Source organism: Pelophylax lessonae (genome assembly GCF_965119305.1).
Source record: "Pelophylax lessonae genome assembly, chromosome: 3".
Taxonomy (NCBI): Eukaryota; Metazoa; Chordata; class Amphibia; order Anura; family Ranidae; genus Pelophylax; species Pelophylax lessonae.
Window position 1 is genome coordinate 656772283 of NC_138770.1, and position 144179 is coordinate 656916461.

General features: G+C 45.6%; 2 protein-coding genes across 2 annotated transcripts; one reads left to right on the plus strand and one right to left on the minus strand.

The window, feature by feature from the left end:
• Nucleotides 1–35443: 35443 nt before the first annotated feature.
• CLHC1 (clathrin heavy chain linker domain containing 1) lies at nt 35444–96748 on the minus strand. The gene is made up of 12 exons (XM_082252622.1): nt 96712–96748; nt 88211–88418; nt 82836–83023; nt 75989–76128; nt 72958–73159; nt 69379–69494; nt 63572–63662; nt 59279–59385; nt 53832–54006; nt 48330–48532; nt 43871–44050; nt 35444–35675 (listed from the first exon to the last, which is right to left on the minus strand). Exons 2-12 carry the CDS (start codon nt 88388–88390, stop codon nt 35479–35481), a joined length of 1779 nt encoding a protein of 592 aa, XP_082108748.1. The 5' UTR covers nt 88391–88418; nt 96712–96748; the 3' UTR covers nt 35444–35478.
• Nucleotides 96749–111898: 15150 nt separating this feature from the next.
• On the plus strand, nt 111899–122665 carry RPS27A (ribosomal protein S27a). Its single transcript, XM_082252362.1, has 6 exons — nt 111899–111943; nt 112062–112126; nt 116530–116584; nt 119437–119522; nt 121493–121624; nt 122482–122665. Exons 2-6 carry the CDS (start codon nt 112079–112081, stop codon nt 122629–122631), a joined length of 471 nt encoding a protein of 156 aa, XP_082108488.1. The 5' UTR covers nt 111899–111943; nt 112062–112078; the 3' UTR covers nt 122632–122665.
• Nucleotides 122666–144179: the final 21514 nt, after the last annotated feature.

The following is a 144179-nucleotide window of genomic DNA, read 5'->3' on the forward strand; positions in this document are numbered from 1 at the left end:
ATTCCCCACAGCTGCACATACTCAAAGGGATGGGGATGCTCGTGGCATCAATGACATTGACCTATCATGGTCTTGTGGCCATATTGGACTCAACAGAAAGTAGGAGAATATGTTTCCATTGGTTTAGAAATTCCCTTCTTAGACAGTTGTCACAGTAACAAATGTCCCAAATTGATCCTATAATATTTGAAGTGTATCTGTACTCAAAAAATGCACTGTAAGCTGACACCAAAGTGTTAGTGCAGGTGCATGGAGATGCCTTCTCCATATCCTTCATTATCTTATAATGTATGAATGGGCTTAGGTTTGGCCAAACCTGAAAGTGAACTGTCAGTGCTGGGCCATTGAGCTGCAGGCAGGGGATTCCCTGCAGTACATACACAATAGTTCCGGGATGCTCATGACATCAATTACCTAATATGGTCTTTTGCCCATATTAGGTCAATATCATTGACCTAATATGGTCACAATGTCAGAACTTGAATCGGTAGGGTGAGGCACAAAAGTGGCCTGTTGTAATTCGCTCTTAAGCCACTAGTTGTCCTCAAAGCCCTAAGTCAGGTGTTGTTAGGGTAAATGCCAGCCTGGCTCCTTCTAAAAGAGGAGCACCATGGGAAGCCAGACATATAGTGGTGGCAGCAATCCAATAGAGTCTCTGTGGGTGGACAGGACCAGATAAACATCTAGGTAATTGGACCTTATTTGTTTAGTTTCCCCTTGGGGTGGAAGCCTGGAGTGGTGGAAGGGCTTTATGATTTTTTGGGACTACTGGCATCCTCCTGTTATGGGATGGTGGACTCTGGGAGAACCGTTCTGAAAGTAATGGCGTCTCCTCTCGTTGCACATCTCTCTGACCCAGGGTGAATCATCTATAACCACAAGATATGTGCTGCCACTATAAGGGGTAGCTAAAGTATGTGAATATTTTTCTTTTTATTGACTCAGTAAAAAGTTAAAAAGGCTTCCTTGGTGCAAACTCCTCCTCCCTCTAAGCTCTATATGGTGACATCACCTGGGTGTGAAAATGGTGCCTAAGGGGCAGAGCAGGATGCAGTGGGGTAAGGCCTGGAGCTAGTGTGCAGAGGACTGTTAACAGCTACTGGCTAGGCCAGGATGGTTTGCCCTGCAGGGGTTCCCACATTCAACGTAGAGTAGGGGGGCTGTGCCCAGATATAATGCTAAGACAATGTCACTATTTCAGGGTCCAGACGGGAGTGGGTTGGAGAGCAAATGTGTTCACCCAGATACACAAGAAACCTAACTGGATTACAGTATGGAAACTGAACTGTATGAACATGACTTTTTGTAAATATGATCAGATGACTGCAAACTAACAAAGATACTATAGATCAGAGTTTCTCAACCAGGGTTCCTCCAGATGTTGCTAGGGGTTCCTTGAGCAATGAGCAATTCCTGCCTCTCAGATATGATCCAACTGACACAAATTGTTTTATTAGCTATCTATAAGGGGGTAATTCTTTGAAATAGCCACCACAATTAAGTGTAAGGAGCATTCTTCCCATTGACCATCACACTAATGTATCATCATGAGTTGTAGATGTCATTTTTAGCAGGGGTTCCCTGACACTGGAAGGTTAATTCAAAGGTTCCTCTGTGTTGAAAAGGTTGGGAAAGGCTGCTGTAGATACTCAAAAATGAACATTTCTGTCTTCATCGCAGCCTTCGGTTATGATCTGGTGGCATGTGTATATTAAAAAAAAAAAAAAACAGTCCTTCTATCCTTTAATAACACCAAGCCTCACCTAAAAATAGCAAATTCTGGGCCGCTGATCAGACGGAAAGTTTATACATCTTCACTACAGATGTTAAACATTTTTCATATTCGATAAGTGACTTGTTGGTTTCTGTGATCCAGCACAGCACTTATACCGCTTGTTGAATGCTTTTCTACCTGTTTTTTTGTATTGCATTACAGGCAGTCCCCGAGTTACAAACACCCGAGTTACGAACGACTCGTACTTATGAACGGATGTCAATTTCGGTCACTTGTGCTCCACGCTGGTCACAGTTACCACTGAGCAGCCATCTTGCACCGCCAGACACATTACACACTGCAGTAGTGTATGTATTGCATGGCCACAAGAGCCCCAGGTAACATGACTGCACACCTAGAAGCACCCGAAACATCCAACATCCCTGCACAGGCTGAAGTTGCCCTTAAAAATGCACTGTTTCAACTTACAAACAAATTCGACTTAAGAACAAACCTACAGTCCCCGTAACCCGGGGGCCGCCTGTATATGATATAGTAGTATGGGAATATATGGTTTATTAATGAACTCCAGGCTAGCAGCCAAAATATCAGGATGAAATATATACACAGATTTGTAATTTTGTGCAGCCTGTCTTGTTCTTAAAGCACCTCTGCCAGATAGCATACTCAGATCCTGGATGTCCAGCATACTTTGCTGAAGAACACTAACCCAGCCTGATGATTGGACAGTGAAGGAAAAGCATTCGAATGAGGCAACCCATCTGTACAATGGGTATGAGGTATAGTGTTACATTTTAGGTCCCACAAATGGAATGGTGAGGGAATACAGCAAAGATGACTGTGTGCTGGTAAGAAGCATAGGGAAATCACAGCTTGCTTTGAGATATCCACAAAAGACACAAGTCCACTCTGTACAATTGGAGGAAAGAGGTTTAATCTCTGCATACAAAAAGGGTTCTTTGCTGTTAGAGCTGTGAAAATGTGGAGTAGTCTTCCACTTGGACTGGTTTTATCCAGATTACTTTTTAAAAAAATGCTGGATGTGTTTCTTAATGGCCACAATTTACATGGTTACTAGTTGTCTACATGCTCACGATGTGTTCAGGCATAAAATTTGTCTAGCGTAAAAAAACACAGCATTTTCCCAGGTCCAGTGAGCCAAAGGTGAAGCATACAGCTGGCTATAAAAGTGAATGACTGCTCACAGCCGCACTCAAGTAAACACCTATTCAAAAAAAAAAAGGTCTGTGGACATGGAATATGTGCATGTGTGCATGCATGTGTAATCACCAAAGCAACAGCATGTACCTGAGTTCGCTTTTTGGCTGGTTGTGTTCATTTTGGCATCAAATTTTGATTTAGTTTTAGTTATAGTCTTTTGACTAAAATGCCATTTTAGTTTTAGTCCCATTTTAGTCATCTGCAATCGTTTTAGTATTAGTCAGTCTTTGACTAAAATGCCATTTTAGTTTTAGTCACATTCTAGTCATCGTATTTTAGTCAACTAAAATCTCTAGTACATTTTAGTCAAATAAAATCACTTTAGTCAACTAATCTAATGTGTTTAGTTAAATTATAATGCATTATTGTAGTATTTCTATAGAATTTATAAACTCATTATATACTCCGGGAGTAAAAAAAAATCGAATATCATGTTATTATTTATGGTATTACGGTTTGAACAAACTCACAGATACAGATTTAGCCACTCTGGACGGTCTAAGGAGGCCTGTAATGCTGAGTGCTCTGGACAGTGGTCTGAGGAGGCCTGTAATGCTGCACAGTGCTCTGGGCCGTGGCCTGAGGAGGCCTGTAATGCTGCACAGTGCTCTGGGCCGTGGCCTGAGGAGGCCTGTAATGCTGCACAGTGCTCTGGGTCGTGGCCTGAGGAGGCCTGTAATGCTGCACAGTGCTCTGGACGGTGGTCTGGGCAGACCTGTAATGCTGAGTGCTCTGGACGGTGGTCTGAGGAGGCCTGTAATGCTGCACAGTGCTCTTTCGTTCCAATTTTTGTCAGTGGACGTAAATGTGGTGTACTTTTCATTTTGTTTTCGTCACTGTAAAAATGCTGCTGATGAAAATTTTGCCGAAAACCTTTTCATTGACGAAATTAACACTGGTATGCACCATCTGAGTAGAAAAACCCTGGGATATTCATGGCAGAGCCTAAAACCATCCATATGCTTCTCTGCGTCTACGTTTACCAGCGCATGCACAAATGATGTATTTTCCTGAAGTCTCAGATTTAGTACAATACACGGTCATTGCATGCATGGGAGGCATAGGCATTTACATGAGTACAGGGGCATACAAACATTCAGTTCTATGGCCCACCTGTGGCTCCCCGGGCGCAGGAAAATACTTTATGTATGTAAATAAGTACCTATATGTTTTTGTATGCTTTTATTTTATGCCTGAAAATATCCATGTGCAAGAGGTTATATTTAAAAAGAATACAATTGTAGAATGTTAATCCAGAGAGTTCCCGATTGTCTTTGGGGCTCAGGACGGATTTTTTTTCGATGGAATAATAAATTGGGTTCCCCACTATGCAGATATCCTCCACTTTAACAGCAAAAATATGATATTGTTGGGGCTTGCCATTCAAACGTATCGTACCTTATTGCTACAGCCATACAGGAAGGCAGGGAGCTTTCAATGAAATTAGACCTCCAGATATTTTCAACAACTTTGGTATCGGAACAGAGATTTGACCCTCTACAGCGGATTTATTTTTATAGGCCTAACCAGAGTGCACAGAGGCGGTAAAATCTTGGTAAGATGGGATAAAATTGCTGAACTCTCTGAAAAAGCATCTTTCTTTCTTTCTACTTTGTTACAATGGTTTACTGGCTATAGACCAGTAGTCTGCAAACTATGGCCCAGGGGCCAGATGCAGTCCTTTGCCTGCCTATGTCCAGCCCTTGGGGCACTATTCCTTCCACTGACACCAATAATGAGGCACTATTACTCCCACTGACATGAAAAAAGGGGCACAATTCCTCCCACTAACAACAATGATGGGGCATTATTCCTTCCCTTGATACCAACGATGGAGCACTATTCCTCCTACTAATACCCTCAATAGAGCGCTATTCCTCCCACTAATAGCAACAATGGAGTACTATTACTCCCCTAATGCCAAAAATGGAGTACTATTCCTCCCACTAATATCAATGATGGAGCACTATTCCTCCCACTAATACCAACTATGGAGCACTATTCCTCCCACTAATACCAACGATGGAGCACTATTCCTCCTACTAATACCCACAATAGAGCGCTATTCCTCCCACTAATAGCAACAATGGAGTACTATTACTCCCCTAATGCCAAAAATGGAGTACTATTCCTCCCACTAATATCAATGATGGAGCACTATTTCTCCCACTAATACCAACTATGGAGCACTATTCCTCCCACTAATATCAATGATGGGGCATTATTCCTCTCACTAATACCAACGATGGAGCACTATTCCTCCCACTAATACCAATAATGGAGCACTATTCCTCTCACTAATACCAACGACGGAGCACTATTCCTCCCACTAATACCAACGATGGAGCACTATTCCTCCCACTAATAGCAATGAAAGAGCACTATTCCTCCCACTATACCAACAAAAGGAACACTATTCCTCCCACTAATACCAATGATGGAGCACTATTCCTCCCATTAATACCAACGACGGAGCACTGTTCCTCCCACTAATACCAATAATGGAGCACTATTCATCCCACTAATACCTATGATGGAGCACTACTCTCCCACTAATACCAATGATGGAGCACTATTCCTCCCACTAATACCAACAATGGAGCACTATTCCTCCCACTAATACCAACAATGGAGCACTATTCCTCCCACTAATACCAACAATTAGGCTCTATTCCTCCCACTAATACCAACAATGGAGCACTATTCCTTCCACTAATACCAATGATAGGCAACTATTCCTCCCACTAATACCAATGATGGGCCACTATTCCTCCCACTAATACCAATGTTGGGGCATTGTTTACTACCATTGACACTAGGGCATTTTCTACTCACACTAACAGACCCGTACCCCATCCCCCAAAGTCTGAAGAACTGTAAACTAGCACTTTGTTTAGAAAGTCTGGAGACCCCTGCTATAGAGTCATCCTTTCTACTTATTGTGGATTTCATTGACACAAAACACCCCAAATGCGTTAATGTGACAGTAAAAAAATAATTCTATTTAGGTATGCATTCTTAACTCAAAAAGTCTCTTCTATTGCTCTCAGCTTTCTTCAAACATACCAATTCCTGTGATCTGACTTGTTAGAGAGTAGCTTCCATTGTTCTCCATGGTCCCACTGTATGTAGGAACATAGCCACCCCCTCTTGCCTGTTCCGGAGATGGACCATGTACTATGGGATTTGTAGCGTGCAAAGAGCAGTGTATATGACCCTAATTAACATGCACTGCTCAATCAAAAGTAATGGAGGTGAGGAGGGAAAATGGAGGGCACAGAGGACATTACAAGGAGGCAGAGAAACACAGTAAAAAAATGTCTTATTGGAAAATAGATTACAGGGTCATTAGGCAGTGGATGTGTATGGATTCTTTTTGGAGAATATGGATATTGTTTATTGTTACTTTAAGGACAAAACCCTTTTCCAAGAAAACTATATTTATTTTTTTTTATTTTTTTTACAAAGACACTTTGCGCAGCTGTATGAATCCTTCACCTTTATACTGGAACTCTGATTTAGGATATTCATCTGCCGAACCATTATCTACCCCTAGATGAAACCCTATTCTTTCTTTATTAATGTTTTTTTCTTTCTTTAGCTTTAAAGACTAAGGCTGGCCATACATGATACAATTTTCTTCTTCAATTTGCAGGTCAGGGGCCTGTATTTCTGTTTCAATTACTATACTCCAATCTATATTAGGTTAACATTTCATTTTTTCTCCCTTCCTTCTTATCCCCTTCTCTCCCTGGTGGCAGCTGTGGATGCTGGGGTTCCTTGGGCTCTTCTTCCCCGGGGGCTGTGTTATGCCGTTGGTCTGCCCCCCATATTCCTCTCTCCCTAGTTGGTTTGGACCGTGGGTGGGGGGTCCCCGGCGGCGCATCGACGCCATGTCTGACGTCATATGCATCATGGCGTTGAGGCGGTTTCTGGTTTCCATCAGACGCCACCACGTGGGGCCGGGTGGACGGCATGCCCCCTGGTTTCCGGTACTAGTTCTGACCAGGCACAGGCGTCACTCCTTCCCATATCCCACACCATTGGCGCGCATATGGCGTTGGCCCCATCTCCTGCTTCTGGGCTGGGATGCAGGTGGCACACCACAAGCACTCCATGCCTCTTTGTCATTCTTATCGGTGGACATGACAAATCTCTACTCACACCAAGAATCCTGACATGTAGGATTCTGTGGGATCTTTTCTTTCTCTGCTTTTGTTTTGAGTACATCCTCTGACTATTTCGGTCAGTTCACGCTGCTACCTTTCTTATATCATTTTCTTTGCTCCTATTCTGTCTATTAGTCACACAATTTCTTCCTTGGTTTTGGTTTTACTCAGTTTCTAATTTTTACCGTGTCACTCTATAGGGATTGTAAACCCATAACACATAGTTAGTTAATCAATGTTTTACAGATCACCGCTGGCTAATAGGCCATTACTCTTGCAAATTATCTATGGATTCATATGGACATGGATGCCTGGTCCGCCCCTCCTCCCTTCTTTTTGAGGTTTGTCCGGGTCCCGCCACCTCAGCACCCGAGGTAGACGTTCCCCGGTGCCCACCACCTGCAGGGCTGCCTTATTCTCCCTCCCCTCTTAAATTGAGCTGACATGTATTAGGGCTTTAGCCCTTTTACTACCTCCCCTTTGGGGATATATCCACTACATATATGATATTACTTTGGTCCCTTTTATTCATCTTTCTATATTCTATTTTCTGCATCTACTCCTGAGGAAGGGGAGATCAATCCATCAAACACGTAGAGTTACAGGATGCACAGAAATGTTTGGATCACTATATCATCTGCCATTACTCAATTTTAATTGCTTGGTTTTGCCAATTAATTACATCATATGAACTAATATTTAGTTCTATGATAATTACGAAGATCATCTAGTATGGTGCAGCTCAATTAAATGTTTTTTACCTTTACTTCGTCATGTTTGTATATTGTTATTGTTATTTTTATTGTTATCATGTAATACATTTAGTATCATGTATACTATTGATTCTTCAAGTGATTAGCCTCATCTAATGTCTCCTTGAGCATTTTTCTCTTCATCTATCTTAGGCTTTACCAATATTTCATAACGTATACAAGGCATCAAGTTCGGCAAATGGTAACACAATAAGGCTGTACATAATGACCGAAAAAAAATCTTGATAAGGAGATGGGGAGGGTTTGATAGAGATAAAGAAAATGAGGTAAAATGTCCATTTTATAAATTACTATTCTACCCATCTAAGAATGTTTCCGAGTCATCCTGGCCTGTAGTCTACAAACGGTAGAGTTCAAGACAATTAGATAATTCAATTCGTACAATTTTTTAGGTAAAGCAGAAATGTGAACCCCTAAATATTTCAGGGAGTGAGATTCCCATCGAAAAGAAGAGTCCAGGAAAGCCTTCTCGCTTTGAAGCAGAGTAATGTTTAAGCAACTGGATTTAGTAGCATTAACTTAAAATTTACTGAATAGGCCAAACTGTTTTAGTTCCTGTAAAATACACGGGAACACAAACCTAGGGTTTGAATCATAAATCTGTGAAGAGACTTAGCTTATAAAAGAGGTGCCCCATCATAATGCCCTGAATAGAGGAATTCGCTCTAAGAGCAACCACAAGGTGCTCCATAGCTAGTATATACAAAAAGGACAATAAAGCGCACGCCTGTCCAGTACCATTTGAAATGTTCACTGGATCAGACTTATGAAGTTACAATGGGGTTTCAGGAAACTTCTGGTTAACCACTACATCAGAAGTAGTCCTTTAGCTGTTATTTCTTAGGAGTTATATTCTATAAATTGCCTTAACATATTTCCAGGTGCTGCCTTTCCTAGTGGGGTATTACGGTCTTCTCTATCTTCTTGTTACCCAGCCTCAGCTTAAAACCTGCCCTGTGTCCCCATCCCTGAGAGAAGCTCCAAGCTTTACTGACTCCTTTATGGAGTCCTAATATTTTATGGTATTCCAAATCTTCTCCACAAAAAGAATGTTTAGGCATTCAGCGGTTAGGCAATCTACAGATGCTCACCCAATCCTAATTTCTTTGACTTATGGATGGGTATTTATTTCAACCACCGGAGTGTTGAAGTTGGGCAAAAAAATGACATTCATGATCATTATGTTAGATTGTTTGACTGGTCCTACTAGTTTTATTCTTAGTTTATATATGCATATTGTGCAATACACTTTTACCTTAGGCACATTCTATCAAACATGTTCTTCTTTACTATGGACATAAGAATAATCTTACACAATAGTAAAGACCTAAAGTGGAACTTTAGGCCAAATCAAAAGTTACATATATGATGTAATCACTAGCATTAAAGTGTAAATAAACTCCACTAGAGATTTTAATGGGCCCCCAAGAGGTTTATACCATAATGTGCTAGTATGCACTACAAATTAGTACATTAAGGCAGACTTACTTGTCAAACAAAGCCCCCCCAGTATTGCGCTGTCAGCACTCGGGTGCTTCCACCTTCTTCTGGTCTTCCTTCTTCTGCTCGTTCAGTCTATCCACTTGAATGACTGGGCCACAATGATGTCACTCCTATGCATGCATCACTTCATCACAGCACTGTCAGGGTGCCAGGAAACCAGACAACACAAGGATGTAGGTAAAATAAAGCAGTTTATTGGAGCAAACAACAATAAACGCACAGCAAGAGTGAGGAAGTGGGAGCAGGAACAAGCCTGGGTCAAGTCCAGAAGCAGGTAGTCATCCAAGCCGGGGTCGAGTCCAGAATCGGGTAGTCAGCCAATGCCGGGTTTAGAGCCAGGAAAGTCGTCAGCCAAGCCAGGTCATACACAGAGGAACACTGAGAACAGAAGACTGCTAGCAGAGATGTACCTTGGAGCACAAACACAAGGGCTATAGGACTGCAACCCATCAGGTGATAGATATAGTCAGGTGTGCAGCATCATCACTGTGTGACGCCCAGGCAGCAGGCAAGTGATAATGCAATCGGAGTCTATAAGAGGCAGCAGTCTGCACATGTCCAAGATGGCTGCCAACAGGAGGGCAATGTAAGACCTTGACAAGCACAGAACAGTGCCATAAGGTACTGCAAGGCTTCAGCCCTTACGGTAATTGACTTCCAATAGCAGCCTCATCCAGCACCATCTGTTTCCATAAGATGTTCCCATCTTGAGGTTATAAAAGGAAGGGGCCCAATCGACAGAAGTCTTTTTCCTCTTTACTGAATGCAGTTGATAATTACATATATATGCTCTTCAGTCATCCCCAGAGGTGGGGGCACATTCCTTGAGATTGCAAACAATAACAAGAGCAATAGCAAGAAGAGAGACACATTGAGGAGCCAGTACCCTTTTTATGCTTTTTTCCAGAGTCCTGCATCCCATGCAAAAAAGTCATGCACCTTTCCTCCCCTGCTTTCCCCCAAAGGGGAAGCTCCAAGAGAGAGAGCCTCACAGCCCACATACAATACTTTCTATGATGACACTGGGTGGACTTTCACTTGGCTTTTTATAAAAGGGCCCTACTTTCACACCCAAAACCACTCTGAGGGCCTCTGGTGGCTTCTTAAGATACTCCAATGCCTCCTCAATACTAGGGATGAGCTTATGCATGTTCAGATCCTAGCTCAAACCCACCTGAGCTATCCCACCAGAAAGCTGTCCCACTACAGGGCCATGGGTAAGTGGTTGAGGCGTTCCCTGCCTCACAGCTGCACGTTTATAAGGGGAGTGTATATGGCTGGAGGTTGGGGAATGCCCTGGTTGCTTACCATTGGTTCCATGCAGACAGCTTCCTAATGGGATAGCTTAGTTGGGTTCGGACTAGTCTCCAAAAGACAAAGACATTGAGCTCATCATTACTCACCACAAGGTGTCCCTAGGCCTACTCTCAAGGCTAACTGTGGCGACAGCTGTTGGACAAGTTGGTGAATTAGACCAGGCACTCTTATGCCCCTATCCTACAAGGTTAACAGAGCTAGATCAATCAGATTATAATGTACTTTAGTGTAGGCTCCTTTGAGAAAGAAAAACTTTGGTAAGAAATTCTGTTCAGTTTCCATGCTGTGTACCTTTAATTGTTACACTTGAATTATTGAGATGCACCTCTGACCCCCAAACAATTCAGAGCTATTAATTCATCGCAGCCAACAGCTTCCAACATGATCAAGATCAAGATCTTATTTTCACTTTGAGCAGGACCGTGTTTTCACCCATCCTAAGCATATTATTTTACATTAAGCCTTGTAAATAATTAATCATAAAGAAACATTTTCACCAATTGACATTTTCAATTATTCATTGCATTGCTGGATGTTCTAAAAATACACTAGGATCATCTGAGTGGGCTGTTGACTAAATATACAGACAGATTAAGTTATATATTGTTATTATCAGGTTAGAGCCACATTGTGGATGGTGTGACTGGACGTCTGGGAGATGTTTGAGGTATGCATAGCATACGAGGTCTTTATTGGAGACGTCATTCGATTGATAGATTGGGTGCAGAGCTTTTAAAAACGTGCATCCCATTTTCATGCCAGATATTTTATCTGCGTGCCTGATCGTAGCTCAGCCTATTGCACTTTGTTGCATCTATAGTGGTGAGTCATGGTGATCTCATTGTCCTTAATTATATTCTCCATATGTCTGGTCTGGCTGCAACCGTTTTAAAATGAAAGTGCATATGATACCCATATACAGTCTAAACAGCTATATTTCAATTTTAAACAGATTACCGTGAGCAAATGGCCAACATCCCAATTATGAACAGCAACCAAAATACTAAAGAGCAGCGGGATTTTCAGGGCCAATGTAGGAGGGATGATCACAAATAGAGCAAAAATACTTTTTTTAATGTAAAAACATATTTATTGAAGACTTGTTTGTTCAGTCCTGAGATTCCCCTGGTTGGCGGGACTTTATGGGCAATAGAACATCTAACAAAGTAATACAAACGTATAAAAATATATAAATGTATTCAATTAACATCATAAAAATCATTATGAAAAATGCCAACAATGAATACATAAGGAATTAGATCCTCTATAAAAAGCAAACACGAATATGGCTAACAAGTACATCACGTGCCAAATGGGACCAAATGAGTGCCTGAATTCCAGGGAAGATCTGACGCCTTTTCGGGCGTGGTCAACTGGAATTAATTTCTAGGTACAAGTAGAAAAGGTATATACATATAATATACAATAGTACACATGTTCATAATATGTTCTATTACATTGCATCTATTGCATCAAAGGTATGAGCTGTAAGTAATACGCACCATTATGGTCACTTTGCATGGGTGTACAGAGCCGTATGTAAATGTTTCACAATTGGCTGCAGTGCAGCACAAAAAGTCGCCAACGATGGCAGGAGCAAGAGACGCTCCTCATGGATAGTGTGTGTAAAAGTAAATCCCCAAATGGTGGGAGGAAACTGTCGTCAAATGGATCCCACAAGGATCCCGGAAGGCCCACGTAATACAGTTGTGTTCAAAATTATTCAACCCCCAATGCTGTAAAGGATTTTAGGGAATTTAGTGTACATTTGTAATTGTATTCAGAATGAAATCCTACAAGGACTTCTTAAAGAACCATATGCAACTAAAATGACATCAATTGGTTTTGTAATACAGTAGTTAATGTTTCTTTTGTGAATTCTTCAATGACACAGTTATTCAACCCCTTAAAGCCTACCACTCTGAAGAACAGAGGTTCATTGAAGTGTTTTCAATCAGGTATTGAAAACACCTGTGGATGTCAGGGAGCAGCAATAAAGCCTAATAAGCACCAATTAGGCAGCTTTAAAATGACTGTGATACTCAGCTCCTTCTAGACATTTACTGGTGTGGTTACAAACATGGTGAAGTCAAGAGAATGGTCCAGGAAGACAAGAGAAGAGTTGATTACTCTTCACAGGAAGGGCAATGGCTATAAGAAGATTGCAAAGATGTTAAACATATCAAGAGACACCATAGGAAGCATCATTCACAAATTCAAGGCAAAGGGCACTGTTGAAACGCTACCTGGTCGTGGCAGAAAGAAGATGCTGACTTTGACTGCTGTGCGCTACCTGAAGCGTAGAGTGGAGAAAAGTCCCCGTGTGACTGCTGAGGAACTGAGAAAAGATTTGTCAGATGTGGGTACTGAAGTTTCTGCTCAGACAATACGGCACACACTGCGTAATGAAGGCCTCCATGCCAGAACTCCCAGGCGCACCCCCTTGCTGTCTCCAAAGAATAAGAAGAGTCGACTGCAGTATGCCAAAAGTCATGTGGACAAACCACAGAAGTTTTGGGATAGTGTTCTGTGGACTGATGAAACAAAATTAGAACTGTTTGGGCCCATGGATCAACGCTATGTATGGAGGAGGAAGAACAAGGCCTATGAAGAAAAGAATACCTTGCCTACTGTGAAGCATGGAGGGGGGTCAATCATGCTTTGGGGCTGTTTTGCTTCTGCAGGTACAGGGAAGCTTCAGCGTGTGCAAGGTACCATGAATTCTCTTCAGTACCAGGAGATATTGGTTGACAATGTGATGCAGTCCGTCACAAACCTGAGGCTTGGGAGACGTTGGACCTTTCAACAGGACAATGATCCCAGGCATACCTCCAAGTCCACTAGAGCATGGTTGCAGATTAAAGGCTGGAACATTTTGGAGTGGCCATCACAGTCACCAGACTTAAATCCGATTGAGAACCTCTGGTGGGACTTAAAGAAAGCAGTTGCAGTGCACAAGCCTAAGAATGTGACTGAACTGGAGGCTTTTGCCCATGACGAATGGGCGAAGATACCCGTAGATCGATGCAAGACACTTGTGTCAAGCTATGCTTCACGTTTAAAAGCTGTTATAACTGTAAAAGGATGTTGTACTAAGTACTAAGATTGAATGTCACTTGGGGGTTGAATAAAACTGATAATGATGTGAGCACAGAAAAGACATTTGTGGTTATTTCATTATAAATGTTATGTAATATTTGTCTGACCTACACGTGCCTCTTTGATTTAATTGAAAGCAGGATGACTGAATGATCAAAATCAATGTCAAACTGGCCAAAACAATACATTTCAGTGGGGGTTGAATAATTTTGAACACAACTGTACGTCTATAAGTGAAATTAATGAAGAAAAAAGAATTGGGGAGGTTTTTACAAATTGAATATGACACCCTGTGAGTGGTATATGTGTGTTAGAAGGTAAATGCGTACTCTATATATATGGGGTCGGGGTCACAACTGGCCCATATCGCCTTGGGGGGGGGCAGGTATATCCAGGTGCGACAAGGTGCAACATATTTATTGAGTCATAAGGGTAAAAAAGAGAAAATTGCATATGCATACATATACATATAAAAGAACATGTTCCCTATGGGAACACCGATACAAAATACCAAATTGGCAACAGTATTGTCTCTATTAGGCAAAGTCTGTAAGCCCGCAAAGAGCCGACGCGTTTCGCCCAAGGCTTCTTCAGGGCCAGAGAGACCTTCAAGACAGTTATTCTACAAGGAATGATACATATTAATCACATATCCGATAACACTAGATGTGTGTAACAACATCATAATACACAGACATTTAGGTGTACATGTGTATATCTACTAACCCCATAAAATCATAAACGGGGCATAGCATCTCCTGGGGCAGGCATCGGGACCATATGAAGCAGGAATGGCCACAATAAAAGACCACATATAAATATGGATCATTAATCATTATATAACAGCCCAAGAAGAAAAAGGGGTATCCAGATATTACAAATGGTCACACAATGGGATTGCCGGGACCACTCATCAAGCCAGTAGGTGCTGCATCCATAAGGGGAGACTCCCTTCACACAGATGTAAGCTATATTTCAAGTGTACTTAAAGCGTATATCTACCTTTGCAGCCATAGGCCTCTTTCACACGGCCGCTCCGTATGTCCGTATATCACCCTATCTGTTTGTGGGTGATATACGGACATAATGCATGTCAATGGGATTGCGGATGTCAGCGGATGACCATGCGCTGACATCCGATTTGTGTCCTTTCAGTTCTGTTCCTTTTTTTGGAACGGAACAGAACCCTATTTTTCTTCTGTTTAAAAAACGGAACGGATGCAAAATCGGATGTCATCGGTGTCATCCGCTGACATCCGCAATCCCCATAGACATGCATTATGTCCGTATATCATCCGCAAACGGATGGGATGATATGTCAAGTGTCATCCGTGTCCGTGAGAAAAAAAAAAGTGCCGGAGCGGAGATAAAAAAAGGAGCGGCCGTGTGAAAGAGGCCATACTGGATAACACCTACTTTAAATTTGTTCCATGTCCCCATTCACATAGCATATTTAAACATTTTAGCTTATATTTTTAGATTTTTTTTTCTGGAACTTCCTGCAAGGGAAAATCCTGCTTACTTCTCTTTGTTATGAGGAGGTTGGGCAGCTGTGTTTGCCATAATTAACGCTGTCTGTACTCTGCAGGGAGAGCTTCATTATCAAATGTAACTAGATTTAACCATTTCTGGACCAGAAGGATTTGCCCCCTTAATGACCAGGCCATTTTTTGCCATTAGGCACTGCGTTATTTTAATAGAAGATTGCGCAGTCGTGCGACACTGTACTGTCCTTTTTTCTCACAAATAGAGCTTTCTTTCGGTGGTTTTTGATCATCTGTGCAATTTTTATTTTTTTCGCTATAAACAAAAAAAAAAGCAACAATTCTGAAAAAAAAAATATTTTTCACATTCTGCTATATAAAATTCCCAATAAAAAAAAATTTAAAAATCGAAATTTTTCATACTTTTAGGCAAATTTGTATTCTGCTACTTATTTGTGGTAAAAAAAAAAAAATCGCAATAAGCGTATTTTGATTGGTTTGCGCAAAAGTTATCGTGTCTACAAACTAGGGGAAAGATTTATGTCATTTTTATTTTCTCTTTACTAGTAATGGCAGCGATCTGTGATTTTAAGCGGGACTGCGACATTGCGGCGGAAAGATCGGACCCCTAACTGACATTTTTGACACTTTTGGGGGGGGACCAGTGACATTACTACAGTAATCAGTGCTAAAAATATGCACTGTTACTGTAATAATAACACTGGCAGGGAAGGGGTTAACCTAGGGGTGATCAAAGGGTTAATTGTGAGCCTAAGGGAGTGTTTTCTAACTGTGGGGGGGAGGGACTTGTGAAATGATCATAGAGACCTGTGATCCTATATAGAAGGATCACAGGAGCTCTGTGATAATTTCAGAGAGAAGAACGGTCAGCTTTGTTTACAACTGACTGGTGTTCTCTCTCAGCGGGGAACGATTGCGGGCAATCGGAGCTGCTGGTCCTGTGGATTGGCATCCCCGCTGCTTAGTGGGGTCGGGAGCGTGCCGCTGGTGGCGCACGCTCACCCCCCCAGCACCACTCCCCCGAAACGTCGTATCCCTACGTTGATTCGCGCAGCTGAGCCAGTCTGCCACAGTAAAACTGCGGCGGGCGGTCGGCAAGTGGTTAAACACTGTCTGTCCTAACAAAGGGTTAAAGGTGTAGAGGCTGGGATTCTTGCATTGTATGTTAAAAAGGACAGACTTGGGACATACTTACTCTGACACAGTGTTAATTTGGTCAACGAAAATGTTTTCGTCAACATTTTCGTCAGCAGCATTTTGAGACTCCATTCACACCAGCGCGACTTGTCAGGCGACTTGTCAGCCTGACAAGTCGTGCTCCCTCACGGTCCATTGACTGCTACAGGACCCGTTCTAATAGGAGCGACACAAGTCGCTCCGACTTAGAAAAAGGGTCCTGTACTACTTCGGGGCGACCTCGGAGCGGCTTGCATAGACTTCCATTATGTGAAGTCCCTGCAAGTCGCTCCGAAGTCGTGGTGCATGGGAATGCACAAGTCGCCCCAGAAGTAGTACAGAGTGGTGCCGCCCCAGTGTAAACCGAGTCTTGCAGTGACGAAAACAAAACGAAAAGTACAGCACATTTTCGTCCAATGACCAAAACACTATGACGAAAATGGATTCTGTTTTTAACGAACAAAAACAAAATGAAAATGTGAGGCAGGGACGTTTATCCTTTGTGAACAAATGCTTAGTTTACAATGAGCGTTGCGGTTCGGTTCGGTATGCAATTTTTGCCGTTTCCATTGTCAAAAATTTTGAATGGTACGTTAATTCCGAACCGTACCGTACCACTTTTTTGGGACCTTTTGTTGGGGTACCAAGCACAATGGTACCGTACCAACAGGGTGGAGCTACCCTCTGCAGAACGTTGATTGGTCCATCATCGCCTATCACCACGCCTATCAAGTGATGTCGATCACTACTTTCCGGCTACACCACGCCTATCATGTAAGGGTACTGTTGGCGGTGGAAACGCAAGCCTGATCAAGGTGTACCTTTCCGAACCGTACCGAACCACTCAGTGGAAACGATGCATTACTTCCACTTTCCACAGAGCTTCATCTGTTTCTGCTCCCAGCAAGCAAGCGACTGTGTGCAGCCAGCATTACAGGCCTCCGAGTCTCACACTGTGACATGTACGACTGCCAGAGACCGGAGCAGCACTGTGCATTACAGCCAGGCCTCCTGAGTCCCAACGAGAGTCCCACTCCCAAGTTCCGAATCACGATGACAGCCCACGTCCAGAGCAGAGAGCAGATAGAGCACCCACTGGCCTCCCCTCAGACCACCCTTTGTCCAGAGCATTGTGTGTGCATTACAGGCCTCCTCTGATCACTGGCATTGGCAACCAGGGCTGTGTAAATTACAGGCCTCAGACCTAAGACCACAATCCAGCACTGTGCAGCATTGCAGGCCATCCCTCAGACCTGAGACTTTTTATCATAATTTTTTAAGTGCTGCATAATCAGATTCCTGTGAGCATTCAGAGACTAATCTTTCTGTAGGAACGGTGAACACAATCAACCTAGGCTGTTCTAGGATTGGTTCAGGCGTACTGACAAATCTTTCTATGCTAAAGCTTTCCAGGGGTTAGTTAAGTGCTGGGATAAGTGTATAAAGGTAGCAGGGGAGTATTTAAAAAAATACATGCAGTTTCTACTCCTTGAAATTTGTTCTTTTATTATATTAACTCAAAAGTCCTGGTTTGACTTGATCACCCCTCGTATATATATATATATATATATATATATATATATTGTACAGGACGCCAGGGATGGGTCCTGGATGGTTTGTACGTGTCACCCATATTTGGGTTATGGTCCCTTTGAGGGAAATGTATTATCTACTCTGGAGTTTCACCCATGATGGGTGAGGAATTCCGAGATAGTCAAGTAAAGGAGAGGACTGACTTGTAGTTCTCTCGGTATTAGTAACGGCTTATTTGGGACCCAGAATTTTGAAGTTCGGGAGTGGCATTTGGGTGGAAAAAGGACCTCCACTCTTGACTATGGGACCCCGGTGCCTATGGGGTTAAGCAGCCTCCAGGAAGCAGCACATAAGGCAGGAAGCTTCCAGTTCTAGTGGGTAGAGTAGGAGTTGAGGGAAGACCCAGCTGTGTGCTGAACAATCCAGCACAGTGCAGCATTACAGGCCTCCTTTGATCAGTGACCACCATCATGGCGGCATCCAGAGCACTGTGTACTACGAGCCATCCTTTAGACCTGAGACAACCATCCAGCACTCTGCAGTATTACAGGCCTCCTCAGACCACCGTCCAGAGCACTGTACAGCATTACAGGCCTCCTCAGACCACCGTCCAGAGCACTGTACAGCATTACAGGCTTCCTCAGACCACCGTCCAGAGCACTGTACAGCATTACAGACCTCCTCAGACCACTGTCCAGAGCACTGTACAGCATTACAAGCTTCCTCAGACCACCGTCCAGAGCACTGTACAGCATTACAGGCTTCCTCAGACCACCGTCCAGAGCACTGTACAGCATTACAGGCTTCCTCAGACCACCATCCAGAGCACTGTACAGCATTACAGGCCTCCTCAGACCACCGTCCAGAGCACTTTACAGCATTACAGGCCTACTCAGACCACTGTCCAGAGCACTCTACAGCATTACAGGCTTCCTCAGACCACCGTCCAGAGCACTGTACAGCATTACAGGCTTCCTCAGACCACCATCCAGAGCACTGTACAGCATTACAGGCCTCCTCAGACCACCGTCCAGAGCACTTTACAGCATTACAGGTCTACTCAGACCACTGTCCAGAGCACTCTACAGCATTACAGGCTTCCTCAGACCACCGTCCAGAGCACTGTACAGCATTACAGGCTTCCTCAGATCTCCGTCCAGAGCACTGTACAGCATTACAGGCCTCCTCAGACCACTGTCCAGAGCACTCTACAGTATTACAGGCCTCCTCAGACCACCGTCCAGAGCACTCTACAGTATTACAGGCCTCCTCAGACCACCTTCCAGAGCACTGTGCAGCATTACAGGCTTCCTCAGACCACCGTTCAGAGCACTCTACAGCATTACAGGCCTCCTCAGACCACTGTCCAGAGCACTCTACAGCATAACAGGCTTCCACAGACAACCGTTCAGAGCACTGTACAGCATTACAGGCCTCCTCAGACCACTGTCCAGAGCACTGTACAGCATTACAGGCCTCCTCAGACCACCTTCCAGAGCACTGTGCAGCATTACAGGCCTCCTCAGACCATCCAGAGTGGTTAAATCTGTATTTGCGAGTTTGTTCAAACCTTAATACCATAAATAATAACATGATATTCAATTTTTTTTAATCCAGTAGTTTATAATGAGTTTGGAAATTCTATAAAAATGCTTAAATAATGCATTACAATTTAACTAAACACATTTGATTTTAGTTGACTAAAATTATTTTATTTGACTAAAATGTACTGGAGATTTTAGTCGACTATAATACGATGACTAAAATGGGACAACAACTAAAACAATTGCAGATAACTAAAATGGGACTAAAACTACAATGGCATTTTAGTCAAAAGACTATGACTAAAACTAAATCAGAATTCGATGCCATAAATAACACTGTTTTGACATTGTTCAAAAATCCTTGCAATCAGCCATGGCATCTCCTCTTGAGAAATATCTAAAAGGTAAGAAATATATATTTTTTTATTTCGTTTTTAGATATGCCGTGTGCAGCCCTCAAAATTTCCACTCGTCTGCTCGCATTAGGTGTGTGGAAATAAGCTGAGGGGGAGTGTGGAGCCACATCGGATGGGTGAGGGGCAGGTGTTGGCGGCAGGGGGGCTTGAACTGAGTCGATTCTCCTCCCTGCCTCCATCCACTGTCATTCTATTAGCAGGGCTTGGCATAGAGCGGAAGTCGGAAAATAACTTGATGAGGTGGGGGCAGGGCGGGGATTGTTCTGGAGCTGCCAAAGTTTACTTTTCCTACTCACAAGCTGGTGATTGGTTGCTTGGACCGCCCAGCAACCAATCACCAGCTTGTTAATAGGAAAAGTTACTTTGGCCTTTTCCGCTCCCCTGTCTAAATCAGTAAAAGTGTAATTTTTTGGTTTTCATTTTTTTAATGCTATAATGCAATATTTAATATAGCGTTAAAACATTTACTTAACAAGGCAGTTATTATGATGTGTACAGTGCCTATAGTAGCCAATCAGATTTTATCCTTATTTTATCTATCACAGTCAGATCATTTAAATATAATTGCTAGTATTGGTTATATATTGTTTTCCTTATGCAGTGTAATTATTACGTTTTTTTCGCAGGCAATTTGTTGGGGAAATGGTTGGTGTTGGCTCTTCAATCATCACGGCACCATGGTTGATATGGTGTCAGGATGATTGAAGCACATTATTTCTATTATTACATTGTATTATAAAATTAAATATTTCAACTTATCATAATGCAGAATCTGCCACCAGATGCGCCGTGTCACTTGCCATTTTGCCTGTCACCAGATGTGGATTGTCACTTTCCATGTCGCCTGTCACCAGATGTGGATTGTCACTTTCCATGTCGCCTGCCACCAGATGTGCATTGTCACTTTCCATGTTGCCTGTCACCAGATGGGGTTTTTCACTTGCCACGTCGCCTGCCACCAGATGCGGTTTGTCACCTGCCATGGAACCTGCCACCAGATGGGGTTTGTCACTTCCCACGTCGCCTGCCACCAGATGGGGTTTTTCACCTGCCATGTCACCTGCCACCAGATGGGGTTTGTCACTTGCCACCAGATGCGGTTTGTCACCTGCCATGTCACCTGCCACCAGATGGGGTTTGTCACTTCCACGTCGCCTGCCACCAGATGCGGTTTGTCACTTGCCATGTCACCTGCCACCAGATGGGGTTTGTCACCTGCCATGTCACCTGCCACCAGATGGGGTTTGTCACTTCCACGTCGCCTGCCACCAGATGTGGTTTGTCACTTGCCATGTCACCTGCCACCAGATGCGGTTTGTCACTTGCCATGTCACCTGCCACCAGATGCGGTTTGTCACTTGCCATGTCACCTGCCACCAGATGGGGTTTGTCACTTGCCACATCGCCTGCCACCAGATGCGGTTTGTCACCTGCCATGTCACCTGCCACCAGATGGGGTTTGTCACTTGCCACGTCGCCTGCCACCAGATGCGGTTTGTCACCTGCCATGTCACCTGCCACCAGATGGGGTTTGTCACTTGCCACGTCGCCTGCCACCAGATGCGGTTTGTCACCTGCCATCAGATGGGGTTTGTCACTTGCCACGTCGCCTGCCACCAGATGCGGTTTGTCACCTGCCATGTCACCATCCACCAGATGGGGTTTGTCACTTCCCACGTCACCTGCCACCAGATGCGGTTTGTCACTTGCCATGTCACCTACCACCAGATGGGGTTTGTCACTTCCCACGTCGCCTGCCACCAGATGCGGTTTGTCACTTGCCATGTCACCTGCCATCAGATATTGATTGTCACTTGCCACGTCGCCTGCCACCAGATGCGGTTTGTCACTTGCCATGTCACTTGCCACCAGATATTGATTGTCACTTGCCACATCACCTGCCACACCTCAGACACGGCCCAGCATCGGGGTTTGGGGACCCCTGGGATAGAAGACCTAGCTGTGGTAGGGGGAAGGGAAGTTTATAAAAGGCTTAAGCAGTTACACTTAACGTTTTGTTTCCCTATTGATGTAAAGCACTTACCGTATTTTCCTTTTATGTTTACACTACTTCATGTTAATATTGTTAAAGTTGTTGTTGTTAATATTTATTTTTGTTTCATTATTCTGCATAAAACATTTAATAGTGTCATTTCATGAGATCATTTTGTTTAGGGGCGGGATAAGGGGCGGGGCAGGGTAGGGGTTGGGTGGGGCTACTGGTGGCGAGTAGCTCTTAAGGCCTGGCTAGTAGCTCAGGACATGAAATTTTGAACCCTACTGTGTCAGCAGGAACACATAAATCACATGCGATGTCTGTGGGATGCAAATTCAGCCATGCAGATTGTATGGCTGAATTCGTATAGCATTCAGACACCACTCGCACAGGACCCTTTTTTGGGTCCGCACTGGAATCGGATCGCATGGGTGTTCACACCTATGCGATCCGATTCATATCTAAACTGACAGTTCACACTGCAATATGCAAACTGATATAGGGGTGTCATTAACTTTGTATTGATACCCCCAGTGATTCGCATATGGCAGTATGAACTGCCTGCGAGTTGAATGCGATGCAGGAACCTGAAGTGGATTCGCAGAGTTCCCACATCGCATATGTGGGAACCGGGAATACGGTATAATTAAAAGCGATTTTTTTTCCACTTTTTTGTTAGAGTGGAGAGGGATTCAGTCAGGTTTTTATTGCTGTTTATGCCCCTAGTACAGAAATTCAACCTCTCTATTTGTCCTAGTGATCGTTATTGCCAAAAGTGAAGGACAATCCCAGATTTAAGGTTGTAGTCAGAACATGCATTAAGGTTGAAATCTTCCATTGGGGAAGTTCTGGTGACAATCAGGAATTTCCTCTCACATCCTGTTTTGGCTATGGAACAGGAAGTGGAAGGAGATCTCCCCAATGGGGCACAGATGGAAAAAAACTGACAGGGGTTATAACCCTCCTATAATCCATTCAAAAGCAAAAAAAAAAAAAAAAAAAAAAAGGTTTTGGCATTAGTTATACTTTAAAGCACAACATAAAATATAACTAAAGGCAAAACTTTTTCCTTAGTTTTGGATAGAGTGGAGAAGGATTAAAACAACTGTTAGTTTTTATCGCTGTCTGTGCCCCCCGTTAGGGAGATTCATCCTCTCTATTTGTCCTGTTTACCATCAGCATTGAAAGTGAAAGTAAAGGAAAATCCCAAATTTTGAGTTTCCCCCCAGAAGTAATACACCTTTCCAATGGGGACACTATTTCTGGTGGCCTGGGGTTCCCCAAGGATTTCCTCTCACTTCCTGTCTGGCTATGGGACAGGAAGTAAAGATAAGTCCCCAATAGGGTACGGATGGCAAAAAAATGAACCACCGGGGGTTATAACTAGTAATCGACCGATATCAGTTTTTCGTTGCCGATACCGATATTTTGGCCAATGCATATCGGTATCGGCCGATATGGGCCGATATTTTTCTACATTTTTCTTTGACAGGTACTTTAGTGGGGGGATCTGGGTGTCTAAAAGACCCTAAACCCCTCCTCTGCACTTAAAAGCATTCAAAACCCCAAGTTTGGCTGTTTTGAATGCTGTAATTTTTTTTAATCTGGTGCCAGACAGTACCCGGAAGTGATGTCACTGATGACATCACTTCCGGGTTTTTGCATGGAGACCCGTTTAGAGCCGAATACGGCTTTGATCGGGTCTTCGGCGGCCGTGCAGGCTGGTTGCCTGGGTCTCCCGGTTATAAAAATTACATATGTAGCCCGGCCCCCACAGGGGCTGCTACACATGTTCGTTTCCTCCTAACTTCCTTGACCCTGGGGCACCTCCAACCCGCTTGACACCATGGGTTCTGACATGATGGTTCAGAGAACACAACAATGACACCTAGGTATCAGTATATCAGAATTATGACTAGTCTAGGACCAAAGTGAGATTCTGAGTATTAAAGTGCCATAAAGTGCAAAGTAACCCAAGACTCAGAATCCTTTATTTCAATAATATCAGAAACAAATAGATATTATGATATCTAACTGAGAAAGCATATAACTATAGTCGCAAAAATGATGCAATTCTATTTATAAAAGTGTGAGAGCGACAAATCAGATATCTGACTCTATATTAACTATGAATAAGACAGTCAGATCTACAGTAACTACCGTATTTTTCGCCGTATAAGACGCACTTTTTCTTCCCCAAAACTGGGGGGGAAACGTTGGTGCGTCTTATACGGCAAATACACATTTTGCCTGCTGCCTGTGCTGAGTCCTGACGTCCAATGGGGGCGGTGCCGGTGCGTGCGTCAGTCACGCACCGTCACCGCCCGATCTCCTTCCCGCCGGACCGAGAGAGCCGCCGTCAAAGACGACAGAAGAGGACGAGAGAAGCAGCGCCGTGGACGGTTCCAGGAATCCCGCCACCGTCAGAAGAAGAGGACGAGAGGAGCAGCGCCGTGGACGTCTCGCAGGCAGCCCAGGAGAGCAGGTAAGTGAGCTGACCTGTGCCATGCCTAAAGCACCACCTGTGCCATGCCTAAAGCACCAACTGTGCCATGCCTAAAGCACCACCTGTGCCATGCCTAAAGAACCACCTTTGCCATGCCTAAAGCACCACCTGTGCCATGCCTAAAGCACCAACTGTGCCATGCCTAAAGCACCACCTGTGCCATGCCTAAAGCACCACTTGTGCCATGCCTAAAGCACCACCTGTGCCATGCCTAAAGCACCACCTGTGCCATGCCTATACCCTCACCTGTGCCATGCCTGTACCCTCACCTGTGCCATGCCTGTACCCTCACCTGTGCCATGCCTATACCCTCACCTGTGCCATGCCTATACCCTCACCTGTTGATATAAAATATTTTACTGCAGTATTTGGTTCGGAATCTTTTTTTTCTAGATTTTCCTCCTTTAAAATTGGGTGCGTCTTATATGCCGGTGTGTCTTATACGGCGGAAAATACAGTAATTCAGCTGCATGAATATCTCTCAATGGAATATACTTAAAGCGGAGTTCCAGCCTTTTCTGTGTTTATTAAAAGTCAGCAGCTACAAAAAGTGTAGCTGCTGACTTTTAATAAACACACACTCACCTGTCCCACAATCCAGCGATGCGGCCGCCCGAAGCTTCGATACTCTCCCTCTGGTCTCAGTGGCGCCAGCATCACTGGTGTGGGAACCTGGGTGTGACAGCTTGCGGCTTCACAGACGGGTACGCACTGCGCATGCGTGAGTTGCACTGCGCGTCTTGATTAGCCGGCAATCTTCTGGGACCTCTGACATGTCCCAGAAGATTGCAGGGAGGGAGGGGGAGAGGAGAACTTCCGCTCAGGGCGCCGCGGCGCTCCGAGTGGAAGTGGGAGCGTGTACCTGTCAAAACTAGGTACCTGCTCCCCCACAAAAAAATGACATGCCAAATGTGGCATGTCAGGGGGTTAGGACTACCTAACTACTTTTGGGTGGAATTCCGCTTTAAATAACAAATGTAACCTGATAGAGTGCACTTTATCACCTATAGGGGGCCCCCTTTCTTTGAATTAAATTAGGCTCCTTCTGGGCAAGGCCTTGCTGATCTTCGCCGGCAGTAAAAGCTCTAATCATTCCATGAATGATATTTGTAATCCAAAAGGAAGGGGGAATATTTTTAATCCGTAAGGAAAGGGGCAATAATGATATCCAAGTTCTGTCTAAAATGTATTCAGCATGTGTCTCAATGTAGGTATGGATAGGTCTTGGTTCACCACGCACTATTAAAGAACAGAAGTGTCCAATGGCAACCGCTCTATCACATCAGCGTTCCGTCTGAATTTATACTGCGTCACAGGCCTTTCATCTGTATCCACAAGCTACTGTATATGCTGTAATTAGGTATCTCTCACCCAATCTCTTGACACTATCCTCCAGCAGTCCTACATACTTCTACTCCGATGTAACGTCCGCCGCCTCTCCAGGTGTCGCTGCTCTCAGTCTGTCACCCCTCTGTGACATCCACCACCTCTCCCAGGTGTCTTCTGCTAGGCCTTCTCTCTCTCTCTCTGTACACCACAGCAGCTTTTCCCTCCTCCACGCCGCACGCTGTCCCCGAGGCAAGAGAGCGAAACTTTGACTCCGCCCTTTATTTATAGATCTCCCCACAATCCCCTGCGAGACCCGCGGCTCCCTGGGAGTATAGTTCCAATCGGCCATATCACATAGTCTTCATCCTCCGCCGGACTATATATCCCATAATCCATCACATAACTCTTCTAGAGAACTTCCAAACAAACAGCAAACTTAAAGGAACAGTACTTCAGCCTTAACTATACTGATAGCGATTTCCCCACATGACTACATCCTCCCCCCACTTGAATGTCTTTGGTCCCCAAAGATGATAGGACTCTTAATGGGAGAGTCCATTGAGATGCACAATATCACCGACTTAAAACTAAAAACAGTCTTGTGTGGAACTAATAGCAGCTGACAAATGGTCAATAAATATACCTTCTAAAAGCTGACTATACAAATTACTATAAAGATCTGAGTCACTCTCACAATAGGCCAACAAGAAATCAGTGGCCAACCTAATGGTGTCAGCGGGTGGAATAACATCATCTTCCTTAGGAAGCTCAACAGAAGAGGCAGTTACTTGTGTGGGTCGTTGGGTTGTTACAATCTGTTCTTCAGAATTCTCTCCTAGAGTATCAGATGTCAGCCTCTTTGGTGGGTGTATTTCTCTTCTTAGCCTTGATGACACCCCATCACTGAATTCAGGTTCACTTTCCAATCCTTGGAAGCTACAACTTGGTTGGGAGTCTTCAGGCTTTTCAGAAAGGCTCTCTGACCTCTCTGTGTTTTGTACAGTAGGACTCATGTCTTGCATTAGTACCTCAGTATCTTCCACGGGGACATGACCTACAGCTTTATCAGAAGGCTTTCCTAAATCAGGAAAAAGAGAAGCAGCTGAAGTGTCTTCACATGGCAAAATATCCACAGGGACATCTATCAAATCTCCTCTTTCTGCAGGCTCCAACTCTGGTGGGATGGCAGGTAAATCTGGCATCTGAGGCCTTTTTCTTTCAGGGAGCGGCATAGAGATGGCCATCACCAATCAAAAATGATCTCTTCATCATCCCTCTCTTCCTCTTCCTTAGGCAAGCAGGAAATCTGGGAATCTTGTGAAGGCCGAGGTCGCAATCTTGGAATCCTAGGAATGTCTTCCTCTTCATCACTCTCGGCTGGTATTCTAACTGCCTTGGCAATGGGCACCAAATGATTCAGGTACCAAGCTTTCAAAGGTCCAACTTTCCCTTCAGGGTAAATTTGATAGACAGGCAACCCCAGTAACTTCTTATGAACAACAAATGGCTGTGAACGCCAATGATCTGCCAACTTGTACTTGCCAGGTACTCCCAAATTTCACAGCAGTACTCTGTCTCCAGGGTGTAAGTCCTGTATTCTCAATTTCAAGGTGAAACTCTTCTTATTACGCTGTTCCCTACTGGCAGAGGCTTCCATGGACTTTTCGTAGGACAACTTCAAGTTTCGTCGGAGCCTATCAACATAACCTTTGTAGGAACTCTGTGAAGTATGATCAGAGGAAGTCCCAAAGGCCAAGTCCACTGGTAACCGAGCTTCTCTTCCAAACATTAATCGGTAAGGAGCGTATCCGGTAGAATCATTAATAGTACTGTTATAGGCATGTACCAATGTTGGAAAATATTCACTCCAACGCTGTTTCTTCTCAAAGGGCAGGGTTCCCAACATGTTCAATAAAGTACGGTTAAACCGTTCAGTCTGAGGATCTCCCTGGGGATGATATGGAGTAGTTCTTGACTTTTGTATCTTAAAGCGGAGTTCCGGCCACAAAATCGACATAACCGATTTTGTGGCCATCCGCTTGCTTTTCCTCACCTGAAACAGAATTGGATAGTTAGGATATTTTTTGTTTTACTTACCTTGTAATTGTAGAAAGAAATACTCACCTGTCTTCCACTTCCTCCCTTGGCGGCCGCGGCCCGCGCCGTCACTTCCGGTTTGCAATGATTCCTGGGAGCTGAACATCATCGCTCCCAGGAATCAATGCAACGGCACCGGCCCCTCTCGTCACTTCCGGTGCGACGCCGCATTCCTTGCTAAACAGCTTCTGGGCATGCCCAGAAGCTGTGGAGGAATGCGGCGCCACACCGGAAGTGACGAGAGGGGCCGGTGAAGGCGCATTCTGGGAGAAGAAGACGCGGAAGAGGGCGCAGAAGAGGATTGCGCCGGCTTCAGCTGCCCACAACAGAGATGGCAACGCTGGAGAAGAAATTTTAAAAGTGAGTATTTCTTCTTGCAGGTAAGTGCGAACCGGGGCGGATCAGAGGCTAGCCATTGTGGAATGTACTAGCCCTGACTGTCCCGGGGGTATGTTTATTGAAAAAAAATTTTTGTGGCCGGAACTCCGTTTCAAGTGAATCGCACAATTTTCTGATCAGTCTACTTTCAAAATCTGCCCTGATCTGAATGCAACCGCTGAGGTAGGCCATAATGTACAAAGAACTTCTGGTCCCTTGTAGGGAAAGCCTGAGCATACCTAGTGAAATGGTCTGTCACTACCAAAATATTACTACGCCCACCCAGATCAGGTTCTAGACACAGGAAGTCAATTCACACCAACTCTATAGGTCCAATAGGGGTCCAATCTGTCCACCGCAATGTCGCAGTCCCGCTAAAAATCGCTGATCTGCGTCATTACTAATAAAAAATAAATAAATAAAAATGACATAAATCTTTCCCCTAGTTTGTAGACATGATAACTTTTTTGCAAACCAATCAAAATACGATTATTGGTATTTTTTTACCAAAAATATGTAGCAAAATACAAATTGGCCTAAAAGGATGAAAAATTTTGATTTTAACATTTTTTATTTGGGGAATGCTATATAGCAGAAAGTGAAAAATAATGTTTTTTTAATCAGAATTGTCGCTCTTTTTTTATTTATAGCGCAAAAAAAAAAAGAATCGCACAGGTGATCAAATATCACCAAAAGAAAGCTCTATTTGTGGAATAAATAGGACATAAATTTAATTTGGGTACAGTGTCGCACGACCGCGCAATTGTCAGTTAAAGTAACGCAGTGCAGAATCGCAAAAAATGGCCTGGTCATTAAGGGGGAAAATCTTCTGGTCCAGAAGTGGTTAATACTACTTTTATAATGCTGAGAATTGTCAGACAATATCCATCTGCAGATAAGAGACCCCCCACACACGGGTAAGAGGAAGGAAACTGACTCACACAAGAAACTGAGACATCCTCTTGCATTATGTATATGTTGTAATTGCTCCCCATGTGCTTCTGTTGCAGAGAATTACTGAAACACACTCTGTCTACTACAAAAAAACAGACATACTGTATACACTATATTACCAAAAGTATTGGGACGCTTTGCCTGCACATTAACTTTTTGAATTGGCCCACCTCTTGCCGCTATAACAGCTTCAACTCTTCTGGGAAGGCTGTCCACAAGGTTTAGGAGTGTGTCTATGGGAAGGTTTGACCATTCTTCCAGAAAGGCATTTGTGAGGTCAGGCGCTGATGTTGGATTAGAAGGCCTGGCTCGCAGTCTTCGCTCTGATTCATCCCAAAGGTGTTCTATTAGGTTGAGGTCAGGACTCTGTGCAGGCCAGTCAAGTTCCTCCACCCCAAACTCGCTCATCCATGTCTTTATGGACATTTTTTTTTTTTGGTTACGGACCCTCCTTACCAAAAAAAAAAAAAATGGAAGCCAGCAAAGTTTATCACAACATTGCTCAGTGCTGAGAAAAAAAAAAAAAACATTGTATCATTTGGTTCTTTTAGATCAAAGGGATGAACTTCGGTCTGCAAATGAGGTCAGTTTAACTAAGCCTTTTTTCTGACACTTTTTGCTTACAAGTTAAAGTGGAGTTCCGGGCAAAACATTTTTTGGGGATAACAATACCCCTAGGACAGTCAGGGCTAGTGCATTTAAGCAAAAATAGCCTCTGAACTGTCCCCTGCTTAGTGAACCTGTAAGAAGAAAAACTTACCTTGAAAATTTCTTGTCCAGCGCTGCCATCTGCGGTGTGGGCAGCTGAAGCCGGAGCATTCCTCATCGCGTCCCTCTTCCTGGATGTTGGAGTCCCAGAATGCCATGCTCGTCACTTCCGGGGCAGGCGCGTCATCCCGCAGCTGGTTCTGCGCATGCCCAGAAGCTGTTCTCATTCATTCAGCAGAGAATGATGCGCCTGCACTGGAAGTGACGAGGGACACCGGTGCAGGCGCATTGACTCCTGGGATTGATGACGCTCATCTCCCAGGAGTCAATACAAAAGAGGAAGTGACGTCGGGGGCCCGCGGCCGCAGGAGGAGGAAGTGGAAGGAAGGTAAGTTAATTTTCAGAAAAAATCAGGTAAGTGAGACAAAAAAAAATAATAACTATCCATTTCTTTTTCAGGATCTTTTAATCTAACAGAAACTGCAAAGTTGAAAAATAGGGTGAAACTCCGCTTTAAAATCAGTAATTTTTTCTAGAAAATTACTTAGAACCCCCAAACATTATATATATTTTAGTAGAGACCCTAGAGAATAAAATGGTGGTCGTTGCAATATTTTATTTCACACTGTATTTGCGCAGCGGTCTTTCAAAAGCAATTTTTTGGGAAAAAATACACTTCAATGAATTTAAAAAAAATAAACCAAACAGTAAAGTTAGCCCAATTCTTTTGTATAATGTGAAAGGTGATGTTTCGCCGATAATCATGAGCTTTATTCTAAGCAAAAAAAAAATTGTGATTCTCATTTTATCCAAGCTGGATCAATGGGATTATATAGAAATATCCAGACCTGGAATTCTTCTTTACCAGTTTCCGACTGCCCTATAGCACCTTGACTGCTAGAGGGTGGCCGCGCTGAGCAGGATCACATATATATTGATGTCTGCTGACACCCGCTGATCATTCAGGACACAGGCAAAAAGGCGATCTGCCTATGTAAACAAGGCAGATTGTTGTACTGTCAGTAAGTAAGGCATTGATCCTGTGTTCCTGCAAAGCACGGATCTATGCGTTCCCCTTGTACAGGCACCTCCCCCACTACAGTGTCATTAGTACAGTGACAGCGCATATTTTTAGCACTGATCACTGTATTAGTGTCACCGGTCCCCAAAAAAAGTGTCAGTAAGACTCCATTCACACTAATACGACTTGTCAGGCGACTTGGTCAGCCTGACAAGTCGTGCACCGTTGCGGTCCATTGTGTAGTACAGGAACAGTTCTAATAGGAGCGACACAAGTCGCTCCGACTTAGAAAAAGGTTCCTGTACTACTTCGGGGCGACCTCGGGGCGACTTGCATAGATATTCATTTTATGAAGTCCGTGCAAGTCACGCCGAAGTTGCAGTGCACGCGACTTCACAGATCGCCCCTGAAGTAGTGCCGCTGCAGTATGAATGCGGTGTTAGTGTCCAATTTTTTCGGACGCAATATCAAAGTCCCGCTATAAGTCCCTGATCGCCGCCATTACTAGCAAAAAAAAAATAAAAATAAAAATTCCATAACTATATCCCATACTTTGTAAATGCTATAACACAAACCAATCAATATACGCTTATTGGGATTTTTTTCTTTTTACCAAAAATACGTAGCAGAATACATATTGGCCTAAACTGATGAATACATTTTGTTTTTTTCATTTTTTTTATTGGATGTGTGTTATAGCAGAAAGTAAACTTTTTTTTTTTCAAAATTGTCAATGTTTTTTTTGTTCATAACGCGAAAAACAAAAAATGCAGAAGTGACCAATTACCACCAAAAGAAAGCTCTATTTGTGGGGAAAAAAGGACAAAAATGTTATTTTGGATACAGAGCCGCATGACTGCGCAAATTTCAGTTAAATAATGCAGTGCCGTTTAGCATAGAATGGCCTGGTCTGGAAGGGGGGTAAAACTTCCAAAGCTGAAGTGCTTAAGGCACTAACACACTTTTATAAGATTTTCTTACATCAAGGAGCAGTTCCTGGAGTCGGGTTCTATGAGAAGTGATGATCCTAAATGAGCAACAGACAGGAAAAGGACAGGGAAGTGACACAGAGAGGAACCTAAGATAACATCATGCATTGTGTACAGTATATCCTCTATGTGTAAACCGCTCTCTATCTGTTCTTCATTCTATTCAAAGCAATATATTTTTAGCCCAAAATTGACAAGCTCAATCACATTCTGGATTCTCATACCAAGCAACACATTGACACCAGGGTCGATAAAAGTCAATTACTTTTTAAAAAAAAATAAAAAAAAATCAGATTTTTTTTTTTTTTTTTATCAAATTTGTTTTACTAAAATGCTTGTGGAGTAAAAACATATATAAAGATAGTTTTCTATAATAAATAAAATAAATTTAGTTTATTCAGCATGAAATGGAGCTTAGTTATGTAGCATGAGGCTGCATATTCTGCAATATTTACATTTTTGGTAAACTCATTCAATGAATCCAAGCTCTGCAAGCTGAGATAACATGCACTGCATTGATGCATTCACACAATTTCGCACTAACCTCCAGCATTTAAAGAGCACCTGTCATTTCAGATCTTTACCACTTCCCGCCCGCCCTATAGCAGATTGACGGCGGGAATGTGGTTGTATTATCCTGACCGGACGTCATATGATGGCGGCAGGATAATACAGCTCTGCGCGGCCCCCGGGGTGATGCGAGGTGTGCATCTCCGATCTCAGTAACCTAACTGACGTAGGCTCTTTACCATGTGACCAGCCGTGTCCGATCACGACTGGTCACATAGTAAACAGGAACAGCCGTTGATCGGCTTTCCTTAGTTCGTGCCTGGCAGGCACGAGTAAAGGAGCACCGATCGGTGGCTCCCCTGACAGTGGGGGGGGGGGGTCGGCACTGGTAATCAGATCATTGATTACCAGTGCAGACCCTCGGGGGGGGGGGTGCCACTAGAAACACCAGGCATGCCCACCCATGACCACAGGGATGCCCACCATGACCTCAGGGATGCCCACTATGGCCACCAGGGATGGCAATCAGGGCTCAGGGAGCCCCCCATTGCCCTCCCCATCAGTGCTGCCCGCCAGTGCCCTCCCCATCAGTGCTGCCCACCAGTGCCCATCATTGCCATCTATCAGTGTCGCCCACCAGTGCCCATTATTGCCCACCAGTGCCGCCTATCAGTGCCCATTAGTGGCCATCAGTGCCGCCCGTCAGTGCCGATAAGTGCCGCCTATCAGTGCCCATCAGTGCCATGGCTGCTGTCAGAGGGACATCGGTCCCGAAGAGGAGAGGGATTATTTGTGCCCCCAATGCCAGCTACCAGTGCCCACAAGTGCCCACCAGTGTCACCCACCAGCACCACCTACCAGTGCCCACTAGTGCCATCTGCCAGTGCCCACTAGTGCCACCTACCAGTGCCCACCAGCGCCACCTACCAGTGCCACCTATCAGTGCTCACCACAGCCACTGTCAGTGCCCCATCATAAGTGTCACCTACCACTGCCTATCATTTCCCATCAGTGCCACCTATTAGTGCCCATCAGTGCCCATGAGTGTCACCTATTAGTGCCCTTCAGCGCCACCTACCAGTGCCCTTCAGTGCTGCCCGTCAGTGCCACCTATCAGTGCTGCCTTATCAGTGCCCATCAGGGCCACTTTATCAGTGTCACCTATCAGTGCCCATCAGTGCAGCCTATCAATGCCCAACAGTGCAGCCTACCAGTGCCTGTCACGGCCCATCAGTGCCGCCTTATCAGCACACATCAGTGAAGGAGAAAAATTACCTACTTGCAAAATTTTATAACAAACTATAAAAACAGTTTTTTGTTTTTTTCAAAATTTTTGGTCTTTGTTTGTTCAGCAAAAAATAAAAACCCCAGTAGTGATTAAATACCACCAAAAGAAAGCTCTATTGGTTTGAAAAAAATGATAAAAATTGAATTTGGGTACAATGTTGCATGACCGCGCAATTGTCATTCAAAGTGCGACAGTGCTGAAAGCTGAAAATTGGCCTGGGCAGGAAGGGGGTGAAAGTGCCCAGTAGGCAAGTGGTTAAATCAAATCCACACGGACACATCACCAAACTTTCCATTTCTCTTCGAAAGCTGCCACCATCAAAAAGCCATTGATTTAGTCAGTTTTCCCCCATACATCATCAGTGTAGCGCCCTCCTAGTTGGGCTGATAGGAAAATGTAATGTCAGTGTGCTTGGAACTGTGTCTGGGTGACTTTGTGCTGGTTAGGGAGAACCTGTCTAATTCTAGTGGCCCCTTTGGGGGTGAGCACTCCACCTTTATTACATATTAATGGATCCTTTGATCAGACTTGGTCTTTCACCGCTTGCTGACCATATAACTTACATATGCAGCGGCAAGGTGGCTATCCTGCGCCAGATCATGTACTAGGTACGTGATCTGGCATTTTCGGGCAGGGGGCGCGAATGCGCCTCCGTCAACCCGGCCGTGCTGTGATTATACACAGCAGATGCTGATCAGCGGGTTCCCTGCCAGTGGCTGACCGCCGGCACCCACCGGGAAGACGACAATGTCAGTTAGTGTCCAACTGTCCACCACAATATCCTAGTCCCGCTATAAGTCGCTAATCGCCGCTGTGACTAGTAAAAAAAATTAAATAAGAAAAAATTCCAGTATATATATCATAGTTTGTAGGCGCTTTAACGTTTACCCAAACCAATTAATATACATTTATTGGGATTTTTTTACCAAAAATATGTAGCAGATTGGCCTAAACTAATGAATAAATTAGATTTTTTACATTTTTTTTATTGGATGTGTTTTATAGCAGAAAGTAAAAAAATATTGTTTTTTTTAATTGTCAGTTGTTTTTTGTTCATAGCGCAAAAATAAAAAGCGCAGAGGTGATCAAATACCACCAAAAGAAAGCTCTATTTGTGGGGAACAAAATGTCAAAAATGTTATTTTGGATACAGAGCCGCATGATAAGAATACACATTGGCCTCAATTGATGAAGAAAGTTGATTTTTTACATTTTTTTGTTTGGATGTGTTATATAGCAGAAAGTAAAAGGTTTTTTTTTTTTTAAATTGTATTTTTTTTTGTTTATAGCGCAAAAAACAAAAACAAAAAAAAAAAAGCAGAGGTGATCAAATACCACCGAAATAAAAGCTCTGTTTGTGGGTAAAAAAGATATAAACATACATTTTATTTGGGTACAGCATCGCACGACCGCACAATTGTCAGTTAAAGTTAACGCAGTGCCGAATCGCAAAAAATGGCCTGGATAGGACGGTGGGGTACATTTTCCGGAGGTCAAGTGGTTAAAGAGAGCCTGCACGCACAATGGATGTCTAAGCTTTCGTTTTTTAGATGATGTTAGAATTATAAATTTGCGCACACACAGAAAAAAAGAATAAGATCACAACTGAGCAGAAAGAAAACAGAACAAATTTAGAATTAGCCTAGATTGTAGAAAATAATTTATTTAGCATGTCTGTAGCAGTGCTCCCCCTGCTGCCACACCACAGGAATTACATATATACGTGTTCCATAATTTTAGCATCTTCGTCTTTCGGTGGAATTTCCACCACTCCATCTTGTGATATGACAACGGACATGATCCTTTCAGACAGTCGCCTGTAGTTGTTGTTGGAGCATTCTTCGGCGATTTCCACCCACCCTTCTGCTGTGCACACTGCATCATTAAGAATGACCTGCTCCAAAGCATCTATGGAAAAGATTGTATGTTGGCACTAAACTTAAAACAAGGCACATTTTTGGTAGAAAAGCAAATCATTGTGAATGGTTTGGAAACATAATATACTGCACACCACATGGGTGTACATAAGTGCTTTGAATTATCCAGGCCGCAGTGATGGCGAACCTTGGCACCCCAGATGTTTTGGAAATACATTTCCTATGATGCTCATGCACTCTGCAGTGTAGTTGAGCATCATGGGAAATGTAGTTCCAAAACATCTGGGGTGCCAAGGTTCGCCATCACTGATCCAGGAGATCCTTATTTGTTATGGTGACTCCAAGTGTAGGTTTGCCCTTATGGAGTTCCTGCCTTTACATCTTTACCACAGCTATTAGAAAAGCAACTGACGCTGTCTCACTCCTCCTGCTGAATTCCTATGCTTTTTTCCTAAGGCCTTTTTAAAAAATCAAATGTCAATGGATTTTGAGATTTTTCCAGAACAGTACAAGAAAATATAGTGAAAGCACAAAGAACATCAGTGAATAAATAGGTGCAGTCTTTAAAATGGTTCAACCTAGAGACGGAAAGGCCTGGGGGAAAAAAAACTGGGAAATTGGGAAAAAAAAAACATTTTTTTCCTTTGTTTTAAAGACTTTTTTTGGGTTTATGTTTTCTGAAAAAATTGAAGAAAAAAAAGAATTCTGGAATATGTTCTTTTACAACGATGAATAATATATCTAGGACATGGTATTAAAACGACATAACATGAAGACCATAATGAAAGATTTCTGAGACATTATGTAAATCTTAAATTATTGAAAGTTCTCTCAGCTGAAGACAAGCAAATCCTGGAACGCAATTCAAGTAAAACTGTACTTCTCAATGCAGTTCTCAAACAAGAGAAATAGGCATTTCTGCCACTAGGAGGCACTGCAGGGGAAAGGCTCCAGTTGAGTTTGCTTGTGGGCTCCATCGTGTACCTCCTACAGTTGGGTGATTGTTGGGATACAGTACTACGGTGTTCCGTGAGAATTACCTACCCCGTGAGAAATGCCTACCCTCGTCACTTCCTGTCAGGAACAGCTGAGCAGCGCAGCAGTGCGCATGCTCACAGCCCCGGATACGTAATGGAACAGATGAGGAGCTGACTAGTGCGCATGCTCTGAGGGTATGAAATGATCATGGCAGTGTGTGTAAGCGGCGGTTACATTAAAACAGCTGTGCTGCAATACGAGTCATCTCCGCTCCTGTCCCTGGCACTTCCCTGATCTTGGCTACTAAATATAAAAGCGGCTCTCGGTTTCGTGATTTATCTTTTCATACAGCCGCCGCTTTTATATTTATTAGCCAAGATCAGGGAAGTGCCAGGGACAGGAGCGGAGATGACTCATATTGCAGCACAGCTTTTTTAATGTAACCGCGGCGTTACACACTGCCGTGATCATTTCATACCCTCCGTGCATGACGTAGGTGCACCGGAAGTGACGAGGGTAGGCATTTCTCACGGGTAGGTTTTTCTCACGGAACAACGGCTCTCCAGCTGTTGTGGAACTACACATCCCATGAGGCATTGTAAAACTCTGACATTCACAGACATGACTAGGCATGATGGGAATTGCAGTTCCTGAACAGCTGGAGGGCCGTAGTTTGAAGACCCTTGCAGTAGATGATAGTTTCTGTCATCTCAGGCCTTAATTAACAGGTATTTGTCTGTCATATTAGTTTATATTATTTAACCTTTAAATAATTCCTATTAATGTTCTCTACCATCGCAGCATAATGTTTACCTATAGGGTGGGGGTGACCTGTTCTCGTGTATAATTTAAATGTTCTTAACATATACAATCCTTGTTATTCTCTTTGTAATAAAATAAAATTACATTTTTAAAAGCAAGTTTAGTTTCTTTACTGAATAAGCTGTACTTTTATTTGAAGCATAATACTACCAGTGTGCCAAAATTATTTCAATTTTTACAACTACTCCCCACTGAATTGTTTTTTTTTTTTTTCAATTTTTCCTAAAATTAAATTTTCTTTTTCCTGGAAATTTTTTTTTCTATGGTTTCAAAATTTCTGAAAATTTTCCTTTTATCTTTAGTTCTACCATAGTACAGAAATAAAGTACATGCGCTAGTAGCCGCCATCATGAATATAAGAAAACAAAAACTCCATGGCTAGTACAAGAGTATAGGATAGTGATGGTCTCTGGTAAGGAATGCTCCGTGTTATCTTCAAAAGTGGAAAGGGGAAAAGCATTAAAACACTTCATGAAGTAGCACTGAGACAAGAAGGGGGAGCAAGGAAGAGCGGAAAGTGCAAAGGAGAAGATCAGAGAAGGAAAAGAGGGAGAAAGGTGGTATTTGCCTGGAATGGGCAAAGGGGGGGGGAGAGATGGGGTAAGGAAGGAGTCCACATAGGCCAGCGGCTAGGGTGCTAAGGGGTGTGACGAAACTCGTCAGACCGAGAGCAAAGTTTGGTCTATATTAAGGTGGGCATTATATAATATCCAGGGACCCCAAAACTTTAAGAATTTGGCATGGGAGTCTTTAAGCATTGAAGTGAGCTTCTCATGGACCATGGCCCCATTAGTCTTTGCTTGACCTCTGCAAAATAAAGGTACGGTTGTTTCTAAGCTCTGGCCAACAATTACTGAGCTGCCAGAAACACAAATCCCACCAATTTTCTTTGGTTGGCAGTTAGGGTCAGGATCAATTTATGCAGCAGGGCCTCCCAGGGGTTAGGGGCTAATAAATGCTAAAAACTGACCTAATCATAGAATATACCCTTGTCCAGAGCCGGGTTGCTTAGGGGCATAACCACCAGATATTGATAAGAGCGCCACATTTTCTACAACCCTGAAATTACATTGGGGAGGCATCAGGAGTGTCTTCTTTTGAATTGCCACATGAGTATACTAGTTTATTTTAGTGCAAATCAAATTATGATAATTATTACAAACATTTCTAAAACTGATTATTTTCCAAATAATGCAAAATAGTAATGCAGCTCTGTCATTAGGAAGAAAAACTGCTGTCAGGAGCCTCCATAGCCGATGTTATGCCTAAATCCTGGGCCTTTGTTACAGGCAAAGCTTCAAAACATCCCGGTAGTTATCCCCCCCCACCCACACACACATTCTTAGTGGCCCATTACTATGATGAGCTGACCCACTTGCCAACAGGAATATATATGTATCAGCAGGTGATGGTTTTCTTGGCCTTATCATTATGTGGGGTGGAGGTGGTAAGGATTAATAGTGGGGGGAGACAGGAGCTGATGTTGGTGGTGGTGATGATGTTGGTGATGATGATGATGTTGGTGATGGAGGCGGATGATGATGTTGGTGATAATGTTAGTGATGGAGGCGGATGATGATGTTGGTGATGACGTTGATGTTGGTGATAGTGGTGGATGATGATGTTGGTGATGGTGGTGGGGATGGTGACGATGTTGGTGATAGTGGTGGTGAAGGCGTGGGGATGGTTGGGGGAGTCTTATGGTAGGACAAAGAATACATCAAACCGCATATTAAGGAATGTAGGACAGCAGGGATGTATGTGATGATGGTTGGGAGAGAAAGTAAATGGAAGGTGGATGGAGCAGGAGTGTATATATATATATATATAGGCTTGTAAAGGGAGAGCACCAGGGGACTGAAGATCAAAAGCGGACAGCACTCCATTGGTTGATATGAAAAAGAGCTAGGTGAATCGAGTAACAGAATGGAACAAAAACGAAGGAGAGGGGTAGCTGAGTTAAAGAGTGCAGTGTCAATGCAACAAGATCGTAGATGAGTAGCAATGAGAGTGGGAATGAGTGGGTATACAGCAAATTAAGTGGGGATGGATCATTGAAGAATCATTGTGGGGTAAAATAAGCAGATGAGTCCCTGGGTAGAAAGCACAGAGTACCTTTTAGGTGCACAAGGTGTGTATAAGCTGCTGTCTAACACTAATTAAAGTATGGTAGGACATTTTATGTGTACAGCTGTAGCCCAATACTGCTGACTCTTTCAATTGTCATAAATGAGGTTAAAAAAAAAAAACAGTTGGGTTGGAAGGAGCAGGACCATCAAGAGATGGACTTTAGACACTGAAAATATTGGGTAGGAGGAATACGGTGTATACAAGAAGCACTCACCTAGTTAAAGCAACAGTGTGGTCCCAGAAAAAAAAGAACATATAGCATAGAAGGAGCAGAATATGAACAGAAGAAGAAGTACTGAGGAACCTGGGCAGAGAGAAGAGCGGGCACAGGAGAAGAGCTGTGATAGTAAGATGGGGAGAGAGGGAGAGGACAGACTGGGGGGACAGGGACAGAGAAGGACACTAAGAGAGGGGGGAAAAGTCTTTAAAATACTAGCTCCAGAGCAGGCGAGAAAATAAGCAATCAAGAGAAGAAATACAGAGAAGGAGGATGATAAAGGACGGGTAAATCAAGGGACACACAAGAGGAGTGTAACAGAGATACCACCAGTACAATATTGAGGACAACAGCGAGGTTCCACATGGTGGCTAAAACAATACAGCTGAACAAGACAACCTAATGCCTTGTACACACGCAACGATTATCGGCCGACCGATCGGTCGACTTTTGTCCAGTGTTGTTGTGGTGGTTGAAATGTGCTCTAGACTGCACACGAATTTTCTCGGCCAACAAAAATCTACTTCAGAAGTGATGTCATGTGCTGGTTGACTTTCCGTGTGTTTTTTCTTCTCTGAGCATGCCCAGTCTTGCTCATCAGATTTTTGTCTGCCGAAATCTGTACTGACTGACGGAAAATTGGCCGTTGTGTTGACGGTCAACAAAAATGTTACAGCCTGCACACCAGATTTTATTCGGACGAAAAGTCGGAGTCGGTTGTCGAAAGCATCATACTAACAAGCCGAAAATTCACGGCCAACTATCGATGCATGTGTACGAGGAATTAGGATGGAAGCTACAGCCAGCTTACTAACAAGATGAAATTATTTGTAAGTAGTGCTATGAAGGAGCTTCAACTTTGTAACTGTCTACTACATGGATATGAAATGACCGACATGACCGTCGCTTCCTGGCATTCAACAGATGCAATTCCAGGTACTTGTATCACAAGCGCTGGAAAGATCCATCTGTGGTCAGGAGATGAACGAGACTTGTTAATTCAATTTCCTTTCTCATTCTTGGAACTCATTACTATACAGTATATAAGGAAACTAATGAAATCTTTTAATTGCAGTTCTAATCAATTGTTTCCACTCTTTACTTTCTATGGACAAACTGAAATAACCAGTGCGTCCACTCATAATTAGTATGGAATCAGATTTAATAACAAGCTTGTTAACACTCTTCAGGATTCCAGCACTGTATCTTCCTTCTCAGTCCCTGGTTCTGGCTAAATGTCCTCTTCACAATTTCTGACACCATTCTATATGGAGACTCTGATGAAGGGGGAACACCCCGAAACGCTTAAGCGGTTTTTTGGAGGTCTACATCCTTCCACGGCCTGCGGCAGCTGAGGATGCCCATTGGAGGCCCCTGGTGGTCCCTCATTGCTTATTGCCCCTGTTTCATAATCGTTTTGTGAGTATAATGTGTATACATGTCTATTACAATAAATTGTTTTAAAGATAATGCGCTAGGCTGGTGCACCCTCTGTCCATTTCTCTTTTCCAGTATCTTCTTTGGGTTACCATGACCCGTTGAGAGTGACAGCACAGCCTGAATTTACTACAATTTGACCTGAATCGCATTTTCCGGATACCAGCCGCAAGGCCACCCCTTAAGCGCAGGAGTCATTTGCTCTTTGTATATGGAGACTTCAGTTTGAATGGGTGCCAGCAGTACTGGTTACAGAAAAGAGAGATGAGAGAACTGGGACCTTGGGTGGAGATCACATGGTAGGGTCCCGAGGGCCTCGTTTACATCGGCAGGATTAAAAGTAGGTGGTTGAGTCACAGTATTATAGCCTTCTGACTGCCCAACAAGTTAACATGGCCATCGTTTGTACATACTGTTATGGTGCAGCAAAAATGATAGCACAGGTCGCATTTGGCAAGAAGTAATGCACCTTATTGGTACTAGTCGCTTTATATCATTGACGCCATTTCTTGTAACAGTTCATTTATTATTTAGCTGTGTTAATTTGCATTGTTATGTTTGAATACTGTATTGATATATTTTTTTATCATACCACCTAAGCACTTTATTCACCCTCAGTTATTTACCTCCTACCCATCCCCTTTCCTAAGCAGCGCCATTTTCCCTCACCCCCCCCCCCCTTCTTTTACATTTACTGATATAACCTCTGGTTATATTTGAGGGAGGTTGCAGTCCTCTTCCCTTTACTGTAGTGCGGAACTTACTCTGTTCAACTGCCGCTAAATGCAACCCATTCACGCAAACGTGGCTGTGCTGCAACCACCTTGGAAATGCATATAAAGCCAGCCATAGATGATTTGAATCTCGGCCGGTTCAGCAGCTGCAGGCGTAAACAAGTCCTAATAAAATAAACAGGGCAGTGGGCATAATGAAATGCGTCTTTGTAGTATGTGTGTAAATTGTGTGTACACCTTAAGGGCTCTTTCAGACGGCCGCTCCGCTGTTTTTCTCCGCTGCGGGACTTTTTTTTTTTTCTTCACGGAGCGGATGACAGTTGTGTCATCCGCTCCGTATGTCCGCATATCATCCCATCCGTTTGCGGATGATATACGGACATAATGTATGGGCATTGCGGATGTCAGCGGATGACACCGCTGACATCCGATTTTCCTTCCTTTCCGTTTTTTGAACGGAGGAAAAATAGGGTTCTGTTCCGTTCCAAAAAACGTAACAGAACTGAAAGGAAGAAAATCGGATGTCAGCGGATGGTATTCCGCTGACATCCGCAATCCCATTGACTTACATTATGTCCGCAAATCATCCGCAAAAAAATAGGATGATTTGCGGACATACGGAGCGCCCGTGTGAAAGGGCCCTTAAAGTGAACTTCTCTTCTTTGCTCCAATTTGATCTGTTAAATATTTAATTAAGAGTGTTTTGTTACTCATGTCCAATAAGTACAAAAAAAAAATGTTGATCCTGCCAGAAATCCAGTAAGTTCCTTATATCCCACTTCATCAGCCCTGCTCAGCTCCCCTCTGTGATCTACAGAACACCCCCCTCCCTTTGTTATGGAAACAAAGGGATGGGTGTGTGATTCCTAGTTCCAACACACTGCTCATCATAAGGTGACAATGCTTTTCCTCCATTAGTGAGTGAGCGTTGTCACCCTAGGAAAGGGAACTCTGTTAGTGGCATGATCACCAAGTAAAAAAATAAAGGACAAAAGAAAAAAAAACGAATGCAGTCATTACATCTAAGGATTGGTAAGCTGTAATATATTACATGTTTTTTTCCAGTGTTTAGCTAAACAATAAATTATCAGGTTGGACATCTCCTTTAAAGAAGAATTCCAGCTATGGCATATTTTGCATAGCTACCTTGGTCTAGCTTAGACTAATGTAAGTATGTATGGAACATATCTGTGGGATCCCCATTGAAGCTGGAAATCGCTGTAGTAGGCACTGCTAATCAAGCAATCTCCACTAGCTATCAGTTCCTGTGCCGAGCAGCCTGCTCTGCAGCTTTGTGAAAACAAGAGGTCGACCTCTTGCCAGAGGAGCCATTCAGAGGATGCTTTTCATTTTCTCAATGAATGCAGAGCATTCCCTGATTGGACAAGGTGGGGAGCGTGATGTCACCTTCCTGCCTCTCCACCTCATCTAATCAGAAAATGCTTTGCATTCACTAAAAAAAATGAAGAGCATTTTCTGAATGGGGCCTGTACCAAGTGATCGACCTCCTGTGTTCACAATGCAGTAGAGCAGTCACTCAGCACGGCACCTGGAAGCCAGTGGAGATCATTGGAGTGGTGGTGTCTACTTCAGTGATTTTCAGCTTCCAGAGGGATCCTACAGGTATGGTATATACCAGGGGTCTTCAAACTATGGCCCCCCAGTTGTTCGGGAACTACAATTCCCATCATGCCTAGTCTTGTCGGTGAATGTCTGAGTCTTACAATGCCTCATGTGTAATTGTGCAACAGCTGGAGGGCCGTAGTTTGAGGATCCCTGGTATATGCTGTACATAGTCCAAGCCAGACCAATGTAACTATGCAAACATATGCATACCAAGAATTTTTCTCTAAGCATTGAGCAAATAAAAAAATAAGCTTGTCTTAAATCCCAAGATGGTCTACTTACCTTCTCCACACTGGTTGATGTTCTCCAGCAGTTTAAATCCATATTCCTTATGATCTGTGCACAGCAGAGATAACACAGCCTGACCTACAGACAGTGCAGCTGGCCTCCCATCCCACTCTTTGGTCAAAGCATTAATAAGCTCCATGGTGGGACATTTCTTAAGGAGAAATAGGTAATCATCTGTATGAAAAACATACAAGGTCTTTATTAACCAATAATACTAATAAAATGTTTTCAGATTGTTGGTGCTTTTCGTGGACCTCACTACCATAATACTAATAGGAGAATATAATACTGTGTATTTCAGCTTCATTTGTTTAGCAGTATATCCCATAAGTGGTAATTTGGCACTTTTTTACATACCTAAAAAGCAAGGATGTGGTGTAATCTATGCACACCAATCATTTGCTTAAATTAAAGCGAAGTTCCACTCAAAAGTGGGCTTCCACTTTAAGGTCTCCTGACCCCTGACATGCCACATTTGGCATGGCATTTTTTTTTTTGGGGGGGAGCATGTACCTAGTTTTTGACAGGTACCCGCTACCACTTCTGCTCAGGTCGCCTAGGCGGTTTTGGGCGGAAGTTCTCCTCTCCTCCTCCCTCCCTGCAATCTTCTGGGACACATCACTTTTTTGTAGCTGCTGACTTTTAATAAACACAAAAACCAGTTGAACTCCACTTTAAAGCGGTAGTATCCCCGTACAAAAAAACAAAAACCCTGCAAGTCAATGGCATAATGTGCTAGTATGCATACTTACCTTAGAACAAAGCCCCCACACGGTCGCCCGAACACCACTAAGGGAGCTGTCATGTTCCCTGGGCGTCTCTTCCGAATTCAGCGGCTCCGGCGCTGTGAGTGGCCGGAGCCTCAATGACATCACAAGGAGTCGGCAAGGAGCTCTGAAGGTCCCTTGGTGTCAGCAGCTGCATGCAGGGTGAATACCTCCTAAATCGTGCAGGTTTAGGAGATATTTATTTTACCTATAGGTAAGCCTTATTATAGGCCTTATTATAGGCTTACCTGTAGGTAAAAGTTAAAAAGCTGAGTATACTACCGCTTTAATTATATTTAGTGTTTTTAATTGTTTAACATCATATGCATTAAAGCAGATATCAATTAAAGTGATATTAGAGTGGTAGTAAACCCTGGAGTGTAATTTTTACCTCCAGGTAAGCTTATAATAAGGCTTACCTGTAGGTAAAATGAATATCTCCTAAACCTGCACCGTTTAGGAGATATTCTTGCGGGCAGCAGCCGGTGACGTCACCACGCATGCGTTTTGAAGGAACGGCATACCTGTGCAGGTTTGCTGCGCTTAGCCACAGACTTCTATTATATCCTGCTGTTTTGGTGCATTTTCTGAATGCAGGAGTTTTGGTGCACTTTCAGAAACTGCACCACAACTGCAGGATATAATAGAAGACTATGGCAAAGCACAGCTAACCCGAAAAAGTTGCAGATGCCCTACGTTGCACGTACTCTGCAGCACCTCAATGTAAAAGCAGCCTTATACGGGGCTCAGAACAGTAAGGGTCCGTTTACATTTGCAGTTCGGGGGGGTGGTAAAGCTGCAGTGGTCAGGGGTGTACACAATTTGCAACCACAGCAGGAGTTATAAGCCCTTTCATGGTTGGTGGGTGCAGCACCTGCCAAGCATGACCCTTTCAAGTTAATAAGGCCGCTCTGCAAGTGCCGTGCAACCTTGTGCAGTACAGCAAATAAGGGGTTAAAGCAGGCAGTGTTGTGTTGCTTTCTCAGCACCTGCTTTATCCCCTTGGTGCTGGCCATATGCAAAAATGCAGCCTCTTGGCACCTGGTCCTTCGCACCAAGGGGCCATATATTTGCATGAATTGCTGCCTATACACCTGTGCTGAGAGCTCATGCACTGCGCGCTCCCAGCACAGTTATCGTTGACTAACCGATCACGGTGGTCACTTGATCTTAAGCCACGCCCTGCCTCCCGATGTCATAAACCTCTTAAAGGGCCAAGAGGCGCTGGCGCTAAGACGTTAACCCCATGCAGAGGGACCCATATTCTTGAATGAGATGCGATTGGCCAGCGGTAGCACTCACCGTAAGTATTAGGGGGCTTGATTCCTGCTCCGGCATGTGTACATCTTTGGCTGCTGCCTCAGCAGCTAAAGGGGGTGGGGATAGGGGGCGAAAAAAACGCAACTCAACCGCAGTGTTTTACCACTCCTCAAGTTTAAGTGTACGTGAGCCCTAGGTGTGCCGCTGCTCCTAGGCCCAACTAAGGGCTCATTTACAAGTGCAGCAGGCACTGCTGCTGCTTTTACAAAAGTGATCCGAGTGTGTTTGACAGGTGGTGGGGAGGCGATATGTTGCCTCCTCACCACCTTATTTAAACCCATGTTTGCCATGCAATGCCAATAATTGTGACATGGTAGTACGGCAATTAGAGGTTTAAATCAGGTGTGAGGAGGTGACACTGTGGCTGTGATCTTTGACTTGTCCCATGTTGTTCAGGTAGATCTCCATCCCTTTAAGGTTGTCTACTGCTGCTTTAAATGTATCTTTCTTTTCCCATACTGTATGTGAAAGAATACCGCGCTAATTCAAATTATATACGAAGCTGCTCGCACTACAATGGACAAAACATTTCGATAGTATACAGTATCTCACAAAAGTGAGTACACCCCTTACATTTTTGTAAATATTTTATTATATCTTTTCATGTGACAATACTGAAGAAATGAGTAGTGAGTGTACAGCTTGTATAACAGTGTAAATTTGCTTTCGCCCTCAAAATAACTCAACACACAGCCATTAATGTCTAAACTGCTGGCAAAAAAGTGAGTACACCCCTAAGTGAAAATGTCCGAATTGGGCCCATTTTGCTATTTTCCCTCCCCGGTGTCATGTGACTCGTTAGTGTTACAAGGTCTAAGGTGTGAATGGGGAGCAGGTGTGTTAAATTTGGTGAAACTACTCTCACTCTCTCATACTGGTCACTGGAAGTTCAACATGGCACCTCATGGAAAATAATTCTCTGAGGATCTGTAAAAAAGAATTGTTGGTCTACATAAAGATGGCCTAGGCCAGTGATAATGAACCTTGGCACCCCAGATGTTTTGGAACTACATTTCCCATGATGCTCATGCATTGTGCAGTGTAGTTGAGGATCATGGGAAATATAGTTCCAAAACATCTGGGGTGCCAAGGTTCACCATCACTGGCCTAGACTATAAGAAGATTGCCAAGACCCTGAATACAGTGGTTTAACAGGACAGGTTCCACTCAGAGTTATTTTGAGGGGACAGCAAATGTACACTGTTATACAAGCTGTACACTCACTACTTTACATTGTAGCAAAGTGTCATTTCTTCAGTGTTGTCACATGAAAAGATAGAATAAAATATTTACAAACATATGAGGGGTGTACTCACTTTTGTGAGATACTGTATATAAAGTGCAGTGCTAAACGTTAAGAACAATTAAATGTAAAATGTATCCAAACAATATAGGTCATAGAAATTATAAAATGCAAAAATGGCAGTTGTGAAAATAAACAATAATGGTAATAAAGTCCATGTAATAACTGTAAAAGTCCACAGAAAAGAAATAAGTCCCGATGCATAGGAATAAAAGACACCTCCACATAGTGTATAAATGTAACTGGGTTTTATTTAAAAAGTAAAACACTTACATCAAATCCAAGATACAATCACCTTTAACAAGATCCAGCAAGAAATATTCTATGGAATGCAATGGCCCGAATAGCGAGAAAATTCGATGCGTTTCGTCCTCAAAGACATCATTTGGGGATTCCAGATGGTGTCTTAAGGGACGAAACGCTATTCAGGCCATTGCATTCCATAGATTTTTTCTTGCTGGATCTTGTTAAAGGGGCTTGTATCTTGGATGCGATGTAGTGTTTTACTTTCCAAATACAACTCAAAGATACAGCTTTACACAATGTGGAGGCTTCTTTTATTGCTATGGTCCAACGCATTGCATGATACAACATTGTGAATGGCGGTCCTGTCTTGAGGCTAGGATTGGAGACTCTTAGAGCTGCCTTCTGAACACCATACTCTTCCACTCAAGCGTTGTTGACTCAGTGCTATGGTATGTGAGTCCACAGGCTCTGGTAAGCAGATTATCCCAATTTGGTGGTGAACTGTCACACATTGGTGATTGAGGCACGGATGGTGGTACTGCTAACTCCGATCAGCATGATTGCACCAGGACCCTTATTCCTTTTCTGTGGACTTTGACAGGTATTACATGGACTTTATTACCATTGTTGTTTATTTTCACAACTGGCACTTTTGCACTTAATTTTTTCATAATTTTTATGACATAAATTGTTTGGATATATTTTACATTTATTTTTTCTTATTGTTTAGTGCTGCACTTTCACATTATATATATTATCGCAATCTTTTTTCATACTAAACAGATAACATATGACCCTAATTCATAAAACGGATTACCTAATAAAAAGCGTTTGCTCTGGTAGGTGTAGTTGAGGACTCCCTGGATTTGTCCTTGTACACACATACAGAGAGCCGCCTTCCTAAGGCTGGAGCATTTTCTGTAGATCAGCTGGGCCAGTGCCAGGCATGTGACCTTGTGCTGTGGCTCTTTCTCTCCATAATCCCAAATCACATCGCCGAGAGGTTCAGAAAATGTTACCCTACATCACAGAGAGAAAAAAATAAGCTTGGACGGACAAATATGCGGGTAAAACAGGACAATAAGGACCTTCATTTACCAGGAACAATCATTAAATAACAATTATATAATCAGTCAATAAATGATCAATCTCTATACGTCAGATGGCTATGTAAACCTTATTTTTTGGCACAGGTCCTTAAACTATTGTTCTTGGTAAGTCTGCAGAGATTACTGAGTGTATTGCCTATTAAAATGCAGAGAATCCCCATAGCACATAGTCAGCCTACGCAGCCAAAGCAAGAGAGAAAGGCCATTAACTGATCTCTCGCAGAGCTGTCCAACTCTGGCCTTTGAGGGAAGATTACAAGCTGGGATTCTAAGGCAGACCCAGATATTCAGCTTAGGGAAATATTTCTGATTAAAGAGTAGCTTTACCTTAGGGTATGCTTTTAGAGATAAATTCTGTATAAATATATGCTTTAACAATGTAATTGATTTGCTGCTTTGTTTTTCTTCATCCCTCGTAGGTTTTCCCGTATGTCTTTTTTAAATTATTGCTATTTTCATTTTTTCGGAGTCACAGATATATAGGCGCATTTCATAAAAATAGAATATCATCAAAAAGTGAATTTATTTCAGTAATTCATATATATTTTATATAGATGCGTTACACACAGAGTGATAGATTTCAAGCATTTCTTTCTTTTAATTTTGATGATTATGGCTTACAGTTAGTGACACCCCAAAATTCAGCATGTCAGAAAATTAGAATATTATATAAGACCAAAAAAAGGATTTTTAATACAGAAATGGAAACTTTACACTGGACTTCATGCAACTTGGATTCTGTGCCTCTCCACTCTTCCTCCAGACTCTGATTTCCAAATGAAATGTAACATTTTCCACAGTCCGTGATGATTTGGGGGAGTCATCTGCTGGTGTTGGTCCACTGTGTTTCATTAAAGCGGAGTTCCGGCCACAAAAAAAAAAAAAATTCAATGAACATACCCCTGGGACAGTCAGGGCTAGTACATTCCACAATGGATAGCCTCTGATCTGTCCCGGTTCGCACTTACCTGCAAGAAGAAATACTCACTTTTAAAATTTCTTCTCCAGCGCTGCCATCTCAGGTGTGGGCAGCTTTAAAGCCAGCGTGATCCTCTTCTGCGTCCTCTTCGGTCCCACGATGCACTGCGCCAGCCCCGCCGTCACTTCCGGGGCCGCAGCGTCATCCCTGCACAGCTTCTGCGCGGGCCACGCGGCCGAGGGAGGAAGTGGAAGAAAGGTGAGTATTTTTTTTCTGCAATTACAAGGTAAGTAAAAAAAAAAAAAAATCATAACTTCCCATTTCTTTTTCAGGTGACAAATAGGAAGCGGATGGCCCAAAATCGACTATGTCGATTTTGTGGCCGGAACTCCGCTTTAAGTCCAAAGTCAACGCAGCCCTCTAGCAGGAAATTCTAGAGCACTTCATGCTTCCCTCTGCTGACCAGCTTTATGAAGATGCTGATTTCATTTTCCAGCAGGACTTGGCACCTGCCCACACTGCCAAAAGTACCAATGCCTTGTTTAATGATCATGGTATCACTGTTCTTGATTGGCCAGCAAACTCGCCTGACCTAAACTCCTTAGACAATCTGTGGGGTATTGTCAAGTGGAAGATGAGAGACACCAGACCCAACAATGCAGATGAGCTGAAGGCCGCTATCAAAGAAACCAAAGCTTCCATAACACCTCAGCAGTGCCACAGGCTGATCGTCTCCATGCCATGCCACATTGACAGGGACGTCTTTAACGCAGGGCAAATGGGGCAGCTGCCCACAGCCCAGCCATTGTAGGGGGGCCCAAAGCAGCTGCCCCTGGAACCTAAACTGCCCAACGGCTTTTTTCAGCCAGAGTTCCGCCACCTGGCTGCTGAGCTGCTCACTACTGTCACTTATCAATACAGAAGCGCTGCTTCTGTATTGACAAGTGACAGCGCTCATCTCCCAATGGCCATTCAGAACCCTCCCTGCTCTACACATCGCTCCCCATACGAGAGCAGAGAGAGCAGAGGTGGGAGGGGGCGGGGGGCTCTACACAGGCAAAAGCTCCTCCACAGACTCCACAGATATGAGCAGTTACAGCTGCTCTTCTTTAGCCCCACGCTGATGTTATTTAGGTGGTGAGAACTCAGAATGCTCAGTATTTAGAGGGGACTTGGATGTGCACAACCCACCCCTCAACCCTGCACTTCGTGCATAGCACATCCCTCAATTCTGCACTCCTTTCGTAGCGCACCCCTCAACCCTGCACTCCTTACGTAGCGCACCTCTCAACCCTGTACTCCATACAAAGCGCACCCCTCAACCCTGCACTCTGTGCGTAGCACACCCCTCAACCCTGCACTCCGTGCGTAGCGCACCCCTCAACCCTGCACTCTGTGCGAAGTGCACCCCTTAACCCTGCACTCTGTAAGTAGTGCACCCCTCAATCCTGCACACTGTACATAGCGCACCCCTCAATCCTGCACTCCGTACATAGCGCACCCCTCAACCCTGCACACAATACGTAGTGCACCCCTCAACCCTGCACTCCGTACGTAGCGCATTCCTCAACCCTGCACACTGTACGTTGCACACTCCTCGACCCTGCATGCTGTGCGCAGCGCACCCCTCAACTCTGCACTCTGTACATAGTGCACCCCTCAACCCTGCACTCCATACACAGCGCACCCCTCAACACTGCACTCTGCAGGCGACATGACTAGTCATTTATTTCTGGCAGCCTGTCCTTTGGGATACTGCTCACATTGGGCTCTGTTCCTACCTGCACTCAGTTAACCTTCATAGCTCTGTGTGCTCTGCTCATTGCTAATAGCAAGTTCTAGGAGTTTTTTGTCTATTGACGGGTCCCCTCACCTCTCCAGTCCATAGTGTGCAGGCAGTGGGGAGATGATGTGCTGTAACCTCTAGCAACCAATAAGTGGTAATGATGCACAGTAACCTCTAGCAACCAATCAGTGAGTGGTAATAATGTGCAGTAACCTATTTTTTTTTATGTGTGTAGCACCCTCCTAGAGTAGGTTGCTAGCAGAGATGTATAGTAACGAAGTAGAACTACTTAAGTACTGTACTTAAGTACCGAAATGCGGTATCTGTACTTTCCTAGAGTAGAATTTTTTTCTCCTACTTCTACTTTTACTTCACTACATTTTTTCGATGATTTCGATACTTCTACTCCAATATTTTTTTTTTGTGCTGCATAGTTACTCGTTACTTTTAATAAAATTACCACTGCCAGAACAGTAGATGGCAGGTTGCATAAAGCTCAAAAAAATGTGTATAATGTCATTTGTAAATCAGCGCATACGAAAATAAAGGCTGTGTATAATAAAAGCTGCTATACCAAATCTTTCCGATAAAAAGAAAATATGAAACAAACAAATAAATGGTGCTACAGCGCTTAAAGTGCATCAAGAAACTACTAACAAACACAGGTTAATCATTTGAATTAATCATTTGAAATAATAAAAAACAATATGATGTTCAAACTTTTGACTTCTTTCTTTAATAACTACATAACACAGTACTTGTACTTCTACTTTCAGTACTTGAGTAGAATTTTTTTTTCAAAACTACTGGTACTTTTTACTTTTAGTACTTAAGTAGCAAATTTTTTGAAAAAACTACTTGCAATACTTAAGTAAAAAAAATGTTGAATACTTTAGTACTTCTACTTAAGTAACTTTTTCTGCGAGCACTTCCACTTCTACTCAAGTCACTTTTTGATCGAGCACTTGTACTTTTACTCAAGTAGAAATTTCGAGTACTTTATACAAGTCTGGTTGCTAGACAGGCTCAGGTAAATCTAGTTCTTTGGCTCCTTTGTAAACATTGGAGCGATATTTGATTATTTTTGGCTCTTCTGGGTCTCACTGGCTATAGGTTCAACTACTTCTCCCTGTCTTCTAGTAGATTCTAGAATGTAGTGGGTTGGAAGAGGCAGACCTTTGGCCTGAATATACATGTGGTCTCAGCTAATTCCTGGAGGACAATGCCTAGTAGGTGGCGGAGGAGTACATAAATAGTTTGAGGCCTGGAACAGCAGGGTTGTTGTCCAGGAGGAGAAGATCCCAAGAGCTGCTGCCCTCCTGGACTCCTAGCTGAAATCTGCAGAAGTTCATTGAGGTGCCAGCTCAGTGAGAGCTGGAGGGCCTATTTGCTTTACTTGGAGCCAAATTAAGGGGATTCACTGAGGATCTGGCCTGGAGACTCACTGGAGAAATGTTTGGCTGATATTGGACAGACGCATCCAAGTATACTGGGACATTGTGAGCATAGGCCTGGATATAGGATCCTAGTGACTTGACCTTGTCCCAATAATTGTTCCCCAAGAGTAGTTGGTCCACAATTTTCCCCTGGAAATGGTCCACAGTTTTACCTAGGACACATAAATATTAGGTTAGCACTAGATCTGGCTGAAAGTAGCCAGATTGGGCAAAGTTCGTCTCATGTCTGTGGCTACCTTACAATAAACCTTAGCATCGGTGCTGGATTTGAGTGGTATGGGACGCTGGTTAGGCAACTGTTACAATTTGTTGTCCAGTATTCACCCTAAATCTATGGTGCTCTCACTATATCCACACTTCTTCATTGGCGACTGAGGAAGTGTCACTGGACAATGCAATTGCATCTGGCAAAGTTTGGCCATAAAGTGAGAGAAAGTCATGCCAAAATAACAAAGTAATACCAAATCCGGGCACAGAAGACCGTCATGATTAATGGCTGTGATTAAATAATGAGAGTTCTTAGTACTGACGCATTGGTAATGTTTCTGAGCGGACCTTGAATTTGTGGCTTTAGACATTTCCTAAAGCAATGAATTGTGGGACTTAAAGTGGAACTATGGCAAAATAAAAAACAACATATTAAGGCTCATTCACACAGGGACTGAGCCCTGTATAGCATAAAGATCCATTTGTTTATCTTTTTGTACTAGCCTGTAGCTACATGCAGAGAGACTGCCCTGTATCTACTCATCTACACAACCCAGTTCGGCAGGTCTGTGGGGATCGGTGCAAAGCAACAACGCAGAGCCTGTGAATCCGGGGCCATGCAGCTGTCTGTACATACCAGTCAGGGATCCCCAAGACTGCATGAGTTATGTTTGACAATTCCCCCATCTCTTCATTTTCCTAACATTTTAGTGGTGGACTTGTTTTGTACATATGTAGAGACCAAAACCATGGTAATAATATCATTGAGAATACGGACGTTCCCTACAATAAACGTTACAATACAAATTAATCCACTTTACAATTATATAGTATTTCTTACCTTTGGTGAGTTACCCAATGAACGACTAGGTCTACTTTATCATTGGCTAAAGCACATTTAATTCCCTCCAGTGTGAGTGCTGCATTTACAGGATGCCTGGCCAAATTACTGGAGCCTATGACAGCCTCAAAAAACAACAGCAAAGGAGGATCCTGGTCTTTAGGCTGTATAACAGCTGTAACAAGAAAACAAAGAAATTAAATTATGAGAAATTATGAGGGTCCCAATACGAAATTGTGACACTCCTATTGTACAGTCATTAAAAAGTTCAGTCGCAATAGAAATAATATTCCCAAATTAAAATTTCTGGACAATCAACCCATAAATCCACTTGCTACTTTATTACATTAGGAAAATAGGATTTTTGTTTCCACTGTAAAATCCATTTTTTTTTTTATTCCATAGAGGGATACAGGAGGTCCTTCACTTTTTGGTTATTCTGCTGCTTATAGGAGGATTGGATACTGGGAAAAAAAACCTGTAAACCAACCAAGAATAACCCATCTTATTACTAGCATGCCTCAATGTAGTAGTAAGCACTACCGAGAACATGATCGTAAACAAAGACCTGTGTCCCTACACGAAAATAATTTTATGGTGATTTCAACAACTGTAATTTTTTTAGTCCATCAAGAGACACAGATAGAATTACTTTTGGGACATCCACACGCAGTTCAACTGAGAGATGGGCTGGAAAAAGGCATTGTCATGGACTTGTAAGCTTTGCCAAACTATTGCCTGTCCCATCTGGTTCCTTTTTATCACCTCTCCTTCCTGTTCCTGCCCCACCCAGGTAATCACAGGAAGCCTATATTAACCAGTGCACTGCAGGCCTGCTTTGCTGTTCAACAGTGTTGGTTCCTGTTTCCTGTTTGCTTGAACTACTCTTCTGTGTACCGACTTTGGCTTGTCTCTGACTATTCCTGTTTGCCTGTTACCCTGACCCTTGGCCTGTCCATTGACTACCCTTGTCTGCCTGTTACCCCGACCTCGGCTTACCCTTCACCATTCTGTGTGTCCTGAGTGGCTGCTTCCCTTATCTCCCTACGGAGCGTGACCTGGGGGACCCCAGGGGCCGCGACCTGGGCCCAGCTGCAGCGAAGTCCATCCTCACCACTTGAGGCCCTGGTGAATACCTGCTGGGTCTTCGACTCCGCGCCCTGGGGAATCTTGGGTTCACGTTTCTGTCCATCCGCAGCAGTCTGCTATTGGGTTCACTACCTTGCGTTGCGCCCCTGCCTCCAAAAGGGTGCAGTTGTCATCTGGCCACAGGTGACCTGACAGTTTGAACAGCCATGAACCCGGCTGACGTGCCGCTTCCCTCAGATGATCCATTACAGAGCTTAGTTCACAGACTCGAGACGCATGAAACTAATCAGACTCAGGTCATGCGATTCCTACAGGATCTGGCTTCCCGCTTTGAACAGCTTCAGACCTCGTTGGGAACCTCGAATCCGCAACCCCAAGAGCAACCAGTGGTTGGGCCTGTCGCAGATTCGCATTCGCTGCAATTTCCCTCCTTTCCGGTGAAGCTCTAGCCTGGGCTGCCCCACTATGGGAGAAGAATGATCCGGTAGTTTCCAACCTGTCCGACTTCTTAAACCTCTTTCGTAAAACATCTTCGAGGAGCCGGCTCGGGTTTCTTCAGCAGCAAGTGCTCTTTTACGTCTCCGCCAGCAATCCCGTTCAGTGGGACAATATGCTCTCCAGTTCCGTATCCTCTCAGCTGAATTGAGCTGGAACAATGAGGCCCTGGTCGCTACCTTTTTGCAGGGTCTCTCTGACCGAGTGAAGGACGAATTAGCGGGAAGAACCATTCCCGTCGGTCTGGACGATGTCGTCATCTCCTTATGCAACCAGATCGATATTCGTTTTCAGGAGAGGTCCATAGAAAAAAAACGCCAACACTCCCTAGGTCCTAGCCAGTCTGAGCTCCCCTCAAATCGTTCCGCGGAGCATCCTCTGCCTTTTGAGGAACCTATGCAGCTGGGCCGGACCAGACTTACCCCCGAAGAACATGCTAGGCGCAGAACTTTGGGCTTATGCCTCTATTGTGGAGGCAAGGGCCACTTTCGTGACTCCTGCTCGCTTCGCCCGGAAAACGCTCGGGTAATACATTTAGAAGGTGGAATATTGAACCCAGAAGCGTCGCCTTCCCGTCTTCTTCTTCCGGTGTCCCTTCATGTAAGCACTTCTCCCCATTCAATCCTTGCATATCTGGATTCTGGGGCTGCCGGCAACTTTATGGACTGGAGAACTGCTTCTTCTTTGAAACTCGCCCTTTCACCCCTTTCTACGCCATTAGCAGTTTCGGCAATTGATGGCACTGTTCTTCCAGGGGGCCCTATTCGCTTCCAGACACTACCTATTAGGATGTCGGTGGGGATTCTCCACCAGGAGTGGATATCCTTTCTCATCCTACCCAAAGCCTCTACTCCCATTGTATTGGGCCTTCTTTGGCTAAAGCTCCACTCTCCCCATGTGGACTGGGTCTCTGGGCAGATCCTGGCTTGGGGCCCCTCATGTCTCTCGTCATGCCTTTCCAAGATGACTCCAAAGAAGAGACCTCCGGTTGCTACCCCATCGGTATCTTCTGACCTTCCCGCTGCATACAGCGAGTACCGGGATGTGTTTTGTAAGAAATCAGATGAGGTGATTCTTCCCCACAGGTCCTTTGACACTGTGGACAAGGAGTCCACTCCTGAACCTGAGCCGATTGCCCCAACTTCATGCATTGTTGCCCATTCTACCACCCTGGACTCAAAAATTCCTCCTGGTAAGACCTTTGTCCCCACTGAGCTAAGATTCTCAGTTGGGGACATGATTCCAAGGTGGCGGGCCACGCGGGTTTTCTCCGAACCTTCTTGCTCATCAGCCGTCACTACTGGTGGCCTAATCTCCGTTCGGAGGTCAAAGACTATGTCAAGGCTTGTCATGTCTGTGCTCAGTCCAAATCCTTCACACAAGCTCCTGCTGGTCTCCTCATGCCTTTGCCCATTCCTAAGGAATATGAGGTCAGTCAAGTTCTGGATTCCCGACTCTGTAGAGGCGTTCTTCAGTACCTTGTTCATTGGAGAGGCTTTGGATTCCTGCATCAAAGGTCTTTGCACCTCGTCTGTTAAAAAGGTTTCATCTGAAGTTTCCCTTTAAACCCGGGCCCAGGCAGGGTAAGGGGAGGCCTCGTAAGAGGGGGGGTACTGTCATGGACTTGCAATAGTTTGGCAAAGCTTACCTGTCCCATCATGTCTGTATTAGAGGTCAGACTGCACTTCTGGTTCCTTTTTATCACCTCTCCTTCCTGTTCCTGCCCCACCCAGGTCATCACAGGAAGCCTATATTAACCAGTGCACTGCAGGCCTGCTTTGCAGTTCAACAGTGTTGGTTCCTTTTCCCTGTTTGCCGTGTGCTTGAACTACTCTTCTGTGTACCGACTTTGGCTTGTCTCTGACTATTCCTGTTTGCCTGTTACCCTGACCCTTGGCCTGTCCATTGACTACCCTTGTCTGCCTGTTACCCCGACCTCGGCTTACCCTTCTCCATTCTGTGTGTCCTGAGTGGCTGCTTCCCTTCTCTCCCTACGGCGCGTGACCTGGGGGACCCAAGGGGCCGCGACCTGGGCCCAGCTGCAGCGAAGTCCATCCTCACCACTAGAGGCCCTGGTGAACACCTGCTGGGTCTTAGACTCTGCGCCCTGGGGAATCTTGGGTTCATGTTCCTGTCCATCCGCAGCAGTCTGCTATTGGGTTCACTACCTTGCGCTGCGCCCCTGCCTCCAACAGGGTGCAGTTGTCACCTGGCCACAGGTGACCTGACAGGCATTCAGTGTTTTTAGATCCAGTTTGGGGTACATGTCCCCTTTGGATTTGAAAAGTAAACTGGTTGGAGTAAAACCCAATGAAATCATTCTGCCACAGAAACTGGAGGAGTAACATTTTGATCCAGAAGTCCTGATGGAGAATTGCTGATCTGTGTGATGAAAAGGAAGGTTGGAGGTGAGAAGGAGGGAGTAAAACTCCAGCTTGTAGCATTTGGCTACCACCTTCAGCACCAAGGTGTCTGAAATGCAAGCACAAGGTGTTCAAAAGGTTACTAAACATCCCCCCACTCTGGAAAGCGGGGAAGCACCTTCATGCCTGAGAATGATTGTCTAAGGATTGGACAAACTTTGAGCTTCAGACCTCGTGCATTAGCTGGGAGCCAAGCCTGGTGGTCTAGACGTGGATAATGCAGGAATTGAGATACGCTAGGGATGTTCCATAACCGATACAGTGGTAGAAGACTTTGCAATGTCTGTTCCTTATGTTTCCACTGAGAAAGAAGGGTTCTTTTGCCACCAGCAGCTTGACAATGGTATAAGAGTAGAATTGAAGAGACATTGTCCCTCAAAGCCCAAGCAGATCATAAACTTCTTAGATGTAGGTTTCACACGCAACACTCCACCCAGCAGATGACATCAGCACTCAGGCCCATAAAATAAACCCCCTTCAACAAACCGCTGCAAAACAGGTAAGTATAGTTTTTTCTTCTTTACAGGGCTAGATAAATTAAGCTTAGAATGTGGCATAGAATAGGTTTAACATTAGTTAGGTTTTGGGTGAACTTCTACTTTAAAGAGTAAGAATATGTTAGTCTTTTACACAATAAAGCTGAAGAATGAACGAGGCAAGCTTATAGTAGAAGGGGTTATATTGGGCTGGCCTACAGTTTTTGTTTGCCAGGATTTAATCCTCCTGTCGGTGGCTGTATAGCCCAAAAGGTGGAAGACTTTCTCAATGGACAAGAAAGAAAATAGCTTTTCCTGGACACATTATGAAAAGTACACCCATGAATCAGAGCCCAAAAATCACCAAGTGTAAAGACATCATCCTAAAGGTTTAAAAAACAATTTTATTGTGCCCAATAATTAAATTACATCTGGTTAACCCAAAAGTAAAAAACAAAACAAACAGGTATGCAGTGGTACAAAATTGCGATGTAGCATATAAGTGGATGTCATGAGTTCCTGCACATAGCTTATACAGATAGGAATTACATTTCCAAAAAATTGACATGTCTTTAATAACAGAAATGAGGCCAAGGTAGGTAAAATGTTTTATACAAAGAAGATCGCTATCTGTTATATCCCACAGTAATACTCCATTTCGTGGCCTGCATTTGATGGCTCATTCATAAAATGCAGGCCACAGTGTAATCCTTGTGGGGACAGGTCATATGATTGGCCTTATTTAAATAGTGCTACACCAAAGTGATAAGCGCAATTACATTTTTTAAACATTCATAAACAGTGTTATGGCTGAGGCAAGAGTCCAGTGTGGGTAAGTAAATGCTCCTGTGGTCATGTGAACCGGCCTTCCCACTATGGGTAAAGGATAGTTCCACTACAACCGTTTCCTACACAGTTTTTACTGTTTAATATGGCAACACAAAAAGTACAGGATTTGTCCTACCTTTAAACCTCTCCATGGTTTCTGTATTTCTGAGAATGCCCCTGGGACTGTGAGCTGCATAGATAGCCGCAGCCTTGTACTGTCCGCTGACTAACAGCTCATTAAATCTGGGAAAGGACAAAGCATATATTCTAAGCGCTGGAGTATATAACATTGTGATCAAAAAGGACAGCATATTAGCTGCCACAAGGGCATCACATTAAATAAGGTTAATTAGCTTTGTCATGTCACTATCACAGTGTTTTGTTCCAAGAATAACATTTCTTATTCCCAAGAGAAAACTGTTTGGCAGCTTTGTCTGTTCATTTTTAATTGTTTTTAAAATAGGTTTCCAGGAAAGAGTTAAAATGGACCTATATTGAAAACATGGACATTTGCTGTCTTTAGAAAATATATATAAAGGCCAATTGCAGCTAAGTAGCACAGTGAAAATGCACCTTTTGCCTCCTCCTGAAAAGCAGCAGTACAGTATTTGATATGTGATATTGCCTTGGCATTGCGGTTCCTATAACCTCATAATTGCATATTTGCAGGTGGGAACTTCTAAGGCATGTCCTGCCTATTCCTGCCTTGAAAGGCTGCTATTCTCATGAGATCTGCTGTCTTCCTGAGCCCTGTATAGCTTGTAGGCAGGTGAAGTCTGTATCCTCCACTGTAGGTGGCGCTTGACCGAAGCAGCAATGAGAAAGGAGGTCATAAAGAACCCAGTTCCTCTATGACTTACGGTTGTCACAATGAGGCGGCTGTCGGATTGGATGCTGGCATCCTATGTGACCTCGGCAGCTATCTTGGGTCAGGCAGAGTCTATTTAATACACCGGCTCTTGAGTTTGGAGCGCTTTACATGAGTAGTCACTATAGGGACAGGTTCCCCGTCTGGCAGGGACAATGCTTAGCGGCAGGGAAAGGTTCCTGAGAAGTTGGGAAAGGGAAGGGACTACACTATCTGCTTGTAAGAAGCCTCCCATTTGGTTGTGGACGGGTCAGGCCGCAGTAGCGGCTGGTGCTCCATGGGCCGGGGGGGCGGCAGACGGACCGCACCATACTCCCCCAAACCACACCAGGCCGCCACACACCGTACCCCCCCGGACCACAGCGAGACAGGACAGGAGAAACAAGACAGGACAGGACCCCCCCTCACTCACCCTGCCTGTATGCAGCAGCAGGCGGCAGCTTCGGCTTCTTCCCCCTGTCTTCTGCGTCTCCTTCCTCTTCCTCCATGCCCAATGGCATGGCTACTCCTTTTCGGACAATCAGGAAACGGGTCTCAAAACCCGCTTCCTGATTGGCCAGGAGGAGGATCCATGTGACAATAGCTAATTTTCATTCACTATTGTCACACAACTGGGTGGGCTCGGGGCGCACTGCTCTGCGCCCCGAGCCCACCCTTTTTTTTAGCCTGTGAGAGCCTCTGGCTCTAATCACATGGTTAAAAAAAAAAAAAAAGCCCCATTGAACTCCATGCGTCCGGCACACCGCATGTATATTAGGGGGCCGAACGCATGGATAGGGGGGGTGGCACCCCTGCGCCCCATATACACCACCCGCCACTGTCAGGCCGCCTTCCCACTCCCCGCTGCAGAAGCGGTCGGCATCATTCCAGGGCCTCGATCCTCTGCTACTGTTTGTAAGTGGCTCTGGTCCTATTTGTACATTGTTGGAACTCTCACACTATACTATTTTCATCTTCCTCGGTCTCTGAGTGTATTTTTGTTAAGCCGTGCCCTACCCACAAGCTAGTGATGACATTTCTGTGCTGCTCGCTGTTCTTCTGAAGGGTCTTTGAGAAGAAGCTGTACCTGAGGACTTTCAGTGGAAGGATCTCCCTGCTTCTGCTCAATTTATTCTGTGAATCTGTGCTTTCTCCACTTCTCCTGTGCTGCTTCGTTATGATCTCCCCCTCCCCAAAGGTTATCAGTTCACCAGTCATTGGGGAAACTTGTCAGACGTGAAAAAACAAAGCCCTGTTACTATAAAAAAAAGGCCACTTTCATATGGAGACACAGTGTGAAACAAGGCATGGTAATCAGTCCCGGGAAAAAGATCAGTTGCAAGGAGCCTACCAGCAGTATTGGTAAGCAGTTCTTTGCCATCCCCTTGACTTTGTTTTGGGCATGGCTTCGACCTTTAAGTCCATTTTGCACAGTCCTGTACTAAAATAACATTCTCCAAGCATATTTTTTTTGGAGAGTATGATTCTTGCCCAGTTAAAGCCTATCCAAACTTTAATTCCAGGCTCCAGGACAAAAAAATAAAATTAAATAATGCATTGTGTATCAATCACCTCTTACTCCTCAGTCTAGATTGCTAACACTGCTTCCTAAGCCACCGTGCAGTGTAATGAGTAAAAGTTGCACTCTCTTCTATAAGCCAAGCCAATCTTCTAACCTGAGGACCGGACATTTTGCCTGCTCGTTATCTTCTTGGGCACTAGTCCCCTCACCGACCTTCTGAGTTCTCCTGCCTCTAGAGCCTATGAGAGAGGACTGGAAGTTTCACATCCACCAATAGGAGATGTTCACATCTTGCAGACAGTGATGATTGGCACCCAAAAAAAGGACCTCAGGAAGTAAAGAGAAGAGAGAAGGATCGTCTCATGACCGTGGCTTAACGTAAGTAAAATGGGCATTGGATAGGTTTTTTTTCCATACCAGCAGTTAATTAAAAGGTGGGGGGAGGGGGGTTGCTAATATTCTGGAGTTGGGCTTTAAAGCATTTTTGGCCAGACCAGATGACATCTTCTGTCTGCAAGTGGCCCCCAAATCTGCTAGTTGTCACTATTTATGGGAAACAATTAAATATGTAGTTTAGAAAACCTGTCCCAATCGCTATTATTCTTTTGTAAACCAACATTAGCACTCTTCACTCTTAACTCTTCATAAAAAGGACTTGTGAACTTATCTCAGCTGGCCTTATAGACCAACCTTTCTCAACTAGGGTTCCATCATTGGTTGCTAGGGGCTCCTTAACCAAAAAGTAATTTCTGTTTTTTAGATAAGTAATAACTGGCAGCAATTATCTTTTTAGCAATCTGTAAAGAGGGATTCCTGCCAATGACCACAAATGTAAAGAGCATTTTCCCCACTGACCATCACAATAATGTACCATTAGCTATAGCATAGTAATTATCAGCAGGGGTTCCCCAAGCCCAGAAAGTTAATGCAAAGGTCCCCTCTATGTTACAAAGATTGAGAAAGGCTGTAATAGACTCTACTACAGGTACAGTACTCTACCTTCTGAAGTCTATGGATAGCTTTAGAGGTCAAAAGGAAGCAAGCTTTTTAAGGATACAAAAAACACTTAGAAAACAGAAAAGCCTTTTTGGTATTGTAAAGCCAGCCTCTTAAAGTGGTTCTAAAGGCAGAAGGTTTTTTTTTTTTACCTTAATGCATTCTGTGCATTAAGGTAAAAGAACTTTGTGCAAGCAGCTCACCCCCCAAATACTTTCCTGAGCCTAAATACTTATCTTGATCCAGCAATGTGCACGAGAGCAGAGGCTCTCTTGGCTCTGTCTCTCCACAGGGGGTGGGGACAAGCCACGCTCTGTGTGTCTTATGGACACACAGAGCCAACTCTGGAGTGAGCATGCACGAGTGTTCCCATAACAAGTGGATTTCTATGGGGGCACTCGGCAGGGGGGAGGAGCAAGGAGCACCAGTGGGGGACCAGAGATGAGGATTGGGGTTGCTCTGTGCAAAACCATTGTTCACCTTTTAAAAAAAAAAAATGAATTCATATCTTTTCTCAGGTATAAAAATTTGCATTTATAATTTTTTTACAGCATTGCACCCATGATCAGCAGATTGCGGGTGTAGTGTCAGTCTCCTGCAGACTGTTAGTGTTGCTGTGTGTTCGTACCTTGTATGGGCAAGCAGTTACTGAATGGCAGGAAAAATCAATGAGCGCCCTTGTAGTACATTGAGAACTACAAGCCGTCAGCCGCAATGGTTGATGGTAGTTCTCTCATTCACAGAACTTCACAGAATGAATGACACAGCTGGGGGTGGAGCCCCGCACAGCCACGCTCTTTTTAATGGGTGACAGCGGGTGCAGGGAGAAGATCCCCACCCGCTGTTACAATGGGGGCTCAGGGGGACTTGAGGAGGGGATGCTGGGGCTGATTAGGGTGTGCCCAGGCACATCTGGCACACCTATGGTTCAATCCTTGGTTGGACTTCTTAGTAAAGGCCAATAAGGCTATATAAAAAAACTGATTTAATTATATTGATGTATTCTTAAGTGCGATGCTGTTTTTTTTTGTAATATTAGGAATGTCAAAAAGCCATGTGGTTACCTTTCTACATATTCTAGTAAGGATTCAGCTTCCATACTCTTCTTTGGCTCCAGATCATCAAACACATTAGTGGGTGCTGACTCATCTGTAGCTAAATAGAAAGTCATAAAAAAAGATTTCCGTGAGAAAGCCAAATTCATTTTCTGACATGTCAAATGTCCTCTCACAAGTGCTTGCCATTTGGAATATGGATTTTACAGGTAAACCAGGTATTCAGCTCTGATGTAAAAGTAAACCTGTGCTCAGTTCAAGATCCATTAAGGGTACAGATAAGCTTACAATTGCATACTTACCATAGTAAAACTATCAGAAACACTCAATTTATTAATTCACAGTACCAGTTAAACATTGCACATTTCCTAGTAGCTGCTGCCATTCTAGGCCAAGGGAGTAGGAGCTGGCCGTCTGTCATGGCAGCCCCTCGCTGAACATGGACCATACAGCGAATCACACTAGACATAGGAGCCTATTCACTGCCAGGAGAAGTGATCATTGGCTTTTTGTATAATTAAAGGAAACACAAAAGGGCGCTTCTAAGTGCAGCAGATTAAATAATTTATTAGTAAAAAATGCAAATTTGCAACTCACATGAAGTAGGAATAAAAGCACATATCAAGCTTAAAATCCATGAGGAACTGGGTCATCTGAAGGAGGTGGAAGCAACACAGCTAGTGTTAGGAGATGCAAAGCTCAAAATCAGAGGATATATCAGCTCAGGAGCCAGTCTGACATCATAGAAACTTGGTGTAGCACCCTCCTAGGTAGGTGCTAGGTAAAAGCATCTTATGCTCCTTCTGCTTATCAGGGGAGCCTGATCTGTTAGGTTGCCTGTTGCATGTTTCCAGGTGTGATTCACTGGGTCTGAGGGAATGTCCCCACTGTATCGAATAAGGGAGCTTGTTGGACAGTGGAGGAAACCCAGCCAGTGACACATTGGCTTTTGTGGGAGTCTCAGTGGGTGGGCACTCTTGTAGTGCATCCTGGGATTGCTCAAAAAAGCCAGGGGGACATGTGACAGGGTGTCTTTGGTGGGAAGCAGAGTCCCTGGAGGAGGCTGACGGGCTGTCTCTCCGCCTGCTATATGAGGATGGAGGTCTTAGGCAGTCAGCCTAGTGAACCAGGTGTGGAGCTGAGCTGCAGAGGATCCAGTGGAGCTGACAGTGGAGCTGCTGGCAGAGTCTTCCGTGAAAAACAGTGTCCGTGAGTACCAGGGGATTTGTCAAAGGGTCTGCCCTGGAAGGGGGACCACTCCAGTGAAGTCAGAGGATCAAGGGGTCAGTTCACACAGAGTGTCAGAGTAAAGGGGTGCCGTGTAAAACCCTGAAGAGTAGGGAAAAAGGGGGTGCCAAGTAGGACCCTGAAGAGTGATGCACAGTGCAGTACAATTAATTCTTCTTCACTATAGTGGCAAGGTGAAGCAGCGGCCTTGCCGCATCCATTGTTAACCAGAAGTCCCAGCAATTGTGCATAGTTATTCAGTTGGAGTATCCCACCCCTCCCTTCTCCCATCCCAGTTCTCAAATAAAACAACAAAAAACCAAAACCAAGGCTTGGGAAAGAGGCGTGGCTGCTTTGAAATGCGTAGCCTAATGTGTAGCTTAACGCATCTTCTAACACTGGCGGTGTTGCTCCTATCTGCTTTCAATGACCCAGGTCCTCATGGATGACGGCTTTTAAGCTTGATAGGTTACTTAATGTAAGTGGCTAATTTCCTTTTTTCTTACTAATAAATGATTTAATCTGCATCACTTAGAAGTGCCCTCTCTTTGTCTCTTACTACATTTATTCCTTCTATCTGCTTAGGAGCTGCACTAAGTCCCTTAAATCCAGCTATGAACTATTCAGATAGGACTTCAGGACTCTAGAGTCTCCTTTATTCCTATTCTGGCAACAACCTAAAATTTGGGATTTTCTTTCAATCTCCCCTATTCCTGTTTTTATGATTACCCAAAATCTGGGAATTTTTTTCCACTTTTGCTTTTGGTGATCAGTTTAAATAGAGTAAATCTTCTTAAAGGGGGCACAGAGAGCAATAAAAACCCGACAGGTTCTCTAATCCCTTTCCATATCCAAAACTATAAAAAATGTTTTAGATTAGAAGAGTTGGATGTTGCTGGGGTGCAAAAAACATCACTAGCACCCCCCCTTCAGTTTTATTTCCACGTGTCAATTCTGTAAAATCCACACTGTGCACCCATTAGGGAGCTGTGCAGCCTTTGATACAAACTCTCTGGCATTTTCCACATTTCTTCTGCACGTGCACAGAGAAAATTATTTACAATGGATAGGTAGTCTATAAAGCCTGGTTAACGCCATGAACGCATCTGAATCGCTGTGCGTTCCTGTGCTATTCAAAACCACATGCAAAACGCACTACATTTGCGATCTGCAGTGGGGGGTCAATAAAAATTTAAAGTGGTTGTAAAGTCACAAGGTTTTTTATCTTAATGCATTCTATGCATTAAAGTGGAGTTCCGGCCTATTTTGCATCTTTAGTGATTCCTGGAGTGCTCGCTATGCTGATCAACAATTGGGCATTTTCAATTTTTTTCGGGGGTCCCTTACCTTATTTTCAGGACATGATTAATTGTACTTCCTCCTTCACCCCCCTCTGTGGCCACGGCCACCGACATCACTTCCGCCTTTGCATTGCATCCTGGGAGCTGTTTGTCATCACTCCCAGGAGGCTGGAATCAGGAAGAACTCCCAGAACACTCCCTGGAATCAGGAAGAAGGACACACTGCGGCTTCAGATGCCCACATCCAAGATGGCCGCGCTCAGACAGCGTTTTTAAAAGTACGATTTTAAATAAAATCCAATACTGTACACCTTGAGAATGAGAATAGCGGTTCTGTAAAGGGCGATGGATTAGTATTATAGGGGTATTTTTAAAAAAAGGTATTTGAGGCCGGAATTCCGCTTTAAGATAAAAAGCCTTCTGTGTACAGCAGCCCCCTTCAGCACCCCCTGATACTTACCGGAGCCCATCTACATCCAGGACTGCCTCGGCTGCCGGAGACTCTCCCTCTTCATTGGCTGAGATCGCAACACTGGTGCTGTCAATCAAATTCAGTGAGCCAATGAGGAGAGAAAGGGGGTGGGGCCGTGCCGATGCCTCGTGTCTGAATGAACACGGAGCTGTGGCTCGGCTCGGTTGCCCCCATGGCAAGCTGCTTGCTGTGGGGGTTCTCGAAAGGAGGGAGGGGCCAGGAGCACCGAAGAGGGACCCAAGAAGAGGAGGATCGGGGCTGCTCTGTGCAAAACCAACTTCACAGAGGAGGGAAGTATAACAGTATATTTTTTTGTTATTTAGAAAAAAAAAAAAAGAGACTTTACAATCACTTCAATGACTCCCCAAATGCAGGTCGCAAACGCAGTGTTTGGTGTGGTGCTGTGCATTTTCAATCAATTCAAAAATTAATGGGCTAAAATTGCACTGCACAGAACCGCATGTAAATTGCACATCAAAACACAGTGCGTTCCTGTGCGATTCAGATACGGTGATGGTGTGAACCGGTGTGTAGCCACATGCAGAGACTTTCAGACTACAGACCTGGAATAAAGTTTTTTCTAGGCAGTGATGTGTTTAGTTTACGGCCATTTTTGAATGGACATTACGACACATTGAGTATGGGCTCTTGGTAACGGAACTGTAAAATGCCAGACCAAGCGGAAGAGAGGAGTCTGGAGTTGCACACAAAGGAGTGAATGTTTATAACAATGCCGGTATTCAGGATGGCAGAAAGCTTAAAGAGATTGTAAAGTCTCAAGGTTTTTCACCTTAATGCATTCTATACATTAGGGTGAAAAACCTTCTTTGCTGCAGTTGCCCCCAGAGCCCCCCCCCTTTTCTTACCTGACCCCATCCAATCCAGCGATGTGCACGAGCGCAGCGGCTCCAGCCACTGTCTCTCTCCTCATTGGACAGACTGATTGCATTCATTGGCTGAGTCCCGCTGTCTGTGTCCATGGACTCAGCAGTGGGACTTGGGAGCGCGCCTGCACGGTTTCACCAGGGAAAGCGGCTTTCCGTAGGGGCACCTGATGAAGGGAAGGAGCAAGGAGCACCAGCTGGGCACTCCAGAAGAGGAGGATCGCGGCTGGTCTGTGTAAAACTCTTGCACAGAGCAGATAAGTATAACATGGTTATTATTTTTATTTAAAAACAAGCGAACCTTAAGGCTCGTACACACACTATAAGAAATCCGGGCGAGAATTTTCGACCAAAAGAACTTTTCTACGATTTTTGTATAGTGCAGGGGTCTCCAAACTACGGCCCTCCAGCTGTTGCGGAACTACACGTCCCATGAGGCTTTGTAAAAAACTCTGACATTTGCAGAAATGACTAGGCATGATGGGAATTGTAGTTCCTGAACAACTGGAGGCCCACAGTTTGGGGACTCCTGGTATAGTGTGTACATAACTTTCGAAAGCTAATTCAGACTTTTCGTACGAAAATTCCCGAAGGGACAAACTCCAAAATTTTTCTCGTAGGGGACAACGTGTTTAACTTAAAAATCCAAAGAGCTTCATGCTTGCAAAATGGGGCAAACTTCTCTTCCTCTGTCAATGTCTTACCAGAGATACAGTATCTCACAAAAGTAAGTACACCCCTCACATTTTTGTAAATATTTTATCATATCTTTTCATGTGACAACTCTGAAGAAATGACACTTTGCTACAATGTAAAATAGTGAGTGTACAGCTTGTATAACAGTGTAAATTTTCTGTCCCCTCAAAATAACTCAACACACAGCCATTAATGTCTACACCGCTGTCAACAAAAGTGAGTACACCCCTAGGTGAAAATGTCCAAATTGGGCCAATTAGCCATTTCCCCTCCTCGATGTTATGTGGCTCGTTAGTATTACAAGGTCTCAGGTGTGAATGGGGAGCAGGTGTGTTAAATTTGGTGTTATCGCCCTCACTCTTTCATACTGGTCACTGGAAGTTCAACATGGCACCTCATGACAAAGAACTCTCTAAAGATCTGAAAAAAAAGAATTGTTGCTCTACATGAGGATGGCCTAAGCTATAAGAAGATTACAAAGTCCCTGAAACTGAGCAGCAGCACGGTGGCCAAGACCATACAGCGGTTTAACAGGACAGGTTCCACTCAGAACACGCCTCGCCATGGTCGACCAAAGAGGTTGAGTGCACGTGCTCAGCGTCATATTCAGAGATTGTCTTTGGGAAATAGACGTATGAGTGCTGCCAGTATTGCTGCAGAGGTTGAAGGGTGGGGGGTCAGCCTGTCAGTGCTCAGACCATACGTCGCACACTGCATCAAATTGGTCTGCATGGCTGTCATCCCAGAAGGAAGCCTCTTCTAAAGATGATGCACAAGAAAGTCCGCAAACAGTTTGCTGAAGACAAGCAGACTAAGGACATGGATTACTGGAACCATGTCCTGTGATCTGATGAGACCAAGATCCTATTTGGTTCAGATGGTGTCAAGCGTGTGTGGCGGCAACCAGGTGAGGAGTACAAAGACAAGTGTGTCTTGCCTACAGTCGGGCATGGTGGTGGGAGTGTCATGGTCTGGGGCTGCATGAGTGCTGCCGGCACTGGGGAGCTACAGTTCATTGAGGGAACCAAGATCGTCGCTCTGCGGCCTATTCTGCTGGACGTCATATGATGCCCAGTCAGGATGGGACAACCACTTTGCCGCCGTCATTTTACTATATGACGGGCGGAAAGTTGTTAATGAAGACAGAGACATATACTTAGTACACCCTCAAGCATCTTCACATGTGATAGTGACAGTAGGAAATATATACAATGCATATATCTAGACACAAAATACCTTTTAATTCACTTTCTTTCTCTATCACTTCCGCTAATGTCTCATAGAGACCAACATTTTTATTAGATTTTGCCCAAGACGATATCGCATCCGCCACAGATCTTTTCTTCCGGTAGCTAAAGGAAATGAGGATCCAAACTATTACATCACATGAATTATACATGACATAGATGAAGCTAGACATTCGCAAAAATGTTTAAATCACCTTAAGTGATCAGCTACAAAGTTTTAAGCATTTACTTAGTAGCAACTATTATCAAGTCTCTTGTGGAGGGAGTCGTTTAAAAGGGATGGGGGACTCGTAATTTCTCATTCATGCCTAGTCTAAATCCGGTTTTATAAATAATTACATTTTCAATATACTGTCAGAATTTATCTTTTAAGTGATGTAGCTAATGTGTTTTATGTTCTTATCTCTTAGCAGATAATGCAGAGCCAATTTCCTTATATGGAAGAAAATGGACTCAGCTTTTTCTGGTATTCTCCGTGAAGCAGCTGCATATGCTCAGATAGAGGTGTGTGAAGCAAACACGGGAGGGATGGGGATTTTATGTCTAACTGAAGATGCTGTGAAGTAGCACTTACATGCATTAGCGCTCTATCTGAAGTTAAAGTGTTACTAAACCCAGGAGCCTGCATTCACTATATCTGGTCTCCCAAGGTACACAGAACATGGAAATGCAATCATTTTAGTAAATATAAACTGCTAAATACTTAATATTTTCTCAGCAGCAGTATATAGCAGTCTTGTTATCTATAAGTGTCTGGTTAAAGCTTGTAGGAGGAGTTTTTATTCTACTCTGACTGTCCTATGAGGATGCAGGACCCTTGACCCTCTTGTCTGGAGAGTGCTGATTGGCCCTGTGCTGATCACATGCATCCTCCGCAAAGAAAAAAAAATACTCTCTAGTAATACACACTAAACTGAGCATGTGAAGAGTGACTCCAAAGGCTCTGTCTTATCAGGAGATGGATTGGGGACAGTGGAAGAAAGGGAGGATCAAACAGCCTTTTTACACAATGCAGAGGATTAACCACCTAGGTTCCACAGTGAGTATAACAAGCATGCTTTACTGCATATACAGACTGATTTTACTGCTGTTTGTTTAGCATCACTTTTGTTTAGCATCACTTTAAAAAGCTGTTAAAGGATGTCAGAAAAGCAACATTTAAGGGCTTGTTTATGTATTTGGGGGGCCCGTAAAACCCAGCCATGTTTTTGCAATCCCCCAACCTCTCCCCCTTTAGCTGCAGAGTCAGTGGCTGGGGGAGGTGGTATACGCATGCTGTGGTAGCAATTGTATCCCCTGGTGCTTTCAAGGGAATGGGGCCACTCTGCAAACATCCTGCAACCATGTGCAATGTATGTGGTTGTGGCGCGTGCTAATGCAAGGTTCCCGGGGGTTAAAGCAGGTGCTGAGGAACCACTGCAATGCCTCCTCAATGCCTGTCTAGTGCCCTCTGGAGAGCGATCCGGATACAAATCAGTCTTCAGAGACCAAAGCAAGTGTGAATGAGCCCATAGAAAGTTAATATAACTATGTCTTTAATTTTACATGCTACCATGTCATTTTACATCTATTGGTACTTTGGGAGTGAACGCTGCATGGTTCATTTAAGGGAAAGATTTAAACTAGTATAAAAGTCAAAAATATTTTTCCTAAATCTGAGAAAAATGCAGCCAGTGCGAGAGCAGAGTACAGGTAATGCCTCTCCTGCTCCACAGTGGTGATTGACAGAGGCTTTGTGTCTCTCTTGTGCTGGCTGTGTGTGTGGTGCTCTGAATGGTAGCATGTAGAATTGTAGTACAGAGTGGGAGTGCGCACGTTGCATGTAGAGTTGTAGTACAGAGCGGGAGCGTGCACATTGCATATAGCCTTGTAGTACAGAGTGGGAGCATGCAAGTGGCATGTAGAGTTGTGGTGCAGAGCGAGAGCAGGCATATTGCATGTAGAGTAGCCGTACAGAGTGGGAGAGTGCATGTTGCATGTAGAGTTGTGGTACAGAGTGGGAACATGCATGCTGCATGTAGAGTTGTGGTACAGAGTGGGAGCGTGCATGTTGCATGTAGAGCTGTAATACAGAGCGGGAGCGTGTGTGTTGCATGTAGTGTTCTAGTACAGAGCGGGAGCGACCATGTTGCATGTAGAATTGTAGTACAGAGCGGGAGCGTGCATGTTGCATGTAGGGTTGTAGTACAGAGTGGAAATGTGCACATGGCATGTAGAGTTGTAGTACATAGTGGGATCATGCACGTTGCATGTAGAGTTGTATTACAGAACTAGAAGGTGCACATTGCATGTAGAGTTGTAGTACAGAGCGGGAACGTGCACGTTGCATGTAGAGTTGTAGTACAGAGAGGGAACGTGCACGTTGCATGTAGAGTTGTATTACAGTGCGGAGCACGCATGTTGCATGTAGAGTTGTAGTCCAGAGCGAAAGCGTGCACGTTGCATGTAGAGCTGTAGTACAGAGTGGGAGCGTGCATGTTGCATGTAGGGTTGTAGTACTGTACAGAGTGGAAGTGCGCATGTTGCATTACAGTTGTAGTACAGAGTGGAAGCATGCATGTTGGACGTAGAGCTGTAGCACAGAGTGGGATCATGCACACTGCATGTACAGGTGTAGTACGGAGTGGGATCATGCACGCCGCATGTAGGGTTGTAGTTCAGAGTGGAAGTGCGCACATTTCATGAAGAGTTGTAGTACAAGCGGGAGCGTGCATTTTGCATGTAGGGTTGTAGTACTGTATAGAGGAGAAGTGCGCATGTTGCATGTAGAGTTGTAGTACAGAGTGGGAGCATGCATGTTGGACATAAAGTTGTAGAATAGAGTGGGATCATGCACGTTGCATGTAGAGCTGTAGTATAGAGTGATATCATTCACGTTGCATGTAGTGTTGTAGTATAGAGTGGGAGCACACATGTTGCATGTAGAGTTGTAGTACAGAGTGGAAGTGCGCATGTTGCATGTAGAGTTGTAGTACAGAGTGGGAGCACACATGTTGCATGTAGAGTTGTAGTACAGAGTGGGAGCACACATGTTGCATGTAGAGTTGTAGTACAGAGTGGAAGTGCGCATGTTGCATGTAGAGTTGTAGTACAGAGTGGGAGCACACATGTTGCATGTAGAGTTGTAGTACAGAGTGGGAGCACACATGTTGCATGTAGATGTTGTAGTACAGATTGGGAGCACACATGTTGCATGTAGAGTTGTAGTACAGATTGGGAGCACACATGTTGCATGTAGAGTTGTAGTACAGAGTGGGAGCACACATGTTGCATGTAGAGTTGTAGTACAGAGTGAGAGCACGCACGTTGCAGAGACTCACACGGGACTCCATAGGTCCCATAGTGGCACAAGGAACACAGAGAAAAGGAGAATATAGCTGCACAGCCAGGGGAAAATTGAAAAAGGAAGTTTTTAGGAGGAAATAAAAAAAAAAAAGAAGATCAAATGTAAGTGAGTTATGTTATCTGTTTTTTAGTTGTTTTATCTGATTTAGGAAGAAATGTACTTTTAATTCCGATCCAAGAGTACCAAAACATCATATTGATTATTTTCCCATATGTGACTTACCTGTCCATCAGTTGCTTGTTTAATAGTTCAGCTTCTTCCCTTTCCTGCAGAGCAAGGCTTAGTTTTAAATCCAGTTCCTGTTTCCTTTGGATGGGAACATATTTGGTAGTCATGCTGGCAATTAATATTTGCTTCTTTTGATCTAACTGTTGCTCGTATTTTTCAAGAGTGCCCATATCAAGAGAATCTTCTATAGACATACCTAGGAAAAGGAAACAATAACCCTACAGGTCAATACACGTGATCGCACAAGGGGCCCTCGTATGCTATATAATGGGGTTGATTTACTAAAGGCAAATAGGCTATGCACTTTGCAAGTAAATGAGGTGAAACTTCAAGTGATTTCCAAGGCAAATTTTATATATATATATTTTTTAATAACAAACATGTCAGCCTTGATCCTCCATTTCTCGCTCCTGGCCCCTCCCTCCTGCCTCCATAGCAAGAATTTTGCTTTGGGGGCACCCATGCAGGCTCGCTGCTGAGCCACTGCTCTATGTGTCCATTTACACATTGAGCACAGCTCTGCCCCACCCCTGCTCTCTCCTGATTGGCTCAATGGCTGTGATTGACAGTAGCGGGAGCCGTTAGCTCAGCCTATGAGGAGGAAGAGACCCGGGCGAGCCACTGCTCTTGTTCACATTTCTGGATCGAGATGTGGCTCAGGTAAGTATTGGGGGGGAAGGGGGGTTGCTGAACACAGAAAGTTTTTTTACCTTTATGCATATTTGAGCTTTTACAACCACTTTCACTTTGTAAAGAACACCCAATCAGGTGCAAGGAAAATTTAAAAGAAAAATGTTTGCTTGCACATGATTGGATGATGGAAATCAGAAGTGCTTCACCACATTCATTAAAGTGGATGTAAACCCTATTTATGAAATCTGACTTTAGCACACATCCCTTTAGTGTTTACTTATATCTCTCCAAAGCTCTGAGTCCAGTGTCTTTCTGCTACTCCGTTCCTCTGTTATCAGCATGATAATTTCTGACAAGTTCTCCCACACAGGAAATAAAAGCAGATGGAAGGGGAGGTAACTTAGAGACAGATACTGTAAGCAGAGAGCTTGTTTATTCAGAGCACAGCTTTGCATGTTTCTTCCTTATTCTGCCTATGTGGAGGGGGGTTCCTTTCCTCCAATTAGCTGTCAGACTCCCCTCCCACTGTTGGAACAGGAAGAAAAATTTCTAACACAATTTTCACTTTCTAAAGAATTCAGAAAGCTGAAGACAGCAGATATACAGGTAAAACTATCATCTCTGTGTATCATCTGAGACTTTTCACTTCACTGGGTATAGGTGAGGGTTTACATCCACTTTAACCACTTTAAGACCGGAAGGATTTGCCCCCCAATGACCAGGGCACTTTTTTCAAATTGACACTGCGTGACTTTAACTGACAATTGCGCGGTCGTGCAACGCTGTACCCAAAATAAATTTACGTCCCTTTTTCCCCCACAAATAGAGCTTTCTTTTGGTGGTATTTGATCACCTGTGTGATTTTTATTTTTTGCGCTATAAACAAAAAAAGAGCGACAATTCTGAAAAAAAAAAATCTATATTTTTCACATTCGGCTATATAACATTCCCAAAAAAAAAATTTAAAATTAAAATTTTTTAACATTTTAGGCCAATTTATTTTCTGCTACATATTTTTGGTAAAAAAAATAGCAATAAGCCTATTTTAATTGGTTTGCGCAAAACTTATTGAAAGATTTATGTCATTTTTATTGTTTTTCTTTTTTTTTCACTAGTAATGGCGGCGATCTGCGATTTTTTGCGAGACTGCGACATTGCAGCAGACAGATCAGACCCCTGACTGACATTTTTTACACTTTTGGGGGGGACCAGTGACATTACTACAGTAATCAGTGCTAAAAATATGCACTGTTACTGTAATAATGACGCTGGCAGGGAAGGGGTTAACAGTGTGGGTGATCAAGGGGTTAAATGTGAGCCTAGGGGAGTGATTCTAACTGTATGGGGGCGTGGCTTGTGAAACGATCACAGAGACCTGTGTTCCTATATAGAAGGATCACAGGGGCTCTGTGATCCTTCGAGGGAGAAGGACGGTCAGCTTTGTTTACAACAGCCGACCGTTCTTCTCTCTCAGCGGGGAACGATCACGGGTGTCAGGCGGCAATCGGAGCCGCCTGCCCACTGAATCGTCTTCCCTGCTGATGAGCGGGGGTGGGAGCGCGCCGCCGGCGGGGTTCACTCACCCCCTAGCCTCCTGCTCGCAACAAACGTACAGTTACGGCGGTTCACGCAGGAGTGGCTGCCTCTGCCGCAGTACAACTGCAGGCGGGCGGTCGTAAAGTGGTTAAGCTCTGGGGAAAATGAGTGCAAAGTGTGTTATGTTTTGCACTGTAAATAACACACACCAATGTACTGTATATCCTGTTGTAAAGTGTTGCATTATATCATATTGCTTTATGAATAAAAGGTAATAAAATTATTTCTAACAAACATAACATCCTGTTAGCATTCCCCCCAAAACTAAAATATTGGTATTAGATATTTTTTTTTTTGTGCTGCATAGTTACTCGTTACTATTATAAAAATTACCACTGCCAGAACAGTAGATGGCAGGTTTCATGAAGCTCAAAACATGTGTATTATCAGCGCGTACGAAAATAAATGCTACTGTATGCATAAATAAAAGCATTTGAAATAAAAAACAATATGATGTTCAAACTTTTGACTTCTTTCTTTAATAACTACATAACACAGTACTTGTACTTTTACTTTCAGTGCTTGAGTAGCAAAATTTTTAAAGAAACTACTTGCAATACTTAAGTACAAAAAATGTTGAATACTTTAGTACTTCTACTCAAGTCACTTTTTGATCGAGCACTTCCACTTCTACTCAAGTATGGGTTTCGAGTACTTTATACAACTCTGGCAAGGTCTAGCCATTTGGGAATGCCAAGTGAAAGTCCTGTGACAGAGGGTGTTCAAGAACCAAGTTCTGAGCGCAGGAGCAAGGTGCCAAGCAGCACATAATTTTCTTTTGGCCCATGGACCATACCTGGGATCAGAGCGGAGGGGTTTATTTCCTCCTTTTCAGGTAATTTCTCTTTTACTGGAGGGCTCTTCACGCTATTTTGTCGGAGCGGTTTAAGCAATTCCTGTTCAATCCTATGAGAGTCCTGATTAATTAATTCAATCCTAAGAAAAAAAAAATCGTGTTATATCAGATGAATGTAGATGGAAAAGGAAAGGGTAAGGTGATGGGATGAAAAGTTACAAACTAAGTATGTGCGTTAAAGGGTAACTAGCGTAAACAATTGTGACACAAATCATATTGTAATTGAATGTTAAAATGACCTTTCCTTTTCAATCTGCAGCTGTTGTAATTTTCTGAAAATGCAATATGGCCATCTGGAGCTGTTCTGTACACAGAATGTATACTGACCACCCCCCAGAAACATAATTTCCTGCTTGTGTGATTGGCTCACCAATTTTCCCAGACGTCTGCCTAAGATACAAGTCAGATTTCTGGCATCCACCGCAAAAAAAATGTCATTTTTGGTGAGATACTCCCAATAAGAACATGTCTAAAGGGATGCAGGTCAAGCAGATTTCCTCATTAGAGCTCTGCAGCTGCCACAGCTGATAGATAATTATGAAACCACTCCCATTAGACCCACTCAGCACAGAGGAACACACAATGATTTCTTTAGAATAATAAAAATGTAGGAATCTGCAACAAAGTTTGTTATAATCCTTGTAATGTACAGAGATCACCCAGAGGGGAATGTGTTTTCCTCAACAAAAGTTGAGTTACGCTTTGAAGGGATTGATCATGCATTCTTATACAATGAACTTAGTAAGACTATCCATTTACCAGTTCAGTACTTGGTAGATTCTTACTAGCAGTGGCGTCCGGCCCCCTAATCTACATGCGGGGTGCCAGACGCATGGAGTTCAATGGGGCTTTTTTTTTTTTTTTTAGCCATGTGAATAGAGCCAGAGGCTCTCACAGGCTAAAAAAAAGGGTGGGCTCGGGGCCCCGAGCCCACCCACTTGTGTGACAATAGCGAATGAATATTTGCTATTGTCACACGGATCCGCCTCCTGGCCAATCAGGAAGAGGGTCTTGAGACATGTTTCCTGATTGGCCAAAAGTAGAAGCCATGCCATTGGGCATGGGGGAGGAGACGCTTCTACTGAGGGGGAAGAAGCCGAAGCTGAAGCTGCCGCCGCCACCACCGCTGAGGGTGAGTGAGTCGTGGGGGGGGGGGGGTCCGGGGTCCTGGGGGGGCCCATGGTCCTGGTGTGCGGCCTTGTGGGGGCCGGGGGGGGGGGTATGGTGCAGTCCGTCTGCCGTTCCCCCCTGGCTCATGGAGCACCAGCCGCCACTGCTTACTATTATGACTTTTTCACCATTTTGTTTTGATTTCTGTGTAAGTATCTTTCTGTTGGGAAAAAAACATTAAATTGTAAGAGTCCATTCACACTGCCGCGACTTGTGAGGCGACTTGTGTGCCCTCAAGTCGCCCCAAGTCGCTTGACATAACAAAAGCAATGTTAATCAATGAGTGCCGTCTTAATTGGCACTACTGAAGTCGCTCCGACTTCTGAAAAGGGTCCTGTACTACTTTGAGGCGACTTGTGATCCGACTGTCCCATAGACTTCAATGGGAGTCGTCTCCTTATCTTATTTGACGCGACTTGTGATCCGACTTTCCATTAAAATGGTCCTGAACCAGAAAAAAATATCATTTTTCTTATAATTTTTAGTAGCACAGGCATATGGCTCCGCTCCACATGGGGGTTTTTGTTGCAGGCATTTATCGGGCATTTTTTGGGCGTCTTTGGAGGCAGGCTCCTGGACGAGCGAAGTAGCCCTACGTCGATTTGCCCAGGAAAGCCAGACTGCCGCAGTAAATAGTCGTGCGGCAGTCAGCAAGTGGTTAACCACCTGCCGACCACTCACAGTAAATATACACCAAGCAGGCAGCAAGTAAAGGCACAGTTACATACTGTACATGACCTGCTCTCAGGGCCGGCGCTACCTATAAGGCGACCCAGGCAGTCGTCTAGGGCGCAACTCAGCAGGGGGCACCAGCATCCTGCCTGCTGCACGGTGCACCCGGTCCCGGTATCAGTATGGACCGGTGGGTGCGGTGCGGGCGGCGCCCCTCATGCTGTGTTGTGCCACCAGTGCCAGCGCCCGCCCGGGCGCTTTTGAGCTGAGTGACAGTTTGAGTCTCTCTCGGGGCCGAGCGCCGGGCTCCAGCCTCCAGCGTTTGAAATCTTCCTAGATCAGCGGTGGGGCAGCGCATGCGCATTCCCCTGCCGACGACGTCAGCCGGCGGGGGAGACCTAATGCGTATGCGCAAGTCAGGACAGCGGGACAGTTTGACTCAGCGCCGATCACCGACTCCGCCAGGTAAGTTGGACTTGTCACCACTCACTGTCTGAAGGGGTTTTAACCCCTTCAACTTGGGAATGTTTTATGTCCGAAAAAAATCGGCTGCAGCTTTGCTAACCATATCAATGTATCTGAGTGTTTCATATGGAGACTCAGACACTGAAACATTATGTAAGGATTGGAAGCTGCTGACTGCATCAATTGCTTCATCCACTTACCTGCCTGCCTGCCTGCCTGCCTGCCTGATGCAAATAAAAATATAAAAATCAATGCCCCCATCCCAGCCAGTGTCATTAGTACTGTGTCACTGAACTGTATTATCACTGATCACTGTATTAGTGTCACTAGCGATGTCAGTGTAAGTTACCACAGTCCCACTATAATTCACTGATCACCGCCATTACAGTATAGCGTCTATAGCAGGCATGTCCAATCTGCGGCCCGGGGGCCGCATGCGGCTCAGAACCGCAGGCAATGCGGCCCACTGCCTCCTGACAATTTATTTTTTTTTGCTGGGGAGGAAGGAAGTCAAGTTGGGGGAACAGCCACAGCTGCTTCCAACTAACTGTAGGCAGAGGCTGCCTCCGAAGGGATCATCCTCTAATTGTGTTAAATTAGTGCTGGGGGCGGCAGCGCGGGAAGGGTGCGGCAGCGTTTTATTACTTATATACCTTAACTATAGTATATATTTTATATGCGGCCAGAGAAAATTTCTCTACACTCAATGTGGCCCAGAGAAGTCAAAAGGTTGGACACCCATGGTCTATAGCTACGCAAGGCTGGGTTCACACTTGTGCGATCACAGATATCGCATGTGATTTGCGATGCAAATTCAGCCATAAAAACTGTATGGTTAAAGTCGCATTCGCACATAGATGATGTAGGATCCTTTTTTTGGTCCACACTGGAATCGGATCGCATGGGTGTTTACACCTATTCAATCCGATTCCTACACCATTTTATAGTTGGCACTGCGATCTGCAAATGGATCTGGGGGTGTCATTAACTTTACAGTGACACCCACAGCAGTTCACAGATATCAGTGCGAACAGCCGGCGATTCAGGTGTGATGCGGGAACCGCGCTGGTTCCCGCATCACACAACTGTGAACCTAGCTTAAATTCCAGTATATATATATACAGTGGTGGGATTCAGCCGGTTCGCACCGGTTCCATAGAACCGGTTGCTAACTTTCTGCAAGTTCGCAGAACCGGCTGAATCCCTCTGCGCGTCTGAGGACGCGCAGGACAATTGAATGTCCCGCGCTCGGGCAGACGTGGCGCCACGGCCCGCCCATTCTGTGACAATAGCGAATGAGAATTCGCTATTGTCACATGATCCTCCTCCTGGCCAATCAGGGAGCGGGTCCTCCCGCTTCCTGATTGGCCGAAAGGCAAACACCGTGCCGTTGGACGAGAAGGAGGCTCCGCAGGAGGACTCGGAGACGCGGGGAGCCGACTGCGAGACCTTCCGTGAGGTAAGTGCATGGGTCTCGCGGGGGGGGTCGCTGGCACTCTGCAATTGGGGGCAATGTTGTGGCTGGCACTCTGCAATTGGGGGCAATGCTGTGGCTGGCGCTCTGCAATTGGGGGCAATGCTGTGGCTGGCGCTCTGCAATTGGGGGCAATGTTGTGGCTGGCGCTCTGCAATTGGGGGCAATGCTGTGGCTGGCGCTCTGCAATTGGGGGCAATGTTGTGGCTGGCACTCTGCAATTGGGGGCAATGTTGTGGCTGGCGCTCTGCAATTGGGGGCAATGCTGTGGCTGGCGCTCTGCAATTGGGGGCAATGTTGTGGCTGGCACTCTGCAATTGGGGGCAATGTTGTGGCTGGCGCTCTGCAATTGGGGGCAATGCTGTGGCTGGCATTATGCAATTGGGGGCAATGTTGTGGCTGGCGTTATGCAATTGGGGGCAATGTTGTGGCTGGCACTCTGCAATTGGGGGCAATGCTGTGGCTGGCGCTCTGCAATTGGGGGCAATGCTGTGGCTGGCGCTCTGCAATTGGGGGCAATGTTGTGGCTGGCGCTCTGCAATTGGGGGCAATGTTGTGGCTGGCGTTATGCAATTGGGGGCAATGTTGTGGCTGGCACTCTGCAATTGGGGGCAATGTTGTGGCTGGCACTCTGCAATTGGGGGCAATGTTGTGGCTGGCACTCTGCAATTGGGGGCAATGCTGTAGCTGGCGCTCTGCAATTGGGGGCAATGTTGTGGCTGGCACTCTGCAATTGGGGGCAATGCTGTGGCTGGCGCTCTGCAATTGGAGGCAATGTTGTGGCTGGCGCTCTGCAATTTGGGGCAATGTTGTGGCTGGCGCTCTGCAATTGGGGGCAATGCTGTGGCTGGCGTTATGCAATTGGGGGCAATGCTGTGGCTGGCGTTATGCAATTGGGCACAATGTTGTGGCTGGCGTTATGCAATTGGGCACAATGTTGTGGCTGGCGTTATGCAATTGGGGGCAATGTTGTGGCTGGCGCTCTGCAATTGGGGGCAATGTTGTGGCTGGCACTCTGCAATTGGGGGCAATGCTGTGGCTGGCGCTCTGCAATTGGAGGCAATGTTGTGGCTGGCGCTCTGCAATTTGGGGCAATGTTGTGGCTGGCGCTCTGCAATTGGGGGGCAATGCTGTGGCTGGCGTTATGCAATTGGGGGCAATGCTGTGGCTGGCGTTATGCAATTGGGGACAATGTTGTGGCTGGCGTTATGCAATTGGGGGCAATGTTGTGGCTGGCACTCTGCAATTGGGGGCAATGCTGTGGCTGGCGCTCTGCAATTGGGGGCAATGCTGTGGCTGGCGCTCTGCAATTGGGGGCAATGTTGTGGCTGGCGCTCTGCAATTGGGGGCAATGTTGTGGCTGGCGCTCTGCAATTGGGGGCAATGTTGTGGCTGGCGCTCTGCAATGATTGGGGGCAATGCTGTGGCCACTGTGCATTGAAAGGGGGGCACGCTGGTCTCTCTGCATTGAAAGGGGGGCACGCTGGTCACTGTGCATTGAAAGGGGGGCACGCAGCGCTGGTCACTGTGCATTGAAAGGGGGGCACGCAGCGCTGGTCACTGTGCATTGAAAGGGGGGCACGCTGGTCACTGTGCATTGAAAGGGGGGCACGCTGGTCACTGTGCATTGAAGGGGGGGCACGCTGGTCACTGTGCATTGAAAGGGGGGCACGCTGGTCACTGTGCATTGAAAGGGGGCACGCTGGTCTCTCTGCATTGAAAGGGGGGCACGCTGGTCTCTCTGCATTGAAAGGGGGGCACGCTGGTCTCTCTGCATTGAAAGGGGGGCACGCTGGTCACTGTGCATTAAAGGGGGCATGTACACTGGTCACTGTGCATTGAAAGGGGGCACGCTGGTCACAGTGCATTGAAAGGGGGCACGCTGGTCTCTCTGCATTGAAAGGGGGAACGCTGGTCACTGTGCATTGAAAGGGGGCACGCTGGTCATTCTGCTGGGAAAGTCGGAACTGGTTACTAAAATTTTTGAATCCCACCACTGTATATATATATATATATATATACCAGAGTTTGTAGCCTCTATAACTTTCACACAAATCAATAAATATACACTTATTGGGATTTTTTTTTTTTTTTTACTAAAGACATGTGGCAGAATACATTTTGGCCTAAATTTATGAAGAAATTAGATTTTTTTTTATTTTATATCTTTTTCTTTTATAACAAAAAGTAGAAAATATTTTTTTTTGTTTTTAATTTTTTTTTGGTCTTTTTTTGTTTAGGTTTGGTTTCCATTGATGCGACATAGGATCCGACTTGTGAGTCCCCAAATCAGACGACATGTAAAATTCAATGTTTTTCTATGAGAGCCGTCTTAAAATGATTGTAAAGTCTGTTCTTTTTTTCTATTAAAATAACAAACTTTTTATACTTACCTCTTGTCAGTTGGTTTTGCACAGAGCAGCCCTGATCCTCCTCTTCTTGGGTCCCTGGCCTGCTCTCCTGGTCCCTCCCTCCTGCTGAGTGCCCCCACAGCAAGCAGCTAGCTATGGGGACACCCGAGCCGAGCTGCAGTCCATGTATCCATTCAGACACGGAGCTGCGCTTTGGACCTGCCCCCTCTCTCTCCTGATTGGCTAACTGAGTTTGATTGACAGCAGTGTGTGGAGAGAGAGTCCTGGATGGCTGAAGCACTTATGGATATTGCTGGATTGAGGGGGCTCAGGTAAGTATTAGGGGGGCTGCTACACACAGAAGGCTTTTTATCTTAATGCATGGAATACATTAAGGTAAAACCTTCAGACTTTATAACCCCTTTAACGGATACTACACAGGTCTGTCTGTGGTTCCTGCACTACTTTGGCATGACTTTGATACACAATTATGATTCAATGCCACAGAGTGTAAAAAGTCGCATCAGATTCCAAATTCCAAAGTTGCACTAAACGACTTTGGAGTCGGGCTAGTGTGAACTAAGCAAAAAATATCCCACCAGAGAGTGGGGGGGAAGAGGTAAGTATTCCATTGATAGACTTCTCATATCCTCACCTCTCTTCCAGCTCGGCGGCCCTCTTCCTGTAATACATAAGAGTGGTGGGCTCCGATGTCAGGCTCTTCAGCTTGGCCTGGAGATCGGTGGCATTGAGATCTCCTTTCCTCAGGGCCTCAATAAACTCGTCATATTCTTGCTTGATTGCAGTAAGAATGTCTGTATATTCTGTACAATGCTCAATTAACTGAAAGAAATGAGAGTGAGGTAACAGAAAAACCCTAGGTACAAAGGAGGATATGTATTTTGAAAATAAAGAAGACCTTCAGGCACCCCCCCTTCCCTGCCCCAATACAACAGGAGGAAACAGGAGGGTAGAGTACACGGGGGGTGCGGTGTGCAGGCAGGCACAGTACAGTGGTTAGGAAGGTACAGTACAAGGGCACAGTACAGGAGGGGCAGGAAGGTACAGTATGGGGGGGGGGGGGCAGGAGGGCACAGTACAGGAGGGGCAGGAGGTACAGTATGGGGGGGGGGGCAGGAAGGCACACTACAGGAGGGGCAGGAGGTACAGTATGGGGGGGGGGGAGGATGGTACAGTACAGGAGAGCACAGTACAGGAGGGGCAGGAGGTACAGTATGGGGAGGGGCAGGAGGGCACAGTACAGTGAATAGGAGGGTACAGTACAGGGGGAGGGTAAGTGGACATAGTACAGGGGGCAGGAGGGTACAGTATGGTGGGGCAGAGGGGCACAGTATAGTGGTTAGGAGGGTACAGTACATGGGGGGGGGGCCGTGTGCAGGAGGGCACAGTACAGCGGTTAGGAAGGTACAGTACAAAGGGCAGCAGTAGGGCATAGTACCGGAGGAGCAGGAAGGTACAGTATGGGGGAGGGCAGGAGGGCACAGTACAGGAGGGGCAGGAAGGTACAGTATGGGGGGGGTCAGGAGGGCACAGTACAGGAGAGGCAGGAAGGTACAGTATGGGGGGGAGCAGGAGGGCTCAGTACAGTGGTTAGGAGGAACAGTACAGGAGGGGCAGGAAGGTACAGTATGGGGGGGGGGGCAGAAGGGCACAGTATAGTGGTTAGGAGGGTACAGTACAGGGGGAAAGTAAGTGGACATAGTACAGGGGGCAGGAGGGTACAGTATAGGGGCAGTAAAGTATAATACAGATATGGTCTCCCCAAGCAGAGCTGCGCAGGGAAGCTGCTGTCACATATCTTACCTGTTCTGGCAGTCTGTCACTGGGCTATATCTACAACTGCAATGACATCTCCTCCCTCTACCTTCCCCTCCAGAGTTTCTGGCTCCCTTCTGGCACTTTGCAGGGGTTAAGGAAGAACCCCGAGGTGGAGCGTCTTACTACTGCTGCTGCTTGTGTGGGTGGAATGTGTACTGCGCCAATCACATTGGAGAAATAGGAGAGGAGAGTCAGCAGGGATTGGCGCAGTACACATCCTGCCCACACAAGCAGTAATAAGATGCTCCGCCTTGAGGTTCTTCGTTAGCCCCTAAAAAATTGGGGGTGGGGATGGGACTGGGAACCATGGGGGAGGGGAGAAGGAGGAAGGGAAAACAAGGGGGGAGTTGGTAGGAGATGAGGGATGGGTGGAGGAGGACTGGAGTGAAACTGGGGGATTTGCGCTGGAGTGAGGGAAGTAGGAGGAGAGACAAATAGATGAGGGTCAAGGGGGCTGGAGGGGGATGGGCAGGGATGGGCATGGGGAATACTGTTGGCTGATGAGGAATAGCCATAGTATAAAAAAAGCAAATGGTCTGGCTGGCAGGGAGGGTGAGATAGAGAGATCTCCATTGACTTGTAACGATTCAGTGTTGGGGGGTGTGCAGGGTGGGGGATTCTGACCATTTGCAATGTTTGTGTATGGGGGGGGGGGGACACACCTACGTGAAGGTGAAGTGCCTCTAGAGAAGAAGAGGGGGAGGGGGGAGTGAGGGAAAGTGAACTGGAGGGACAATTGTTGGGAAAGTATCAGGAAAAGAATTCCAGCCTGCAGGGGAGAAGAGGTTGTAAATTAGCAGGGCTGCTAGATGTTGGCAAACCGACTGGCTGGGAGGAGGTAGCGAGGGTTACCAATGATCTGACAGGAAAGCAGCGTGACAGGCAGAGACGGATGGATCTGTGTGAGGATAAAAGGGAGCGGGACGGCAGACATCCCAAGTCTTCCGCGGCGTGCGAGAGTCTCCCACAAGCAGGCTGCAGCTCCCTGACACCCGCAAGTGCCGGGCAATATCCCGGCTCTCTGTGTCAGCTGTCAGAATGGAGCCGATGCTTCCTGTATAGTTCTGGCTCCGTCCTGCCACATGCGGAGTGATATCAAATGCACTCCGCCTGTGAGGAGACCGAGAGATAAAGGAAGCATCGGCTCTGCATGCTTCCTCCAGCGCCGCTTCTAACACACTCCGCCAGCATTTCCCGCTAGCAGTACCAGCCAGTAGTACCAGCAAGCAGTACCCACAGCAGTACCAGCCAGTAGTACCCACAGCAGTACCAGCCAGCAGTACCCGCCATAAGTGCCCACCAGCAGTACCAGCCAGCAGTATCAGGCAGCAGTACCAGCCAGCAGTACCAGCCAGCAGTACCCACAGCAGTACCAGGCAGCAGTACCCACAGCAGTACCAGCCAGCAGTACCCGCCAGAAGTGCCCACCAGCAGTACCAGCCAGCAGTATCAGGCAGAAGTACCAGCCAGCAGTACCAGGCAGCAGTACCCACAGCAGTACCAGCCAGCAGTACCCACCAGCAGTACCAGCCAGCAGTACCCACCTGCAACCACCATCAGTACCAGCCAGCAGTACCCGCCAGCAGCACCCACCAGCAAAATGTTCCTTTAATATCTCTCAGAAGAAGTAAACCTCTGTATACTGATTGCATTTTATTTGATCGTCCTCTAGTTGTGTTAAATTGGTGGTGGGGGGGGGGCACCACCTACCTGAAATGAGTTTGCCACCCCCCTGAAATGAGTTTTTGCAGGTTGGGATGCCTGGGATGGGATAGTCTAATACAGGAGGTGTTACTGGCCAGATCACCAGGTGAAAACAGAGGGAAATAAGCCTAAAAAAAGAAAACGAATGTTGCCACCACATCTATTGATCGGTAAGCTGCAATATATAACATTGTTTTTATTGGGTTTAAGTATTTCCATGCAATTCTTTTAAAATCTGTGTGCAAATCATAAACAATTACAGAATAATAATCTTCACATCCATTTCTAACACAGGCGTTTCCTTCCTTTCTGTAAGCAGACTGGCCTTGTATATGGGAAGCATTTCTAGGTGTTGCTGCCATCTTGTGGACCATTAGGAAATAGCAACATGGTAGTAAGATGAAAAATAGAATTTTAGTGAAGCAGTACCACCTGTGTGAAAAGCCTCAGATGCAAGCTATAATTTCTTCTACTTTTTTTCTCACATGTGTATACAAAACGTAGCATTCAGAAATAAGGGTTTAAAGTGAAAAGCTGTCTACCTGTACTTAATTTTTATGTACATATGTTTTGATATGCAAATAGCAAGAAATAAAGACAGGCTAAAGCTGGATATACATTATACTATATGATTGTATAGACAATCACCTTTAACCATTTACTGATCACCCGCCGCAAATATACTGCGGCAGGCTGGCTCGGCTGCGCGAACCGCCGTACCTGTATGGCAGTTTGCAGGAGCCCCCCGTTAAGCAGTGGGGAAGCCGATCCACGGGGCCAGCGGCCACAATTTCCGACGGGCAACCGCGATTACTCCCAGTGGAGAGAGAGCGATGGTCGGCTGTTGTAAACAAAGCAGACCGTTGTTCTCTCTGGAATGAACACAGAGAGCCTATGTTCCTCCTATATAGGATCACAGGTCTCTGCGTTGATTCCACAAGCCCATCCCCCTCACAGTTAGAAAACACCCCCTAGGCTCACATTTAACCCTTTGATCGCCCATGAGTTAACCCCTTTCCTGCCACTGTCAATAATACAGTGACAGTGCATATTTGTAGCACTGATTACTGCAGTAATGTAACTAGTCCCCCCAAAAATGTGGAAAATGTCAGTTAGGGGTCTGATCTGTCCGCCACAATGTCGCAGTCCCGCTAAAGAAAAAAAAAAATCGCAGATCGCCGCCATTACTAGTTAAAAAAAACAATAAAAATTACATAAATCTTTCCTGTAGTGAGTAAACGCACTAACTTTTGCGCAAACCAATCAAAATACACTTATTGCGATTTTTTTTTTTACCAAAAATATATAGCAAAAAACAAATTTGCCTAAAATGTTAAAAATTTTTGATTTTTAAATTTTTTTTTGAGAATTTCATATAAAAGAATGTGAAAAATATTGTTATTTTTTCAAAATGTACGCTCTTTTTTTGTTTATAGCGCAAAAAATAAAAAAATCGCACAGGTGATCAAATACCACCAAAAGAAAGCTCTGTTTGTGGGGAAAAAAGGACGTCAATTTAGTTTGGGTACGGCGTTGCATGACCGCGCAATTGTCCATTAAGGTCACGCAGTGCCGAATCGCAAAATAGGGCCTGGTCATTGAGCAGCCAAATCCTCCGGTCTGAAAGTGGTTAAGGGTGCAAATCCTTCCGGTCCAGAAGTGGTAAATATGGGGGTAATGTGGAATGGCAATCGAGGCGCAATACATGGCTCGCCACATGGGATTGTGGCTGCCACGTTAGGATAATAAAGTTTTAAAAAAAAAATAAAAAATTTGAATATCTCTTTAAGCCGTGCGCGGCGCGCACGGGTCTTTCAGGCGGGAAAAATGTGACTTCGCGTCACATAGGCGGACACGTGACCTTCTAGAACCTTCCGTCACGTGGTCAAATAGGCCTATATAAGCGGCTGCGTGAGGGCTCCGGACACAGTTGGTCTAGTACAGCGTAGCGAGCTCCCCTCCCCCCCACCCGTCGGCTGCACTTTTATGTGGCTTGTCACCCTCATTATGAGGGGGGACTTCTGATTTATTTATTTATTTATTGATTCGCTTGAGTTTTTTATGACTAAGCGATAATTTTATTTTCATATTTATTTGGAGTTTGAATTTTTCAATATTTATTAGAATTTTTGAATTAATAAAGTCATTTGAGTTATTTATTTATTCAATTTATTTATTGATTTACTATTTATTTATGCCAATAAAAGTGCCGAGGTCATTTAACTACCAATGGAATTGTGTTGGGTCTTATTTTTAGAATAAGTGATATTTATATAATTGGTGCAGTCTACATTCCCATGTATGTCCCTTGCTAAAGAACATTATTATTTTTTTTTTTTTTCTTATCAAGTTGTTATTAGTAAACTTCCTTTTTAAAAACTGAGATTTGTGCAGACAAGAGTTTGAACCCTTCTCCTTCAGGGTTCATTCTTTGTGGTACCTTCAAAGTGGATTGAATTACCCCGAGCCAAGGGAATTCCTATTCACCTTATCGAAGACTTGTCCATAGATAACATAGTGCTGTTCAACATCCAACTGAAAAACAGCTGACAGTTTCTCATTCTCCGTCTTTATGAAGTCCTCAATGCTGAGCAGAAGCTTCTTATCCCTGCTACTGAGGATGGGCGGGAGGATCGGATTCTTGGATCTTCCAATAGAAGGATTCATTTTTGGTGCATGCAGTACTACTTATTACCTATGCCAAAAACAAAAGAAATGGTCCTACTACCAACATAATATACAGCATATGAAGGTTTGTAAAATCAATAAATAACATACAGGAGTAGGCGTGACTTTCATTTCCTTTGCCAGTTTGTACAGTCAAGTTTAAGGCCCCTTTCACACTTGTGCGACTTTTCATGTGATTTGGGACTGCAAAATCGCATGACAAGTCGTTCTCCATTATTTACAATGAGCCCCATTCATATCTGTGCGACTTGAAGCCGCACCGACTTCAAAGTAGTCCCTGCACTACTTTTGGCATGATTTTGATGCGTTTTGAGTAAAAGACATTATAAGCCCAGTCAATCTCGCATCAAAATCGCGGCAAAAAGTCACGTCAAAAATCGTGGTAAAATCACACGACTTTGAAGTCGCACAAGTGTGAAAGGGGCCAAGGCCTCTTGCGCACTGCAGCTTAAAAAAGCTCAGTACAGCTTTTTTTTTTTTTTCTGAGCTAAAATACAGCCCATCCATTGTAATGTGCCTGTGCACACAGGAGCGTAAATGAGCGCCGTGCATTCTTCAATAAGAACAAAATAGAAAAATCTGCATTTTTGGACAGTAATGTACGCCTAATGTGCGCAAATACGCGCGATTGCGAACAAATGGACGCATACGAATATACTGTGCTAATGTGCGAATACAAATGCTTATTTTGTGTATTTTACAAAAACGCGAGAACACATTTGCCCGAAAAGACGCGAATGCATATGCGTGAAAATGCGCGCATTTCAATTAGACAAATACGCCTGAAATTTACGGCTGAAAAAGGAGATGCTCAAACAGGAGTATCGTGTGTAAGAGGCCTTATAGTAAATGCTTCTCAATACCGGCATACCCCACTTTTAACCGCTTTACCCCCGCTCACATTGCTGCTACTGCGGCAATGTGGCTCGCTATCGTTATCGTAGACCTACGTCGCTGGACTCCTCCCCTTGTGGGCGGCGCGCGCGCGCCGCCGGAGGCTCGCTCCCGCTGTGTTCAGTCACAGCAGGAGTCGGGCCAGGGGAGTTAAAGTCGCACAGTGCCGAATCGCAAAAAGTGGCCTAGACGAAAGACAGCAAAATCCTCCGGTGGTAAAGTGGTTAAGTACACAATGGCACCAGAGCATGTATGTAAAATGAAAATGTACTTAAAATGAAGCAATACCTTTTTTCTCAATGCATATAAATACACGAACTCTATGGGAAATCTTGGTCAGCTTGACATGGCACTGCTCCCAAACCATAAGTGACAAGCACACCAAACTTGGGGAGCACATTAAGGGGACCCAGGACTGACATTAGATTACCTAGGCAAGCTGGCCAGCCACAAAATAGGATATGTTGTAGTCCTCTCAGTGCTCTCTAGGTTTGGTGTCCCTGTCACTTATGGTTTAGGAGCAGTGCCATGTCAAGCTGACCAAGATTTCCCATAGACGCCAATGTTAGGCAGGGAGTAGCGCCATGTCAAGCTGACCAAGCTGTGTCGGTACTTGCGAGTCTACGTAAAGTGAATGTATGTAAAACGGGGTATGCCTTTATTACTAAGACCCCTTGCACACTGCAGCTTAAAAATGCTCAGTACAGCTTTTTTTTATTTTTATGAGCTAAAATACAGCCCACTCATTCTAATGTGCCTATGAACACAGGCGCGTAAATAAGCGTCGCGTATTCTACAGTAAGAACAAAATAGAAAAATCTGCATTTTGGACAGTAATTTACGCCTAATGTGCGCATTTGTGCGCAAATGCGATCAAATGAACGCACACGATCATACTGTTGATCTGAAAAAATAATTTGCATATGCAGAGGTGCAAATTTACGCAAATTTGCGCAAAAATGTGCGCATTTCAATAAGACAAAAATTACGGCTGAAAAAGGAGATGCTCAAACAGGAGTATCGTGAGTAAGAGGCCTTATAGTAATCATCATCGATTAAAAAACAAAAACAAAAGAGACCCCAAGGCTTGTCAAATGGGTTTTTAAATGGGTTGCTTGGTAGGTGAGTAGCACCCTCCTAGCATAGGATGCTCCTTCTGTAGCCAAGGGAGCATTGATTGTCTATTCAGAGTTTCACAGGCAGGGAGTATGATTGCTTCCCTCTGCCTCAGAAAAAGCCTCCAGAAAATAGGGAGGGGGGTTCGAATGACCAGCTTGAATATTTACCATGGCCCAGCCAATCCCTGGAGAGGAGTGTCCAGTAGGTGGCTGGGGGGTGGTAAATAGCTTGAAGCCCTGGAGAGATTGTCCCTCTCCCCAGGAGGACCCCTTTTGGGTCCAAAGTCGCATGACAAGTCATACTACTGTGAATGGGGCCTATGTAAAAGTGTTACTAGACCCAGGAGCTTGCATTCAATATATCTGGTCTCCCACAGTACACAGAACATGGAAATGCAATTATTTTAGTAAATATAAACTGCTAAATGTGTGGGTAGGTGTGTACCGCGCTCAGGAAAAATTAAATAAATATTTATTAACTAAATTAGTGGTGAACTTAAATGCAGCTGTTCAAAATGGTAGTGACCAAATCTGTTAAAGTGCAGTGCAAATACAGCGCAAAGATAAGTGAAATAACTAATAACAATATTTTAAATTTTCTAGAATGCAGCTGTTCATAAATAGTGGTACCCAAAATTCATAAATATGAGAAAAATATATCACAGCGCAAACAATAATGTATGATAATAAAGTGATTACGTTCTACTTAAAAGACTCATAAAGTGCACCGTGCAATTGTGTGCAAAAATTGGGGTGTAGAAACCATATAGACATATACTATATAAATATAGTTAAAATATATAAATATAAAGTGCCAGTCCAGATGTAATAGTTGTTTAAGATCTCCGTAGATGATAAGATGTACACAGTCCCAAAAGATGTCTCACAAAGGTGCTGGAGTGCCAGGAAGAAAGTGCACAAAACATGCAATCTTTTGTGGTGCAGTGAGCCAGTGCCGGACCTCCCCCTTTGGGTGTTCACTTACCGGACAATGGTGACCCCTATGCTGTATAGCAATAGAGATCGACAAGGCTTATGTCCTAGTAAGGAACCGGCTATTACAACTCCTCCAAGGCGAATGTATCTCCACAGATGTAAATGCCCCGATACATGTTTTGGAGAAAAGGATGCTCATATAGTGTAAATCCGATAAAAGGTTTTTTATTGTGCAAAATATATATATATATATATATATAAATATATATATATATATATATATATATTCCGTTACACAGTTGTCACCATCCAAGATGGCTGAATACAGTTCCAAAAAGTCAGCTAATAAGAATTAGACGTAACTGTGATAATGATGAGGATTATGAAATCCAGGCTGACACGATCCTAAAGAGATTTGAAGAGAAGGGATACAAGATGAAGGCCTTGAAAAAACTAAAAGAAGAAGTCAAGAAATCCAACAGACAACAAATGTTGGAAACCCGCCCAAAAAATTCGGACAAACAGTATGGGACAGCTTTTATGACTGGTTTCTCTAGGCAACATAAACAACTAGAACACATAATAAAAAAACATTGGCATATTTTACAGAGAGACCCCATTCTTGAAAAAGTACTACCCAAAAAGCCTGTTTTTATCTACACAAAACCCACCACTTTGAGAAACAAACTAGCCAAGAATGTAGTAAACCCACCAAAAACTATGCAAACATTTTTAGATCAAACTGGTTTCTTCACATGTGGGCGTTGTGTAATATGTAAAACATCAAAACACAGAACCCGCAAAACCACACAATTCACATCCACTAGTAGAGGGAAAACTTTTAAAATAGATAAATTCATTTCGTGCATGTCTACCCACGTAACATATTTATTGGAGTGTCCATGTAAACTCCAATATGTGGGTCGTACAACCCGTGAGCTAAGGACACGTTTAAGGGAACATGTAACAAATATAAAAACCGGTTTCAGAAAACATAGTTTGTCTAACCATTTTAGAATGGTACATAACAAAGACCCCTCAGTTTTAAAATTTTGTGGGATTGACAGAGTTAAACCCAATTGGAGGGGAGGTAACATGAAACAGGGAATTTCACAGAATGAGGGCAAATGGATTTTTTTACTAAAAACTATGCAGCCTGAAGGATTGAATGTGGAATTTGACCTAAATTGCTTTCTGTCAAACTGGTAACACAAATTTCCAAATATGCTCCTTTACATTTTAGAATATTTTTAAATATTTTAAAATGATTTTTAATTAATTTTGGAATAATTATTAAATTTATAATCTTATTTTATTCGTATATATATTTTTTATATATTTTAGGTGTTTTAATAGGGATTTACAATGGAATATTTAATTAGTGTAATATCAATTTCCATTTAATATTCCATTCTTCTTCAATTGTCACATATTTGTATTAAAGAATGGAAATGTGTGTTACGAGGACCAAAAATCAACACACGTGGTGTCTTTTGGATGTCGATAATGTATGGTCGATTGTTGCCCCAAAAAACAAAAAAACCATTACTATATCTTTTGATAAGTATCCTGTTGTACATTTAAGCTGCATATTTGTAAAGCTTTGGCCCGTATTGTGACGAGGAAATAGAAATATGGCGGCTCCAGTACTTCCTGTTGGGTGGAGATGAAGCCACATACACCCATCAGGAACAGGAAGTTCGTCACTTGCTAATTAGATGGAGCAATACTTAAACACTGCCCATCGCCGCAGACCGGAAATACGTCTGTGAAAACGCCCGGAAGAGGAGGGCGAAACGCGTCGACGCACTTCCGGTCTACGTCCTAGCGATACGTCACTTCCGGTGCGGTGGAACGCACGCCGAAACCACGGGGCGTTCTAGCGGCACCTGCTACCAGGAAGGACGAGATTTTTAACCTATATGCCTTTTACTAAGCAACGAAATGTGAGTGTATTTTCATTATTTTGCACAATAAAAAACCTTTTATCGGATTTACACTATATGAGCATCCTTTTCTCCAAAACATGTATCGGGGCATTTACATCTGTGGAGATACATTCGCCTTGGAGGAGTTGTAATAGCCGGTTCCTTACTAGGACATAAGCCTTGTCGATCTCTATTGCTATACAGCATAGGGGTCACCATTGTCCGGTAAGTGAACACCCAAAGGGGGAGGTCCGGCACTGGCTCACTGCACCACAAAAGATTGCATGTTTTGTGCACTTTCTTCCTGGCACTCCAGCACCTTTGTGAGACATCTTTTGGGACTGTGTACATCTTATCATCTACGGAGATCTTAAACAACTATTACATCTGGACTGGCACTTTATATTTATATATTTTAACTATATTTATATAGTATATGTCTATATGGTTTCTACACCCCAATTTTTGCACACAATTGCACGGTGCACTTTATGAGTCTTTTAAGTAGAACGTAATCACTTTATTATCATACATTATTGTTTGCGCTGTGATATATTTTTCTCATATTTATGAATTTTGGGTACCACTATTTATGAACAGCTGCATTCTAGAAAATTTAAAATATTGTTATTAGTTATTTCACTTATCTTTGCGCTGTATTTGCACTGCACATAAACTGCTAAATACCTTTTCTCATCATCAGTATATAGCATTCTTGTGACTTCTATCAGTGTCTGGCTGAGCATTGGTTAAAGCTTGTAGGAGTTTTCATTCTCCTCTGAATTTCCTATGAGGCTTTAGGACCCCTGACCCTCTGTCTGGACATTGCTGATTGGCCCTGTGCTGATCACATGCACTCTCCCAGGAAAAAACTCTCTAGAAATGCACACTAAACAGAGCATTATGAGCTAAAGGGGGCCTCATATGTGGCTCCTGACATCCCTAAAGGACAGCATATAATGTTCAATATACTGTACACAATAGTGTCAAAAGTATTGGGACGCCTGCCTTTACACGCACATGAACTTTAATGGCATCCCAGTCTTAGTCTGTAGGGTTCAATATTGAGTTGGCCCACCCTTTGCAGGTATAACAGCTTCAACTCTTCTGGGAAGGCTGTCCACAAGGTTTAGGAGTGTGTCTATGGGAATGTTTGACCATTCTACCAGAAGTGCATTTGTGAGGTCAGACACTGATGTTGGAGAGAAGGCCTGGCTCGCAGTCTCCGCTCAAATTTATCCCAAAGGTGTTCTATCGGGTTAGGGAAAGGACTTTGTGTAGGCCAGTCAAGTTTCTCCACCCCCAACTCACTTATCCATGTCTTTATAAGCTTTGCTTTGAGCACTGGCACAAACCATTTGGTGGAGGGGAAATTATGGTGTGGGGTTGTTTTTCAGTGTTTGGGCTTGGCCCCTTATTTCCAGTGAAGGGAACTCTTAGGGTGTCAGCATTCCAAGACATTTTGTACAATTTCATGCTCCCAACTTTGTGGGAACAGTTTGGGGATGGCCCCTTCCTTCTCCAACATGAAATCGCACCAGTGCACAAAGCAAGGTCCATAAAGACATGGATCAGCGAGTTTGGGGTGCAGGAACTTGACTGGCCTGCACAGAGTCCTGACCTGCACAGAGTCCTGACCTCAACCCGATAGAACACCTTTAGGATGAATTAGAGCAGTGCCTGACCACACAAATGCGCTTCTGGAAGAATGGTCAAACATTCCCATAGACACACTCCTAAATCTTGTGAACAGCCTTCCCAGAAGAGTTATAGCTGCAAAGGGTGGGCTGCAACAGAACCACTGACCCACACTGTGTTTGTGGTCTTCTGTCAGTATACGGCTTACTTGCAATCATGAACATATATCCCAGATTTTCCCACCTGCCCTCATACAAAGCTAGCCAATAACTTAGCTTGTACGAGTTTTGGAACCTTCTCCTTTATTGAACAGTTTCACACTCAATTTATACATAGATGAGCATGTCCCCTTCCTGATCAAATTACTACACACAGGTCAGGGGTTACCTGATTACATTATCCTATGCAGATGAAATTGTATACAGAAACAGAATGAACCTGAACTAATTATCTGGCCATCTGGACAGAACCATGTGAGGTCATTAACATTTAACAATGGGACAGGCAAACTTAAAGCGGAGTTCCACCCGAAAATGAAAGTTCGTTCCATCTTCTTGGTTCGGGTCACCTGAAAAACAAATGGATAATCGCAATTTTTTATTTTTTTTTACTTACCTTGTTTAGAAGATAATATACTTACCTTACTTCCTCTTCCTCCCCTCGGCGGCCACGGCGAGTCGTCACTTTCTGGCTTGCAATGATTCCTGGGAGCGTCATCGCTCCCAGGAATCAAAGCCCCTGCACCGGCCCCGACGTCAGTTCCGGTGCGGGCGCCGTCATACCTTGCTAAACAGCTTCTGGGCATGCCCAGAAGCTGTGCAGGGAAGACGCTGCAGACCCGGAAGTGACGGCGGGGCCGGCACAGTGCATCGTGGGACCGAAGAGGACGCAGAAGAGGATCGCGCTGGCTTCAAGCTGCCCACACCTGAGATGGCAGCGCTGGAGAAGACATTTTCAAGGTAAGTATTTCTTCTTGCAGGTAAGTGCAACCCGGGACAGTTCAGAGGCTATCCATTGTGGAATGTACTAGCCCTGACTGTCCCGGGGGTATTTTTATGTATTTTTTTGTTTTTTAGGTGGAACTCCGCTTTAACACAATCCACATTCCATCTCCATAGATAGACAATAGGACAAGACTGCCAATGACAGTCTGTCTATCTACTTCATTGAAGTACATGGAATACACATCTAGGTGTCACAGACTCCATGGCAACAGGCCACAGGTCTCACAGTGCAAAGTGGGATCAAATCTCCACATTTCTTGAGAGACACCATTGACAAATATCACTCTCCCATCTGAAGCCATCATTACAGTACAGTACAGTTATGAAATAAAGATAAATTCTTACCTTTAAAATTGATTGCAGAGCGCCGCTATCTCCGGTGTGGGCATCTAAAGCCGCTGTGTCCCTCTTCCTGGTTCCTGGCTACCCAGAATTCTGATCGCAATCTCGCGAATGCGCAGTAGATTGCGATCGGCAATCAGAGTAGCGGCCGGCCGTTCCCATTGCATCCTGCGATTCATGATGCTCATCTCCCAGGACGCAAAAAATAATAATTATCTAATCCTTTTTCAGGTTTTTCTACTCTAACTGATGCTGCAAAGTTCATTTTTAGGGTGGAACTCCGCTTTAAGCTCTGGAGCAACTGCACCTGCAAAAGTGCACAGTCTATTTTCCTTTAGTAAATCAACCCCTTTGTGTGAGTCTAACTTCCATAACACAGCGACATTGGGCTACACACGCTGTACCCAATAAGAGTGCAGCATCCCTGGCCTGTTACTTACCTTACCTTGGGAGGATGAGCCAGGCAGGTCAGAGGTCTCACACTGCTGCTGTTCTCCACTGCAGAGTTCTCCATAGGCCTTGAATAGCAGTCCTAGACAAAGTTGGAAAGACACAAATCAAATAAAGGATCCTACAATTAGGAAATACTCCCTTCTCTACTAGAGTGCTCACCATTAGCTGTGCCATATAATGTTGAAGACTTTTCTAGGTTAGCTCGTCTGCAATGGCTGGTGACAAGTCTCAGAATCATATTAGGGGGCGGAGTCAGTGGGCTTTTGTTTGCATCAGATGGGTTTGGAGAACATTTAAAGCGGACCTTTACCCTCTTCCTCAAGTTCCTTTTATTCTACCCCTGCTCCCATCCTGCAGACGTATTGGCTTTTTTTTGGTTGTTTTTATTTGTTTACCTTAGAAAAAAGTCCGACCCCTCCTCCCCATGCGCACCATTCGTGTTAGGTGACTGATGCGCATCCTGCCTGCTGTGCTTCCTGAGATATGCAGGTCACATATCCTGGGAGGCTTAGCTGTCCATTCAAAGAAAGGAGGAGGGGGCGGGCCTGAGGGCGTGTCATCAAGAGGCTTGCCCGCTGAACCCTGAAGAGGTCCTCTTTAAAGTTTAAATTAACCACTTTAAGACCGGAAGGATTTCCCCCCTTAATGACCAGGTAAATACCACAAACGCTTACTGTACAAACTAAGGAAGGTAGGTATGGACCATAAGGTGAGTAGCTGGATAGAGAACTGGCTCCAGGGGAGAGTACAGAGGGTGGTGATTAATGGGGAGTACTCGGAATGGGCGGGTGTGGAAAGTGGGGTCCCCCAGGGTTCTGTCCTGGGGCCAATTCTGTTTAATTTATTCATAAATGATCTAGAGGAGGGGATATCTGGTACAATCTCAGTATTTGCGGATGATACTAAACTAAGCATGCCAATATCTTCTATGCAGGATGTGGAAACCTTACAAGCGGACCTGAACAAAATAATGGGGTGGGCAACTACATGGCAGATGAGGTTTAATGTTGAAAAATGTAAAGTAATGCACTTGGGTGCCAGAAACCAGAAAGCAAGCTACTCACTGGGGGGGGGGGACCTCTGGGTGAGTCTAGGATGGAAAAGGACCTGGGGGTACTGGTAGACAACAGGCTTGGCAGTGGCATGCAATGCCAAGCCGCCGCAAGCAAAGCCAACAGAATACTGGCATGTATAAAAAAGGGGATTCACTCCAGAAATAAAGAGATTATTCTCCCACTCTACAAGACTCTGGTCCGGCCACATCTGGAGTATTCCGTCCAGTTCTGGGCACCGGTCCTCAGGAAGGATGTGCTGGAACTGGAGAAAGTCCAGAGAAGGGCAACAAAAATAATTAGGGGAATGGAGGACATCAGCTATGAGGAAAGACTACAAGCACTGAACCTATTCTCTCTGGAGAAGAGACGATTGAGGGGGGATATGATATCAATGTACAAATACTGTACTGGTGACCCTAGCATATGGAAAAACCTATTCAGAGAAAGGGAATACAATAAGACACCTGACCACTTACTAAAACTAGAGAAAAGGCGGTTTAACCTTAAAGTACATAGGGGGTTCTTTACTGTCAGAGCAGTGGGGATGTGGAATTCTCTTCCACAAGCAGTGGTATCAGCAGGGAGCATCGATAGTTTCAAAAAACTATTAGATGGGCACCTTAAAGACCACAACATACAGGGGTATACAATGTACGGTTAAAAGCAAACACACACACATCATAGGTTGAACTGGATGGACTAATGTCTTTTTTCAACCTCACTAACTATGTGGGTAACCTTTGCCGGTTGCAGGGGTCCGCCATCAATCGCCTCGATAACTTGTGGAGAAACACGAGGCTGCACGGGCATGGAATTTGCAGTAGCAAACGTACGGTCAATAAAATAACCGCCAGCACTGGAGTCTACCAACTCCTGAGTAACCACCAAACCTGCTGCCCAGGAGAGGACAACTGTAATTAGCGGTTTTTAATTTTATGGGAAACCTGGGACGAGGAAATTCCACCTAAAATCTGCCCCTGACAGGACCTTAGGTCCCAGCGTTTCCCGGATGGGTCGGACAAGATTTCAGGAAATGCCCACCAAGACAGCAATACAGGCACCGGCCCTCCCTCCTCCTCTCCTCCTAAAGGCCCGCTCAGCCTCAAAAAGGTGAGTGAACTCCAGCTGCATGGGTTCACAGCCAGATGTACCATCCCCAGGAGGCATGGGTGTGAGGGAGAAATGGGTGGGAAAGAAAACGTAGAAGCCAATCTGGTAGGAGGCCTCCGCAGGTGCTCCTTAAATGATGGTCTCTCCCTGAGCCTGGTATTGCTCAAAATCAGGAAGAAAATGAGAGCCTCAAGCTTGTCAGGGAGATCCTTGGCAGCAATCTCTTCCTTCAATGCATCGGAGAGACCATGAGAGAAGACAGCCACCAGAGCCTCTTTATTCCAGCCCACCTCTGCTGCCAGGGGATGAAATTCAATGGCATACTCGGCAAAGGTTCATATACCCTGTTGAATGGACAGGAGCAGCTTTGCAGCAGAGGCAGAGCAAGCAGGCATATTGAATAACCTACGAAAGGAGGATAACAAAACTTGGGTAATCGAGTATCACAGGATTATCGTTCTCCCATAAGGAATTCACCCAAGCCAAGGCCTTGTCCGAGAGCAACGAGATTAGGAAGCCCACCTTGGACCTGTCAGAAGGAAACGCCTGAGGAACCATCTCATAATAAATGCCCACTTGGTTTAGGAAGCCCCTACAATGACTCTGTTCACCCCCCATAGCGCTGCGAAAGGGGGGCTGAACCAGTCATCCCTTTGGTAACAGCGACTCCAGCTGCAACTGCAGGAGCAGCAACAGGAGCAGCAGCAGGAGCAGCAGCAGGTGCAACAACAGGAGGAACCACCGGCCTAGCAGCACCAGGAGCAAGGTAGGCTGTGCTTGCAAGCTAACTAACCCAAAAGGTGATCTTATTGATCGAGCCTGGTAACCAGCATGGGGAGCGTAGGGGCACCTCCATCATCAGGATTCATGGCCCTTGTGTACTGTCAGGGTACCAGGAAACCAGACCATATGGAGATGCAGGTAAAATAAAGCAGTTTATTAAAGAAAACAACAAAAAATGCACAGCAAGAGTGAGGAAGTGAGAGCAGGAACAAGCCTGGGTCGAGTCCAGAAGCAGGTAGTCATTAAAGCCGGAGTCGAGTCCAGAAGCGGGTAGTCTGTCGATGCCGGATCGTCTGCCGCTGCAGGGTCGAGAGCCAGGAGAGTCGTCAGCCAAGCCAGGTCATACACGGAGGAACACAGAGAACAGAAAACTGCTAGCAGAGATGCACCTTGGAGCACAAACACAAGGGCAAGGACTCCAACCCATAAGGTGACAGATATAGTCAGGTGTGCAGCATCATCACTATGCGACACCCAGGCAGCAAGCAAGTGATGATGCAATCAGAGTTTATAAGAGGCAGCGATCTGCATATGTCCAAGATGGCTGCCAACAGGATGGCAAGGTAAGACCTTGACAGCAGGTCTCTAGTACCTCCCCCTGGATCTGGAGGTTTGGAGAAACTTCTAGAAGTTAGTGGACAGAGACCAGGAGGGCTGATCTGCATACTTGAGGGAATTTGGCCAATCCCCTGGCAGAATTTCATGGTGAAGCCATGCTAACAGGAGAGACAAGTGGAAGATGGAGCGCTGAGGCCTAGGAGGGGACACCTGTATCTGTAGGGGGGGGGGGGGCTCTGCCTCTGCCTGTAGGCTGAGCTTGGTTGGCTTGGGAAGATCCTATCAGCGTCTCGGTTTGAGGAGGAATCTTGCCTAAGGAGCAGCAGGGAGCAAACAGGACAGTGTGAGTACATCAGCACACCCGGGGATTTACAAGAGGAGAGACTGCCACATGTAGCCAGCTTTCAGGAGGACAGCGCTGTACTTAACCGATCCTATCCCTTGCCCTGGGAGATCTTTAGAGCAGCCAGAGGGTCTGGTGGGCAAGCAGCCAGGAGGGCTGGTAGTTCCTGCAGGCAGTAGAGCTTGGAGCAGTTTCTACAGTGGGGTTGGAGATACTCCTGAATGCAACTTACAACACACAGCTATTTTCTAAAGGGACTGAGAGATCCTAGTCCTTAATGGGCTTTTGATCACCAAAAGACTTTCAAAGTCAAGAAAGGAGGATAGTTCATGATCTTGTACATAGGAAGGAAGTTGTCCCTGTGTATTGTTTCAGTCACGCTGGGCATCCCATAATTCCTACAACCCATCCAAGTTATCACCCCTAATAAAACAACAAAACCAAATTCAGAGATTGTTTCTTGTTGCCTGGCTGTGCAGGAAGAGGGGAAACCAGTTACCAGGAGCCCCTGGGGGGGGTAGTGCTACAACTTTTCAAGCGGAGCTCCAGGCTTGTGCATAAAAAATTAAAAGTCAGCAGCTACAAAAATTGTAGCTGCTGACTTTTTATTGTTTGGACACTCAACTATCCAGGAAATCCTGCGGTGTCTTCACCCAAGCCATGTTTTCAATTGGCTCTCGGGTGCTGCCACTGCCATTTGTTGTAAGGCAAACCCGGCAGTGAAGCTTTGCGGCTTCACAATTGGTTCCCTACTGCGCATGCGCGAAGTGCGTGGCGCTTTGTGAATGGTCCGGCAGTGTAGGAAGAGGGCGGCCAAACTTCACGGTGACTTTGCTGTGGAGAAGTTACCAGGAAGTGGGAGCGGGTTCCTGTCAAAACCAGGTACCCTCTTCCTACCCCTCCCCCCTGAAAGGTGCCAAACCTGGCAGCGGAGAGGGGGCAAACAAGCACATCTTCCCCTTTTGGGTGGAGCTCCGCTTTAAGTTGCAATATATTATATTTTTGGGTTTAGATATACAGTACATTTTACACTTCTAAACATTATTGAGATAACATAGCAGCCGATCCTGTACATTTTCAGGCAGCCAGGCATGTATGATTTGCATGCAACAATGCAAAAGATTTCATATTTTCCAAATACATTACAGTTTTTCTAATAGCGTACCAGCTAAATAGGTTTTATTTGGCATGTAGTATTCTGGTACATTTGAAGGGTTTTCAACCAGCGCAGGATGGGGTTGTGAGATGAAGCTCATAAAGTTTCAGGAGCCATGCTGGCTTTCAGTACCCCTGTCTCTGATCAGTATCTATATTGCCCTTGTATTAAAACTAACATGTAGAATATACTGTATACAGGACACACCCACATATAAATATATATTTGTTTTCCCTCAACCAGGGTTCCTCCAGAGGTTGCTAGGGATTCCTTGAGCAACTTCTGACTATCAGATAAGTAACCACTGACACCAATGATTAGCTAAAAATATGTCATTCTTCCAACTGACCACCAATGTAATTGGGACCTTCTCTCAATGACTCTTCCAATTGTCACCAATGTCACTGATCACCAGTGCAAGGGAGCATCCCACTGACCACCAATGTAAAGCAGCATCTCATTGACACCAATGTAAGGGAGCGACTCACTAGTCACCAATGTACAGGAGAATCCCACTGGTCAACAGTGGAAGGGAGCATCTCAGTAACCTTAAATGTAAGGAAGCATCTCACTGGCTATCAATGTAATAAAACGTCTCACTGGCTATTCCTGGGTATATCCCTCAATCTCAAGAGCTCCCAGGTGTGCCAATAAACTCAAGACTTCCCAGGTGTTTCCTTCACCCCCAAGGGTTTTCAGGTATGTCCCTTAATACCAAGAGTTCCCAGGTGTGCCCCTAACCTCAAGAGTTCCCAGGTGTGCCCCTAACCTCAAGACTTCCCAGGTGTGCCCCTAACCTCAAGACTTCCCAGGTGTGTCCTTTAACCCCAAGGGTTCCCAGGTGTGTCCCTCGATCCCAAGGGTTCCCAGGTATGTCCCTCAATCCCAAGGGTTCCCAGGTATGTCCCTCAATCCCAAGGATTTCCAGGTATGTCCCTTAATCTCAAGAGTTCCTAGGTGTGTCCCTCAACCCCAAGAGTTCCCAGATGTGTCCCTCAATCTCAAGATTTCCCAGTTATGTCCCTTAACCCCAAAAGTTCTCAGGTGTGTCTCTCATCCTCAAGAGTTCCTGGGTGTGTCCCTCAACCTCAAAAGTTCCTGGGTGTGTCTCTTAACCTCAAGAGTTCCCGGGTGTGTCCCTCAACCTCAAGAGTTCCCGGGTGTGGCTCTTAACCTCAAGAGTTCTCATGTGTGTCCCTCAACCTCAAGAGTTTCCACTTGTGTCCTTCAACCTCAAGAGTTCCCAGGTGCGTCCCTCAACCTCAAGAGTTCCCACGTGTGTCCCCCAACCTCAAGAGTTCCCACGTGTGTACCGCAACCTCAAGAGTTCCTGCGTGTGTCCCCCAACCTCAAGAGTTCCCACGTGTGTCCCTCAACCTCAAGAGTTCCTGCGTGTTTCCCTCAACCTCAAGAGTTCCCGCGTATGTCCCCCAACCTCAGGAGTTCCCACATGTGTCCCTCAACCTTAAGAGTTCCCACGTGTGTCCCCCAACCTCAAGAGTTCCCACATGTGTCCCTCAAACTCAAGAGTTTCCACGTGTTTCCCTCAACCTCAAGAGTTTCCACGTGTTTCCCTCAACCTCAAGAGTTCCCACATGTGTCCCTCAACCTCAAGAGTTCCCTCGTGTGTCCCCCAACCTCAAGAGTTCCCACATGTGTCCCTCAACCTCAAGAGTTTCCACGTGTTTCCCTCAACCTCAAGAGTTCCCACATGTGTCCCTCAACCTCAAGAGTTCCCTCGTGTGTCCCGCAACCTCAAGAGTTCCCTCGTGTGTCCCCCAACCTCAAGAGTTCCCACGTGTGTCCCTCAACCTCAAGAGTTCCCACGTGTGTCCCTCAACCTTAAGAGTTCCCACATGTGTCCCTCAACCTCAAGAGTTCCCAAGTGTGTCCCTCAACCTCAAGAGTTCCAACGTGTGTCCCTCAACCTCAAGAGTTCCCAAGTGTGTTTCTAACCTTTAAGAGTTCCCACGTGTGTCCCCCAACCTCAGGAGTTCCCACGTGTGTCCCTCAACCTCAGGAGTTCCCATGTGTGTCCCTCAACCTCAAGAGTTTCCACATGTGTCCCTCAACCTCGAGAGTTTCCACATGTGTCCCTCAACCTCAAGAGTTCCCACGTATGTCCCCCAACCTCAGGAGTTCCCACGTGTGTCCCTCAACCTTAAGAGTTCCCACGTGCGTCCCTCAACCTCAAGAGTTCCCTCGTGTTTCCCTCAACGTCAAGAATTCCCACGTGTGTCCCTCAACCTCAAGAGTTCCCACGTGTGTCCCCCAACCTCAAGAGTTCCCACGTGTGTCCCCCAACCTCAAGAGTTCCCACTTGTGTCCCTCAACCTCAAGAGTTCCCACGTGTGTCCCTCAACCTCAAGAGTTCCCACTTGTGTCCCTCTACCTCAAGAGTTCCCTCGTGTGTCCCCCAACCTCAAGAGTTCCCACGTGTGTCCCTCAACCTCAAGAGTTCCCACGTGTGTCCCTAAACCTCAAGAGTTCCCTTGTGTGACCCTCAACCTCAAGAGTTCCCACATTTGTCCCTCAACCTCAAGAGTTCCCGCGTGTGTCCCTCAACCTCAAGAGTTCCCTAGTGTGTCCTCAACCTCAAGAGTTCCCACGTGTGTCCCTCAACCTCAAGAGTTCCCGCGTGTGTCCCTCAACCTCAAGAGTTCCCACGTGTGTCCCCCAGCCTCAAGTGTTCCCACGTGTGTCCCCCAACCTCAAGAGTTCCCGCGTGTTTCCCTCAACGTCAAGAGTTCCCACGTGTGTCCCTCAACCTCAAGAGTTCTCATGTGTGTCCCTCAACGTCAAGAGTTTCCACGTGTGTCCCTGAACCTCAAGAGTTCCCACGTGTGTCCCCCAACCTCAAGAGTTCCCACGTGTGTCCCCCAACCTCAAGAGTTTCCACGTGTGTCCCTCAACCTCAAGAGTTCCCACTTGTGTCCCCCAACCTCAAGAGTTCCCGCGTGTGTCCCTCAACCCCATGTGTTTCTAGGTATGTCTCTCAACCCCAAGAGTTCCCATGTGTGTCCCTCAACCTCAAGAGTTCCCACTTGTGTCCCTCTACCTCAAGATTTCCCTCGTGTGTCCCCCAACCTCAAGAGTTCCCACGTGTGTCCCTCAACCTCAAGAGTTCCCACGTGTGTCCCTAAACCTCAAGAGTTCCCTTGTGTGACCCTCAACCTCAAGAGTTCCCACATGTGTCCCTCAACCTCAAGAGTTCCCGCGTGTGTCCCTCAACTTCAAGAGTTCCCGGGTGTGTCCCTCAACCTCAAGAGTTCCCACGTGTGTCCCTCAACCTCAAGAGTTCCCACGTGTGTCCCCCGACCTCAAGAGTTTCCACGTGTGTCCCTCAACCTCAAGAGTTCCCACGTGTGTCCCCCAACCTCAAGAGTTCCCACGTGTGTCCCCCAACCTCAAGAGTTCCCACGTGTGTCCCCCAACCTCAAGAGTTCCCACTTGTGTCCCTCAACCTCAAGAGTTCCCACGTGTGTCCCTCAACCTCAAGAGTTCCCACTTGTGTCCCTCTACCTCAAGAGTTCCCTCGTGTGTCCCCCAACCTCAAGAGTTCCCACGTGTGTCCCTCAACCTCAAGAGTTCCCACGTGTGTCCCTAAACCTCAAGAGTTCCCTTGTGTGACCCTCAACCTCAAGAGTTCCCACATGTGTCCCTCAACCTCAAGAGTTCCCACGTGTGTCCCTCAACCTCAAGAGTTCCCTAGTGTGTCCTCAACCTCAAGAGTTCCCACGTGTGTCCCTCAACCTCAAGAGTTCCCGCGTGTGTCCCTCAACCTCAAGAGTTCCCACGTGTGTCCCCCAGCCTCAAGTGTTCCCACGTGTGTCCCCCAACCTCAAGAGTTCCCGCGTGTTTCCGTCAACGTCAAGAGTTCCCACGTGTGTCCTCAACCTCAAGAGTTCCCACGTGTGTCCCTCAACCTCAAGAGTTCCCGCGTGTGTCCCTCAACGTCAAGAGTTCCCACGTGTTTCCTCAACCTCAAGAGTTCCCACTTGTGTCCCTCTACCTCAAGATTTCCCTCGTGTGTCCCCCAACCTCAAGAGTTCCCACGTGTGTCCCTCAACCTCAAGAGTTCCCACGTGTGTCCCTAAACCTCAAGAGTTCCCTTGTGTGACCCTCAACCTCAAGAGTTCCCACATGTGTCCCTCAACCTCAAGAGTTCCCGCGTGTGTCCCTCAACTTCAAGAGTTCCCGGGTGTGTCCCTCAACCTCAAGAGTTCCCACGTGTGTCCCTCAACCTCAAGAGTTCCCACGTGTGTCCCCCGACCTCAAGAGTTTCCACGTGTGTCCCTCAACCTCAAGAGTTCCCACGTGTGTCCCCCAACCTCAAGAGTTCCCACGTGTGTCCCCCAACCTCATGAGTTCCCGCGTGTGTCCTCCAACCTCAAGAGTTCCCACTTGTGTCCCTCAACCTCAAGAGTTCCCACGTGTGTCCCTCAACCTCAAGAGTTCCCACTTGTGTCCCTCTACCTCAAGAGTTCCCTCGTGTGTCCCCCAACCTCAAGAGTTCCCACGTGTGTCCCTCAACCTCAAGAGTTCCCACGTGTGTCCCTAAACCTCAAGAGTTCCCTTGTGTGACCCTCAACCTCAAGAGTTCCCACATGTGTCCCTCAACCTCAAGAGTTCCCGCGTGTGTCCCTCAACCTCAAGAGTTCCCTAGTGTGTCCTCAACCTCAAGAGTTCCCACGTGTGTCCCTCAACCTCAAGAGTTCCCGCGTGTGTCCCTCAACCTCAAGAGTTCCCACGTGTGTCCCCCAGCCTCAAGTGTTCCCACGTGTGTCCCCCAACCTCAAGAGTTCCCGCGTGTTTCCCTCAACGTCAAGAGTTCCCACGTGTGTCCCCCAACCTCAAGAGTTCCCACGTGTGTCCCCCAACCTCAAGAGTTTCCACGTGTGTCCCTCAACCTCAAGAGTTCCCACTTGTGTCCCCCAGCCTCAAGAGTTCCCGTGTGTGTCCCTCAACCCCATGTGTTTCTAGGTATGTCTCTCAACCCCAAGAGTTCCCACGTGTGTCCCTCAACCTCAAGAGTTCCCACTTGTGTCCCTCTACCTCAAGATTTCCCTCGTGTGTCCCCCAACCTCAAGAGTTCCCACGTGTGTCCCTCAACCTCAAGAGTTCCCACGTGTGTCCCTAAACCTCAAGAGTTCCCTTGTGTGACCCTCAACCTCAAGAGTTCCCACATGTGTCCCTCAACCTCAAGAGTTCCCGCGTGTGTCCCTCAACCTCAAGAGTTCCCGGGTGTGTCCCTCAACCTCAAGAGTTCCCACGTGTGTCCCTCAACCTCAAGAGTTCCCACGTGTGTCCCTAAACCTCAAGAGTTCCCTTGTGTGACCCTCAACCTCAAGAGTTCCCACATGTGTCCCTCAACCTCAAGAGTTCCCGCGTGTGTCCCTCAACCTCAAGAGTTCCCTAGTGTGTCCTCAACCTCAAGAGTTCCCACGTGTGTCCCTCAACCTCAAGAGTTCCCGCGTGTGTCCCTCAACCTCAAGAGTTCCCACGTGTGTCCCCCAGCCTCAAGTGTTCCCACGTGTGTCCCCCAACCTCAAGAGTTCCCGCGTGTTTCCCTCAACGTCAAGAGTTCCCACGTGTGTCCTCAACCTCAAGAGTTCCCACGTGTGTCCCTCAACCTCAAGAGTTCCCGCGTGTGTCCCTCAACGTCAAGAGTTCCCACGTGTGTCCTCAACCTCAAGAGTTCCCACGTGTGTCCTCAACCTCAAGAGTTCCCACGTGTGTCCCTCAACCTCAAGAGTTCCCGCGTGTGTCCCTCAACCTAAAGAGTTCCCACGTGTGTCCCCCAGCCTCAAGTGTTCCCACGTGTGTCCCCCAACCTCAAGAGTTCCCGCGTGTTTCCCTCAACGTCAAGAGTTCTCACGTGTGTCCCTCAACCTCAAGAGTTCTCATGTGTGTCCCCCAACCTCAAGAGTTTCCACGTGTGTCCCTCAACCTCAAGAGTTCCCACGTGTGTCCCCCAACCTCAAGAGTTCCCACGTGTGTCCCCCAACCTCAAGAGTTTCCACGTGTGTCCCTCAACCTCAAGAGTTCCCACTTGTGTCCCCCAACCTCAAGAGTTCCCGCGTGTGTCCCTCAACCCCATGTGTTTCTAGGTATGTCTCTCAACCCCAAGAGTTCCCACGTATGTCCCCCAACCTCAAGAGTTCCCACGTGTGTCCCCCAACCTCAAGAGTTCCCACGTGTGTCCCCCAACCTCAAGAGTTCCCACTTGTGTCCCTCAACCTCAAGAGTTCCCGCATGTTTCCCTCAACGTCAAGAATTCCCACGTGTGTCCCCCAACCTCAAGAGTTCCCACATGTGTCCCCCAACCTCAAGAGTTCCCACTTGTGTCCCTCAACCTCAAGAGTTCCCACGTGTTTCCCTCAACGTCAAGAGTTCCCACGTGTGTTCCTCAACCTCAAGAGTTCCCACGTGTGTCCCCCAACCTCAAGAGTTCCCATGTGTGTCCCCCAACCTCAAGAGTTCCCGCGTGTGTCCCTCAACCTCAAGAGTTCCCTAGTGTGTCCTCAACCTCAAGAGTTCCCACGTGTGTCCCTCAACCTCAAGAGTTCCCGCGTGTGTCCCTCAACCTCAAGAGTTCCCACGTGTGTCCCCCAGCCTCAAGTGTTCCCGCGTGTGTCCCCCAACCTCAAGAGTTCCCGCGTGTTTCCGTCAACGTCAAGAGTTCCCACGTGTGTCCTCAACCTCAAGAGTTCCCACGTGTGTCCCTCAACCTCAAGAGTTCCCGCGTGTGTCCCTCAACGTCAAGAGTTCCCACGTGTGTCCTCAACCTCAAGAGTTCCCACGTGTGTCCTCAACCTCAAGAGTTCCCACGTGTGTCCCTCAACCTCAAGAGTTCCCGCGTGTGTCCCTCAACCTCAAGAGTTCCCACGTGTGTCCCCCAGCCTCAAGTGTTCCCACGTGTGTCCCCCAACCTCAAGAGTTCCCGCGTGTTTCCCTCAACGTCAAGAGTTCCCACGTGTGTCCCCCAACCTCAAGAGTTCCCACGTGTGTCCCCCAACCTCAAGAGTTTCCACGTGTGTCCCTCAACCTCAAGAGTTCCCACTTGTGTCCCCCAACCTCAAGAGTTCCCGCGTGTGTCCCTCAACCCCATGTGTTTCTAGGTATGTCTCTCAACCCCAAGAGTTCCCACGTGTGTCCCTCAACCTCAAGAGTTCCCACTTGTGTCCCTCTACCTCAAGATTTCCCTCGTGTGTCCCCCAACCTCAAGAGTTCCCACGTGTGTCCCTCAACCTCAAGAGTTCCCACGTGTGTCCCTAAACCTCAAGAGTTCCCTTGTGTGACCCTCAACCTCAAGAGTTCCCACATGTGTCCCTCAACCTCAAGAGTTCCCGCGTGTGTCCCTCAACCTCAAGAGTTCCCGGGTGTGTCCCTCAACCTCAAGAGTTCCCACGTGTGTCCCTCAACCTCAAGAGTTCCCACGTGTGTCCCTAAACCTCAAGAGTTCCCTTGTGTGACCCTCAACCTCAAGAGTTCCCACATGTGTCCCTCAACCTCAAGAGTTCCCGCGTGTGTCCCTCAACCTCAAGAGTTCCCTAGTGTGTCCTCAACCTCAAGAGTTCCCACGTGTGTCCCTCAACCTCAAGAGTTCCCGCGTGTGTCCCTCAACCTCAAGAGTTCCCACGTGTGTCCCCCAGCCTCAAGTGTTCCCACGTGTGTCCCCCAACCTCAAGAGTTCCCGCGTGTTTCCCTCAACGTCAAGAGTTCCCACGTGTGTCCTCAACCTCAAGAGTTCCCACGTGTGTCCCTCAACCTCAAGAGTTCCCGCGTGTGTCCCTCAACGTCAAGAGTTCCCACGTGTGTCCTCAACCTCAAGAGTTCCCACGTGTGTCCTCAACCTCAAGAGTTCCCACGTGTGTCCCTCAACCTCAAGAGTTCCCGCGTGTGTCCCTCAACTTCAAGAGTTCCCACGTGTGTCCCCCAGCCTCAAGTGTTCCCACGTGTGTCCCCCAACCTCAAGAGTTCCCGCGTGTTTCCCTCAACGTCAAGAGTTCTCACGTGTGTCCCTCAACCTCAAGAGTTCTCATGTGTGTCCCCCAACCTCAAGAGTTTCCACGTGTGTCCCTCAACCTCAAGAGTTCCCACGTGTGTCCCCCAACCTCAAGAGTTCCCACGTGTGTCCCCCAACCTCAAGAGTTTCCACATGTGTCCCTCAACCTCAAGAGTTCCCACTTGTGTCCCCCAACCTCAAGAGTTCCCGCGTGTGTCCCTCAACCCCATGTGTTTCTAGGTATGTCTCTCAACCCCAAGAGTTCCCACGTATGTCCCCCAACCTCAAGAGTTCCCACGTGTGTCCCCCAACCTCAAGAGTTCCCACGTGTGTCCCCCAACCTCAAGAGTTCCCACTTGTGTCCCTCAACCTCAAGAGTTCCCGCATGTTTCCCTCAACGTCAAGAATTCCCACGTGTGTCCCCCAACCTCAAGAGTTCCCACATGTGTCCCCCAACCTCAAGAGTTCCCACTTGTGTCCCTCAACCTCAAGAGTTCCCACGTGTTTCCCTCAACGTCAAGAGTTCCCACGTGTGTCCCTCAACCTCAAGAGTTCCCACGTGTGTCCCCCAACCTCAAGAGTTCCCATGTGTGTCCCCCAACCTCAAGAGTTCCCACGTGTGTCCCTTAACCTCAAGAGTTCCCATGTGTTTCCCCCAACCTCAGGAGTTCCCACGTGTGTCCCTCAACCTTAAGAGTTCCCACGTGCGTCCCTCAACCTCAAGAGTTCCCACGTGCGTCCCTCAACCTCAAGAGTTCCCAGGTGCGTCCCTCAACCTCAAGAGTTCCCACGTGCGTCCCTCAGCCTCAAGAGTTCCCACGTGCGTCCCTCAACCTCAAGAGTTCCCAGGTGCGTCCCTCAACCTCAAGAGTTCCCACATGTGTCCCTCAACCTCAAGAGTTCCCACGTGTGTCCCTCAACCTCAAGAGTTCCCACGTATGTCCCTCAACCTCAAGAGTTCCCACGTGCGTCCCTCAGCCTCAAGAGTTCCCACGTGCGTCCCTCAACCTCAAGAGTTCCCAGGTGCGTCCCTCAACCTCAAGAGTTCCCACGTGTGTCCCTCAACCTCAAGAGTTCCTACGTGTGTCTCTCAACCCCATGTGTTTCTAGGTGTGTCCCTCAACCCCAAGAGTACCCCGGTGTATCTCTGCACCCCAAGAGTTTCTGAGTTGGTCCCTTAACTCCGCAAGTTTCCAGATGGGATCTCAACCCTAAGAATTCCAATATATGTTCTTTACCCCAAGGATTTCTGGGTAATTTCGTTCAGCCCCAGGACTTCTCAGGCGTGTCCCCAATTGACACTTTACCACTGAAAACTATGTTAGAAAGGGGATTTATGACTGAGAAAACTCCTATATGTAAATGAGCCCCAAATAACTGCGTCTGGCTGAAATTTCTCATCTAAGTCTAGGCCTTCCTCTGGACAACAAGATGTCACCTATGAGCTGTGATCCCTGTACACCTTACCCGTCTCCGGGCTCACTCCCTGTATACAGGGCTTCACTCTGTATACTATATACTGTATGCCTGTTACTAAGCTGGTTGTTAGGGGCGTTACCAAACTGGGGCTGCTCTGAAAGACAGACAGGGCGGGCCTACAGGGAAAGGGGCGTTACCCAACAGAGCCACTGTGAATGACGGGAGGGCGGACCGACGGGGTAAAGGGGGCGTTACCAAACTAGAGAGGGGTGGTCCCATAGGGAAATTGGGCGTTACCAAGCCAGAGGGGCGGGAAGTGGCTGGCAGGGCGGGCGTTGTGCGCGCGCATAGTACTTATTAAAAATATGTTTTTAAAAAAAAATAGCATTTCAGCGCATCACACTCTGTAATTGTGACTATATATATCTTATTAAGGAATAATTGTATTGTTTTGAAATGAGAATAAGCATACCGGAAACCGGCCAACCTGACAGGACTACCAGTCCCAGAATGCAGTGCGTCTCAAGGTGGGGTCCTTTAAATTAGACTCATTCAAAACCAACTCTAACCTTTCCTTTATCATTATTCCTCTTATTGTTATTAAAACACAAAGTAAACTGAACAAATCTGAACGTCCAAGTGTCCCGCCGCTGTGAATAACGTGTGATATTTCACTCAGGCATCGCCGCGGACAGCTCTCCCCGCCCACCGCCCTTGTGGACCAGCTAGGAAAACCCCGTAGCGGCCGGAAGGAGGTCCTCTCTCCAGGATCCGCCATTAGCAGGAGGTGAGTGTGGCGGAGCGGCTCCGGGGACGGCGGGTTTGTGGCCGATGTAGCGGGCCCCGGAGGAGGGAGGGACGGGGTGTACTCGGTGTATATAATGACCGGCTCTCTCCTGTCACAGGTGGATCCGCCATCACCATGCAGATCTTCGTGAAAACGCTGACGGGGAAGACCATCACCCTCGAGGTGCGTGTGGCGGCCATGGCTGTGTGAGGGGAGGACAGGCAGCTGCGGGGGGCAGCCCGGGCACACAGAGAGGACCCCCCACTACAACCACGTGTCTGATCTGTACTCCATGTGCGGCTTGGTTTACTGAAACTGGAGAGGGCAAAATATGGTGCAGAGAAACCAATCAGCTTCCAGGTTTTATTGTCAAATCTTCATTGGACAAACTGAAAATAGAAGCTGATTGGATTCTATGCAGATCTGCAGAGAAACCAATCAGCTTCCAGGATTTATTGTCAAAGCTTCATTGGATGAACTGATGACAAGCTGATTGGATTCTATATACAGAGTTGTGCCAGATTTTGCACTCTCTAGTTTTAGTAAATCACCACCAATGTGTGCTGATGGAGACACCCAGAACTGTCACTTCCAGTGGGGCCTCCCCACAATGCCATGAGATAATAGGATGTGATTTCCATTTAATGCAAGGCCTCATTCACCTGTGTGATTTATGTGTGAAAGTCTGTTCACATGAATGGGCCGCTGTCTGTGAATGCACCAAAAGCTCCTGCACTTATTTGGGTGTTGAGTTTTGCTGGGTTATCATGTGACAAAATGCCAATTTCCTGGGTGCGATTGGGGTGCTATTAAAGTGGTAGTATACTCTTCTTTTTTTAATTTTTACCTACTGGTAAGCCTATAATATGGCTTACCTGTAGGTAAAATATCTCCAAAACCTGCACGGTTTAGGAGATATTCACCCTGCGTGCAGCCACTGATGCCAGCGGTGCATGCGCTCTGTAGGTCACGCTGGACCTTCAGAGCTCCTTGCCGGAAAGTGAACTCCCACGCGTATGCACGGGAGTGACGTCACCGCGGCTCCGGCCATTCGCAGCACCGGAGCCGACAAACCAAGAAGAGACTTAAAGGGCACGGGAGTGACATCACCGTAGATCCGGCTGCTCACAGCGCAGGAGCCGCCAAACCCCAAAGAGCCGTAAAAGGGCACGGGAGTGATGTTGCCGCGGCTCCAGCCACTCGCAGCGCCTGAGTCTCTAAACCTGGAAGAGATGCTGAGGGAACATGTCAGCTCCCTCAGCATTGTCCAGGCAACCGTGTGGGGGCTTCGTTCTTAGGTATTTCATAATGTGCCAGTATGCAATGCATACTAGCACATTATACCATTGTCCTGCAGGGTTTTTTTTTTTTTATACACAGGATACAACCGCTTTAATGGCATGGGAAGTGATATACATTTTATTTTTACGCACTTCCATGAAAATGCGAAGAAATGCGCATTTCTGCATGCGTCCCCGGAGCACACTAATGTGTATTGGGCTTTACGGCAACCAAAAAGTGTGGTTGCTTGAAACTGTTGCTGTTAAAGGATTAGTTCACCTTTTGGAAAAAGTGTGTGTATCAATCAAATGGCTGCCACTGCACACATCAAAGACAGAGAATGGGCCCGGGTGTGCAGCAAAGACTGCAGTACATATCCAAAAAAGAGAGCGGCACTCATTGGTCTTGAAAGGTGAACACACAATGAAGGTTTTGTTTCGATGCAGCACAATCTCATCGTCCTCGTAAAACGGTCATTGTGCGTTCACCTTTCAAGACCGCTGCATGCCGCTCTTTTGGGGGGAAAAAAGAAAAAAATTTATATTTTAATAAGAAAAGTTTTATTATAGTGAACACAGTATATGTGAGATGACATGTATCATACAGAGGAAAACAGTCTCTCTAATGCATAAACTACTCAAAGTCCATACATTGCCTTTAAAAAAAAAAAAAAATATATATATATATCTCCCCCAAAAAAAAATTGTGAGATCTTAAACTAAACAAAAAGAGAACCTAACCAGCCAGCATATGCGGTGTGCACAATCTCCCCCCGATAGAGATATATCTATCTCGAATGTATTGGGGTGCCTGCATATTTACACACACACATCAATTTTGATGGCATCTCAATTTTAGCCCTCGGTCATGCTAAATGTGGGTTTGCAATCATGCGAGTTCAGCTGAACTCTCACAATTTCAAACCTGCATTTCATTGGGAGTTCGGGGATGATTTGAAAGAACTCTGTGGGTCAAAAGTAGTGCAGGAATTAGTTTTGGAAAACAGTGCGGCGTCGCACTGATTAGGACAGTGCCGTTGCCGGCAATAGGATGCAATCTGAGATGTCAAATTGTGCCGCTGGGAACGAGGCATTAGTCCGTAGGGTTCAATATTGGGTTGGCCCACCCTTTGCAGCTATAACAGCTTCAACTCTTCTGGGAAGGCTGTCCACAAGGTTTAGGAGAGTGTCTATGGGAATGTTTGACCATTCTTCCAGAAGCGCATTTGTGAGGTCAGGCACTGATGATGGAGAAAAGGCCTGGCTCGCATTTTCTGCTCTAATTCATCCCAAAGATGTTCTATCGGGTTGAGGTCAGGACTCTGTGCAGGCCAGTCAAGTTTCTCCACCCCAAACTCGCTCATCCATGTCTTTATGGACGTTGCTTTGTGCATTGGTGCGCAGTCATGTTGGAATAGGAAGGGGCCATCCCCAGACTGTACCCGCAAAGTTGGGAGCAGGAAATTGTCCAAATTTTCTTAGTATTCGGACACCTTAAAAATTCCCTTCTCTGGAACTAATGGGCCAAAACCCAACCCCTGAAAAAAAAAAAAAAACCCACACCATAACCCCCCCCCCCAGCACAGAGTACTGATCTTAACCTGATAACACCTTTGGGATGAATTGGAGTGGAGACTGCGAGCCAGGTGGGCTTCTCCAACATCAGTGTCTGACCTCACAAATGCTCTTCTAGAAGAATGATCTAACATTTCCATAGACACACTCCTAAACCTTTTTGACAGCCTTCCCAGAAGAGTTGAAGCTGCTGTAGCTGCAGAGGGTGGGCCAACTCAATATTGAACCCTACGGACTTAAGACTGGGATGCCATTAAAGTTCATGTGTGTGTAAAGGCAGGCGTCTCAATACTTTTAAAAATGTTAGATAGATATATATATATATATAGCTTTTATTTTTATTTTTTTCCCCATTGAGCTTGTCAAGCATTGATCCTGTGATCAGGGGTACATTGTCAGGCTCCTGCAGACAAGCTGTGCGGCTTTTAGCCCATAACCCTGGCCTGACTGTTTACCAGGTGCAGGGCTCATGAATGAACTATGAGAGCTCCTCAGCAACCTCGCTGTTCATTCAGAACTACAAGCTGTCAGCCACAATGGCTGACGGTAGTTGTAGTTCATTCATTTACAGGATTCTGGTGTGGGCAGAGCCCTGCGTGGCCTCGTTGTTTTGGATTTCTCATGGCGGGTACAGGGGGAGGATTTCTCACCTACTTTTATGAGAGGGTGATAAGTGATGGCAGGAGCTGAAACAGGTTATATGTTATATGTTCCAAAATGTGAACTTGTCCTTTAAGCTTGATTGTATTGCGCTTAAATTACAAGTAGAATGGTGTTTTGCATTGAATGGATGCTGAATCCCATGGTTTCATATATTACAGTAGAGCCAGCTTGATGTGGTTGCCTAGGTGAATGGCGTGCACTGCTCTCCTTTTGCCTCTGGGGATACACACATCACGTATGATGGAGGGGGGGCAGCCTTGCGGCGCATCATGACGAGGTCCGACTGCTGAACTCGGACGAGCCAGTGGGCCCCCCAATGATGTCACACTGGTATTTTTAAGTGTGGGCATCCGGCTGTGACAGCTTGTGGCTTCACATCTGGGTGCCCACTGAGCATCGCTGCCTCTTGTGAATGGTCCCGTAGTCTTCTGGGATCTGTCATGTGTACCAGAAGATTGCAGGGAGGAGAAACGATCAACTAGGTCAGGGATCCTCAAACTACGGCCCTCCAGCTGTTGTGGAACTACACATCCCATGAGGCATTGTAAAACTCTGACATTCAGACATGACTAGGCCTGATGGGAATTTTAGTTCCTGAACTGGAGGGCCACAGTTTGAAGACGCCTGGCCTAGGTGATCAGAGCAGAAGTGGGAGCGAGTATCTGTCAAAATTATGTAACCAATCTTAAAGGTAGGCAGGGGTTTAAAAAAAAAGTCCAGGGGCAGGCTAGAAATCCGCATGAAGGACCATTTCCAGAAAGGAAAATCCTCCCTTGCAGCGGTGTTGCCCCAGCATTGCAAGGTGTGACGCGCTTCTTTAGGTCTGGTTGGGATGGGAAAAGCGGGAGTACTTACCAGCTGTTTTATACCCCCTCTTTAAAAAAATCTAACAAGGAAGACTCAGTGTTTTATTCTCATTGGATCTGACCATAGTTAAGGCAAATCATTTCTTTGTACTTTTCAGCTGTAAATATAATACAAATGGTGGTTGATTAAAAAACGACAGTCATACTGCCAGAAGAATGTGAAGCATTGCCTGTGTCTGATGTTCATACGACTCTTTTCCAGGTCGAGCCCTCTGATACTATTGAAAATGTCAAGGCTAAGATTCAGGACAAGGAAGGTTGGTTCTTTTTATTTTACATGTGTTTAAAGAGGAGCTTCACTGCTTATGAAAAATAAGTCAGCTGCTGCAAATACTATAGCTGCTAACTTACAAAACACACACTGAAAGCGGTCATAAAGAAAAAAAAAAAAATCCCTGCAAGGCAATGTCCTCATATAGTTATAGTGAGGTTGAAAAATACATCAGCCCATCCAGTTCAATCTATGTGTGTGTGTTTTGCAGTTAGTGCATCGTATACCCCTGTATGTTGTGGTCGTTGGTGTGCCCAGCTAATCGTTTTTTTAAATATTGATGCTTCCTGCTACCACTGCTTGTGGAAGAGAATTCCACATCCTTACCGCTCTGAAAGTAAAGAACCCTTAAAGCAGTTTAAGGTTAAACCGCTTCTCTTCTAATTTTAGTGAGTGGCCATGTGTCGTCTTTAAATTCCCTTTTGCTGAATAGTTTGTTCCTTATGCTAGGGTCACCAGTACGGTATTTGTACATTGATATCATATCCCCCCTCAAGCGTCTCTTCCAGGGAGAATAAGTTCAGTGCTTGCAGTCTTTCAAAGTGAATGTCCTCCTTTCCCCTTATTATCTTTCAATAGTTTTTTATTTTTTGTAAGGTAAAGATAAATGATACAAAAAGAAAATGCTCTCAAATAAACATGAGCTCAGTGTGAAATCTAACAATGCAGACCACTGATCAGCAAGAAGAGAGAGGGTAGACAAGATCCCTTATAGGGCTCTACATATGCTGGTGTAGCTTCATAAGTGTAAAAGAATGCAATTTATACTTGTTTTAGTCCCACCTTGCCGGACACCCCTTATGGAAACTTACTGTGTTCCAGGAGGGTGAGGTAGTCTAGACCAGGGGTCTTCAAACTACGGCCCTCCAGTTGTTCAGGAACTACAATTCCAATCATGCCTAGTCATGTCTGTGAATGTCAGATTTAGAATGCCTCATGGAATGTGTAGTTCTGCAACAGCTGGAGGGCTGTAGTTTGGAGATCCCTGGTCTAGACCATTACCATCCAACCAAGTTATGGTGGCTAGAGGGTATATGTAAAAGGAACAGATCACACCCTGTTTAGTTATTAGGTAACATGTAAACTACTGGAGCTTGTCTAAAAACTCTAACAAGAATTAGCGAACTGATTGTCAATACCTGACATAGGTATTCAGGCTATATCTATCAGGAAGGACCAAAACACACCTAAAATAGGATGTTCCTTGAGGTTTTGGTGTTGAGTTCCTCTCCCCTAATTATTTTTGTTGCCCTTCTCTGGACTTTCTCCAGTTCCAGCACATCCTTCCTGAGGACCGGTGCCCAGAACTGGACAGCATACTCCAGATGTGGCCGGACCAGAGTCTTGTAGAGTGGGAGAATAATCTCTTTATTTCTGGAGTGAATCCCCTTTTTTTTTATACATCCCAGTATTCTGTTGGCTTTGCTTGCAGTAGCTTGGCATTGCATGCCACTGCCAAGCCTGTTGTCTACCAGAACCCCCAGGTCCTTTTCCATCTTAGATTCCCCCAAAGGTTCTCCCCCTAGTGAGTAACTTGCGTTCATATTTCTGGCACCCAAGTACATTACTTTACATTTTTCAACATTAAACCTCATCTGCCATGTAGTTGCCCACCCCATTATTGTGTTCAGGCCTTCTTGTAAGGTTTCCACATCCTGCATAGAAGATATTGCCCTGCATAGCTTAGCATCATCCACAAATAATGAGATTTGTGCTCATTATCCCATCCTCCACATCATTTAGGAATAAATTAAACCGGATTGGTCCTAAGACAGATCCTTAGGGGACCCCACTTTCTACACCCGACCAATCCGAGTACTCCCCATTAATCACCACCCTCTGGACTCTCCCGTGGAGCCACTTCTCTATCCAGGTACTCACCTTATGGTCCATACCTACCTTCCTTAGTTTGTACAGTAAGCGTTTGTGGGGAACGGTGTCAAAGGCCTTTGCAAAGTCCAGATACACCACATCCACAGGCTTTCCTTTATCTAGGTGGCAGCTCACTTCATCGTAGAAGGTTAATAGATTGGTTTGGCAAGAACGATTTTTCATGAATCCATGCTGATTACTACTAACAGTTTTTATTACTAAAATATTGTATATAGTCCCTTATCCCCTCCAATAGCTTGCAGACTATTGTTAGCATAACCAGCCTGTAATTCCCTGGGATATATCTCGGCCCTTTTTTAATTATTGGTGCCACGCTGGCGTGGCTTATCCCCCAATCAGCTGGTACCATTCCCGTCAGACTGTCCATAAAAAAATTAAGCTGGATACACACTATAAGATTTTCTGAAGACTTTTTCCTTCAGATTTACCTTTTCTATGTAGTGCAAGGGCCTGCCAGATTGCATACAAATTGAAAGTGTTTAGGTTTGACCTCATATTGTATGGTTTTTGGTAAGTCTGAAGGAAAAAGTCTTCAGAAAATCTTAGTGTGTATGGCCCATTAGGAACAATGGTCTGGCTATCACCTGGCTGAGTTCCTTAAGGACCCTCGGGTGTAAGCCATCTGGTCCCGGTGACTTAATTCTTGACTTTTTTTTTTTTTTTTCTTTTTAAATCTGTTTTCTGTTAACCATGAGGGTGCTTCCTGTGGCGTGTTATTAACTTTAACATTACAGTTTAGGTTACTGTATTCCCCCCACCCAAAAATTAAAAAAAAAAAAGCCCAGAGGGGGCAAAATGCTTATTCATTAAAATCTGCATTTTAAGCTATTCTGTTAATCTGTTACTGCCTCTGATTTATATCCAGTGTTTCCACTTGCAGTAATTGTACCTGTAAATTTCCATTCCCTTTTAGTTTCAATGACAGAAATGCTTTTGTTTCTACAGGTATTCCTCCTGATCAGCAGAGGTTGATCTTCGCTGGCAAGCAGCTTGAAGATGGCCGCACACTCTCAGATTATAACATTCAGAAGGTGGGTCTCGATCGCTCAAAATAAATAAAATAAAATCTGTGACCAAGAGTTTTCTTGAGTGTTGTAAATGGGAGGCTTGTTTTTCAGTATGATTTAATATGGTGGTTTTTCTTGGAAGAAAATGAGTTTTCCTTCAAATCCTTTTTGGAGATGTCGGGTACATAGTCTTGTATGCTTGACTTAACCTGGCTATACATCACTTTTATTCTGCAAGAGGTTACCTTTTTAGTGAAAACTGTCCATTGAATATAATAAATTTAGTAATTTAGGTAAACTCCTGACTCTTGTAAGTTGAGCTTGGCTGCACCCACACACTTGGGCTTTTTTTGTTTAATGCAGTAACCAGCATTATTTATCGGGAGGGTTGCTAGTGTGGTGGTAAAGTAACATTTGCTTCTAAATCAATGATAGCTTTGGATCCACATAACTTTGGAAAGCCATTTTAATTGTGCTAACTTGCTTGAGATCCTTGTACGTTTCCAGGTTTGTTATGGGTTTAAAAATTTTAAAAGTAGATCTACAGTCTGGTTTATGAATAGCATTGCAAAGTTCTTTCTGAGCAGTGCAAGAGACCGAAATGGGCTACCAATATATTTGGTACTGTGGTTTTTAACCTCAAAGGCCCCTTTCACACGGACGTTCCGATCCGCCTGTCATTTTTTTTCAGGTGGACCGGATCATATGCTCCATGCATTTCTATGGGGGGAGCGGAGACATCTCCGCTGACACCCGCTGCTTACTGATTCTGATCCTGTCTGTGAAATCTGGATGGATGGAAACCCTATTTTCCATCTGTCTGGCGGATCGGATGAGAACAGACAGGGGGTCCCTTCTCATCTGATCTCCCCATAGAGGAGAGCGGGGATCTGACACCTCCGTCTCTGCACACAGAGCGGAGAAGGAGCTGCCATCTGCCTGCTCAGCGGGGATCGGCGGATCAATTTCCCCCCCAGCTGAGCAGAATGGACTGTTTCGTGTGAAAGGACCCTTAGAGTATTACAATTCAGGATGTATATAGTTCAAAGATTAAGTACAGCCAAAGCTCATTTGGCTGTACTTCTCCTGTGGATCACATGAGTGTGCAGTTCATTTTCAGCAGGCAGCGGGCTGAAGCACGCTGACGTCAGAGCCGGTCCAGGCTCAGGAAAGATCGCGACCATGTGTTTATCGAGCCGCTGAGTCTCCCACTCCCTCAACAGCCCAGTGAGTGCGGGGGTGGGGGCAGAGCAGAGAACCGCTGACTGTCACCAGCTCTCTGATCATGTCGCTCTGAGAACCGAGCGATTGGTGGTGTTTGATTGCTCGGTTCTCAGTGTTAGAGATTGCAGAGACAGATGCAGCATGTATAGAGTGTGATTTTAAAAAAACTTTGGCAAAGCCCACAATGCTTCTAGATGGAAATTAAGCGCTTCCCCCCCAAGAAGCAAAATACCAAAACGGACCAGAAATAGTGTAGCAATTTATTACTGATGCATAAGAATCACAGCAAAAAGATAAACCTCCAATAGGCCTAGTATTAAAAACACAAACCGCAGTGCACTTAAATGAGTGCAATTTCTGAAACCGGAAGTGGCGGCATGTCAGCGTATAGCTCCTCCCTAGCGTGAATCATGCTGATGCACGTTGTCATGAAACCTGTTGGGGCGGAGCTATGTACAGATATCATGGCACCACTTCCAGTTTATGTATTTTGTTTTTCACTCACGTTTTTTACGCACATGATTTATATAGTGGATGTATTAATATTAACTTGATTAATTTGCTGTGGCTATATTAAGGCGCTGCACCTTTACTTCTGTTATAGGATTTATATAGTGCCACAGTTTGCACAGTGCTTTATATAGGGAGACAGTATAGTTGCTGAAAAATCCAATGCGGAAGGATTAGGAGGACCCCCCTGCTCATTGAGCTTACAATCAATTTTATTTTGAGATGGTAATATTAGATTTATCTACCTGTATATCCAATAGGAGTCCACACTTCACCTGGTGCTGAGGCTCCGTGGTGGTGCCAAGAAGAGGAAGAAGAAGTCTTACACCACCCCCAAGAAGAACAAGCATAAGAGAAAGAAGGTCAAGCTTGCTGTGCTCAAGTACTACAAGGTAAGATCGAATACTAGCTCATTATGATATACTTACCTTGGAACGAAGCGCCGACCGCTCACCTCTCCCATGGGTGACATGTTCTGTCACCCTTCTGGGTTCGCGGCATCCGGCCATCTGGCTGGACCGGCGATGAGGTCACTCCCGCTCATGCGAGTGGGAGCCGATGGTCATGGCACGGGGCTCTGAAGGAACGGCACCAGCGGCCGTTCCTTCAGAGCGCATGCGCCAGTGATGTCACTGGCTGCATGTAAGGTAAATATCTCAAATGGTACATGTTTAGGAGATATTTACAGTACCTATAGGCTTACCTATAGGTACAACTTGCAGAGGAGGGTTTACTTCCTCTTTTAACTTTACACAAACCTAGTTTGCATTGTACATTGCCATTAGAATGGTCAATATTCTATTCCTGGTTTGCTAAAGGTGCTATAAAAAGAATAGTAAGGGGAAAAAAAAGTGTGGCATTTGCCATTATTTTTATATTTTAAGTCCAGAAAGAATTTTGATTTGGTATCCAGTCACTGCATGACAGCATAAATCTGTGCTCAAAAGGCCATCTAGAGTCAGGACCCTGTAAATGTGAAAGCAGTTCATGAAGTTAATGTGCCTACAGCGAAGGAAGGAACGTGTTATAAATCAATGGCATACATGGTGGCGACAGGATTGATAACCATTTTGGGTGCATAAAGATTGATGACAGATCAGTGGGGGGGGGAGATATGTGCAGCAATGTGGGAAAGTACTTAGACACTGAATTGTAGTGATATAAGGTCCCTTTATTTGTAGGTTTGTTGCTGTAAGTACAATACACCTTGTATGATGTGCACCATTAATACGGTTTCATGTCTTTACAGGTTGATGAGAATGGCAAAATCCACCGCTTGAGGCGTGAATGCCCATCTGATGAGTGCGGCGCTGGAGTCTTCATGGCCAGTCACTTCGACAGGCACTACTGTGGAAAATGTTGTCTGACTTATTGCTTCAACAAGCCTGAAGACAAGTAAAATGTACATGTGTTAATAAAACCAGTTGACAGACCATGCTCGTGTCCTCACTTTTTTTTTTTTTTCTTATTTCTAAAGTGGATGTTGACATAGCTTTTTTTTTTTTTTTTTTTTTTTTATAAAGCTAAGCTTCTTATCCAAGGGAGACATTGCAACAAGTCAGTGCTGCCCAGGATTACTTGTACCTCCTTTTTACTAACTGAACATACAATTACTCTTCCTTAGTTGGGTCAACAGTGGTCAGGTTGTAAATCCCCCCCCCCCCCCCCCCTTAAAAAAAAAAAAACGGTGGCCAGCCTTAGGCCCCTTTCACACAGGCGGACCGTTCAGACCCGCCTGTCCGTTTTTTTTTTTTTTGGCGGATCTGAACGGTCTCCCCATGCATTCCTATGGGGCATCGGATGTCAGGGAGACATGTCTGCTGACATCCGATCCGTCAAATCTGGACGGCTGGAAACCCTATTTTCCATCTGTCCAGCGGATCGGATTGGGTGAGAACGGACTGACGGTCCGTTGACATCCGATTTCCCCCATAGAGATGCATGGGGAACTGTCAGCTGTGTCTCCGCACACAGCGCGGAGACACAGCTGTCTTGCTGCTTAGCGGGGGATCAGCGGCTCGATCCCCCGCTGAGAAAAACAGACTCCGTCCAACGGACGGAGTGTGTGAAAGAGCCCTAAGGCACACCTGTGAAATAATCATGCTGTGCTGTCTAATCAGCATCTTGATATGCCACACCTGTGAGGTGGATGGATTATCTCAGCAAAGGAGAAGTGCTCACTAACACAAATTAAGGCTGGCCATACATGATACAAATTTTCTTTCAGTTTTCTGTCAGATTTTCTTGAAATTTACCTTCAAGTATGTAGTAAGAAGGCCTGCCTAATTGGATACAAGTGAATGTGCTGTTTAGCTTTGACCTCACATTATGTGGTTTGTGGTAGATCTGACAGAAAATTGTACAACAAAAGTTGGACATGTATGGCCAGCCTTAAGCCTCGTACACACGCGTCGAAAATCGGCAGGGAATTTTCGTCCGACCGATCTGCCGATTTTCGGCTTGTTAGTATGATGCTGGCGACGAACGACTGACTTTTCGGCCGAAAAAAAAAAAAATCTGGTGTGCAGGCTATAAAATTTTTATCCGCCGTCCAAACACGGCCGATTTTTGTGCAGTCAGTACAGATTTCGACAGGGAAAAATCGAATGAGCAAGTCTGGGCATGCTCAGAGAAGAAAACACAAAGAAAGCAAACCAACACATGACATCACTTCTGAAGTAGAATTTTGTTGGGCGAGAAAATTTGTGTGCAGTCTAGGCACATTCCAACCAACAAAACACAACTCTGGACAAAAGACGGACGACCGGTCGGCTGATAATCGTTGCATGTGTACGGGGCTTTAGACAGATTTGTGAACAATATTTGAGAGAAATAGGCCTTTTGTGTACATAGAAAAAGTCTTAGATCTTTGAGTTCAGCTCATAAAAAAAAAAAAAAAAATGGGGGCAAAAACAAGTGTTGCGCTTTATAATTTTGTTCAGTGTATAATGGGTGCAGATGTGTGTAATAGTAAATAGTTCTACTTTCCTGCTCTGTGCAGTTGGTTTTGCACAGGGCAGCCCTGATCCTCTCTTCTCGGGTCCCTGACTGGAGCTCCTGGCCCCTCCCTCCTGTTGAGTACCCCCACAGCAAGCAGCTTACTGTGGGGGGCACCTGTTCTGAGCCACAGCTCATTGTGTCCATTGACACAGCACTGTGGCCTAGCCCTGCCCCCTTTCGCTCCTCATTGGCTAACTGACTTTGACTGACAGCTGCAGGAGCCAATGTCCCCGTGCTGCTGTCTCGGCCAATGAGGAGGGGAGTTCGGGCAGTCAAGACACTCCTGCAACATCACTGGATCTAGATGGGGTTAAGGGGGACTGCTGTACAGTTTTTTTTTTTTTCCCTGGATGCATTAGGATAAAAAAAACTTTCTGCCTTTTTAGAACCAGTTTAAAGCAGTGGTCCCCAAACTGTGGCCCTTTGCTTGCCTTTAACCAGCCCTTGTTCCACTGACATCAACAATGTGGGACTGTTCTTGCTATTGACACCAATGGTGGGGCATTGCCTCTGTAAACTGGTTCTAGGTTTAGAAAACCCTAAGGGTATTCCTGACACATGGGCTTAACACCATTTGCGTTGGGCACCGGGGGAAGGGAAACACTATAAAGTGTCATCTCTGGGCCCGATGCCATCACATTCAAGATGGTGGCACCCAGCAGCATTCTTGGGAGCTTTTAGGTCTACCGAGGGGAAATAGTCTGTCGCATTTGGCCTGCGGGCCTTGTGTTTGACACGTGCCCTACATGATTCCTGCCCTTTGCTGTTCTGGGGCTGAATTAAATGGCAAGTTATCAGTGCCAACCCTCTGTACTTCAGTGATACCACAGAGGGTAGCTTTAACCACTTCCGCACTGCTCACTAGAGCTCTACTGTGGCAAAGTGGCTCGATAAAATTTCATTAAAAAAATGTGTAAATTATTTTTTCAAAATTGTCGCTATTTTGTTTATAGCGCAAAAAGTAAAAATCGCACAGGTGATCAAATACCACCAAAAGAAAGCTCTATTTGTGGGAAAAAAGGACGTAAATTTTGTTTGGGTACGGCGTTGCATGACCGCGCAATTGTCAGTTAAAGTTGCACAGTGCCGAAACGCAAAAAGTGGCCCAGACGTAAGACAGCAAAATCCTCCGGTGGTAAAGTGGTTAAAAAACAACTAAACCCTATATTCTGTATATACAGAATTTATGTAAATGCAGCCAAATGACCGTGGAATAGACGATACTGTAATACTTCTGTGTCTAGTTATTTGCCTCACCATTATTTGCTTGTGTGTTGGTGAGCAAGGATAGATTCCCTATTGGGACCATTTTCAGCTTTTACACAGGAGGAATGGACCTTTTAAGCACTTAAGGACCGCCCACCGCAGTTATACTGCAGCAGGCAGCCCCTCCTGCGCAAACCGACATAGGTATACGTCGGTCGCGCACCTGCTGATAGGGTGCGAGTGTGTGCTGGTAAAGTTTTGATTTTTTTTTTTTTTTTTTTTAATTTTATTTTTTGGAAATGTTGTTTTATATAGCAAAATGTGATTAAAATATATATATTTTTTTTTTTTTTTAGAATTGTTTTTATAGCGCAAAAAAAAAAAAAAAAAAAAATCGCACAGGTGATCAAATACCACCAAAAGAGAGCTCTGTTTGTGGGGAAAAAAAGGAACATCAATTTTGTTTAGATACAGCGTTGCACGACCGCGCAATTGTTTGTTAAAATAACGCAGTGCTGAATCGCAAAAAATGGCCTGGTCATTAAGGGGGCAAATCCTTCCGGTCCAGAAGTGGTTAAAGTGGAACTAATCTTACTCAAACCAGTTTCTTACTGTCCTGCCATATTTGTAATGTTTACTTAGGGGTTCCTTTTTGTGTTACAACAGCACTTCTGGGTTTCTGGCCTCGGCTCTGGAGTTTGTTACGTCACAATTATCTTAGCAGACGCAGTGAGGTACTAATAATTAGTAGAAGATGATCTGCAATGCCATACATGCTTAAATATCTCAATTTATTAATGCTCCATAAATGACAGATAGGTACAGCACGGTACTGTACCTGTCTTTTATGGAGCATTAAAGTGGAGTTCCACCCTATTTTTATACTTACCTCCATCTTCTCGCTCCGGGTCACCTGAAAAAGAAATGGATAATCGCATATTTTTTTTTTTTTTTTACTTACCTCGTAGCGAAGAAAATATACTTACCTTACTTCCTCCTTCCTCGGCCGCGGCCCGTCGTCACTTCCTGGCTCTGCAATGATTCCTGGGAGCTGGACGTCATAGCTCCCAGGAATCATTGCGCCTGCACCGGCCCCGACGTCAGTTCCGGGTCGCGCACGTCATCCCCTTCTAAACAGCTTCTGGGCATGCCCAGAAGCTGTGGAGGGATGACGCGCGCGACCCGGAAGTGACGTCGGGGCCGGCGCAGAGCATCGTGGGACCAAAGAAGGCGGAAGAAGACGCCGAAGAGGACGCGCTGGCTTCAAGCTGCCCACATCTGAGATGGCAGCGCTGGACAAGACGTTTGCAAGGTAAGTATTTGTCCTAACAGGTAAGTGCAACCCGGGACAGATCAGAGGCTAGCCATTGTGGAATGTACTAGCCCTGACTGTCCCGGGGGTATTAAAAAAAAAAAAAATAAAAATCCAGGGTGGAACTCCGCTTTAATAAATTTGGAGATATTTAAGCATATATGGCATTGCAGATCCACTAATTATTGTGAATAATTTAATTCTAGGTGGGTGTGGCTCTGCTTGTGATTAGTTTAAAAATTGGGTGACACAACCGATAAATAATTTACAAATTCATGAATGTACATCAAATGTGCAATAAAATCACGTGATTATTCCAAAAAACTGTGCATCCAATTCAAACAGATAATATATATGCAAAAAATGAATATATATATACATCAAATAAAATTCTATAAAGACAAGTGCTGTGTCAAATAAGGTGACACACACTAATTGGCAATACCAATTGCAAAAAATAAAGTCCCTAAAATATGTGTTGAAAAACTATGATAATATTCAAATCTCGCAGATATAGAACTTAATTGTTTCATTTCCAATGCCTAGTTTTCTTTATTTTTCTTTACAGATTTGATTTGTCTAATTTTCCAGGTTCTCACCCTTTTTTTTTTAGTATACATTTTTAATATTTTCCTGTTTTTTATATAAAATATTTAAAATACAATATTTGAATATTAAGACCTTTTAATTCTTTTACATATATATATGTAATAATGTATTCATTTAAGGGACAATATTGTGTAGTTACACATTTGGGCACCTGATATGTGATTCCCGTTACTTTAGCATCGTAGCATATACAAATCCCGGGCGATGGTAATGTGCTCAAATTGTCATACATGCATAAATAATCAGGAACATACCGAATATGGCCACCAATCACGTCCTCAGGTTACTAGGATACCGTAGTGCAGTGGTCCTCAACCCTGGCCTACAGGGCCCACTAACAGGCCAGGTTTGCAAGATAACTGAAATACATCCCAGGTGATATCATTTGCTGCTCAGTGATTGCAGTACTCTAGTCTGCATCTCCCCAAGGTAATACTTAAAATCTGGCCTGTTAGTGGGCCCTGAGGACCGGAGTTGAGGACCACTGCCGTAGTGTATATAAACCTGGAAGTGTAGTAGGATGGCGCTGCTCCCGATGACGTCAGTGTGAAGAAACGCATGGGGCGGAGCTTTTTAAGCGTCATTTCCGGTTTTGAAGCCGTGGAACGCAGAGTGGTCCCAGGCTTCCTGCTTTCAAATGCAAACTGTTTCTTTTTAAAATGCAAGTGCAATATTAAGCGACTTTTAATTAAAGGATAATTTTTAACGTTATCACACTATGGGATATGCCTGCTGTTATTATCTCTGCATGTGAGAGATCTGGAGGGGCAGGCGAGTATACAGGATGACAACTCTGGATGTGAAGCATGCGTACAGCCACATTTGTGCTGTGAACACAAATATACCCCACAGGGGGAAAGGCGCTTGGTGAGTGAGGTTGACACGGGGGAAGCACGTGTGAAGACCACCGGCACACTGCGAGACTTGAATATTATTATCGTTTTTCAACACTTATTTTTTATGACTTTATTTTTTTGCCAATTAGCGTTTGTCACCTTATTTGACACAGCACTTGTCACGACTTTATATCATTTTATTTGATGTAAGTATTTTTTTTTTTTTTGCATATATATTATCTTTTTGAATTGGATACAGTTTTTTAGGATGGAATAAGCACGTGATTTGATTGCACACTTGATGAAAACTCATGAATTTGTAAATTATTTATCTGTTAATTGAGTCACCAAATTTTTAAACTAATCACAAGCAGCGCCAAACCCATCTATAATTAAATTATTCAGATACCTGGACCCTATAGAGGTTGCACAGGCAGTCCAACTTATCCAGTATGACACATCAATACGTGCCATTGCCAGGTTTGCTGTGTCTCCCAGCACAGTCTCAAGAGCAGAGAGGAGATTCCAGGAGACAGGCAGTTACTCTAGGAGAGCTGGAAAGGGCTGTATAAGGTCCTTAACCCATCAGCAGGACCGGTATCTGCTCCTTTTTGCAAGGAGGAGCACTGCCAGAGCCCTACAAAAGGACCTCCAGCAGGCCACTGGTGTGAATGTCTCTGACCAAACAATCAAAAACAGACTTCATGAGGGTGACCTGAGGGCCCGACGTCCTCCAGTGGGCCCTGTCCTATCTGCCTAGCACCGTGGAGCTTGATTGGCTTTGCCATTGAACACCTGAATTGGCAGGTCCACCACTGGCACCCTGTGCTTTCCACAGATGAGAGCAGGTTTACCCTGAGCACATGTGAGACATGAAAGGGTCTGGAGAACCTTATGCAGCCTGTAACATCATTCAGCATGACCGGTTTGGTGGTTGGTCAGTGATGGTCTGGGGAGGCATATCTATGGAGGGACGCACAGACCTCTATAGGCTAGACAATGGCACCCTGACTTCAATTAGGTATCGGGATGAAATCCTTGGACCCATTGTCAGACTCTACTGCTGCAGTGAGTCCTGGGTTCCTTCTGGTGCATGACAATGCCCGGCCTTATGTGGCGAGAGTATGCAGCCAGTTCCTGGAGGATGAAGGAATTGATACCATTGAATGGTCTCCACGCTCGCCTGACCAAAATCCAATAGAACACCTCTAGGACATTATGTTTCGGTTCATCCGACACCGCCAGGTTGCACCTCAGTCTGTTCAGGAGCTCAGTGATGCCCTGGTCCAGATCTGGGAGGAAATACCCCAGGCTCTCATTAGGAGCATGCCCCGACTTGTCAGGCATCCATACAAGCACGTGGGGGCCTTACAAACTACTGAAGACCATTCTGAGTTGCTGCAATGAAATTTCAGCAAAATGGACTAGCCTGCTGCATCATTTTTTTACCTTGATTTTTGGGGTGTCTGAATTCAGCCCTCAGTTTGTATTAATTTCCATCAAACAATGTGGTATCCTTTCCTTCCTAAGACATTACCCAGTCCATATCAGTATAGATATCCAGCATGATATTTTTCCCCATTGAGATCTGATGTGTTTTCAAAGTGTTCCTTTCATTTTTTTTGAGCAGTGTATATAACTGTGTATTAAATCTCTAAAATATATGAGTTTTACTTTTTGAATTGAATTACTGAACTAAATTATCTTTTTGATGATATTCTAATTTTATGATATGCACCTGTATAGACATTAACCTGAAGCTACTGCTGATGAAGTCATTCTGGTTTGCTTGTTGGTTTCCGAGTGTATCCTCGGATATCTCATACCTGCAATAATTCCAAAACAAAGCCTCTCAAAAGTTTCAGGTGCTGCTAGTGAGCGTTGTCAGATTTCTTTGGAAACGATAGGAAGCACCAAGAAAATGACATGGGGTATCATTTTTGAAGCATAGCAAACACAGCATGTAAACAGGACTGTAAGCTAAGCATGTTATTTAGTGACAGGAGATTTGATTGGCTTTCAGAGAGCTTTAAAAAAGCGTGTCCAATGCCACATTTTGAAGGAAGTCTCATAGATCTGTCAGTGCCTCTTCAGCATCAGGCTAATGTTTCCCAGATTTGCAGTGCTTTGTTCATGCCTCATCTGATGCCATCTTTGGACTTAATGTCTCTTTGAGCTGCATCCCACCAAAACCGGTGAACAGAAACGCACAGGACTACAAACTGCAGTCGCATATGTGTGAACCCAGCCTTCCCTGGACTGCTTCTGATCATCCCAGAGGGGATTGACTTCCTGTGTCTATGAACGGACAAGAAAAAATATTCCTTTCTTGGAGTCCATTAACAACTTCAGCTCCGGAAGGTTTTACCCCCTTCATGACCAGGCCATTTTTTGCTATTTAGCACTGCGCTACTCTGTTAATTGCACAGTAATGCAACTCTGTACCCAAACAAAAATTAAAAAAATTTGTTTCACATAAATAGAGCTTGCTTTTGGTGTTATTTAATCACCACTGGGGTTTTTATTTTTTTGCGATATAACCAAAAAAAAAAATACTCAAAATTATGAAAAATAATTTTCTCTTACGTCCTCCGACAGTTGCCGCCCACTCATACAGTCTTCACCATTGGGTATTGACCTCTTATCCAGGAGCAAGCTAGGCATAAGACTTGTTAAAAACAAAGCATTTACATAGACACACCTATGGGGGCTGTCCCACTGGTCCAATACCCCCCCTGCTATCAGCATTCCCAACTCAGTTTGTCTTCTGCCTAGTTAGGAGTGAGATAGGCTCTCCCTGTGCTGGGGCTACAGTCTCAGCCTTCTTTCTTTTTCTTTATGGTTTTATTTCGGGGAATGTGTTTTTTCTCTGTCGCTCATTGACAGACGTAGTCCTCGTTGATTAATAACAACTCGGGTTATACTGCCCTCCACAGGAGCAGGACTAGACAGGAAAGAAAACGTTCTGGCCACACCCTAGGGGCAGTCCCAGAGGGTATATCCTCCCACTTCCTGCTACAGCAAATCAGTTTTTTTCTGTCTAGTTAGGAGTAAGGACCTAGATGCCTTGCTAGGATCTTCGGTCCTGGCAGGATTTTTTTCTTAGATTTTTTTTAGACAGTTTTTTTCTCCAGTGTTCCTGTGAGATCTTCAAGCAAGAAAGCTGGAACTGGGCGATGGGCTGGATGTTGAGATCCAGTGGTCACCCCAGTTCAGCCTACGAGCGCGTGCAGGCCATAGCTCCGCGCTGGGTCGGCCGCGACATAGTCCCACTGGACGGGGACTGACCCTGCGAGTTAAACGTCTCGCCTGGACGCCAATGACCAACAGAGTCAAGGCGTCCGTATTGGTCGACAGCCCCCCCACCCCGGTGGAGAGAGGTTCTGTCAGGAGTTGGCGCCCGCCTGGTTCTGGTATGGTGAGTAGAATGTTCCCCCTCTCCCCCTGTCGGGTTTGTTGGTGGACGCGGGCCCCTCTCTGGGATGGTCGGACACTCGGTTTTCTGGGTCTCCCCTCTATCTTATAACAGGTCACAGATCCCCCAATTTGAGTGTGATTTTTGTGAATAGAAACCAGGAGGCTTGGTTTGGGAGCTGACTATCTAAAGTCACTATATGACTGTAAGGGTGACTGAAGTCAGTGGCAGACTACTAAAAGGCATTACTATTGAGGTAAAGAGGTATCCTACCTGTCTAGTGTGTACACAGGCCGATGCCTATGCCTGAGTTACTGCAGCCACAGATCGCTCCAGAAAGCCGGTCACTTCCACAGGCCACACAGCCTCCCGCAGGCCGAGGCACTTCCGCAGGCCGCACAGGCCGAATGCACACATCCCGCAGGCCGCTTGCAAGCCGCCGCTATCCTACACAGGCCGCCGCCATTTTCCTGCAGATCGCACGAGGCCGCCATATTGGCGTAGCCTCGTGTCTCCAGCATGGGGGCGGCCATGTTTGAGGTGACCAAACACCTCGTGGAGTAATTGGGAGGCGCCGGAAGGCATGTAAAGGGGCGGAGCCGCCTCCTTGGCCCAGGGAAAGCAAGCCGAAGACTTCCTGTCTGTAACAGACAGTGCTGGAAGCAGGTTGATAAGAAACTTCTGTGCATCAGGTGAGCCTTGGGGTCTCTCTCTCTCTCTCTTTCTGAGGGGTCCAAGCAGGTAGACTGAGGGGCGCTACTGCGCTGGGGGACTAAGTTAAAAAAAAAAAAAAAATGTTTTTTTCTTGCAATTAATTTTTTTGTGTTTGCTGGCAAGTGTCTTGTTACATGAACCCTGCCACTCATGTATCCCCACCTGATCCCCTCGGGGTGGCCGCAGGACCCTCCAGTACCCCACTTGTGATGATGCATTATCAGCAGTTTTGGAGTCTTTGGTATCCCGGGTGGAGGTAGCCTGTCAGGGACGGGGGTCAAGAAAAGCGACCCCCGCCTACCCCTATGTCATCTGATACTTCAGATACGGATTCTGAGCTGCTCATTGCCGGGAAACCTTGAATCTTGAGGTTACACCGGCAGAGGTAGCTGAGACTCCTATTCCTTTTTTGGTACTAGCAAACCTACCAAAATGGTGAAGGGTTTCCCTTGCCCAAATGGGGTCTTCCGTAAACGAGCCCCTGCTATTTCCAAATGCATTGCTAGGCGCTATCATTTTGAGGAATCCCTCATTACAAAGATGGACGGTACCACCAATAGTGGACTCACCGATTTCCAGACTAAATAAAGCCACTGTTCTCTCGTTGGATTGACAGAATGGGCCCCACCCATCTCTAGGGTGGGGTGACGTCTTCACCGGTTTTCGGATCCAGGGCTTTCCAGAATCCCGGATAAAGGGGTTCGCAAGGTCATATGGTCGGGATACAAGATCGAGTTTCGATCACTTCCACCGGTGCGATTCTTCCCTTCCAATATTCGACATCCCCGGGTCGCTTAAAAAGCTTTGCGGGGAACAGCTTGATGCAACAAGCAGTGGTAGTTCTCATTCCTTGGAAGAGTTCTAGTCGAACCATAGGCGTGTGCCGGGTGCGCCCGGGCACACCCTAATCACCTAGGGCACATTAGCATTATCGCTCTGTTTGCCAGTGAGGAGATGGGAAAGATCTACCTCGGACCTGCTCTGCCATAGAGAAGTGCCACACACTTCTATTTCACTTTGCCAGCAGGGAGAGTAATGTATCGGGGCCATGTACATGTAGGCAAACACATGCATGTGTATTTAAACTTTGGGGTGCACACCCTAATGCAATAGGCTGCGCACACCTATGAGTCGAACCTGTTCACAATGCCCAGGAAAAAGGGCTAGGTGCGTCCAATTCTGGTCTTGGAAGAGATGGAGTCCATCCATACAGTGGTGGCCTCCCTGCATCAGGGGGATTTCCTGGCGTCCATAGACATTTAGGATGCCTATCTTCATATCCCCATCTTTGCAGGACATCAGCGTTTTCTTTGCTTTTCCCAAAGATCATCCCTGGTTCCCACCAGGAGACTGAACTATCTGGGCCTAATTTTGGATACATCCTTGGCAAGAGTGTCTCTCCAGGCGGAGAAACTCCAGAAGATTCAGTCAATGATTCGGATGTTGCTGTCCGTCAACTGGCTGGGATTGATGGTCGCCTCCTTAGAGGCAGTACCGTTTGCCCAGTCTCATACCCAAATTCTCCAAAGAGGAGATACTTCTCATATGAAATCGGAATCCCGATTCCCTGGACAATCGGATCCGATTGAGCGAGCAGACCAGGGAGGCTCTGGTCTGGTGGCTTCGGTCTCCGATGCTCAGCCAGGGGAAGTCATTTCTTCTGATAAATTCCAGGTTACCGATAAAGGTGTTGGAACTGAGAGCGATCAGACTTTGCCTGATTTACTGGACCGAGCAGCTCCAGGGCAGTCCGGTTCGGATCCAATCGGACTATGCCACGGTCATGACTTATGTCAATCACCAAGGGGCACCAAGAGTGCCCTGGCGGCCATAGAAGTGGCCAACATTCTTTATTGGGGGAACAGTTGTTCCAGTTCTCTCCGCGATATTTATCAAGGGGGTGGACAGGCAGATTATTTCAGCCGTCAGATTCTGGATCAAGAGGAATAGTCTCTTCATCCAGAGGTATTTCACCAGCTGTCCCTTCATTGGGGCACCCCGGATATGGATCTGTTGGCAGGTTGGCTCAACAGGGCTCGCGCCCGCGATCCTCTAGCGGACGCAGCAGACGCGCTGAGCGCCCCGTAGGGGAAGTATCAGCTACTGTATGTCTTCCCCCCTCTCAAGTTACTGCTGAGATTTCTCCGCAGGATAGAGGTGGAGGGAACTCCAGTTATCCTGGTAATTCCGGGCTGGCCTCGTCAAGCCGGGTACGCCGACTTGGGCAGGCTAGTCGCAGACGCTCCTTGGAGACTTCTTCTCAGGGAGGATCTGCGGTCTCAAGGACCGATCTTCCATCGTGCTTTACAGTCGCTGGTTTTAACGGCCTGGCCATTGAGACCCAGGTTCTGAAGGACAAGGGGTTGTCAGCTTCAGTTATTCCTACTCTAATTAAAGCAAGGAAAGCGACGTCTAGCAAATTCTATTATCGCACATGGAAGACTTATATTGCGTGGTGTGAATCGTTGGGATTTCCCCCACGTACCTATTTGGTGACCCGAATTTTGGCTTTTCTGCAAAAGGGGGTTGAGCAGAAACTATCCTTGAGCACTATCAAGGGTCAGGTTTTCAGCATTAGCAATCTTCTTTCAGAAGCCAATGGCTACTCATTCCTTGGTGCGGAAATTCATCCAGGGGGTGCGGCACTTAGCTCCGCCAGTGCGCGCGCCCTTACCGCCCTGGGATCTTAATTTGGTTTTGTCGGTTCTGCAGAAACCTCCCTTTTAAAAGATCAGGGAGATTCCCTTGCTTACATTATCCCAGAAGGTGGCCTTCTTGGTGGCTATCACTTCTGCACGCAGGGTGTCAGAACTGGCTGCATTATCATGCCATTCCTCATACCTAGTGGTTCATAGGGATAAGGTAGTTCTTCATCCGAAGCCATCCTTTCTTCCTAGGGTGGTTTCAGATTTTCATCTGAATGAAGATATTGTGCTACCTTCCTTGTGTCCTAAGCCCAATCATCCTCAGGAATGTGCGTTGCATTCCTTGGATGTAGTTCGGGCAATCAGGGTATACCTGAAGACTACGGAATCGTTCCGTAAAACGGATTCACTTTTTGGGATCACGGATGGCCCCAGAAAGGGGTTGCCTGCGTCTGCCGCGACTATCTCCAAATGGATTAGACAGACGGTGGTACAGGCTTATTCTATGTAAGGGTCGGAATCCTCCGTTCCCTGTTAAGGCGCACTCTATTCGGGCGCTCAGTACTTCCTGGGCCTACCGCCATCAGGCATCGGGGGTCCAGGTTTTCAAGGCGATTACTTGATCGTCGGTTCATACCTTTACAAAATTTTATAAAGTTGATGTGATGGCATCGTCGGATGCCTCATTTGGCCGCAAGGTTTTGCAGGCCGCAATTTGAGGAGACCGTTCGTCTACCTCGAGGGTTTGTTGGGTTTTTTCACTTAGGTCTCATCTTTTTGCTCGATGAGTCCTTGATGCTTCTGGTTGGCTCCGGTTGGGCCTTCTGGATTTGATTTCTGTTATCCCACCCCTCATTTGTGGCACTGCTTTGGGACGTCCCGAGTTGTTATTAATCAACGAGGACTACATCTGTCAATGAGCGACAGAGAAAAATGGATTTTTGTAAAATCTTACCGTAAAATCCTTTTCTCTTAAGCTCATTGACAGACGTAGTACCCGCCCCTCTGTTTTTGAGTTGGGTTGGGTTAAATTCTCTAAACACTGCTTTGTGACATAACTGATTTGCTGTAGCAGGAAGTGGGAGGATATACCCTCTGGGACTGCCCCTAGGGTGTGGCCAGAATGTTTTCTTTCCTGTCTAGTCCTGCTCCTGTGGAGGGCAGTATAACCCGAGTTGTTATTAATCAACGAGGACTACGTCTGTCAATGAGCTTAAGAGAAAAGGATTTTACGGTAAGATTTTACAAAAATCCATTTTTTTCTTCTCATTACTAGCTGTTTATTTCTCAGCTTTTAGTTAGTCACTTCTTCAAGATGATGACGGCGTTGCAGAGCTGGGAGTCGGACTGGTCGTCCTGGTTTTCCAGGACAGAGGGCCTGATGGAATCCCAGCCCACCATCGAGCGTTTAGCAGGCTATGTGTTCGCCCTGGCCTGGGATGAAAGCCCAGGGATGAAAGCCTGCGAGGTGGCTTCCTCGCCTGGACGTCTCCCCACAGTTCTCCGTGTACTGTTAGCGTCCTGCGTTTTTGGCTGACGGCACCCCTGCCATCTGAGGGTGGGCGGTTTCCCGTCGATGAGAGGCACCCCACGCCATCGGGTAGAGGTAAGTACACTCTGTGTGGGGCTGGCAGTCCTGTGTGTCTGTGTTATCCCCTCATGTCTGTGCGTTTTTCGGCTCCCTGATCCCGGTCCCTGCGGGGGTTTTTTCTAACAGTCTGTGTGCTGTGTGGGTTGTGGGGGTCCCTCTCCTGTGTCACCTTAGGGTGTTTTTTGGAGGTACAGACACGTGTGGCGACCGCTGTGAGGGGAAACACCGCCGGTCCGCCATTTTAGGTGTGGGCAGCATGTCTGGCTTCACTGTGGGCGCTTATACAGCATGAATGTAGTGTGTTTTTGGCGCCTTGCGGCACTATCTTGTGTGTGGCAAAACGTTCGTTCCGAGCACGTCGGCGGCCATTTTACCAAAGCCTCCCATTACTTCTATAGGTAACCATTTTTCCTTGGCCTGCAGTCTCAGTTTCAGTCTCTTGCGGAGACATCACTTCCTCCTTCTGCTCAGAAGAGATCGGCTGCGGTGGTAACACTTTGTGGGGGTCTGTCTGCTGTCCTATTTTTGTGTACACATCCTTCTGGCTGTCAGTTTATCCTGCTCAGGGGTCTGTTTGTCACAGTCTTGTAGCGGTGGGCTGCGGGGATCCGCGGCATATTTAAAGGGCCAGTACCTTTTAAAAAAAAACAAAACAAACAAAATTATTTTTTTGCTATGCAATCTCAGGACAGCAAATTTCCCTCAGCCTTAGTGGGGGATTCGGGTTCCTCTGAATCTTCAGCTCTGACTACATTGTCTGCTGCAGTGGCGACTTTGGTGTCCAAAGTGGATATTCTGATGACTGAACGTGCTGACAGAAAATCTTCCTTGTCTTCTGATTCTGACATGGTTGCCGTAGGTGGCGGGCCCCTTGAAGGGTCTCGCTCTTCTCTGTCTGAGGGGGAGGCGGAGGTTGCAGGGGTGGATGATTCCCCCCTGGGATGGCCGAGGACCGCGCAGCTATGGATGCGCTAATTCTTGCCATTAAGGAAACACTACGTTTGGAGGATTAGCCCAATCCTCCGGGAATTGTGTCCTCTTTTGGTACACACAGGACCCGCAAGGCGGCGCAGGTGTTCTTTTGCCCCGCGGAGTTTCACGCTACTGTGAATGATCAATGGCGTGATTTAAAACGCACCTTTGTGGTGCCTAAGAAATTTCAGCTCCTTTATCCCTTCGCGTCTCCTACGGATTCGCGCTGGTGTGTGGCTCCTACTGTGGATCACACTGTGGCCAGATTAAACAAGGCCACTTTGGTACCCCCTGAAGATTCTCTGGTGTTTAGGGATCCTACGGATAGGAGGATGGAATCCCTTGCCCGCCATGCCTACATGGTGGCGGGTTCCCTGCTAAAGCCTATGCAGGGTCTCGCCTGTTTGGGGAATCCCTGGATGAATTGGTTAAAGGGGTCACTGGGGGCAAGAGCACTCTGCTGCCCCAGAATCCTAAAGGCAAGTTTTTCCGCAGTAAGCGGGGCCCCTCCTTTAAACCAAATCAGGGGTCCTTTCGTGCCTTCAAGGCACAGAACAAGGGAAAACCCTTCAAAGGCCAGGGTGGCCAGAGAAAACCCTGGGCGGGCAAACCTAAATCCGGCCAGGCTGGTGCGGCGGCCCAGTCCGCCTCTGCCTGATGGGGCGCCCTTACCCGTTTCAGGGGTGGGGGGACGTTTGCTCGGTTTCCTCCAACCTTGGCAGCTCCAAATTCAGGACAGGTGGGTTCAGGAAATCATTCGATCAGATTACAAGATCGAATTCCTTTAGCGGCCGGCGGACAGATTCTTTCCCTCAAATCTTCATTTGACCCATGGGCGGTTACAGGACCTGCATCAAGCGGTGCACGATCTCCTCGCCCAGGGGGTGATCGTCCCGGTGCCTCATCGGGACAGGTTTTCAGGGGGTTTTATTCAAATCTGTTCACTGTGCCCAGAAAGGAGGGCAAGGTGCTTCCAATTCTGGACTTGAAAGATCTGAACGGCTTTGTGCGCGTTCGGAAGTTCCGCATGGAATCGCTTCACTCGGTGGTAGCCTCCCTGAGTCCAGGCGAATTCCTGGCTTCTATCGACCTGAAGGATGCGTATCTACACATCCCCATTTTCAAAGGTCATCAGCGGTACCTCCAATTCGCTATCGCGGAGGAACATTATCAGTTTGTGGCGTTACCTTTCGGTCTCGCTTCGGCTCCAAGGGTGTTTACCAAAGTGCTGGCGCCTGTTCTGGGACTGTTACAGACACAGGGCATTGCGGTCTTGGGATATCTGGACGAACTCCTGTTAAGATCGAGAGCCAGCCAGAGTCTGATGAGCGATCTGTCCACTACAGTTCAGACGCTGCAGGAGTTCGGATGGACCACCAATGTGCAGAAGTCGACCTTGTCTCCTTCGGTTCGTGTCCCATACTTAGGAATGGTTCTGGACTCTGCTCAAGCAAAGGTGTTCCTGCCAGAGGACAAGCTCCGGACCCTACAGAACGAGGTCAGGGCCCTCAGGGAACGCGAATCCTCATCGCTCAGGACCTGTATGCGGTCTCTGGGGTTGATGGTGTCAGCCTTTGAGGCGATACCGTTTGCACAGTTTCACACGAGATTTCTCCAAGCGGAGATCCTGGCCAGATGGGACAGACTGCCTCAGTCCTTGGATCGCCAGACCAGAATGGATCTTCTGTGGTGGCTTCAGTCCCAGGTGGTGGCGGATGGAAGATCCTTCCGGCCGTTACTATGGACAGTAATTACCATGAATGCCAGCCTGTCGGGCTGGGGTGGAGTCCTGGGCAACCTGTCTGCCCAGGGCACTTGGTCGGTGGAGGAATTCTCACTCCCCATAAACATATTGGAATTGAGAGCGATCAGGCTGTGCCTGCTCAATTGGTCGGATCGTCTCCAGGGTCGTCCTGTTCGGGTGCAGACGGACAATGCCACTGCGGTGGCTTACATCAATCACCAAGGGGGCACCAGGAGTGCCCGGGCAGCCCAGGAAGTGACCAGCATTCTGTCTTGGGCCGAGTCTCACGTCCCGGCGATTTCGGCAGTTCACATTCCGGGTGTGGAGAACTGGCAGGCCGATTATCTGAGCCGCCACACCCTGGACCAGGGGGAATGGTCCCTACACCCGGAGGTGTTTCAGATGCTGTGTGTGAAATGGGGATCCCCGGATGTGGATCTGTTTGCGACTCGGCTAAACAACAAGGTGGAAAGGTTCGTGGCAAGAACACGCGATCCTCTGGCAGACGCCTCGGATGCGCTGGTGGTGCCTTGGCATCAGTATCATCTGATATATGCCTTTCCTCCGATTCAGCTGTTGTCCAGGTTCCTTCGCAAGTTGGCCTCGGAACCAACATTGGTGATTCTGGTGGCGCCGGTCTGGCCACGCCGGTCCTGGTACGCGGACATCGTTCACCTAGCCGTCGAGCCTCCATGGTGGCTGCCGCTGCAAGAAGATCTACTGTCTCAGGGACCGATCTTCCATCCTGCTTTACAGTCGCTGGCTTTAACAGCATGGCTGTTGAAAGCCAGGTCCTGAGAGACCTTACTCAAGGCTAGGAAAACCTTGTCTGGTAAGATTTATTACCGTACATGGAAAGCTTATTTTGCCTGGTGTGAGTCCAGGGGCTTCTCTCCTCGTTCATACTCGATAGCGAGAGTGTTGGCTTTCCTTCAGTCTTGTGTGGACCAGCGCCTTGAGTTGGCCACGATTAAGGGCCAGGTATCTGCACTGGCTTTCCTTTTCCAGCGCCACTTGAACTTGGTTCTGTCCGTGTTACAACGTTCCCCATTTGAAAACATCAGGGAAATCTCGTTACCTCTGCTGTCTAAAAAGGTTGCCTTTCTTGTGGCGATTACTTCTGCTCGCAGAGTGTCGGAGTTGGCGGCTTTGTCTTGCCGCTCCCCTTACCTGGTGGTTCATAGGGATAAGGTGGTCTTGCGACCTAACCAATCCTTTCTTCCTAAGGTGGTCTCTGAATTTCACCTTAATGAGGACATTGTTTTGCCTTCACTCTGTGCAAATCCTAAGGAGGTTGCTTTGCATTCCTTGGATGTTGTCAGGGCGATCAGGGTTTATCTGTCGTCGACAGATATCTGAATCATTTCGGAAATCGGATTCCCTTTTTGTCCTTCCTGAGGGACCTCGGAAGGGTATGGCTGCTTCTGCGGCGACCATTTCGAAATGGATCAGGCAGACTATTGAACAGGCCTATTCGTTGAAGGAACGGTTCCGCCCTTCCCTGTCAAGGCGCACTCTACCAGGGCGGTGAGTACGTCCTGGGCCCTCCAGCATCAGGCTTCGGTGGCCCAGGTGTGCAAGGCTGCGACTTGGTCGTCTGTGCACACCTTTTCCAAATTCTACAAAATTGATGTTCTGGCATCAGCCGATGCCTCTTTTGGCCGCAAAGTTCTCTGTGCAGCAGTACCGTGAGGGGACCCTAGTTTTTTTGCGGGTCCCTGGCTGTTGGGGTTGTTTATCCCCTTGGTTATTTGCTTTCCTGGGTTGTTGCTCCTGTTGAGCCTTTTTTGTTACCCAGAGGGTTACCTTTCTGTTCAGGTAAGGTTCCTTTCTCTGATGTAGGTACTGCGTTGCCTTTCTGACAGTTGCGTTTCCCACCCCTCATGTCTACACTGCTTTGGGACATCCCATTGGTGAAGACTGTATGAGTGGGTGGCGACTGTCGGAGGACGTAAGAGAAAACAGAATTTTTGTAAAATCTTATCGTAAAATTCCTTTCTCTGAGTCCTCCGACAGTCGCCGCTCCCGCCTCTCTTTTTGGGGTTCTTGGACTCTAACTGCTTGCTACCAAACTGAGTTGGGACGGCTGATAGCAGGGGGGTATTGGACCAGTGGGACAGCCCTCATAGGTGTGTCTATGTAAATACTTTGTTTTTAACAAGTCTTATGCCTAGCTTGCTCCTATGGATAAGAGGTCAATACCCATTGGTGAAGACTGTATGAGTGGGCGGCGACTGTCGGAGGACTCAGAGAAAGGAATTTTACGGTAAGATTTTACAAAAAATCAGTTTTTTACTTGACATATCCCTTAAAAAAATAAAATAAAATAAACTTTTTCCTTAAGTTTTGGCCAAAATGTATTCTGCTACACGTCTTTGGTTAAAAAATCCAGATAAGTGTATATTGATTGGTCTGCATGAAAGTTACAGTGTCTACAAACTATGGTGTGTGTGTGTGTGTATATGTATATATATATATATATATATACACATACATATATACACAGTGCCTTGCGAAGTATTCGGCCCCCTTGAACTTTGCGACCTCTCGCCACATTTCAGGCTTCAAACATAAAGATATAAAACTGTAATTTTTTGTGAAGAATCAACAAGTGGGACACAATCATGAAGTGGAACGAAATTTATTGGATATTTCAAACTTTTTTAACAAATAAAAAACTGAAAAATTGGGCGTGCAAAATTATTCAGCCCCCCTTAAGTTAATACTTTGTAGCGCCACCTTTTGCTGCGATTACAGCTGTAAGTCGCTTGGGGTATGTCTCTATCAGTTTTGCACATCGAGAGACTGAAATTTTTGCCCATTCCTCCTTGCAAAACAGCTCAGTGAGGTTGGATGGAGAGCATTTGTGAACAACAGTTTTCAGTTCTTTCCACAGATTCTTGATTGGATTCAGGTCTGGACTTTGACTTGGCCATTCTAACACCTGGATAGGTTTATTTGTGAACCATTCCATTGTAGATTTTGCTTTATGTTTTGGATCATTGTCTTGTTGGAAGACAAATCTCCGTCCCAGTCTTAGGTCTTTTGCAGACTCCATCAGGTTTTCTTTCAGAATGGTCCTGTATTTGGCTCCATCCATCTTCCCATCAATTTTAACCATCTTCCCTGTCCCTGCTGAAGAAAAGCAGGCCCAAACCATGATGCTGCCACCACCATGTTTGACAGTGGGGATGGTGTGTTCAGGGTGATGAGCTGTGTTGCTTTTACACCAAACTTAAAGTTTTGCATTGTTGTCAAAAAGTTCGATTTTGGTTTCATCTGACCAGAGCACCTTCTTGCACATGTTTGGTGTGTCTCCCAGGTGGCTTGTGGCAAACTTTAAACAACACTTTGTTTGGATATCTTTAAGAAATGGCTTTCTTCTTGCCACTCTTCCATAAAGGCCAGATTTGTGCAGTATACGACTGATTGTTGTCCTATGGACAGAGTTTCCCACCTCAGCTGTAGATCTCTGCAGTTCATCCAGAGTGATCTGATTCTCCTTGTATGAGCTGAAAGTTTAGAGGAACGGCCAGGTCTTCGTAGATTTGCAGTGGTCTGATACTCCTTCCATTTCAATATTATCCCTTGCACAGTGCTCCTTGGGATGTTTAAAGCTTGGGAAATCTTTTTGTATCTAAATCCAGCTTTAAACTTCTCCACAACAGTATCTCGGACCTGCCTGGTGTGTTCCTTGTTCTTCATGATGCTCTCTGCGCTTTAAACGGACCTCTGAGACTATCACAGTGCAGGTGCATTTATACGGAGACTTGATTACACACAGGTGGATTCTATTTATCATCATTAGTCATTTAGGTCAACATTGGATCATTCAGAGATCCTCACTGAACTTCTGGAGAGAGTTTGCTGCACTGAAAGTAAAGGGGCTGAATAATTTTGCACGCCCAATTTTTCAGTTTTTTATTTGTTAACAAAGTTTGAAATATCCAATTAATTTTGTTCCACCTCATGATTGTGTCCCACTTGTTGATTCTTCACAAAAAAATACAGTTTTATATCTTTATGTTTGAAGCCTGAATTGTGGCAAAAGGTCGCAAAGTTCAAGGGGGCCGAATACTTTCGCAAGGCATTGTATAACCCTCCTGTCTGCCTATCAGAGGAGCAGCAGGCAAATCTATACTGCTCTCTGCTTATTAGAGAGCAGGATCTGTTAGTGAGGTCTGCTCATTGTGCTCAGTATGCGATTCATTATGTCTGGAGAGTGTTTCACACTGATCCAATAGGGAGGCATGTTGGACAGTGGGAGGAAACCTGACAAATGGATGCACAGGCTTTGGTACAGTCCTGGTGATTAGCAGGGGAAGGTCACCTCGGTGCATTCTGGGACACTGTATAAAAGCCAGGAGCACATGTGCTGTGGGGTCTTTGGCTGGACAGCAGAGTCCTGGCGGGAGGGTGGAGGCTGCCTCCTCCTCTGTAGCATTGGCACGTGGCCTCAGTAGGGTCGTCCTGAGGGCGAGAAGAACAGAGCTGAATCCAGAGGTCCAGGAGAGCTGACTGGGGGGGGGGGGGGGAGACACTGGAGACCCTAGAAAAACAGTATTGTGAGTACAGGGGGCTCGTGTCGAGGGGGGGTAAAAAAGAATAGGTAAACTTTGTCTAAAAATGCACCTGATCCTAAAGTCTTACAATTCTGCAACGAGAAAAAGTGAAAATAGTTTTATTTGCCCCAATGGATCTAATTATAGGAAATAGGCACTGTAATAAAATGAAAATATGGGCCCATACAACTGAAGGCTGTTATAGATTTAATCTCAATATTTCCTCCAGGATGACAAATTTCTTTTTTTTTTTTTACAAAAGTTTTGAAAAATAAATATGAATCTGCCCAGTCTCAGACTTTACAATACACATCAGTTGTACATAACAGGGTGTCCTTGCT

Bases quoted from the DNA above. Each gene is read 5' to 3' on its own strand.
- CLHC1 (XM_082252622.1), bottom strand. From the start codon at position 88,390: ATGAATCCTTCTATTGGAAGATCCAAGAATCCGATCCTCCCGCCCATC. The intron at 59,386-63,571 runs GTAACCACATGG...GTCCTTTCCCAG, and splicing joins TTACTAGAATATGTAGAAAG to ATTTAATGAGCTGTTAGTCA. The intron at 54,007-59,278 runs GTAGGACAAATC...TTCTTGTTACAG, and splicing joins AACCATGGAGAGGTTTAAAG to CTGTTATACAGCCTAAAGAC.
- RPS27A (XM_082252362.1), top strand. From the start codon at position 112,079: ATGCAGATCTTCGTGAAAACGCTGACGGGGAAGACCATCACCCTCGAG. The intron at 119,523-121,492 runs GTGGGTCTCGAT...TATATCCAATAG, and splicing joins CAGATTATAACATTCAGAAG to GAGTCCACACTTCACCTGGT. The intron at 121,625-122,481 runs GTAAGATCGAAT...ATGTCTTTACAG, and splicing joins CTGTGCTCAAGTACTACAAG to GTTGATGAGAATGGCAAAAT.